The sequence below is a fragment of the Gigantopelta aegis genome, chromosome 2 (genome assembly GCF_016097555.1).
Source record: "Gigantopelta aegis isolate Gae_Host chromosome 2, Gae_host_genome, whole genome shotgun sequence".
Taxonomy (NCBI): Eukaryota; Metazoa; Mollusca; class Gastropoda; order Neomphalida; family Peltospiridae; genus Gigantopelta; species Gigantopelta aegis.
The window spans coordinates 24,493,141-24,612,313 of NC_054700.1; the positions used below are offsets into that span (position 1 = coordinate 24,493,141).

General features: G+C 37.2%; 4 protein-coding genes across 8 annotated transcripts in view; all 4 read left to right on the forward strand.

The window, feature by feature from the left end:
• LOC121383045 (solute carrier family 28 member 3-like) overlaps positions 1-9,175 on the forward strand; it is a 26,681-nt gene extending 17,506 nt beyond the window's left edge. For 3 of the 4 annotated variants that reach the window (XM_041512808.1, XM_041512823.1, XM_041512815.1), the window contains 5 exons: positions 2,583-2,719; positions 3,591-3,759; positions 6,412-6,660; positions 7,660-7,840; positions 8,769-9,175. In XM_041512808.1, coding sequence (XP_041368742.1) covers positions 2,583-2,719; positions 3,591-3,759; positions 6,412-6,660; positions 7,660-7,840; positions 8,769-8,788 — 756 coding nt within the window. In that variant the 3' untranslated portion in view covers positions 8,789-9,175. Of the gene's footprint in view, positions 1-2,582; positions 2,720-3,590; positions 3,760-6,411; positions 6,954-7,659; positions 7,841-8,768 lie in introns of those variants that run through there. The other variant, XR_005959251.1, reaches the window with a different exon arrangement.
• An 8,710-nt stretch (positions 9,176-17,885) lies between these two features.
• LOC121383066 (arrestin domain-containing protein 2-like) lies at positions 17,886-45,437 on the forward strand. 2 transcript variants are annotated; one of them, XM_041512847.1, is made up of 8 exons: positions 17,886-18,026; positions 22,603-22,752; positions 24,624-24,883; positions 27,483-27,662; positions 28,978-29,178; positions 29,719-29,896; positions 34,544-34,770; positions 41,562-45,437. In XM_041512847.1, the coding sequence occupies exons 1-7, from the start codon at positions 17,909-17,911 to the stop codon at positions 34,738-34,740; spliced, it is 1,284 nt and encodes a 427-aa protein (XP_041368781.1). In that variant the 5' UTR covers positions 17,886-17,908; the 3' UTR covers positions 34,741-34,770; positions 41,562-45,437. The 2 variants fall into 2 exon arrangements, with proteins under 2 accessions (XP_041368781.1, XP_041368772.1); XM_041512838.1 differs by lacking the exon at positions 41,562-45,437 and having other exon boundaries at positions 34,544-37,254.
• Positions 45,438-48,982: 3,545 nt separating this feature from the next.
• On the forward strand, positions 48,983-84,309 carry LOC121387802 (arrestin domain-containing protein 3-like). Its single transcript, XM_041519015.1, has 9 exons — positions 48,983-49,145; positions 56,760-56,864; positions 59,558-59,707; positions 63,514-63,576; positions 73,609-73,832; positions 78,577-78,759; positions 79,227-79,406; positions 79,979-80,174; positions 82,152-84,309. Exons 1-9 carry the CDS (start codon positions 49,028-49,030, stop codon positions 82,295-82,297), a joined length of 1,365 nt encoding a protein of 454 aa, XP_041374949.1. The 5' UTR covers positions 48,983-49,027; the 3' UTR covers positions 82,298-84,309.
• Positions 84,310-85,930: 1,621 nt separating this feature from the next.
• LOC121387810 (adhesive plaque matrix protein-like) lies at positions 85,931-115,413 on the forward strand. The gene is made up of 6 exons (XM_041519026.1): positions 85,931-86,016; positions 101,479-101,665; positions 104,303-106,134; positions 107,891-108,109; positions 113,350-113,484; positions 114,993-115,413. The coding sequence occupies exons 1-6, from the start codon at positions 85,931-85,933 to the stop codon at positions 115,192-115,194; spliced, it is 2,661 nt and encodes an 886-aa protein (XP_041374960.1). The 3' UTR covers positions 115,195-115,413.
• Positions 115,414-119,173: the final 3,760 nt, after the last annotated feature.

The following is a 119,173-nucleotide window of genomic DNA, read 5'->3' on the forward strand; positions in this document are numbered from 1 at the left end:
ACTTTTTGCCTTGTTCCTATAGTCATATATTTGGGCTTTTTGTGTTTATGAACATTTTATTATAGGAACACCATTTTTCTACACTGTTCAGATCTTGCTGTAGTTTATCTTAAATTTGAGTAACAGTTTTCCTTGACATGAACATTGTTGAATCATCTGCATACATACTTGTGTTACAATGTCAATGTATAGTGGAAGATCATTTATGTACAGTATAAAGAGGAGAGGTCCTAGTATTGAACCCTGTGGAACACCATAAATAATGGACTTAGGTTTTGATAGTGACTTGCTGTGTTCTGTTACTTAAATAAGACTGGAACAAGTTAAGAGAATTCCCTTTGCAGCCATAAATGTTTAACTTTTGAATCAGAATTGAATGGTCCACGTCAAAAGCTTTTTTGAAATCAAGAAATATGACTCCATTTAGATTTCCTTCCTTCATTTCATGTAACCATTTATCAGTTATATCAATAAGTGCTGTTTGGCATGAGTGTTTTGGTCTAAAACCTGATTGGGATGAGTGTAAAAGGTCAAATGTTGTTAAGTAATCATAACATTGCTTGGAGCTATGTTTTTCTATTAATTTGGACAGTGTTGGCAATACAGATATTGGCCTATAATTTGTAGCTTCAGTTTTGTCACCAGATTTGAAAATTGGGGTAACTTTAGCATTTTTAAAACATTGTGGATAAATACCACTGTCTATTATTTTGTTAAAAATAAATGTTAACGAAGAAGCAATTGCCAAGGCACCTAACTTAAGTATTCGTGAACCTAAGTTGTCATCTCCAGATGATTTATGGACATTTAAGTTTTTAAGCTCATTATAAAGCTCATTACAAGAAGTAAAGTCATTAAATTTGTTTGTTATGTCTGTCTTATCCTTAAGTGCTGTTCCATTGTCAGATTGCATCTCTGCTGGACTTGATACATGTGAAGGATTTAGCTCATGGATACATTTCCATAATGATTTTGGGTTCCTAGAGTCATTCACCGTAGCAGAATAGTAGTTTTGTTTGGCTTTGTAATTTGTTTAGTTTTGTTCCTCCACACCGTATATTCATCCCCACATAACTAACTTGTGATATGTCTCGTAACTGTCTGGCTTCTGTTATTTCACAGGAATACCAACCTGGCTGCTCTTTCCTCTAACTCTTTTTGTAACTAATGGGGCATGCTTGTCTAATACATTGTTGAAAATTGTGTACCATAATTGTTTGCAAATATCTAGATCAACCTCAAATTCCACAGAATAAAATGGGGTATCTAGTAAATCATTAACAAACTCCTCCTCATTTAAATGTTTACAATTGCTGTAGGTAATAGTTATGTGTGCATTTTGTTTTGTATGAAATTTTTCATTTCTTGTAAGGCAAACAGGTTAATGGTAGCTAATTGAGTATTGAACAACATGAGATTCCTGTACTTTTTGGTTGGATTACTACGATTGGTTAGATATTTGGGGAAAATGTGCTAACCTGAGACCTTTTTATTATGTATTTTCATCATTCTACCCTCAAAATTAGTTATAATCCATGTAAAAATTATTTGTGATTGGTTTGCAACCCTGTATAACTGTTAGATAGTAATGCTAATATAAATAAATGTTATTATCCAGATTCGTGGCAAATTCGTTTAATTCGGGCAAAAGCCAGTCTGCATCCTTACAACAATGGCAGCCCGTACGCCTATGACCATCTTTGACATATCGCACAGCCACCATATTTCTGAAGTGATATAAAAGTATGTTTCAAAATGTTCCCGAATCTAAATTATAGAACCTTCTACAGAAACATGCCACTGATTCACCGAACTCGCGATGGAACTCTGCGTTTGCTATTGTCATTGTCAAACATTGTAACATTTACATACATGACCTTGTCCATTTAAGAGTCATTGCCTGGTTTCTAATTTACAAGGTAGCCATTAAGTTTAACCAGTTCGTATTAAATAACATCTATTTTGTCAGAAAGTCCCCATGAAACATATTATTCTTTATTGTCCAAAATAATTTGTTATCTACTAAATAATTTTAATAATCGTACTTTTCAGTTTAAAAAATCCATGTCCCCCATCATTTTCTCTGATGAGCGTAATGAACACACAAAACCCACTAATAACAGGAGTGAATCTATGATTTGATCAATGAGGCTGGGTTGAAGGGCGAACTATTTATTATTCTAATTTTTTTTTTGGACGATACTTCAAATACAGCATTTTTCAGCATTACTTTGTTTATTAATAAAAACATTAAAAAAAAACCCAGCATGACCATGACACAGACATCTCTGATTAACCTCTGTAGTGGGTACAGTTGAGGTAGCCGAGGTGCGTGTTCTCAGGACAGCGTGCTTGAACATTACCTGGAATACAGGGGTGAAAATAATGAAACAAAAATGATGAATCTCGTTGGGTCAAATACACCGCAACGCTCGAACCAAAAAAGAAGTTCCAAGTTACACTTGCACAATTGTGACCTAATGGTTAAGTCGAACACTTTCTCGAGCACCGACGGGGTTATGAGCCAACGGGAACGAGATTCAACTGTATTTCTAAAATACACGTGGTTTATTTTAACACAGGCGGCTCCATACCATCTCCTTGCGGCTTCGTTTCTATCCGCGCCAGCTGCTTTGGGGATATCTAAGTTGTGTTGGCCTGATGAGAAGGTTAGTGACGACGATGAAGATGAGGATTTCCCAGACACAGAACAGGAAGAGTAAGTGGTTCAGAAAACAGTATCCTTATAGTTTATGTAATTACATGGGTTCTGTAGACATTTCCCCCAGTTCGACCAGTGCTTCACGATTACTTACGTCATACGACCATGCTATTAATACAAATACTTATGGGGACAACATAATAGTTAGTAGGCGTAGTCATGTTTCACATGCCGCTTTCTGGACATTTCTTTCATACAGACTTTATGGGGAGTACATGTATAATAATAGTTAGTAGTCCTGAGTAGTCCTGTTTCACATGCCGCTCTCTGGACCAAGTCTTTGGAACCTAATTATGGCTAATAATAATAGCCATCGATTAATCGAAGTGTGGGGTTGTCCGTAAACACATTTCTTTCCTCCATGTTTCATGTGTAACATATAACTCGGCATCTCTCCAGGTGTGACAGGTGAGCGATTTGGGCAAGAATCCTAGCACTTTTAATTGTCACCGTTTTCTCCGTCCCAGAGTGAGTGCACCGCTAGGCTCAATGGGTAAGTGTAAGGCCACACCCATTGAGTTTCACCCACTTCACGGGTGCGATTATGGATGTGTCTCCCGAGTGTATGACCCCACATGGAGGATGATTACCCGGCATGCACTACAGGTTACGTATACCCCGGGCTCGGATGATATGGAGATGGCTCAACTGACAGCAAGCGTGAAAAATGGCCCTGTCAAGTAGTCCCATACCAAAATGGAAATACTGCGACTTCACCATTCATCTCATCAACATCCATGTTTGTAATATCGAAAAACAAACAAAAAATCTACAAATATCGTTGTCTCTGTGTTAAATGTTTGTGGCGTTTTTTGAAAAAAAGTAAAAAAAAAAAAAAAAAAAAAAAAAAAGTTGCAACTCTTTTCAGACTGAACGCAGGGATTATCGACGCTGCTACGAATGGCGCGATCGGCGTGATAACCATCCTCGCCCACATCATCGTCTGCATCCTGGCCTACGTCGCCCTCCTCACCCTCGTCAACGCCATCCTCGTGTGGCTGGGACAGCGGGTCGGACTCGATATGATTACACTGCAGGTGATTGTATTATTAAATATAATATTAATTTATAAAATTACCTACTCTTGTTACCTGAGACCACGAAAAGAAAGGAAATGTACCCTTTGTAACCAAAATGAATTAGTGATGAATATCATTATAAGTTGTAGAAGCATCACGAGGGGTATATGGCTTTTTATGTACCCTCTGTGTGTTCTTTTACCCCGAGCCGAAGGCGTGGGGGTAAAAGTGCACACAGAGGGTACATAAAAAGCTATATACCCCGAGAGATGCTTCTACAACGAATTTATCTTGCCGACATGTGAAACCATATAGTCAACATGGGCGGATCCAGGAAATATTTTTAGGGGGGGACCAAAAAAGAAGGGCACATTGACTCGTCAAAAGGGCACCTTACTACAAGTTTTGATATTTACAATTAATATGAATTCCTACAGTTCTACGTCATAATATACTAGCAATAATGAAGTAAATTGGCGTCACTCGCGTTAGAACCTCAATGGGGCCCCATTGAGACTCAATAACACAGACACATATCTGCAAGCTTGCGCATGTACACGAAAATCTTGATTTCATTTATCTACAATATAATTATTGTTTACTTAAAAAAAAAAAAATTCTACAAACAAAAAGGGCACTTGGACATTTTGAGGGCACTTGAACAATTTTTTTGGGGGACGCGTCCCCAAATAATCAAAATAACGCCAGACAATAATTGTTAACAATTTATTAACGGAGCCGTACCACGCGGACGCGAACGAAACCACTTGCCAGTGACGAAAAATAGTTCCATCGATAAACGAGTTTTTAACTTCAAATGTTTGTAATATAGTAAAAATAAAATTAATTATGTATACTTGATTGATTATTAATGTTATTTATAATCTAATTATTGCTTTAGCATTAACTGGGGTGGCTAGAAACTGTTGGAAATTACAGACGGGGTATAAGAGAATTTGGCTCCGCCCACAGGGGTATAAGAGATTTGTCCAACGGCAAACAACCAATGAGATTAAAGAATTTCACATGAAGGCGAGATAATATCTTTTTATTTGTCCATTTTTCGTCGATACTCGTAAGAAATATATTAAGTCAAAATGTTTGTTCAGGCCAAATATTTTAAAAGTTCACGAATGTTTAATAGTAAAAGTTTGCCAGTATTAAGTAATCTTATCTCAATTTGTAACAATCATTTTAAAAACAACTTCTTAAAATTAAAATACCATGTTGCAGGAAATTACCATATCCCTCATGTGTTACTTTTTTTTTCTTCTATGTTTGACAAATATTTTCTCCGTCATGTCATGTAATATGACCAATGGAGTAATAAAGTGTTTGTCCGTTTGTTTGATTGGCTGCTTTCACAAACAACAATTACAGGCTAAGAACGACGGTCGTACCTAGCCTAAAATAACTAGTGATTAAAAAAAATAAAAAAATAAAAAAAGTCAAACAAACAAATAAATAAGAAAGAAAGACCCCCTCACAAAAAGCCAAAACAAAAAGAAACAAACAACTCCCCACAAAAGAAAAACCCTCAATAACCCGACAAAACCCCCCAACAACAACAACAACAAAACCCCCCAAAAACAACAAAAAAAACCCCCCAAAACAACAACCAAACTACCAAGAATAGGGACAGAGTAGCTAAATAAAGGGAATTAGACCAAAAAATTACATTTTTAAAATTAAGAGCACCTTTTTTGGTTGTTTTTGATAAGAGTGCAACTGTCCATTTACCTGCCCTAGGGACGACCCTCGAAACAACTATATAATATATTATGTAGATACTTAGGTCTCACTACACAGATGTCATCTACCATTGAAACCTATGTTAAATTGCCCAACTTCAAATGAAGATTGCCAATAGAACGGGTTCTCGTTGGCACTAACAACATACACCACTGCGAACATACATTATGTAAACATTTATTTTCATTCCAAAATTGAGAACATTTCCGTCTCAGTTTTTTACTACATAACCGCATCTGGCTGTAGTACCGGTCCGAACAGGTGGTTCATTAACCGATTCACTCCGGCTGTCTCTTGTGCTATACACCAATGTCCCAAAAGGTCAATGAACAATATTACAAAATAGCATGGGTAAAATACAGCCAGAAGGCTTACCATTAAACATACACATTGTTTTAATTCTTCACCATTTCCTAGAAGTGAATATGTGAACCATAACTTTGTCACAGTTAGGAACTATAGTGGACCGTCATCAATGAACTCACCCAGAAGTGATCTGTGTAGTGAGACCTTAAAACGATCTTAATAGATCTGTTTGTGAACACAACACTTCTAACATGGCGCTTGCATGTATAACACTTTTATTCCCGGAAATACCTGAACGACCAAACTAAAGGTCTCACACCACAATAAATATATTCACTAGCAGGTCTCACTCAACAATTAAAAGTCAATACATAACACTTACATGAGCCGCACTTTCCCAGATCGCAACGTCACAATAAATGACGTCACTTGACTTATTGTAAAGTGAGTGGATCTCCAAGCGTTGCCAATTTTTTTTAAGGGGTGGATGATCCAGCATTACGTAGCATTTAACACTGGAAGGGGGTGTCAGTGTTTGACACCCCCCACCAAAAAAAAGAAAAAAAAAAGCATTATGTAATATTTGAACAGAAATGTATGTTATAATTACAGATAATTTGCTCCTATTTGTTCTGGCCATTCGTCTTTATCATGGGCGTCCAGTCAGAAGACTGTCAGGTTTCTGCTCGTATTCTCGGTATCAAGCTCAATGTCAACGAGATGGTTGCATTCTCGGACCTAGGAGTGGTCATCAAGAACCGCGCCTTGCTGAACGCGTACAACGGAACGTGGCACTGGACCAGTAATGGCGACATTGCCCTTGACCGCACAAACACTACTTTGGTCGGAGGCGTCATGACGGTATGTATGAAGGCGACGTCATAATTAGATATACCCATATGGACAGAGAGAAGTGGGGAAGGAAAAATTATCTTTCCCTTATATTATATTGGGAAAGAAAAAACAGCCCATTTCATTCCCTAGATATGTTTTGACGTCATAATCAGTGCTTCACTATAGGCTTTGACGTCACAACTGTTGGGCAACAACAAACAACCCTAACTATGTTTTTTATTCAAAAAAGATACGAAGATTTACGAACAGTTTACATGGTAGCATTTAGGTCAACAATAAACATGCGTCCTCAGCGATACGTACGTTACAGCTATGACGCAATGCTGTCTCTTATTCTCAACGTGAAAATGTGTTTTCAATAACAATATCGTTTGAAAATCTTCCATAAAATAACAGATTGATAATGGTTAATAAATAGAATACCCAGCCCGTTACTCGGTAATACCGTGTATCTTGTACTCGTGAATTGATATTGTCTTTCCCGAGCGTTTTGTATGATATGAGTGTCAACTGTATAGCAATAGGCTATCCTCGCATGATTCTATGAAGCACTAATGTATCGTGTGGCGTCGTCTTAATACTTCGGTTAACGCACATTCTTGTCTTGATCAAAGCGTTGTCCATGGACATCCTAATGAAAATATATATGGAACGATAGATGTATTCGATCTACGGACACGCGGGCTCGTGCATATAACACTTTTAAAGGCCAGACCCCATACTAGGCTTGTATTACTTTAAATTAAAGACTTAACTATGCTTTAATTAAATGCCGTTCACACAAAAACGTTAAATGCATTGTACTTTTTAACCTTTTTTTAAATGATGAAGTCTACATTAAGTTACATTATTTATGATATATTAACCTCAGATTTGTAAGCTGTGTTACCTTTGACACCTAATGACCAAGTGACCGATTTTCTTTATGATGGGATTTAGGTGCAAATCGTGCATGTTACATTAGAAATTTCTTACAATGTGATATGTTGTATTGTTGATACCTAGCCTCACTCCGAGATGATCACGACCTACGCTATATGCGGTTTCTCCGACCTGCTATCCTACGGAATCCTCATCACGTGTCTTGTTGCGGTGGCGCCCTCTAGGAAAAAGGACATAATGGCGGTTGTGAACAGAGCCATCAGTTCAGGAGTTATCGCTTGCTTCCTGGCAGCCTGTATGGCGGGTGAGTTCTAGTATTATTCCGCATAGCATCAGATTACAAACATGTCTGAGAGTTAAAGCTCTGCGTTCATTATGAACTGACTTTGCAACAAGTGAGTTGTTCAGCTCATGAACTTGACGATTCCCCACTGGCGTTCACTGTCGACAAATTCAGACTGGCACGCAATCACGAGTTGGCCAACTCGCCAGAACGGCACAGTCAATAATCCTATCTGACTTTGGTTCGTATCCCCTTCAGGACGTGGGATTCTGCATACCAGTACACGAGTACTCGGTATCGAGTCGGAGAATGGGTGCACACTATCAATTAAACATTTGGTAGAATCGTTCAGTACATGAGTTGGCCAATTCATTTGGTAGAATCTGTAGTTAATGACGACCCGAATATGCTTTATTTGAAGCACACAGAAAGGTAGGCCTATTTGTTTCAAAGTTATTTGCGTAAATTAGACTGGGATAAACACTAAGTACACGTTATTATAATAGTAAAAAACTTAGATTGAGACACACAGTAATTATACATTACATATAATATTAGTACCGTTTAATAGTAAGTACTTTATTATGCTATTTGAAACATTAGAAATACCCTTTTTAAACAACAGTCTTCAAGTTTGACTACTCAACTGAATATAATCACTACGTACAACATGCTTGTGAATCTTCTAGAGCAGTGTCTCTCCCCACCCCTAATGGTCTCTTTCCCCATTTTGACATTGTAGTCATCACATGATGAATCCTTGCCCCTTGAAATCGTGCATCCTTATTTTAAGAACTATATTGAACTAAAAACAAATATCAAAATGAACAGAACTAGTAGTTGGAACAGGTTATACTTAAATGGGAACTTTCCAGTATTTTCTAAGGTCACGATATAATTGCTTTTTCAGACTTTACTCATAAGACTGTTATTTGTTTCTTCTTTTAAGGTATGATTGCAGATGACTGAACCAACGAAAACTACTACTGCGGCGGCTGCTGCTTAACCAAGTCTTTCAAACTCGTTGATATATTGTGTTCATTGTTGGGAAAGAATTTAACCAACAGTAATATCACTGCCATGACTACCTAAAAACTAAAAATATCGACTTTCTTCGAAAAGACTTAAATATGTTGAAGGCAGCACTATATCGTATCTCACGACTTCCATGGCAAGCTTAACTTAAGAGAATTAGAAATATGATTAACTTACGCCTCGACACTCAGGAAAGAAAGAAAGTTATCTCCTGTCGTAAACCGTCATTCTAGTAGCAATTAGTTACACAAATCTGCCGAGACGGAATCACGCGCACACACCTCTCTCTCTCTCCTCCCCCTCTCCCTCCCCCTCCCCCCCCCCCCCCCCTCCCCCTCCCCCTCCCCCTCCCCCTCCCCCTCCTCCCTCTCCCTCCTCTCTCTCCTCTCTCTCTCTCTCTCTCTCTCTCTCTCTCTCTCTCTCTCTCTCTCTCTCTCTCTCTCTCTCACTCTCACTCGTGTCATTACTGCATGTATATTAATATGTTTGCAGCCCAAGACACAACGGTTACATATTTCAAATCCACGTACATCCTGCTTCGTTCGTTGTCCTGAAAGAACTTACACCAGAGAATCATATCACTGAGCCATAGCTATAATGGATGGTGACAAGTTTAGGGTTGGGCTGTTACGCCTCGGTTAAGTTTCAAAACCACAACCTTTATTAGTAATACGTCTTAAGACTGCCTTGTTAGAGCTAAGAAAAGTAGCTGCAACAGCATTCTAATTCGTTATTATTTAAAACTCCTTATATTAGAGAGAGAGTGTGTAATGTAAGTAATGATCAAATAAGGTGTTTTGGATATCACTTGTAGGCGTATTGCAACACGATGGTTAATTCATCTATGTGTCCTAGTGGTGGTGTTAAAGAAAACAAACTGTTAGTAACTTTTGAAATGGCACTTGATAATAAGGTGACATTTCAAGATGGCTTTTTCGTGCAGTAATAAATGGGAGTTCCATTAAGATGTTTTAGCAACCATTCCAGCCTAAGATGGGAACAAATATCTCACTATTTTGATATGAATTGTTTACTTGTATTTTAGATGCATTTCCTCTTTTGACTATTTATGATATAATGCATTTAATTTTATATTTGTATTACAATAAACTATACACATTTTAACCAAGTTTTGTTTAAATTTTTTTCGAAATGATTTATATCCTGATACGAATCAAGGCATGTAAACGAAAAAAACAGCAATATTTTCAGACGCCTATGACCCCTCATAAATCCCTCAGCAACCTGTTGTCATGCAATAAATGAAAGAGAAAAATAAGACTACGAGACTGGAACAAAACCTCAAATTCGAGCAAAAATAATACAGATGTTCGGGGAAAATGTGCTAATCAGAGACCTTTTTACCATGTATTTCCACCATTCTACCCTCAAAATTAGTTGTATTCCATGTAAAAATGCGTAGAGATTCGTTTGCAACCCTATATAGCTGTTTAGTAGTAATGCTAATATGAATAAATGTTGTAATCCATATTCGGGCATTTTCGTTTAATTCGAGCAAACCTAATCCAGTTAGTTCACTCGGGACTTCGTCTCGGCAGATGGATCCTACAACGTGTGGCGCGTTACTGCAGCATTTCCACCAATCCTACACTCAAACATGAGCAATGCATAGCACAGATGGTTGGCACGATCACATAGATGAGACTATTATTAACACTGTACAGAATGTCACTCAATACACCCAACCAGAGGTGTAGTGCAAGGGCGCATCCAGGATTTTGTAAGCGTGCGTGCGTGCGTGCGTGTGTGTGTAACAAAATTCTAAAAAAGGCACTTTAGAGTTTGTCAAAGGCAAATGAGCTGAGCTCCCAAAAGGATCGAGATCTGCAACGGGTGAACGGGGTAATTCAGTGTTGTATATTGTGGATGAGGAATTAAAAATAAAAATAAACCATTAAAGAGGGTACGGGATTCCTTTGCCCCCCCCCCCCCCCCCCCCCCCACGATCTGCCAATGTAATGAGGGCTGTTTTAGAATTTATCACCTTAGGGGAGGAAGGGTGGGACCGCAATTTATAGTATTTTATGCCAGGTGGATCTGTCACGTATCCCCCCCCCCCCCCCCCCCCCCCAGTGTATTCTTGATTTCATACCAAATAATTTTATAGGTAGGAGATATATAACAAAATTCTCTTTCCCCATATGATCAATTCTGGAACAACCCTAAAGGGTTTTGGCATATGGATGAAAAACAACTTAACATTTCCATCTGTCTCCCCCGCTCCCAATTCTAAATGCAATCTGACATAGCAACTATACCTTTTATGAATTAGTAAATGATATTATAATAATTTGAAAAGAAACTGTAACTTCCATACGATAAGCATTTGACTTGGTACAAAGAAAAAGGTTACTGTATGTGTTACATATGAGGATCTACTGCACATAACAGTAAATCCATGTCCGGATCATCATATCTTGTATAAAGATGCATACAGGACCATCAAACCTCACAATTTGGGATGGTGGTGTGTTACACACAATTAGTAGATCACATAACAGTAAATCCTTGTCCGGACCATATCTTGCATACTCCACTAAGTGAGCATTTCAAAGAGAGAAAGCGAGAGCGAGAGCGAGAGCGAGAGAGAGAGAAGAGAGAAGAGAGAAGAGAGAAGAGAGAGAGAGAGAGAGAGAGAGAGAGAGAGAGAGAGAGAGAGAGAGAGACAGAGACACGTACGTTTGTAGAAAGTAGATCATTGTTTATTATTTTGATAGATACATGTCTTAGTGAACGGAATCTGACAGGGTTGCATCTTGGAACCCATATTTTGTAAAATAACAATATATATGATAGCACCCATTACGGTAAACAACATATACGTTACATACTGTATTTCAGTAACATAAAGTATTCATGGTCGATGCCCTCAATACAAAACAGGCGTTTGTTTTGTTAAAAGATATGCCTAATTAGGATATAAATATACATATTTAAAACAGATCAACTTAATTACGAGTTTAATATAAGAAATGATAATTCTAACACTTTAATCTGGATAAATATTTCCATAAAATCAAGGACACGTTATGATGAATATATATTTTTATTGCAAAAAAAAAAGAAAAAAAGGACTATCATTTTTCTGCCAAACATTACTCCAAACTAATTTCTGTGTTTCTGTAACATGTTCTCTGCAAGTGACAAACAGTGGTTGATTGCATAGCTACTGTCCCATAGTAACGTATCTGTATTAAAACAAAAATTGAACCAATTGTCCAAATTATTTTTAACTAAACGATATATCTACAAGTGGTATAATTAACTCATTAAATGCAATCCATATTTCACCTTACTTTGATGACAATTTTAAGATGATCTGACGCCGAACTTTGTGTTTTGATGTGAAGTGTATGCGTGTATCCATATCATTTAGATCAGTCTGCAGAACCTAACCAATGTATCAATCATTGCTATACATGGCAAACACTGAATCCCCCGCACAAGGTGGAAATCAATTGGATTCTAATTATCTAGTTGGAATGCCTACTGACCAACTGCAGCCGACTCGACCTCATGTTCTAATGTGCGTCTGTTTCACAACATTGTGTTGTAGATCTGAACAGAGCTTGCGCTGTACCCACCCATTGCATGGGTGACATACCTCACTGTAGCAAGATGTCTAATAGTCCATGAGCCGAGACACCAAATTTGACAAATTGGTACAATCCGAGGGAACCAAACTTAACTATGCTTTTTTAATAGGGCTATATCTGGATCTCAAAACAGCATGATGAACTTTTCTGCAGTGTAGCTTACGGTCAGCAACTGAGTTTTGGTAAAGAGGTGGCAATTTTCTAAAACATTTATAACGTTTTTCTATATTAATATTTATGTCAATATATAGCAACTTTTAATCACACAAACTAAAAGCATTTGTCAACATTCACCAGGATTTGCAAAATCATTGTAATCCAAGATGGCCGCCGATGTATAAGATAATTGTCATTTATAACAATAAAATCGTAATTTATCGCATTTTACATCAACTGGGAAGATATTTTTATGTCATTGAATACATTTTATGGGCCAAGAAATTCATTTATAATGATCTCTTGCTAACTGATATATTCCACCATCATTTTAATCCACGATGGCCATGAAAATGGCCGCCAAGAGTAAGATGTGGTCATATCTTACATTCTACATATATTCCAAAAATAATAATTTATATTTCAAATACAGGGTTTTTTTTTTTAAATATGGCAAGCATTTCAGTTCTCACATTCACTTTGTAATACAGATATAATTTATCATTGCCAGAATCCAAGTTTCCAAATTTCTGAAAAAAACTAAGAAATTACCACTTGATGTTTCGCATCACCTAAAACAATAATTTTAAAACTAACTGCTTCGTTTTAAGTTCTATTAACAACGAATGAAGTATTGTACACCCATAACAGTTTGTGTGTATTAAGTTGTATACGTTTTATGTTCATAGGCCACATTTGAACCAAATACACAATCTTGTAGCACATCTACAGTCATTAAAGTGACTAAGTATTCTCTGTTGATAAAAATGCACAAGACTGGCTTCTCCAACTCAAGGGATAACTGCGGAATTGGTGTCAACTTTAAGGGATGATAATCCTTTCTTTGACACTGTTTACTGTTAAGAGGTGAGTAACTGAGTTCAATATGAGAAGAGAGCGTCGAAAATGATCCAAAACCAGGAAAATCTTCACCTGCCACTACTAAGGAAAATGTTGATAAAATACAAGAATGATCGACGACACATCACAGCCAATATAGTAGGCATTTCTCATGACAATGTTAATTAATAAACTGGGTGTGACAAAGGTTACAAACGTGGTTCCAAGACACCCATTCACAAGTCGATTGTTGCCATGGCTGCTATTATCTGTATTCAACAGATTTGGCATTGCCAGATTTCTGTCTCTTCCCACACTTGAAGAATTAACTGTTTGGTAAGCATTATTGAAATGATGATGACATCATTTCTGCTGTGGATAACGTTTTAATCCACCAGGGGGAGTCTTCAACACTAGTGTGATCCAGGCACTCGAGCATCGTTGGCAGCAGTATGTAGACTGCGGACGAGATTATGTTGAAAAATAGTTACCAACAAACTCCGTTAACGTAATTCATCATAGTTAGGCTCAGAATCTTTCAGCCATTCCTTATAGTTTTATCATTCCCATTTTCTATCTCTGTATAATTATTATATACTTTATCACTGCATTTTGTCAACGAAGACAATTTATTTGACAAAATGTATAATCGTGTGACGCCAACATTTCTCACCATAAATGACAATTACTAGTATACTAGTGCTTCAGTTATACATGAAAATGATCAGCCATCACCAAATGAACTGTGTAGTTATATATTAACAAGATTCAAATAACGACAAAAGGATTGAAGCTGTTGTTTTAGCATTTGTCTCATGTCAGCTACAGAAACTTATATAGTAACTGTTCTGTTAAACATCAACATTTTACATTCAAAGAGGGTATTGTTTTTATGAAAAGCTACACCGAATTAGTTGCATAAGTTCAGAGATGCTTCTTCTAATTTCTGTCCAAATGATAGAACTACTAGCATTGTCACGGGTCGGTATCCCAAAAGAAACAAGACGACAACTCAGGAATCATTCATACACATTTATTTACATAACACTTCCCTCCCAACCAATACATATTGCACTTTCACGCATGTAACACATATCACATGTAAATTAAACTATGAATCAATATTAAATAGAGTAAAAATCTTTTAACCACAAAATAATACTAAAATGTCTGTCTTCCACTATTCATCACATTTCACAATTCATCATCATAAGTCACCCTCATCATCACCCTTGTCATGATCATTCACTGATCATCTTCACCATTCCCCATTATCATTATTATCATTCACTAGAATCATCACACCTTATAATGATCATTCACTGATCACCGTTGTCGTTTACCATTAATACCCCTGTCGTTCACCAGAATCACTAACCCCCCTCGTCACGGCAATTCACTGATCATCTCCGTTCACCAAAATCATTGGTACCCTCATCACGATCCTTCACTGATCATCATCTCCATTCACCATTATTACCACCATCATTCACCCGAATCATCAACACTCTTTGTCAGGATCATTCACAGATCACCTTCGTCGTTCGCCAAAATCATTGACACCCTCGTCACGATCATTCACGGATCATCTTCTCAATTCACCATTATTACCACCATAATTCATCAGAATCATCAACACTCTTTGTCAGGGTCACTCAGATCACCTTCGCCGTTCGTCAAACTCATTGACACCGTCGTCACGATCATTCACTGATCATCTTCTCTGTTCACCATTATCACCACCGCCATTTACCAGACTCACTCTTCGCCAACTCCCAGAATACATCATCTACGTTCGTCATCACCAGGACCCCATACACAAATACACTGAAATACAATATACCCTAATCAAAATCATGTAATATTTATATTACCATATCAGATGTTAGACAATTTTCTCTTAATATAATGTCCGCACTTCACAAGTATCTTAATATTACATAAATCAGATTTACTTAAGACTTTTTGTTTTGCAATGACGTTACATACAACTACTAACACATATACACAATAGTATACCACAGTTATACAACAAACAAACAAAATCTACTTACGATTGTCAACCCAGAGTTATACATAATAAAATATTTCACAATATCTTAACACACAGTTTCTCTCTCAAGAACGTTATGTGACTGCCCACAACTCATTACATCTCCCAACCATATCCCCACTATGCATGCCTTCACTCACAAACAAAAGTGTTCATCAATGTAAGCCCAAGCCCAAGTTCTTTACAAACACCTTTGCTAGTGATTACAGTATAAAAATATAGTTTGCCTTAGCAAGCTATGACACACAGTTCAACAATATATTCTCAATTACCCAAGTATTTACAATAAATGTTCTAAAATATAATATGGTTCTTATATTAGTACCCTTGACTTGTGACAAGCATGAACTGCAATGGGCAATGGAAAAACAGCAAAGAAGAAGGTTACTTCTCATTTGATGACCCATGCCCTTCCAGGCTGTTACATTGCTGCTATAATATAAAGGGTTGCGAAATGCTGTCTGAAGCATTTAAACCTATTAAACCTGGGGACTTAGATGCTGATATGGATAAGTCACCGGGAAGTCACCGGGAAGACCACTTTTAGCTGGTACAGATCTTGATTGACGAACAAACGCAGCTTTAGATCACTTCCACAAGTAACTGTTTCACATAGAGTGAAGCCATGCGGCCTCTGAAATCGTCTGATTCAATACAGCTTTTTAACCACATTTCGCCGACTGGGTAATGTTGGTGTTCAAGGTTTTGCATCTTATGTTTGTTCATTGTTAGGCCACCTAAGATTGGGTGATGTATATTCAAAATCAATCATTTTTGCTGGGCAGCAACTCTTTTGTTGATATTTGATATGACTACTACTTTTGGTAATATAAAACGTATAACGGAATAACCGGATACATTATTATATTAGTAATTACAACGAAAAAAACGTGATGTCTGATGAGTATGTTAAGACAAATTGTCATGGTCAACCAAATATAGCGATGAAGTATATATATATATATACTTTCTGTAAAAATTAAGTACTAGTATATATTTGTTTAAACGTATTTAGGAGTTTCAAAGAGAGTATCATCAAATGCGGTGCTTGGAGAAATGGGCAAAGATCATTTGTATGTGAACTATTTTAGCCATTCTATAAAATTTTGGTGTAAATTATTGTTTCTAAAGAGAAATATACCATGTTTTCGAGTATTGTAAATTGTAGGCCGACACAAGTAGCGACCGATTATTTACTTTTAAAATAGTTATCTTGGTCACGTGGTCTCAATAACTGAATAAATGTCTTGTTTTGTCTTGTCTTGTCTTGTCAATAACCACTTCTGGAATTAGTCAAAATAGTTTGCAAACGTTAGCGAAAAACGGTTGGCTGAATGTAGCTCTGGTGGTTGCATAGTACCAAAGAAGAGAGTTCCGTGTCAAAGTTCGAGGTACATATTTACGGAGTAAAAGCAGCTGTGGGTGTGATTGGTAGTAATATGTGACATTGATTATTTGTGCAAATACTATTATCCATTGACAATAAATAAATACACTTGTATTTGTTATAAAGTTGTTATGCAGTATTTACCAGAGGTTGAAACTAATGCGGGGTACCCCCAAAAATGGAACTGCATTTTTCAGCAAAAATTACGATTGCTATTAAAAACATTAATTACATCTCTTAAATGATACGTGACCCCCCACCCCCCATTTTCTTGCAGGTAGATTAGATGTGAGGTGCCACACTTGCTATTGCTGTACTTCCTGGGTGTGTTGATACGCTGCTATTATCAGTTTTATTAGTAAACGTTAACATGATCGGCAATTGGAATTGATTTGGTCTATTAGAACCTGGTCCGTGCTGTCATCAGATTTGTCGCAATATAGGTAGCACTAAACCAATTAATTTCCGGCTCGGTCAAAGTTCGCCGAACTTTTGATAGAGAAGTTAACACCACAAGTCCTGTGATCGGTTATAAATGTGAGTGTGTTGGTTGTAAAAAAAATTTGGTTTCATCTGGGCTAAAAATGTATACAATTTTAATTCATCTAGTACCACTGTGTCAAGTAGCCTTGTGCTTTGAACATGTATGGGGTACATGTGAAAAAAAGTACTGAAAATTTGTGCGAAACTATGGGTGTTGTAAAAACATCTGGTACCATGAAAGGTACCATTTTCTGCGATTAATACTTTGAGGTAGGGGTTGTAGTTCTGATATTTATGGGTCATAGTTTGGTTGATATATTGCATATAGTGTTTTTAAACACAAACGTTAACCTGGTCGCCTATGGTATTTTAATTGGTATAGTCCAACCTACAAGTAACGCGACCATGAAAAAACGTGACGGAATCTACCGACATTTTCCGATTGCAGGAGGCGGAAGAAGAAAATACTACTTCCGCATTTAGAAAGATGGCTGATATGTGGGTAAAATTTAGCTGAAATGGGCAAGATTGAAACGTTTTCAATTAAGCTAAACAAAGAACAGAATGTCTTTAAACCAGGAGAAACTGTAGCCGGATGGCTTGTTGTAGATTTGAAAGAATGCATCAAAATTAATTGTAAGTTACATTTTTTAATCGACAGACGACTGAGACGTAGATTTTAGTTTTACAAAGATACAGTGCTGTCCGGTGTATCGGCGCACCTAAGCATTCAAGGACCATTTTCTATGTGAACACTGAAATACGTAATAAAATATCTCTCACCAATGAAGCGGTGCATAATCTGAAATACAATACAAATTGTTTTATATCTGTAGTAAATAAACATTTTAAAATGGTGCATAAAATTGATAAATATAGGCACAGTGCCTATATTTATCAATTTTATGCACCATTTTAAAAGGGCTTGCGCTGTCGGTAGCCAAATTAGCCATTGGCTAACTTTAAAAAAAAATGGCTAATAAAATTTGCAAGTGGCGAAAATTCTGATGTGAACAAACGGTTACATAATCTATCCGACACCTCAAACATAATAATACTACCAAATATTCAATTAGCATAATAGCCATCTCGCGACCGGTAACGAGAAACAGTGTCATGCAGAATACAGCGTAGGGCTTATAATATTTGCTTATTTTAATAATCACGGTTATTAATTTTAACGGCATGCATTCAACATGTATAACAGCAACGTCTGCAAAATCTGTAACTTGTTATTTTTACTTTGTAAAATCTTTGAACCAAAGTAATAAAAACAGACCGACAATGCGTGTCAATTTGAATACACATGCCAGTTCAAGGCCGAAAAGACGTGTAGGCCGTCTCGAGAGCTGAGTTCAGCCAAACCGAACGAAAACAAAACGTTTGCTAGATTGGTTTGTGCGCTTCACATTAAACCAAATGGACACAACGAACACCAATCAAATAGTTCGTGAACGTTAGAAAGAATGTTCATTTGCTGAACTGAGGACAGCTCTCGGTGCAAATATACGTCACGCTTCAGAGTCAGCTGACACCCACGTGTCAAGAGACATCGTTGCGGACGTTAAACAATACGATTACGCAAAAGTAAATCTTGATGTTAATTTGTAGAAAAACTAGTTGTTCGCATCAATGAATACCTAACTGCAGTTTTTGTTTATTCCTTTGTCTTTGTTAATTTCGTACCCATGATTGAGAGCACGCATGCAGATCGCGATCGCCGGAAATGAAAATGCAGTATTTAAATTGTACAAATTGCAGTTAAATGTACACTGAATAAAATTAGTTTACAATAATCATATTTGTTACATAATTTTAGATACAAATTTGTAAGACTGTGAGGTGACATTTAATAAGTTAGCTGGATTTTAAAAAGACCGTAAATTTTAATTTGATTAAAAATTGGGTTTTTGGGTTTTTTTATTTAATAAATGGAGTATACTGTGAAGTCGGCATTCTTAGCTGAGGTATTTTGTAAGCATAAAATACAACAAGCATTTAATGCGACGCTGAAATCAACAGCAACAACATGGCTCAAATTATGAAATTGTTTGGGGTGTGGAATTGATGGGTCACTTAAAAAAGCAATTCAAACAAACATAAAGATTGCTATTTAAAGAAATAATGAGGTTTATAATAACGGAAAAAAAAAAAAAAAAAAGCTCTAAAATTTTTATTTGGGAAAATAGGAAGAAAAAACAACACCCTCCATAAACATCCACCCACCCCCATATTTCTGTAAGTTTGTTAATTTAATGTCATATACCTTAGAAATGGGGGTGGGTGTATGGGTACTGGCATAACCCCATTCCAACCCCACCCCCGCTGAAAAATCGAAGTAATATACTAACTGCCCCTACCCCCATTGAGGTTTTGTTATTCCTATTTATTCCAGTTTGTACACAATTAGCTGAAAAAGATACATTTTCATATTCATATATAAATACTCTATACAGTACTGCGTAAAACAAATTTGGCTAAAGCATTTTCAATATGGCTAATAAAAATTCTATTTGGCTAATATTTTGGCTACAGGTATTTTTGATCCAGGGTGTCGCACCCCCTTGTATCCAAAACGATTTGCATGTCCGGTGATTCGGCGCAGTAGATGCAGGCATCGAAATAAGTCGATATCGGTTGTTCAGGTTACTGGGAGGTTACCACATGTGAGAAAAGTCGAGAACGGTGTTTCGTTCTCCACAAAAATTTCAACGAACAGTAGTTTCCAGGGTTCGCACGGGCCTGGAAAAGTCCTTGAATTTTTGACGTAGTACTTGAAAAGTACTGGAATTTTGCAAATTCAGAAAAAGTCCTGGAAAAGTACTGGAATTTCATTAAAAACTACTTGAAAATTGTCGAAATGTACTTGAGTTTTTTTTACAAGCAGAATGTCTCTCTTACAGTCTTACTGATTAAAATCTGGAACAAATTATAAGTATTTCTCGGGTATTTGTTGTAATCAAAACCCGGAAGTGATATGAGTTGCTGCCGATATAGATAGAGTGGCATACAAGTCCTTGTTGCACTTGCTATATGCACCACAGTGTGAAGATTAAAGTAGACTGGGCTGCTGTCTACTGGAAACAGTGCATTACTAATAGTTGAACCGGTTTATGAGCGAGACAGGTAACCAGTCATGTGCTGAAAAACGGTCAGCTGTAGTTAACTAGTGATGTGTGTGTGTGTTAAACTGCTTGTAACATTGTGCCAAAGACTACTTGAAAAACTGAAAAATGTACTTGAAAAGTACTGGAATTTCTGTTCACCAGGTCTGTATGAACTATGGTTTCGTTTCCGAACGTAAACCAGGTAATGTATTCCGGACTTCCTCGTTTAATTTTTTAGTAAGGAATTGCATCGATGTTCGCGCACACTTGTGCAATTGCAAGCAATTATAGTCATTCCGCATTTAAGCAGCGTCCACTAGATCAATTTCCTTCCGCATTTCGTTTTTTGTACCTATGTTTGTGCGCACCGATACAATTTCAGAACGTTCATAAATGCATGTATACTAAAATAATCATAGTGTAAGGGCATTAAAAAGTAGTAGTAACAGGAATTCAATTCTAACTATCATATAGTTGTGGTAACCTATAGGTTACCAGGCTATATTTTGTGGTAACCTGTAAATGGGTTACCAGACACAATGCTTATTTTGATGCCTGTAGATGTGGATCGTTGACCCCACTATTTATAGACCGCCCATGACCTCACTTAGTAGCCCATAAACACTACACTATTGTCCCAGGATTATTTTAGTACTTTTTTTGTTTTGTCTTGTTAAAAATATTACTATGAAAATGAACAATCACACATGACCCATTTCATGATCATTTTTCGGAATCGTTTTCTTGAGTGGCACTACTGCAGATGCATACATGTTAATTTTCATGCATGGCTAAGATGCCTACATTAGACTGGTTTTAACATTCTTAATATCAATTAGGCTGCCCTACTATACACAAAAACAGGTGAATGATTTATTTTGAAATTATGATATAATTATTGATAATTTTATTTTATTTTTTAATTACACCCGTAACAATAAATATGTTGATACTTGATTACTTATTGAAAAAGGAAATGAACTTTAATTTGTTAAAAACACTGACAACATGACAACTTCCTAAGCATACTTAAGCAAAATACCAAGTGCGCCAAATCACCGGACGCGTAGATACGCCGGACACGGTTGTAATCATAATCCGATAGCATCATTGATACATCTGCCGTCAACCAAGTTTGACGTCAGATTCACTTATATACATGTATGCCTATAACACCTGTGAACTCACCATTTTTTTGTAGACTGAGTTAATACTATTTCACTATTGGCTGATTAAGACTAAATGTTTTTTGACAAGTTGTTCCAAATTTTTTAATACTGATTCATAATTCGCTAAAAGACTTTTCAAATAGCCGTCTATTTGCCAATCATTCAGACCGCCAACATATTGGAAATTGGGTGACCTGTTATATATGCACTTCCTGACAGGAAGTGAATCAGCCAGTTTGAAAGAGGTTAGCCATCTGATCTTTTAAAACTTCACTTTAATTGGGGTCAGTGGATTTGAAAATTCACTGACCATGGTTAAAAATGCACTTGACCAATTTTAATAAAGCAAAAATACCCGTAAATGAAAGCAGTCAACTTTTCAGTGTACATTTTAATCAGTTTGTCAATTTACACAACAGATATGTTGATGAGGCATACTTTATGGTTTGTTTAGAAGTCTTTAGAAAAACATGTAAAAGATTTTCATCAGTTTAGCATTTATAAACTTGATAAAGTTACCCACTACAACAATTATAATGGCATTAAAAACTAATCAGTGTTCTCACTGCTCCATTTAAGCGGGTCGGGCCGCTGATGCATTTTGCCGCTCTCCTTTCATGTTCTGCTGCCCTCTTTATTTTCCCGCACCCTACTATATTTGACAGCACCTATCTCTGCTATCTCCAAATGCACACAATAATATTATAAACTTTTCATTTTGGAGGATATCACCGCTTATAAAAACAACGGAAGTGGTGGTGTTTATCATTAAAATCATTTATCTTGGGTGCCAACTAATATATATACCACCTTTACAAAAACGAAACTACTTTTTATCAGCTGGCGATATTTTATCACTGCGATTGATTTTGAGAACTATTGGCAAATAAATTGTAAATGGCCCCTTAAACGTCATAATATGACTTATGATTTCAGATCTGAAAGTGTCATTCATTGGGCGAGGACATGTGTTTTGGACGGAGACGAAAGCAAGCAGTCGTCACTCGGGTAGTGAGCTGGAGATTGTAATCTTCGATGCTGATGAGAGCTACTTCGACAATGACTTTATTCTCTGGGGAAATGGCAGTACGTACCCTGTTTAAATCTAGAGCTTTTTCTTTCTTTCTTCTTAACCTTTACATTATTTGTATTTCTTGTATACATGTACATGTTTTGTATCTTGTATGTATGACTGATACACACTGAACTAAATCAATTAATTCATCTTTTGTGAAATATATTCTACTTGTCCTTGGCGTGGTCTAAACTTTACATACATGTACATGCATTCATCCATATACATAGGGGTGCAGAAATGGAAAATATTTCACTTGCTTGCCGGACCAGAAACAACTAAAATTTACTAGCCAGCTAGAATTTTTACTAGTCTGCTAGCTTATAGAACAGTATATTATTTGTTAACAGTATTATATTATATAGACAAACACATTAATAAGAACACTTAGTAAGTGATTAACATAAAGTGGCAAATGAAATAACTTGAGACCCAAACTTTGACTGACAAGGGGCAGGATTTAGTTCATTCGATTGAGTGCCCGCCTGAGGTGCTTGTGTCGCAGGATCGAATCACCTCAGTGAATCCATTCAACTGATTGGGTTTTTCCTCGTTCCAACTAGTGCACCACACCAGGTCAAAGACCATGGTATGTTCTTACCTGTCTGTGGGAAAGTGCATGTAAAAGATCCCTTGCTGCATGAGGAAAATATAGTAGGTTTCCTCTGTTGACTACGAGTCAGAATTACCAAATGTTTGACATTCAGTTGATGATGATTAATTAATCAATGATCTCTAGTGGTGTCATTAAACAAAACAAACTTCTTGATTGATAAATCAATAAATGTAAAAATATTCTGGTAAAGATAAAGCTTTCACATTTCTTTCATCTAGATTTGCAAAATTCAAGTGACATCCCGCAGGTATTTAACAGAACAATATATTCAAAACATACCAGCAAAATACTATTAACATAAAACAAGCCATTTGTAGGAAGTAATGACCTTCGTCTGGCACTGTTTCAAGCTTGTGCAATTCAAAACTCCAAAGTCATCTATTGTCAATGCAGTACATGTATGTGTATTTCATCATCATTCTGAATGGTTTGGAATTCTGGCACAGCTGTTGCAGAGTTGCTGATTCAGTATGCACATCCACCCCCAACCCCACAATTAAAAAACCCAAAATACAGTCGGTCATAAAAAGACATCACCCGTTGGACTGGTAAGTTGCATTTTTTAACTTGTCCGTCAGAATTTTCACTCTCATTTGGTGAGCAGGCGAGTACTTTCTGCACCCCTGCGTATGTATGTATTTGATTATTGTTTTGTAAAACATTTTATGTGAATAATATAAAAAGGTTAAAAATTTCATTGTATATTGCAAGCCAGTGGCTAAAGCATTTTCAGATTACATTGTTATATGTAGTGATGCTGCAGAATGTTTGATTTAAATTTTCTAAGTTGGCCAGTTCGGTGGGCCCATTGGGCTATTTCTCGTTCCAGCCAGTGCACCATGACTGGTATATCAAAGGCTGTGGTATGTACTACCCTGTCTGTGGGATGGTGCATATAAAAGATCCCTTGCTGCTTATCGAAAAGAGTAGCCCATGAAGTGGCGACAGTGGGTTTCTTCTCTCAATATCTGTGTGGTCCTTAACCATTTGTCTGACGCTATATAACCTCAAAATAAAATGTGTTGAGTGCATTGTTAAATAAAACGTTTCCTTTCTTCAGGACTTCTACATATAATAATATATATATAAGTTTGTGTGTCCGGGACTGGGTGCTTAACAACTGGTTGTACTTGTAGATTAATTTTACTAATCCACATAAACTGTGATAAACACCGGGTTTTACCATAAAATATTTGAACACCCCTACTCCCGTGAACTCTAAACCAAGATAGGTTTTCTATTACACACATTCCTGTTTGTTTGCAGATCTTGACGATTCAAGCTTGGCGAAGGTAAAAACAAGTGATGCCGATGTTACAACAGAAATGCCAGAAGGCCACCATGAATTCCCAATCAGTTTCACTCTGCCGCAGGATTTACCATCTTCATATGAGAGTCAGATGGGATTTGTTCGCTATCTTGTCAAAGCAAAAATGTCTGTTCCAGGAAAATTCAATAACTGTACCACAAAAGCTCCATTCTCGGTGAATTCTGAATATGATCTCAACACGGATAGAAGAGCAAAGGTACATGTAAAACAGGCAGTTTAGCATGAACATTTCAAGTTTTCCATAAATACTGTTAGTTAAGCGTTTTTTTTGACAGGCGCACAGGATTGTACGCCCCTCCAAAATCTCTATTTCCTGTGCCTCAGGAAATACAGATTTTGGAGGGACGTTCTGTCCCGTACGCCTGTCAAAAAAATGTGTAACAAATTTATTACCTTTTAGATCTTTGTTTTATAATTAAACTAAAATTACACTAACAGTCAAATTTTTCCTGGTGGTTTTACCCTGAAATTATTTCGGACCCCGTGTTTCGCAATAGGAGACGACTCTTAGCGCCTTATTATCTTGCATGTTTTAAACGTTTATGATTATGTTGTAATCATATCGGAAAAGCAATATTGAACACCTGCAGCCGAACACCAGTATTTGTACTAACTTGTAGAACCTGTAAAAAAAAGCATGTCATGTTATTACTTAAAATATGTTCGCGATAATTAGCCCAAGTTCTAACAAGGTAACTGATTAAGCAATGCTATATTCTGTTCCTTGGAACCAGTGGGTTTTCCACATCCCAACTATCCTAATCATGTTCGTTGTACATAATAATGAAATTCAAGACAAGTTGATTCCTACACATATTTAGCTGCACGTGCCTCAAACCATCTAACACTGAAAAGATATATATATAATTTTGTGCATCAAGTTATCTGAATAGTACATATTGTGATTAAAAAATCAAATTGTCTCCATCAGTGTATGTCATAATTATATTTCTATAGTACTACTGAAACTTTTTAATAAATTATAACTCATTATTGGTTTATTAGTTCATTTTTTACTACATATATCTGCTACACATGTGCGATTTTTCACTCGCCTAAGCATTTTGAGGTGTGTGATTTTTCACTCGCCTTTGTTTTTCAAAAGCCAAGGACTGCACTCAAAATGAATTCAAGACTTTTAACAAATTTAATCAGTGAGGCATGTTGGACAAAATTTTGTCGGTCTCATCTGCAGTTTGTATTTTCGTACAACCAATCGAGCAAGTCATGTGACATTTCGTATACCCTGGCAAATTCTGTATTTTTCCGCAAATGACACAGTGTACTTGTGTAATGCATTGGCTATTGACCAATCAAAATGCATGAAATTTATCTAAAAGGTAATAAATGTATACATATGTTCTACAAGATATTTTATGGTTTGTACATTTTAATGTTGCACATATTTTTTATTTGTATAAATTTATTTTTGGAATACAATCACAAAACCAAGGGAGTTTCTTGAACATTGTCACCTTTAATACCAAAACTTAAATACAAAACATAAAATACCAGTATATTAGCTTTAGATTTGAGCATGCTAAATCTTATATTATGATCCATAACCTAGTTTTGTATTTGAAAACAAAAATGTAATGTACAGGTAAGTAGTTATGTATAGTGCTGACCAGGGGTGGGGAAAAATAAAATTGTCAATCGGTCCCACTTGATGTCGATATTTGCCAAATAGTTTTTTTAAAAATCAATGATATTTGTATAGTTTTATCTTGAATCATGAACGTGAAATGATAAAGATGAAAACATGATTTTTTTTTTATTATCACAAATAATGATCAGTGAAAACCCCCACAAATTGTATATATTTTACATAATAGAATAAATAATATAAAAAAGAAATAAAAGTTATGAATTTTAATTCCCATATATGTATAAAAAGTACGAGTATTCAATACGGTGTCCTGAAAATTAATAAAAGATGGCACCGTTTGACAGCCTGAGCTAGCACATGTTTAGACAAAGAGAGTAATAACGTTATCACTGATTAGATGAAATTTGACCTCTACTGGCTCTTGAGATAACAGTACATGTAGCTGTTCTGCTTACTCCCACTTGTTAAAAAAAAGGTGAAAACCTTTTGTTAATTTTAAAATCCTTTATAATTATTGGATACACTACATTGAACAGTCAACAATAAATACATTTATAGATTATTTCATTATATTTTATGCTATTTTAAGCAGATTGTATTGCACAAAAGCCTCGACCCGAAAGAGCTCCGTACACAGCCTGTCACAGGTGTTGATTGTAACCAGTTGCAAATTCTGGAGTGTAATACCTTGATGGCTTTCTAAACCAAGAATGGTGCTATCGTTAACGTCTGTTTAATCTCTTGACTGGCTCAGCGACTTTGATAAATGTCTAGCCTAGTGGCAGTCGATTGACACTACTGTAGGTCCAACTTCAGTGACTGGCGATGTACTTTGGCAGACTTTAAAATCACAAATGTCTAAAACACCAGCCATATTGACCACTATTTATTTATTATTTTAAATCATGCACGAGATACCGATGTCTGGGCTGGCCGGTCCACTTGACTGATAGGAATTTGTTCCAATAATAGAAATGGACAGGTGCTTCGGACCACCAAGAATGACAAAAGCGGGACCGGCAAACGCGCATTTTAAAAAATTAATTTCGATCTCAGAGATCGAGAATCGGTCCCAGACCGGGAAAAAAGGGCTTTTCCCCATCCCTGGTGCTGACTGTATTTGCAGCAATCTGATTGTTATTATTATTTTTAATAGTAGTGTTTTATTATCTATTGTTTGTTTTAGGAAAAGATCTGTCATCGTGAGCAGAGGAAGGTTGGCTGCTGGTGTTTTGACTCGGGGGTTTACAACATCAATTTCTCTCTCGACCGCAGAGGTTATGTTCCTGGTGAAAGGCTTTGCATTAATGCTCAAGTGATTAACCATTCAGGCAGTGCAATCACTCCAGAACTAAGTCTTTGCATGGTATGTAGATACAGCGTACTTGAAGGTACCTGGCTGCATAGGTGTATGGGCTCCAATTTTTGTTGGAGGGCAGGCTAATGTTTTTGCCTAAATTAAGCGAAAATGCCTATATCTGAATAACATTTATTCTGTCTATGGGATGGTGCATATACGGTGTATACCACGAAATCAAATTCCATTAACGACCATAGTAACATATGTGGCTAAAATTCCTGCCTGCAGCATATCAATTGACCTAAACACCACAGATATAAATACTACAACCTCTCACCCTTAAAGTGAATGAATGAATGTATAACGACACTCCAGCATAAAAATACACATTGGCTATTGGGTGTCACAAATGGTTCTTAAAGTGAATCAAAAAAAAATTTGGGGTGAAGCTGCTCATTTCAGAGATAACAGGTAGCGTCTATGACTACTCTAGTTCTATACAAAATTTGAGGTGGGTTTTTTTACAGGTACTCCATACTTGTTTCAAGCACAAGGCTACTTGACACACTGTTACTAGATGAAATAAAATTGCATACTTTTTTTTTGAACAGATGAAACTATTTTTTTTTACAACAAACACACTCACATTTATCACCAGTCACAGGACTGCTCTAGCACCTCGAACTTTGACCCAGCCAGAAGTTATTTGGTTCATAAAAAAAAACCCTCGCTACTAATGGAAAAATGTAGTGGGTTTCCTCTCTAAGACTGTGTTTAAGAATTACCTAATGTTTGACATCCAATAGCTGATGATTAATAAATAATGTGTTCTAGTGGTGTCATTAAACAAAACAAAGTTTTAACTAATTGAGGCAGGCTTTTATTCAATGATTTACAGTATATTAGATCACACAAGTTATCTCCCTTTTTTTCTAAACACCTACTGTCCCAGAATTAGTCACTGGCGAAGTCAGAGGCTAAGTCTGGGGGTGGGTGTGCCTGAACCTTCACTGAATATGGGCACGTTAATAGAGTTCCTTTCCTTCCCTTTCTTAACAAATGACTGTTTTTTAATGAATCTGTTTTTTCAAGTATGGTGTTAATTTTATTTCAAGTGAAAAGTTATTTTCCCTTGAGAAGTTGTTCTTTATTTTAACTGTTCTGCAACGTTAATAATTTCATGCTTTCTAGTCATTGACAGGTGATTCAGTTGGAGGCAATATACATAGTGGGTTTTTTTTTTATTATTCATCAGGGATAATCACTTGTGAAAATGCCCAGTTATAATTTGTGAAAAACAGTTTGCATGTTTTAGATCAGACAGTACAACCACACAAAGCTGTGTGATTTAGTTTATAATAATGAGCATTTTTCTTTTCAGACAACTCACTATCATGCAAAATCAAAATCTTTGTCATCGACTTCAAAAAGCAAAACCAAAACAAAGACCGTCGACTCGCGCACCTGTTCGACAGTTCAGCCCCGGAGTGACTTTGTTATAAATGAGACGATACGCATACCCCCACTACCGCCGTCTAACCTGACTGGCTGCGAGGCAATCGACACAAAGTATCATCTCTGGGTAAGAAAGCAAAGTTATTATCTTTTTCCCCATCCGTATATTGTTGTGTGTTGGTTGACTTTGTTGACCTTATTTTGCCCCTCAGTTTCTGGTACAAAATCGTTCAAGCTGCCCCATATTTTATGCACCATTAGTTGAACCAGAGATATTGTCAGTCTGACATTCACGGGCATTCGTTTTGCTGAACCGATCAAAGTTTTAATATTATTATTTTAATAAAGATATTAAGATACACATGTATCTGAAAATTATAATAATTTTTTTAAGTGATCCTCTAATGGGGGATAACATTTTTCTGTTCATTTTATTTCCATCTTCATCAAATGAATCAATCACATTGATATCGCCACCCAAGATAAATGATTTTAATGATGCCAAAGCTCATGACATCTGAAAATTATTTCACTTGCAACATAAATTTGATAATAACTGGTAACTCGGTTATTATCCTCTATATAAGGTGATCTTGTAACATTAAAATTAACTGCTTGAAGCTTGTAGATAATGTTATACATTTTGTTTTGAAAATCTTCCTTGTAGATAAAGCTGTCACCAGGAGGTTGCTATGGTGACAATATAGAGATCTGTGAGGAGATAATAATAGGCACCATTCCTCTTGGAGTAACAGGTTCGAGTCTTCCCATTGTGGACGGTGCTGGTGGTGATCCCCCGCCTGACGTAACCGAGGCAACCATGCCTCGCCTGCCCTCAGACATGCGTAAGTTAGCAGATGTAGTTGTTGTGTCACTTTTTTAGTGGTCAACGTTCACGTTTAGTTCCAGTGAAACTTGATTTATTGTTGATCATACAAGTACCTGTACAAATTATTAAAGTTGTAGATAAATGAAACTTGGTTGATAATTGCTTTTATGAATGTTAATCTCAATACACATTAATGTTTTTTCTATTTATTAAATGAAATTAAAGATGTTTTAAAATTTTGCTTTTTTAATTTCTAATTTTAGTGGTGGTGTGTCGTGTAGCATATCTAGGTCACTACATCCTACTTTTCATGTATTACTGCACATATAACATTTAGACTACTGGATTAATTTTTGACAAAAACCACTTTGAGTTTATAATTTTTACTCGCATACATTCACTTAAATGTTTTATAAATACATAAAATAAAATTCATATTTGAATCGATAAGTATTATTTTCATGTATTTTTCTAATTGTTTAAAATTAAAATTAGGCAAAAAGTTGAAAAAGTCGCGTTTACTTGTGGCATTTGTGGCCAGCTGTCCAGTATTTATGTCCATTGTTCCCAATAACAGTGGCTTAGGGTTGAAAATTTAAATAAAAACCAAGGTCGCCAGTTGAAGAAAAATCTTACTGGTCGTTCTCAAATTCAACTAGCACTCAATTATCACATTGGAATTTAACTGCACAGTTAAAATTAAAACTAGTGTTTTTTGTTGAATAATAACCATTTGCGTTTTAAAATCCCGATGAATTGACGTTTAACTTGATAATGAATAAAGTAAAAATTCATATAAAAACATGTTATTAAGTTTTAAACCCATATAAACCTTAAAGAAAAAAAAAAACTTAAAGAGAAATTGAGTATAAATAAACATGTTTCTTTACAAAGTACCATTATATTAAACATATTAAAGGAACACGCCCTAGTTACGGCTAGTTGTTAACCATTACAGCGTTATTTTTGGCTATTAAACCCATTTTTTCACAAATAAAATTTCACTTTACTTACATTTTATTATTTAGAATACACATTTCCATTCACCTGAAGTGCTTTTTGGTAATCCTGATGTTTGTAAAACCACTAAATGCATTTTTTGTATTTCTTAAAATGCCGCGCCCACTCGAGAAAAACCTGTTAAGCAAGCGAGGTCCAATCTATTTTTAGAGGGAATCTTCCTGTGTAAATGTCACAGACGTTAGTATACCACGTGACCGTTATCATTTTGGTTTAGTTTGTTTTCTCGTGCACGGTTCGCGCAATCAACATCCGATTTGTTGTCGTTTGCTTGTTGTTCATTTGTGAGATATTTCTTCACAGTTCGTGAACATTTTCAGTAACAAAGTTCAGACAAGTAAGTGTCTCAATACAAAACGTTACGATATCTGGAGAGGGGATACAACCAGGACAGAACAGTTGGAACATGTCCAGGAGAGGTGAAACGAACGCACCCCAAGTCTGTGAAATTTGTCGTGACGTAGGCATTGTTGTGCTTCGAGTGACATCTACCGGTGACATCAGAATACTAACTTTCAAAATTATTTCAAGCAATTGGGACATGGGGATTCCCATGGTATTTATCGATATAAAACCTGCTTTTTCACTCCATTTCATAAAAACGTGATCTAAGTGTGTTACAGGTTTGTAGATTAACCAAATTATAATTTATTTTCGCTGGGTGGAACTAGGGTGTGCGGCTTTAAATTAATTTTTTATACAGGGTAAAAGATAATGCAGGACAGACTAAAGGTAGAACTGCGCGTGCTTTAGTTAACTAGTATGGGAGTGGCAGTCCTAGTTGTGGTAATGCAAGAGGGATGGAATAAACTTTGTGGTGGTGCAACATGGGTGAAATTGCCAGCAAATAATTTCCTCAGGAGTGGCTGTTCTAGATAGAGATCCATGGAATTATCCACTATTTTACCAAATGCCCATTTGTCTCTGCAATGTGCAGAGATACGGTCCTTGATCATGTATTATGATTGTGTCATTCAGATTACCTTGGATGTTCCATCAGTTGCCTTGAAACTTGTATCACAAACAAAAGAGTTAACCTATGCAGTTTGATGGTAATTTGTAAAGAATATTTTTTTAGTTTACACTGCACTTTTACCCCCAATAAAATGTTATTTGAGACAGTATGGGTTTAAAACTGAATAAATTAAGATGTTTTTATGTGAATTTTATATTTATTCATTATGTTGGTGCTGTCAAAATATAGAACATGTACTAGGTCTTCTGCTGCCAGATCTGTAGTTCGCGACAACATAGACGCAGTGTGTTTTGTCACATTCAATTCAGTATCGGTGTGTTTCTTTTTTAAATGAAATCCTTGTCTGAACCTTTTCTTCCTTATCAATTCATATAGGATCATTAAAGCTGCAGTGTCTGGAATATTTTTTATTATTTAAGCATTTAAGAATAGATGATCCAGTTCTGTTTGGTACATAAAAGGCCCACCACATTGCTATAGTTTTGCAATGCTCGCTTATCTACATTATCTAGGTCAACTGCAAACCCAATGGCCAGCTTGTTTTTTTTCAATTAGCAGGACGCAAGTAGAACTGGGAATTTATGCGATTTGCGCAGGCGCTGAGCTTCTCACGTGATTTTGAACAAATTTAAACTGTCTTGATTAAGGGATCGTCTCATACATGTACCTCCAAAATATATTTATATCCATAGAGGTATGATACAATACCTTTCCAGGGGTCAGTGGGGGATTTGCCGTGAAATTTTGACAGTGACCAGTGGTTGACATATGCGTTACATGTAAGGGGGTGTTAATAAAAACGTAACGCTCTAGGGGTAGAGGAAGAGGGCGGCATGTTTGATGTACCATTTATGAAGACTATATGTTATTTCTATTCATTACTTAGATCTAAAAATGTGGTGGGTTTTTTTAATGCGCGGTCGGTCTAGGATAGATCTTCATAGACGGGATTGTTCCAGCCAGTGTGCCATAACTGGTATATAAAAGGCCATGGTATGTGATATCCTGTCTGTGGGATGGTACATATAAATGATCCCTTGCTAAAAAAATAAAAAAAATAAAAATAAAATGTAACGGGTTTCCAAGGTGCGTGTGCAGGGATTTCAGTGGGGTTGGGGGTTATAGACTGCGTTGAGCGAAGTTTATATGGGGACATGTTCCCCCAGAAAATATATTGCAATTTTTTTTTATCTTGTTCAGGGAAGGGTTTCGACCCCCAATACCCTCCCTCCTGCACATGCGCCTGTTTCCTCTCTTAGATTATATGTCAAAATTACCAAATGTTTGACATCCAAAAGCAGATGATTATTAAATCAATATGCTCTAACACTGATGTCGTTAAACAAAACAAACTAATTTTACCCTTTCCAAATGAAATAATATTTATTTGAATTTGTCGATTTTACCACATGTAAAATTAAAAAGTGAAAACGGTAATTTTCTACTTTAGTATATTTTATTAAAAATATATACATGATCAATGTGTTATACAAACTAAACTTTGAAAGTTCTACTAACACTTTATAAAATATTAATTCTTAAGTAGGAAGGTACGATTGTCGATAGTATGTTGTCAAGATCAAAACCGGTTTTTAACGAAAGAATAGTACGTATCCTCAACCGAACATTCTTTGTACAGCGCAAGAATTCTCATTTCATTTTTTGAGACGCACCCTACAATTTCAAATCCGCAAATGCACCTGTTAACTGAAATTGACAACAGGCTGTCGTTTGTGGTTTGTCGAGCAATGGCCGCACAGGCGACGAATCGAAACGTATACTTTTGACGTTCTCCATTCATAGCGAACACACATGAATTTTTTAAAAGTGCAGTTGAACTTGTATTTCATATTTGTGCATGATATTATTATATGGTAACCAGACACTGTAACTTTAAGCCTTGCATGCATTTACAAGTTGGGATGGTAGTGTGTCGAGTAACATAACTAGGTCACCATGACCTATTTTTGACAACCGTATCATGTACCTCACCAGCACTCTTGTTTTTAACATCCATGGATCTATTAAAGTTTTAAATTTGTTTTAACGACACCACTAGAGCACATTGATTTATTAATCATCAGCTGTTGGATGTCAAACATTTGGTAATTTTGACATTCTTCTACTAGTAGCAAGGGATCGTTTATATGCACCATCCCATAGACAGGATAGCACATACCACGGCCTTTGATATACCAGTCGTAGTGACATCTATGAATGCAACTATAAGTGACACCAAATAAGTTTATGCTAGGCGATCATTTAATTGTGTGGATTTCTTGTTTAATAGATGAGATGGCATTTACAATTAAGAGATTTTGATCACTTTATAAATTTCGTTCATATGTTTTACATCACCAGTTGACCTGCCATTCAATTTGTTCATGTGTTTTACATCACCAGTTGACCTGCCATTCAATTTGTTCTTCCACAGGTGTTAGAAGTAGGTGGATGGGGACAAAACGGGTACTGCCTCCCCAACTCCGATGATTATGTATACCCCTAGGTGAAAGTGGAATTAATGAAATAATGTATAACTGCCCCCTTTCCCCTCTCAGGATTGCAGCATATTACTGCATTACAATTTTAACACAGTTATGCAATGGTCACTAAAATGTTTTAATTACAGATATGGTTTGAATCACAACAATTTTGTATTTGTTGTAGCACCTCCTACTTACGAAGAGTGTGTATTTGGAAAAGTAGCTATCATTGAAAAGGACGACAATGACCACACGAAAGTTGAAATGAACTTTGCCCCTCATTACATCTATTACAACTGGGACCAGAACGTGAACCTATGCTCAACCAATCAGATTCTCGGACAGCCATTTTCAGCCAATCAGTACCTAAGCAGGATTTAGCTCAGGACTGCTTACACATTTTATTTTCAGGTTTGTTTGGCAGCATTAACTGGGAGTTTTATAATGCTCCATTTCTTACCAAAAGCAGTTATTAAGACTTTTTGTTTATTTTATTTTGTTTTCAATACAAGTTTTTAGAATTCTAGTCTTAGTAATGAAAAATGAGGTGCCATTTGTTATTGAACTTGTTTATAAATGTTACTCAGTCGCATTATGTACAGATTAGAGTGCCTTTTTGGGCAGTGCCAATACAAACAATTTTCACAACATGTTAATTTGAACTGAATAGGAAATGTTTTTTCATTTGCTCACATACATGTATGCAACTACCATTTTTCCTAAATTTATGCAATATTTTCAATGTGCCTGGTATATGTTTGTGTGAATTCATATTAACAAATAACACATTCTAATCAATTTTGGTTGAACTTGAATATTCTTGGCAGAATAGTTAAGTCTTGAAGATGTTTTATCAGGACAATTTTCAATACTGAAAGATGGAAAAGATTTACTTATCTTATTTAGTATCTCTTTCACCTTCAGTTTCTGAAAAGCCTGTTTTCACAACATGTAGGCATTTTACAAATGAAATCTTTGCGATTCCCTGAAGAATGGCGAGGGTTTAAGCTAGACCCAAATAAATATTAGAAATTTGACAAATTTGGTCAGCAAATCCGTCACTGTGTTCAAGTTTCAGTTAGCCAAAACCAGAATATTTATTGATCTACAAACAGCACATGGTTTTTTGAATTAGCATTTTGGCAAATTAATAATAAAATGTATTCACCAAATTTGTTAACTTTAATTTGCATTTGGCCGTTTATTAAATGACGACTCACACCCTGAATAGCGACATACTAAAACTATATCTGAAGGCCATATGCATGTAGAGGCTTTGAATAATATGTTCTGGCTGTTTTTCTGCCTAGATGTCAGCTTAGTCATACATCACTTGACTAATTGTCATAAAATATGGTGCAAGTTTAACAATAGAAATATAAATTTTGGTGCATGTTTGACAAATTGTCAAGAAATTTGGTGCAAAGATAGAGAGGAACCTACAGATGATCCATATTGGATTGTTTTATATTGGAAGTTCAAGGTGACATTTTCTACCATATTTTGTAAGAGAGATAGCTGGTTGAGGTGTAGGTAAAAGAAGTTGCTACTCTGCCATGGCTAGTGGTCAGTGGTTAATCTTGGGACTATACCAGAATGAATTGGGTAGGAAGAGCTGGAGGCAATTTTTTGCATGTATACAGTGAAACCTGTCTAAACCAGGCCCTGAAAAAAACGGAATCCTGTCATAACTGGCCAAATCTCATGATCCTGAAATTTCTAAATTCTAAAAGGCGACCTTCTAAACACTGAATCCTGTCTAAATCAGATAAATATCAGGTCCCCCGTGTGATCTGGCTTAAACAGGTTTTACTATACTTACAGCACATAGAATAAAATGTATTTAAATCATGTTTGTATAGAGCCAAAATTGCAGCAAACTCACCAGGCATGAACTAATAATTACAGTGTACCTGTCAACTCTCCGGTATGATCCAATCTGGAGGTGAAACGGATTACCCAATAGATCTGATTTTGAAGGGAAATCATGCCGGGAGGTCAGAAATATTCATCACTCCATTAAAAGTATTGGGTCTTTTCTATTATTGATATATATACTAAGAGAAAGAAAGACGGGAACATTTGATATTGTAGACCAAGTTTCAGTTATTATGAACATCATGTCAGTATAAAATACAAAGATGTGTTACAGGGAACATTTTGTTTTCAAAATCTTGATTAGTTATATTTCTAGTCAATTAAAAAGTGATAAGCAACTACCAGGCGAGGTCAAAAACATGGAGCGAAGTCACTTCTCTCTCAAACTTTAGAGATGACGAAGTTTTTAACAGCAAGGAGACTTGAATTTTTAATCCAAAAAATAAAATATGCAAAAAGAAGTTATCTCAATACAGGTGCAACTTTTACAATCTGTATTTTTTTTTTTTTTTTTTTTATTTTTTCAGTCTGTACTGCTATATGTGCTCTATAGGTTTTTAAAAAAAAATCACCATTCCATATGTTGCCTTCTTTAGAAATAATGAAATATAATTGAAAAGCACTAATTTAAATGTTTGGAATTCATTCTCTCACAAGTTTGTGTTTTCATTTCATTTAATAACTACTCCATGCAGAGTATTATCCTCGTAGATTAATCTACCCCGGTCAAGCTTACCCAGAGGCAATTAAATGTGTTCCACAGTCACAATTTCTTAATTGAGACACTGTGGAGTTGTCCGACTGAATGGGTACTAGTATCCGTGAAGGTGTCAAAATTGCTTATCTGCTACACCTTGTCACTGTTGTTTAAAATGAAACATTATTTTATAGAATTTACAGTGGCCGCTTGACACAGGCACTTTAGCGACTTGGAGATCCAGTTTAGGTGGTTGCTGGTTGTGTAGGACAGGTTAACACTTATTATGAATGCATATACATTAAAAATCTGCTACGACAGCTAGCTTTGCTTGTATTATTTTATCATTGAATTTATTCATTATGACAAAGTCTACATAAAACTAGTTAATTACTCCCTAAATTTGTTTCATGTTGAGGACTGCTACTCCAAACATTTTTTTTTTCAATGTATTTTCTGGTGGAGCATGACCAAAACCAAATTCACTCCCCATAGTCTAGACCCCCACCCGTGTACAATTTCCAGCACATTCTCCTGACAATACGCTTCAACAGTCAGTAGCATGTTTAGGCCTACTATTAGTACCAGACACAGGTGTTGTCTGAGCTAGACCGTCTATCTGTGAGCCTGTCGCATGATTTTGTGGTGACAGTATCTCATCAAACTCTCAGACACGTAACACCTAATTAATATCTATAAATAGGTGTTCCTCAAGTTCTTCACCATTCATCCATGACTGTATACATTGCAAGTGATGACTATTTTTAAAAAGGCAACACAGATTTCGCCTTATGGTGACAGGCATGGCGAAGTCAGGCTGGTCAGAGCGAACTTTTGGCTCACTTCACCCTGTTGTATGAGGCCTGAACTACTGTTTAATGTTTTTAAATTGTATAGCGATCTCTGAATCTCGAGTAGCAAATCACGACACGATACTCAACAAAATGTTGCCGGTATTATGAGATATAATGTTAATACCACGCTCGACTTCCTGACACTGGGTGAGGGTTTTAGTTCCAGTCACTCTGTTAGTGATGATGTGATCCCTTATTTCTTTCAATCAATATATATATGTGTGTGTGTATATATATATTGAAGGTGTATGCGGTGATAGAATTGAAATATTTGGTCTAATGCATAAATACCTTTGAAATGCTATGCATATGCCGTACTCTGTGTTTAAGACTTATAGTGCTATTTTAACACAGTAATTGTCTTGTACTGAATGTTGTACTCCTAATACTCCAAAACTAACAACCAGTCAAATATGTTTACTGTTGTGATACAAATTTAATGTTTACTTGTTTGATATATTTTGTATTTTACTGAACTTCTAAAACCAGTTGTAATTGCTAGCTATCATTATGCTAACATAATATAATTTGTGTCTCGCCTTTATGAAGGTATACATGTAGGTAATACTTTCATGATGGTGGCGGAAGCAAACACATCAACTTCTGCATTAAATTTTAGATAGTTTCTCACAAACTATAAATCTAGGTCAATGAAACTCGGTTTACATGTCATGTCATGTCATAGGGTTTTACGTGCACATTCAGAACAAGCTGTTGGTGGAAAGGTGGGGGAGGGGAGAGGATGGACCGCCTGCACTGGCAGGTGCAAGTGAGCACCAGCAGCCCGATCGAATCAGTAGCAGGCGGGTGGGGGTGGTGGTGGTGCTATGGAATTTTTAATGGAGCCGTTAATGCCAAAGAGAAAGGGGTGCGCAATTTTGATTGATGAAATTTGGCGCAATTTTGAACGGTTGGTCGAAAGGTAAATGGCCCAGCTAATATAGGTTTTGATATTAGTGAATCGAGAGTAGCTCGTTAATTATAGACCTCTATGATGCTGGGTGTCTCCCTAGGTTGCCCATAGGGCCCTTATAAAGGGCCTGACTGCTTCTGGTCGTGGCATGACAACCCAGGGGAGACTCGTGCACTTGTGTAGTTGACACTGGCAGGCAAGGCAGTTGTTCCGGGTTGGCCGACGTGATGTTGTTGGCGTAGTCCTCCTCTTTAGTGTCACCAAGAACAAGTTATCACCAGCAGCAAGTATTGGGGGTTTGGGTGGGAGGCTGATATTCTTTTGTTCAGCTTCCCCCAGGTGCATTGCAATTGTGTACTCGGAACCAGTATTCTTTTGTCTGGTTCCTTATTAGAGCACGTGCTGGGCCATTAAATGGGTGCGGGTGCATTGTTAGTCAATGCACCCTGTGTACTGATGCAGTGAGCGTGTAGTCTGTGTGTGAATCCTACTTTTGTGTTAAGGTTGTACCTATTGTCTTAAGTCCCTATTCTAGTGAGTTCAACGGTCATTCATGACCACCCATCCCCCTCAGTCTTTGTATAGCATTGAATACAATGACGGAGGGGGATTTATACTAGCCTAGCTATCTAATTTGAAGGGTGGAACCCTTATAGTGTAAGTATTGGTTTAAAAAGCCTAGTGCTTGGCATACTTAACTTTATTACCAATGAATGAAACGAAATTAACAGTGGCAGGTAGCAATTGTACAGTAGAACAGTTGACAGACAGGTACTTAATTTGAAGAATTTTGATTTCCGCCCCCTAAATAGAATATCTTAGTAGCCTTACTTGGTTTGTTTCATGCATCAGTAATAAAGAACATGGTGCGAGTGCAAAGACAAATTCGTGCAGTTTATTTACAGTTAGATGTGGTGGGGTTCTTGATCCGTGATTGGTTGGATTGGACCACTGAGGGGTGCTGCAAAAAAAGAAGGTGATATTTAGTGGTGTCCTATCCTGGTTGATTGTCTAACGATGTTGATTGGCTGGTTATTAGCCAATTGGGTTGTTGCGATTTCGATCCGGTCTTAGTGGAAATTGTTTTTTTTTAAAAATCTAATGTATCGCTAACGGACGTGGGGTATGCCAGTTGTCAATCACGGGTTTCAGAACATTAACATATTTACAGTAGAATAATATGGTTATCGTGGTTAGGTCTAGTTGGCATTGGCATATCTAGTGGTTATTAATCACTCGCTACCATCCCGCCGTTAATCCCCAGGTTGAAGTGACTGGTTGAGTGCTTAAGGTCGCTCTTCCATCCAGGGGATGTACAGGCGGGTGGTTTTGAGTAATTGTTAATTTGTATTGCTAAATTTATGCCAGCTAATTTGGTTGAGCATATGCTTCACTTTTGTCTTTCACCGTTCTCCCCCCGGGTGGAATACTAAAGCATTCTGCATGTTTCCACGCAGTGGGCATTTGACCTCCCTCCAGATTCAGTTAAAGAGCGATAACACTACCTTTAGGGCTAGGTCCGGCATGTGCTTGAGTAATGTGTAACTTGTTTGATCAGGCCCAGTGGCAGTACTTATTTTTAGCTTTAAGAGCTGTTTTTAATTCTAACTCTATCCGACCTAAACACTTATGTGGATAAAATAATTACTAAATTGCGCATAGGTAAATCATCGCAGCTCAGCAGCTGCTCTTTCACCAATAAAATCTTTCACCAATAAAAACCCTGACTGTGAGTGTGGCACCCGGGAAGACATGAAACATTATCTCCTGGATTGCATGTTACACGACAGTCAGAGAAAACTAATGATAGAATCAATAGCCGAAGCCAACCATAACAAACCAATTACGCCTAACTTTCTACTTAACCCTGATAAATATCTAAAACATAAAACCTTCAAAGCAGTATATCAGTTCGTCCAGTCCACCAAACTGCCTTGCCAGCGTTCAGTCGACGCGGACCCCCAACCCGACTGATCGCAGGCAGGATGGGAAACCGTAGCACACCCACCGGGCTCCTGACAGTCATAAAGTTAAAAACTAAAACTAGAAAATGATCACAAACCACATGCCTGTACATCTCCCGGAGGGAAGAGCGACCTTCTGCACTCGACCAACATGCACTCCAATCTGGGGGACCAACGGAGGGAAGGTGGCGATCTATAATTAAGATAAGTAATTAATACGCCGCTTAATTTTAGTGCTATTCCTCTAAGGTTGTAGTGTGCCAGTTGATGACATCACAAAATGTTACATCCCACTTGGTGTTCAAGTGGAATGTATCACTTTGGTATGTACCAAGATATTTTTAACCATATGGGTAATAATTATAATTATGACTTCATTTTCCATCATAATTGCATTTAATTTAATTATGTGATTAATGTAGTACAAATACCAAGGATTGTTCAGGTAGTGCTTACACAACAGGTTTTCCATTTTTTAATAGATATACTGACCACCCATGAAATAAAATGTATTTAAACCAATTATACACAGAATAACTTTTATATTGTTTCAAAAATGTATATTAATCATTCAAAGGAAAATCCACTTGCTTACTGCCATGTTGTAGTAATATACAGTGAGACTTTTTATTTTAGCTGAACCCCCCCCCCCCCCAATTTATTTTTAGCAATTTTGTGAAAATTGTTGCCAAATTAAAGTTTAAGATATATCCAAACAAACTGTAACAAAATTTAGATTCTTTAAAGAATTGTATTTATTAGGTTTGTGAATGAGTTCCATTTATTCTTGTGAAAGACTGCTTACACTCTTAACTTGTATTTACTAGTCTATAAAGGCATCCATAGATCTCCAAAATATGCTGTTATGAAGAGATAGCTTCTTTTTTTTTTTTCAGAGGTAGAGAATAACGGGTCATTGATGTAGTTGTATGTTATCCACTTCTTCCTGTGATGGTGAAATTGGTGGATTCCCCATAAATTTGTCCTGAACAGGATAAAACCATTGACCAATGTCATTTTCTGTTGTTAGTTTTATACTGCAAACCATAAAAAATAATGAAGAAATCATATTTATTCCTAATTATTCATACACAAACTAGTCCAAAGTACATGACTTGAGTCAGGATTAGGTTACATAACATGTTGTATATGACTTTATTCACTTGTTCATCAGCCAAAACAAACAATGGTTGCAAGATAAATGCATTTTTGTGCACATTGAGTGTTCCTAATGTGCAGTTCTAAACAGCCAGTTGTTGTACAAGGTGTGTGTTATAGCAGGCATATTTTTATGTTGTATTTATGTATTGACAGTGCATGCATGTTTTAACAGTATTACACAGTTTTGTTTGATTTAAACTCAGTTGGAGTTGTACTAATTTATTACCGTGTGTTTGTGTGTGTGTTGCACTGGTCATAATTCTACATGCATCATATTGTACATTGCATAATTCATTTGTTGTTTTCTTCTACATACTATTATTTCACATCATTTTGGTTTTCGTGTGAAAACTTTGTTTTATTAATCTCATAATCTAATATTATCCTCTTTTTCATTTTAAATCTGATTTCTGGTACTAAAGGTATCGATGAATCAGAGAAATGGGATTCAGTGGCATATTGCTAATATATACTTGCCTTTTAATGATAACTTTCATTATGATAATTTATACCACTATTTTGTGGTTTTATATTTGGTTGTTTGTCAAGTTGAGCTATATGAGCAGACCTCTGAAAATTGTGAGAATGATAGTTTCAGTTTCCCTGAGTTAATGAGTTTCAGTTTCCCTGAGTTAATGATAGTTTCAATTTCCCGGAGTTAATGATAGTTTTGGTTGCCCTAAGTTAATGATAGTTTCAGTTTCCTGCAGTTAATGATAGTTTTGGTTGCCCTGAGTTAATGATAGTTTTGGTTGCCCTAAGTTAATGATAATTTTGGTTGCCCTGAGTTAATGATAGTTTCAATTGCCCTGAGTTAATGATAGTTTCAGTTTCCTGGAGTTAATGATAGTTTAAGTTGCCCAGAGTTCATGATAGTTTTGGTTGCCTTGAGTTTATGATAGTTTCAATTGCCCTGAGTTAATGATAGTTTCAGTTTCCTGGAGTTAATGATAGTTTAAGTTGCCCAGAGTTCATGATAGTTTTGGTTGCCTTGAGTTTATGATAGTTTCAGTTACTCTGAGTGCCCTGAATTCATGATAATTGCAGTTGCCCTGAGTTCATGAATTTACGACTTCATTGCCCCTCTGTTTTGTAGGTGCCAGAGAAATGATGATTTCTTGTAAAACAACATGTTTTGAAAGGTTTTTAGGTGTCAAAGTAAAACCAAAAGGCATTGCATTCTTTTTGAAAGGAAGAGAGAGAAAGAGATTAAAATGCATTACAAATGGGTAATGATGTAAAACGAATTGTTCTGGTGAATATGGCTTCTAATATGATTATATATGATAAGTAGTGTTTGGATAATCACATTGTCATGAATCTGTCCCTTTAAATTTTATTGTATTTTCTGATGAAAACTCTTTAAAAAGGCCACTTCAAACTGAATTACTGTCCTGGGTCAGGCCCCTGGCCATGCCCGAGACTGAACCTAGGATAGACGTGCCCGAAACCTTCGTGGTATATGGGCATGTTGTTCTCACTCACTCAAATTTGGGGCCCTTGTACCTCCATCTAGATCCACTATTGCATGGTTGTAATAGGTTTTGCAAAATTAATTAGGTTATCTGTTAGTCCCTGTCTGTCCAACCGGAAGAGACTGTAGGTTTTGTCTCTGTCTGTCTGTCCGTCCATTCATCTATCTGCTCCACATATAGTTCTACAGACGTTTTGTGCAATGCAATTTAAGGGACATGAAAATTTGTTGGGCATGGTAGGGGACGTGTATTGTTTTAGCAGTATTCTCAGAATGCTTGTGTGTTTTTGGAATAACCCATAAATGGTTTAAGCAAGCTTTCATTTTTCAGAGGTCCATATGTTTCTTGCTTAAAATAGTAACTTCACATCTAGTATTCAACATCCTGAAATTTTTAACTTTTATACAAATGAGTGATAAGCATACAAGATGGGTGGGGGGGCTAGTACGGTAGCAAATCCTCACATTTGGGCAAAACTTTCAGCAATATTTGAGCGAAATGAGCTGACCTGAAACCTTTTCACTATGTATTTCCATCATTCTACCCACAATATTAGTGAAAATGCATAGTGATTCGATTGCAACCCTGTATAGCTGTTCGGCATTATTGCTAAAATGAACAAATGTTTTTAACCAGATTGGGTTTTTTTTTAATTTGGACAAAAATTGTCCTCTTCCCCTACAATAATGGGAGCCTGTACACCTAGTTAAAATGTTCTGAATTGTCACACAGCCAGATGCTTAGGTAGGAAGTATTTGTGAAAGGCACATTAACACCCCCTCCCCCCCCCCCGTCCCCGTCCCCCAGTAATATAAAAAATGTTGGCATACATGAACGTCTATAGACATTGGGGTAAACAGTGATACGCCATGTGTACAGAACTGAATATGCAATATTTTTTGAGGACGATGTACCTTTAATACTCATAAAAAGCATAATTGTTTTCTAACTGAAAATAGATCTTGTTAACACTCCACTATGTTCTGTGTCAACAGATCTGAGATGAGCCAGTGCAGTTTCATTACAAAACGTTTTTATGCGTTATAGCTTGTTTAGCCATGTCAAAATTGCTTTGATTGGATGAATTAAAGGTCATCTGAACATGTAGTAGCATTGGTTAGACCTACTAACAGGCACTTAAAATCGTTGAGGTCAGTAAAATCTAATTGAAAAATCATCAGATCAGCAAAAGAACAGTTTGGTAACTGTTTTGGTGGGTAACTTATTGTAATAATGCAGGCCTCGAAATTAGTGGTCGCTACATTGACAAATATGACAAACGTTTTTGCTCAATTTGAAATGGAAGCTTAAAATGTGTCATTGAAAAATGTTTCTATGAAATACAAATCACTGTTTGTTTTTTCTTTTTGCACTGATTTATCCAACTTGACCATGAAAGAAAACCATCTCTAGCTGAGCAACTTAAAACTGTTTGGCTCATGACCCAAAACTTTTCATCGGGTCCAAGATATGTTTAAAATGAGTTTGTGTCTGTTAATGACTGAATACCACTTATTTTTAGTGAACTGTAGTTTTTCATATTTCTGTTATATTCTTTATTGCATTTTTATTAGTTGTAGCATTTACATTTGCATATCTTCATTTTAAAAAATGTTTTCATAAAACATTTAAAACAAATTGTTATTAGTTGATCGAATCACTAATATATCACCACATAAGGTACTGAATTATTATATATTGGTGTTTTTTTGCCATTTTAACAGTCACAATATTTTGTGCAGTCCTTTTTGTTGTTACTTTAAAATCTGTTTGAAATGTATTGTCATTTAGATAGCCATTTATTGCATCTTTGAACACCATATTGATCCATGTCAATATTATAAATGTACTATTATTTGTCCATGTCATCATATGTCGTATACTTTATTACTTAATTGATGCATTAGTATTATTCATTTAACACATGTTTTCCCCTGTTCCATTGTTTGTGTAGTATCTGATATTCAAAGTAGATTGCCGCTGGTTTGAAAAATGCACCAAGCCTCGAATGTGTACACCACATCTGAGTTTGGATGACAAATAACACGCAGATTGTCAAAGTAAAGTTTCTTTTATATAACGACACCACTAGAGCACATTGATTTATGAATCATCGGCTATTGGATGTAAACATATGGTCATTTTGACAGTCATAGAGAGGAAACATTTTTCAATTATTAGCAATGGATCTTTTATATGCACCATCCCACAGACAGGATAACACATACCAGTACTACGGCCTTTGATATTCCAGTCGTGATGCACTGGCTGGAACGAGAAATAGGCCAATGGGCCCACCGATGGGGGTCGATCATAAAACTGACCGGGCATCGGGCATGCGCTTTACCATTGGGCTACGTCTCGCCGCCGCAAATTGTCATGGGGTGTACTTCAACTGTAAGGCATATGCAAATATGTATGTTATTTTAGTTTCAACTCGGATTTTCCATGCAAATCTGTTAGGAAGTATAACTGAGGTACTTAGGTTACTAGAACATGTATATATGCAAAAGCTGTGTGGGGCGAGGTTTGACTATTTGAACCATCCCTCTACACTCTTTGGGACAAATTTGCGAAGCCTATTTTTCTTAAACGCATGTGTTTAAGCATTATAAATGTATGTAGTTACACGCGTGATAGACATAACCAGACTGTGTAACTTCGGCCCTTTGTGTTTAACGAAAGATAATATGTAGAATAATAATAATAATAAAAAAAAATGTTATTACTGTTTGGACATGTAGACACTGAAATAAATTGAGAAAAAAAAGAAAAAAGTAAGAAGTCCCTCACCCCACTTGTTTTTAAAAAGCCATATTCCTCGTGAGCCAAGTTAAATTACATCTCTTTCCCAACCCTAGTAAACACTGCATATTGCCCTTGGAAAGTATGCATGCATGTAATGATAGCTGTCTTATTCGATAACTAAGTACACAAAGGAACTGACTGACCAGCGACAATCTAATTGACTTGTGCTATGACTGGCGATCAGGCGTGCCTAACACTGCCGATCTACCCTGGAACTCGTCCAAGAAGTCTTTTCACTCTGAACATGCATGTTGGAAATGCCTAAGACAAAATAAAGTGAAAAACAAAACAAAAACAACCACTTGTATGTCTTTTTTTTATGGTTGTGGGTGGAAAATGATAACATTAGGTTTGTTTGTTTTGTTTAACGACACCGCTAGAGTACATTGATTTATATATTGTATGTCAAACATTTGGTCATTTTGACGTCTAGTCTTTAGAGCGGAAACTGGTACATTTTTTTTCATTAGTAGCAAGGGATCTTTTATATGCACCATCCCACAGGCAGGATAGCACACACCACACCCTTTGATATACCAGCCGTGGTGCACTGGCTGGAACGAGAAATAGCCCAGTGGCCCACCGACGAGGATCGATCCTAGACCGACCGCGCACCCAGCGAACACTTTACCACTGGGCTACGTCCCGCCCCTGAAAACACACTGACACCCCCCCCCCCCCCCCCCCCACACACACACCTCCAAAAAACACCAACAAAACAAAACTACCACCCAAACAAAACAAACAACAAAACAACAACAAACAAACAACAAAACAACTACAACCGGGAATACTTGGTATTGTAGACCAAATTTCACATAGCTTTGTAATGTTTGTATGATGAACAATTAATAATATGATTATGTCCCTGAAACAACGGACGAGTGTTTTGACTGCAGTCACTCTTTTCTGTTAGTGTTAGTGTAATCCTTTATTTCTTTCCATCAGTATAGTTTAGGGTTCTGTATTCCAAGTGATACAGTCAGACAATAAAACGATAGCTTACGTGGTAATAACAGGTTTCAGCTCGAATCTTAACCATGAGATGATTATACCCCCAAAATAGCTGCTATATCACTTATTAAAGATACCCTAGTACTTACTGGACTTTCCAACATTAACTGTGACCTTACAAAACGATTGGTCGTCTTTACTTTCATTATGAAGTGGATATTGGAAATGTTTTATTTAACAACGCACTCAGCACATGCCGTGGTATGTACTATCCTGTCTGTGGAATGGTGCATATAAAAGATCCCTTGGTGCTAATCGAAAAGAGTAGCCCATGAAGTGGCGACAGCGGGTTTTCTCTCTCAATACCTGTGTGGTCCTTAACCATATGTCCGACGCTATGTAACTGTAAATACCCTCCCCCCCCCAAAAAAAAAAAAATATACATGTATATATATATAAAGAATTTTTTAAAAAGCTAACAAAAAAGAATAAAACATAATTGTCAGCAAAGAATTTGTGTCATGCACCAACACAAATCACGGACTTTAATATACCAGCAATCGGGCACTGACGGGGAGAACAAATAATCTGACGGCTCAACCGAAACTGGAAGATTTTAGCGAGCACAAAGCCACTCAACACATTTTATTTACGGTTATATGGCGTCAGACATGGTTAAGAATCACATAGATTTTGAGAGGAAACCCCCTGTCGCCACTACATGGGCTACTCTTTCCGATTAGCAGCAAGGGATCTTTTATTTGCGCTTCCCACAGGCAGGATAGCACAAACCATAGCCTTTGTTGAACCAGTTATGGATTACTGGTCGGTGTAAGTGGTTTACACCTACCCATTGAGCCTTGCGGAGCACTCACTCAGGGCTTGGAGTCGGTATCTGGATTAAAAATCGACTGGGATCCGAACCCAGTACCTACCAGCCTGTAGACCAATGGCCTAACCCCGACGCCACCGAGGCCGGTATATCAGATGGTGTCCAATAATTGTTTTGCTTATGGTTGTTATGAGTGCTGCACTTTTTAAGATGTTATCGACTAACAGAGACTTTTTAACGATTGTAATTGCATATGAAATATATTTTTCTGCATAAAATATTAGTGGCTGTATATTAAACGTGTTTCTGATCGTTCTAATATTTGTACTAGGTTAAATTTCATCTTATTTCGTAAAATATTGGGGGTTTTCATACGTACGAAATTATTTGAAGAAAAAATCCAATTTGGGCTTCTTACAAATATTAAAACGAGCAGAAACACATTGAATATACAGACACTGATATTCTAAACAAGAAAATATATTTAATATGCAAGTTTAATCATAGAAATATTTTATTAGTCGGGGAAACATCTTACAATGCAGCAGACTCGGGAATGTCCCTTTAAAACTATTTACGTTGTTTGCCCCACAGATTTCTAAGTTCATATATCTGGCGAGCCGAGTAGAAGCCTGGCTTCGTGGTTATTGGTTTTAATTGCCGCAAGTCGTGGCGATTAGCTTGAAAAAACCTCCACAGGTTAAACATATTGCCCCAAGTGTTTAAAAGTGAAAACACATCAAATAAAGTTACCCCGCATGTGTAGTGAAAGGGCTATTTTACAGTCTAAAACTACTAAATCCAGTGAGTAAAAATAGCATAAGCATTTATCTGTTATACCACGTGTTCACACTAAATGTTTTAATCTTAATTTACTTTTTATTTTTCCTATCGGAAATCCTAAAGCACAAAAACGTTTATTTCCGGAATGTACCGAAAAATACCGATCATTTCTGAGACAAAACTTTCCGAAAATTACCGATGAGTTCTAAGACAAAAAGGTACACTATCGCCTTGTAGGGCGGCCGTGTGGAAGGTGATCTCTCAGCTACTGTTATTGTGTTAGTGTGGTGCCGACTACCGAGCGCACACGATGCCGTGATAAAACACGGGAGATACCAACACACAAGCTATGGGGAAACTTAAAATGTTTGACGTCAACTTCGACAACTGCAAAGGCGTGTACTTCGCCGGCGAAGTCGTCAAGGGACATGTGGTCCTGGAATTATTGGAACCTATGAAAATAAGAGGTAACTGTAGAATTTCTTTTTCCATCTAAGAAACAATGCGACGCTTTACGTGAAGAAGCATTGCTCGTAAAACAATAGTTACCATGTAACCAGCACACGCCGTTGCACGTGTTTTTAATCATGCGAAGGTGTCTGAGATAATTGGAATAAACGGAGAAAACTAAGTAAACTACATAGGAACCAAGTGCAGCTTGATTATAAATAATGTATAGCACGCTAGACTAGGTATGAAACGGCGCCATAAATACATAATTAAGTGTCAGTTTATTTCATTTTCCTCTGCCATCTCAGTTTAGATCATAATGTCATTATCTCCCAAATACATGTTTATTATCTTCCCAACTGTCCACCTCGTCACCTAATTATCTCAGTTTCTCCCGCGGGTGTGGAATATAATGTATACTATATGAGATGTCGTTAGATATACCATTTATCTTACAACGAATTATTTCGAAAAACTAAAACAAGCAAAAAACCCAGCCATATCTAACCAGTGAAAGCGAATTGAATACATTTTCAAGCAACCATTTGTAAGATAAATGGTAGTGTTCTATATCTTAAATACCCCACAAAACCAGGATTAAAAGAAATTTAAACGTCTTTCCAATTAAATATATTTTATTTCATAAACAACAAAAGGAATAGGCACATGTTTGCCCTCTCATATAATAATCCATACAATATAATATGAATGGCAATAATTAAAAATATAATAATAATATATACATATTCATATAATGTTTATTATACAAATTTATTCAGTAGCAAATTAAGGAAACAATATAATAATTAAAAAAACCCCGTATTTTGAACCCTTCCACCTAAAAAACCCCACCCACCCCAAACCCTGAGTGATACATAGAAAGAAAGCTAGTCGATGTGGTGAATATACAGTTACACGAAGGATCAGTAGTAAGGACACATCTCTAAAGCTCTGCAATTAAAACCATCTACCCAAGTCGTAATCATATGTGCAATACATTTTCTGTTCGTTTCCAGGAGCCATTCTTTTCATTATTTTAATAATTCTGCATAAAGTGTTTTTTTTTCTTTCTTATATCACTCAAAGTAGTGAAACCTGTTTCAATGTGTAATGCAGCTTACGGTTAGCTTATACTTCAGAGAGTAATCCGTTTCATTAGTGTTCATTTTATTGCTCGATGTGGCTCTGGCGTCTATCAGAAGACTTTAAATTGACTTCCACGCATTTAATACCCTGTATGATTTTTTTTTAAAAGATGACAGTTTTCATTCCTACGGGTGTGTAAATAATACACTTTCCTGCAATCACATGAACTCTGCCTACCCTATCGCCCATAAGCGTACGAGACGGGAGCGCAACTGCGCCCCCCCCCCCACCCCCCCAGTGCTGGGGCAAAACCTTAAATTCGGGCAAAAATTATACAGATATTCGAGCAAAATGTGCTAACCTGAATCCTTTTTACCATGTATTTTCATCATTCTATCCTCAAAATTAGCTGTAATCCATGTGAAAATGCCTAGTGATTCGTTTGCAACTCTATAGCTCTTTGGTAGTAATGCTAATATGAATAAATGTTATCCAGATTCGGGCATTTTAGTTTAATTCGAGCAAAAGCCAGTACACACTTGATTCTGTCATTCATACATAACTACCAAAGCAGAGCATATTAATAACACACTTGGCGTTGGCTCCAGTGTCATGTGACTATTATTATTGTAGGTAGCTGATGCATGTTCCTCTAAAAATATTGTACACTACCTCAGGTTGAAATCTTAATGATTAGAATAAAACTGCATCATGATGAATCGTCAGGATATGTGACAGTTCACAACACCTGAATTCTTCAATGATCACGAACATAAGCATGTACTCATCTTCAGATAAAAGCTGCAGACTTAGGCCCAAAACACACCAAATCTGGGTCTGGGTCTGGCGAAGTCACCATGTCTGGTATATTTTGACGTCTGGGTCTGTAACTATTACTAGTTTTCAATGTATATTAAATGCGTTCGTATCATTAGATATATATTTTTTCTTCTGTAAACATCAACAATAAGTATGATAATCCTACTTTGATTGATATATATCTTTCCGGTTGTTTATTATGTCAAACAATTAAAATATGGCTTGCATGGGCTCCAGCTGCCAATCAGGCATGTTGAAAATATAGATCATGTGCCAGACCTGTCTTTCGCGCCAACACAGACTCAAACCCAGACCCGGTGTGTTTTTGGCCTTAGGGTTGTAGCATGCTGGACGAATACACACAGAGATACATTTCCACATGTGAAAACATTACTATTTCAAGCAAGGAACTGAATTCTAAACATAACTACCCTATAATGCTGTAAGGGCATGAAGTACCTTTAAGAAAAAGAAACGGAATGACACGTCGACAAGTTGATTTATGATGGTTAGTTTGGAGTCATACATGCAATAATTGAATAGACATACCTGGATTATTTTTGTGTGTGTGTGTGTTGTGTGTGTATGTGTGTGTGTGTGTGTGTGTGTGTAGAATATTTGTCCGAATACAATCAATCGGTGGGTAGGAAGGAATACATAGTTAACATCACAATACATTTTAAACTATGGTTGTTTGTGGCGTGACATGATACTTGCTGTACTTATTTTAGGCAAGAAACTCGCTGTTGCAATGGTTTTGTTTTGTGTACAAGTTTATATCGACAGTGCAGTACATTCCATGACAATTACCACTTCTATTAGAAACTCTTAGTTATTAATAAGAATAGAAGTCCCCCCCCCGATAGCAAGAAAAGAAAGTTTGTTTTGTTTAACGACACCACTAGAGCACACTGATTTATTAATCATTGGATAGTGGATGTCAAACATTTGGTAATTCTGACATTATAGGCTTAGACCGGCCTCGGTCGTGTGGTTAGGCCATCGGTATACAGGCTGGTAGGTACTGGGTTCGGATCCCAGTCGAGGCATGGGATTTTTAATCCAGATACCGGCTCCAAACCCTGAGTGAGTGCTTCGCAAGACTCAATGGGTAGGTGTAAACCACTTACATCGACCAGTGATCCATAATTGGTTCGACAAAAGCCATGGTTTGTGCTATCCTGCTTGTGGGAAGCGCAAATAAAAGATCCCTTGCTGCTAATCGAAAAGAGTAGCCCAAGTAGTGGCGACAGCGGGGTTCCTCTCAAAAATTTGTGTGGTCCTTAACCATATGTCTGACGCCATATAACCGTAAATAAAATGTGTTGAGTGCGTCTTTAAATAAAACATTTCTTTCTTTCTTTCTTATAGGCTTAGATAGAAAACATGCTACATGTTTCCATTAGTAGAAAGGGATCATCCCACAGACAAGATAGCACATACCACGGTATTTAATATACCTCTTGTAGTGCACTGACTGGAACGATAAATAACCCGATAGCAACAAACCTGTCATAAGCTTACATCTCTAATATAAAGAGGCCTGTTCCGGAAATGTTCCAGCAAGCTTGTGGAAATATGTTGGTGTTTACGAAAGAAATGTTTGTGTCTCCAATCAGATGTTAGATGTCTGACATGTGGGACGTAATCGAGAGACTGAGAGAAGAAACTCACTGCAGACAAATGGCTACTCTTATTGCATGTTAGCAGCAATATATCTTTTATATGCATTTCCCCTACCTATAGGATATCACCGTATACCAGTTGTGGGGCATTGGTTACAACGGGAAATAACCAGTGAATTCACAAGGAAAACGAATCGTACGACCAATAACACGACCTTTTGATTTACCAATGAATGGAATAGGAACACTAAAATGTGGTTGCTTAATAACACCCCAGCACATTTAAAACAACGATTCTCTACCATAATATGGTTATTTCGACACATAGATGAAGTTAGGAAACCTGATGTAACTACATATGCTAGTCTTACCGACATAGCAGCAACGGATCGTTTATATATGCACTGTCTCATAGACCTTTGATGTACCAGTCATGAATCCCTGGATGAGACGGGGGAAAAGAAGACCCATGTCCTTTGAGGGCAATCGAACTTACGACTAGTCGCACCTCGGACGACCACTCAAGTGCTTGCGTCGCAGTATCATTGGTGGATCCATTCAACTGATTTGGTTTTTTCTCGTTCCAACCGGTGCACCACAACTGGTCAAAGGCCGTGGTACGTGGTTTTCTGTCTGTGGGAAAATGCATATAAAAGATCCCTTGCTGAATTCGGAAAAATGTCAGAATGACCAAATCCAATAATCTGTGATTAATTAATCAATGTACTCTAGTGGTGTCGTTAAACAAAAAATGAAGCAAACATTTTCTCATAGACAGGGCAGTGCCTAGAACGGCCTTTGATATACCAGTCATGAAGCACTGGATAAGACGGGGGAAAAGAAGACCTACATGTATGTCCTTTGAGGGCAATCGAACTTACAACCAATTGCATGTCGGGCGAGTGCTCTATCACTGAACTACACCCCGACCTATGTATTGAGGGTGGGAGATCGTAGACCGTACACTTGGCGATCGCACACCGTACACCTAACGATCATAGACTGTACACCTAACGATCGTACACCGTATACCTAACGATCGTACAACGTACACCCTAACGATCTCTCTTGTAGCTCTAGTATTCACTCTCTTTGCCTTTACACTTTCTTCGACTCTCACTCATTCATGAAGGCGCGTATTCACTTGTTGTTTGTTGATAATACCGCCATATTCCCAGCCGAGTTTTCAAACCGCGCTGTATGCGGCTTGGTTGGTAATAACGTACTGACGTCCCGCTGTTTGTTTTCACTTGGAGGTTTCCTCACCTAGCTAATGAATAAAACAAATTCTCGTGGGTGGTGTACAGCTTGTTTGGAACGACCTCAGACACAGTCTACATCAGTACCCAGTGTGCAGCTGATATTTGTTTTTCTTGCCCAAAGTAGCTACAATATTTAATATTTAGCTAATAAAATATTGTTTAAAACATCCACTTTTGGTAATTTTAAGGAATTACTCCACGTATTTAAAACTTGAATAAAACGAAATTATTTCCGTTGTGAGACCTTGGGCACTGTTACTAAACATAAACACTGAGATGGACAGAACGCTCAGGTGAGGTTATCTATGTGTTATGTCCCTGTGGTGCGTGAACAATTTTGTGATGGCAACACGCGAAAAATTCCCCATACCCTTTGTGCAGGTGTCAACGTGTCGTTAAACATCCACCCGCCCGTCCGTTCGTTCGTTCATTCGAAGTATAAAATAAAAGTTGATATAATTTAAAATGCACAATTCACGTGTTCAAATCCAGTATTATATATGGGTTCTAGTTAGTAGAAGATCCAGAATGTCTGGGAAAGGAGATGATGAATGGCTGTTGCAACATTGTAAGAGCAGTTATTTTTACCCATATGTAAATCTTTATATTAATTACACTTCACACCAGTAAAAAAAATATATATCGGTTTTCTTTGTGTGTGTGTCTGTGTGTGTGTGCGTGTCTCTCTCTCTGTGTGTCTGTGTGTGTGTCTGTATGTGTCTGTCTGTTTGTGTTTGTGCGTCTCTCTCTGTTTAAGGGGGTGGATGTGGGTGTCTGTATCTGTGTGCGGGTGTGTGTATGTGTGTGTGTGTGTCTGTGTGTGTATGGGTGTGTCTGTGTGTGTATATGTGTGTGTATGTGTCTGAGTGTATGCGTGTGTGTGCATGTGTGTGTGTGTGCGCGCGCGTGTGCGATCAGATGCAGTATTACTTTCCACAACATTGATGACCTTACTTCATTCAATAATAGCAGAACATGGCCATTCACATACGGGTCTTCCTTTTTTGTCCCGTCCAGAACACTGTTTATTGCAGATCATTTTAAAATGACCGAAGATTAAAGAGACCAAAACCCGTTCTTTTGGCTTAATTTCAAAATTGTCCACATAATTTTTCTGTCCCGGAGCTGAGCCCTGGCTTTCCAGAGCTCGGCCCTGGGATAGACATGCTTGAAGCCTTAGTGGCATATGAGCATGTTAAATATCTATCTATCTATCTAAAACCCGTACAGTAAAGTACATGTATAACGAGCATGCTTAGAACGAACTATTGCGCAGAACGAACTGATCGTAAAGTCCCGTGTTATCTCCCTATACATTAATAACTAACTTATGCCAATGTGTACAATGAACTACTGCTATAACGAACTATCATGGTCCCTTCCGGTTCGTTACTATATACGTACAGCACTGGACCTAGCAATAATGATCAAATTACAAAAAATTGAAGCATTGTTTCAGTTTTACAATTATTTGCATATAACAGAGTGTTCCGGACGGAACAAAAAGGGGATCCTTATATGAAATGCCCCAATATCTGAATACCCCCCACCCCAACGCCCTCCACTGATTTACTGACCACAGTTGCAAATAAAAGAAATAACTGAAGGTACCTCGATCTAATCACAGTCATTCAAATCAACACTGGCCTCCATTGCTCCAAATTAAATTGTGTGCAAAAATATGACTTCACTTTTCTTATAGCCAATCTTTTCTTTATGTCGAGCAATATTCCTTCTAACGTCTACATATCAGTTTCTGATATACATTAGGTTGTTCTATACCAAATAAAATCCCATAGGCGACCATGTTAACGTTTGTGTTTAAAACACTATATGCAATATATCAACCAAACTATGACCCATAAATATCAGTACTACAACCCCTACCTCAAAGTATTAACTGACGAAAATTGTACCTTTCATGACTCATTTTCTGTATAACCAGATGTGTTTATAACACCACATATTTCGCACAAAATTGGAGTACGGTTTTTTTACAGATACCCCATACATGTTTCAAGCACAAGGCTACTAGATGAAATAAAACTGCCTACATTTTTGACCAGATGAAACTAATTTTTTTTACAACCAACACACTCACATTTATCACCAATCACAGGACTTGTGGTGTTAACGTTTCTATCAAAAGTTCGATGCACTTCGAATTTTGACTCAGCCGAAAGTTATTTGGTTTAGTATTACCTATAAGGACATGCTCATTATATGCCGAATTCAAACAACAACATGACATTTTTTCACCAGGGTTATAATATTTAAGGATTGAATGCTTTAAAAAAGGTTTATGGTAGACGTATCAATGAATAAATTAATATCTGATGCTATACCTTCTTTTGCTATACCTTGTCTTATACACACTTTGTTTTCGTCTATTTTAGTGAAAATATTATACCTAATTTTTAAAATATTAATGAAAACTAGACTTGATAAATATTTGCTGTGCGCATGGCAGGTGCCACCAGCGAGGCAGGGTATGCTTAATTTTCGCGAACACCTATCATCACTGTGATTCATGAGTTCACATCAACACAACTGATTATATTACCATTGAGTTCTGTCTTGTGCAGGTTTCGATTTGTCTTTTCAGCCTTGGGAGTGGCAGTCGTCGTAATGGCAAAGTAGGGAGGATCAATTGTCCTGGAAGTATTGCTAATGACAGTGACCCACAGAAGCGAGTCATAGTGTGGAAACATCCTTTTGACTTTTGTGCAGAGATCTGATTTTCAAAATGCTAATTAATATGGTTTTGTCGGTCAGATTAGCCAAGAAAATGGAATAAACCAAATGAGACAAATTACCTTAGAAATCATATCGTTTTCAGTTTTTACCAAAGTGTTATTAATTAAGAGAATCTCCGGAGAACCGTACCTATCGTCTACTGGTCGCAACACGAGCGTGCGAGCGTACACGAGCCGCGCTCAACTGAGTAAACAAAATCTGTCTCTGTTACACGACTCTACAGTCGTTTGTTGAGTTTTTACAAAACATTTTCTAACAGCTGCTCTCAGACATGGACTGTTCTAAAAATAATCACGCGAGGAAGCTGGGGATGGACGGCAGTTTGTTTACAACACACGCTCCCATCTTTTACATCAACATATCACCAAGTAGCATCATCTATGATACAAAGCGAATACTAAGTGTGGACTATGTTTACAAACAAATTGAAAATAAACAAAAAACCCCAAACATTTTCACCACTTAACCAGTTCTTGACCATCAAATATAATTTTATCAGTAAAAATATGTCACTTGAAGCGCTTAAACTGTGGATCACCCTTTGTTGTCCAATAATATTTTTTTTTAACGACACTACTAGAGCACATTGTCATTGATTAATTAAACATCGGCTACTGGATGTCAAACATTTGTTATTCTGACGTGTGGTGACAACGTGTTTCCTTTCTTTCTCTCTCGACCAAGTGTCGAAATAACCATATGTTAGATATGAAAAAGTCGTATTGTAAAATGTGCTGATGTGTCGTTAAACAAACACACCCTTTCCTTTCATTTGTATTTGAATCTCCATAAAATGTGCTGATGTGTCGTTAAACAAACACACCCTTTCCTTTCATTTGTATTTGAATCTCAATAAAATGTGCTGATGTGTCGTTAAACAAACACACCCTTTCCTTTCATTTGTATTTGAATCTCAATAAAGAACAAACTTTAACTTTTGAATCTAAATACAAGATTCATTCTTATTCCATTTGACAAGCACTATTCATTAATGTTCGAATACCATGCAATTATCCATATATTCGTATTCATATGTATTCGAAATTATGTAATACTCATTCAGAAAATGGAATACTTATTTGTATTCACAAGTATGTAGTATTTATTCATATAGGAATACCATGCTTGCAATATTTTGTCAGTCTTATTCGAATATCCGAACATTCAAATGATCACACCAGAAGATGTGTAACAACCGCGTCAGCACATCATATATCAGTGTCTGCCCAGATTACACTGGTGCCAAGTCATATGTAACGCTGTATATCTCTTTTATTCCCTCGACGTGCTAGACTCGACGTTATCGCATTTGAGATAACCCGACTGGTATGACGCAACTGCCTTGTGAGTGACTTACTCTGTTGCATTCGATAAACTCTCGAGCGAGATGTAGCTCGGTGGTAGAGCGCTCGCCTGAAGTACGGTGGGTCGCAGGATCAATCGATCTTAAGGGACTCATTTACCCTCGTCCCAACCAGTGTCCCACGACTGATACACCAAAAGGCTGTGGTGTTTACTGTCCTGTGAATGAAACAATGCATACAGATCTCTTGCAGGTTTTAGGAAGGAAAATGGAAAGACCAAGTCATGTGTAAGTGTAGCGTTTTTCCTATCCATCTCTCTATCGGCCAGGGCCCTGTTTTACTAAGCTATAGATTAGCGAAAAGATCTCCGTAAGTGTATAAGGACATTTAAGGTGATCTTAGCGCTAAGATCGCTTCGTAAAACGGGCACCAGATGTCGTTAATAATATGCTACGGTGTTGGTAAAACAAATATACCGTATCTTTCGAGAAGCTCCAATACTTGTTTCTAGTGTGTAACTGGAACAAATGATTGCTTAATGATACCCCCTCCTCTACCGCTACATGGATCATCGGTTACTAACATATGATGATTGTGACACTCCTTTTAGATTGTTAGAAAGGAACCATCACAAAGGCTCATCCTTCCAGCAGAGAAAGATATTTTATATTCTCTTTTCCACAGACACGAATGTCGATAGCGCGTACAACTGCCCCTGAAATATTAGACGTGGAATTCTAGTTACAATGCGAAACACCAGATTTATTATAGCATTTTGTCTACGTAAAATCACTTGTGATTACAGTATAGTTAAATCTAGTACCAGTTACAAAAATATGCATTGTCATGAATACAAGCCTCTGATGACGTCCAGATTTGATCCATTGGTACAGGAATGGCTTCTTTACAGGTCTACATAGTTGTTGTTTTGTGAAACGTAGCATTCATTTTATAATTAAACTGTAAACCTGCATTTATCACTTTCTTTACTTTAGGGCTGACTGTCAGAGACAATTAAATGATTGTTTTCAATATAACTTTCGTGTATTCGATTAATATCTCCTGTGATGTGTTTCAGTAAACGTTTAGTTGCCCAAGCAAGTACAAATGTATCTCTTCGGATACGTGACTTTGCCTTCTTCGACCTTCCATCAGAAGTCTCTGTACATTGTATCGAGAAATCACACTTTCCGTAGGGCAGCTATTTACAGGTGTAGTATTGTGCAGGTTGACAAGTCAAACCATTTTACGAATGGCAGTCCTCCTGAAAACAAAGTAGGAAGAATGTCCTAGGGACTGGCTATCCTGTAGACGAATCATCTAACAATGATTCGTGGGTACATACAGCCATGACCTTGACAAAAACCTCTTTTTGACTGCCTTGTGCAGAGATACGAGCTTGAATGCGTTTTACGCTTTTGTTCTTTACATAATCTATGTTATGAACACAAGACATTGTTAGTAAAATAGTATTTTAAAGGTATTTATTTATTTATTTATTTATTTATTTATATATTGCTTGCTTGCTTGATTTATTTAAATCATGTATTTATTTATTTATCTATTTATATTTCAGAGCTAAGACTAACGTGTTTAGGAAGAGCTCACGTTCACTGGTCGGAGTTGGAGAACGTTGGTAGGAGAGGAGGGAGACAGCGACTGGAGACTGTGGAATACGCAGCAGAAGAAGAATATTTCAAACAGAAGTGCTCTCTGTGGGGAAAAGGTAAAGTTGTTCTATTTGGACTACACTTTCTTATATTACACTCTCATCTGTGACAACCAGTGGTAAAGCGCTTTCCTGATGCGCGGTCGGTCTAGGATCGATCGATTATCTCCGTCAGTGGACCCATTGGGCTATTTCTCGTTCCAGCCAGTGCACCACAACTGATATGTCAAAGTCCGTGGTATATGCTATCCTGTCTGTAGGGTGGTGCATATAAAAGATCCCTGGCTACTAATGGGAAATGGAGCGGGTTTACTCTGTAAGACGTAGTGTCTTATTGTCAAAATTACCAAATGATTGACATCTAATAGCCCATGATGAATACATTAATGTTGTCTAGTCGTTAAACAACAACAACAACAACAAAACAAACCTTTAAAGGGAAAGTAAACTCAAACAAGAGCCTTATGTGTTGGAAAGATGCATACTGCATACACATACTGACACTTTAAAAAATGAAAAACGCGTAATTTTAGAGTTAATAAAAAAAACCCATGATTATTCCTGCTAACTGGGGGCAGCCATTTTGTTTCGTTTTTGTGACGCCCAGTGGTATAGCTTGGGGCGAAGTGACGTCAGCTCCGTCAAACTCCTCTATGCACAGTGTAAACAAACGCTCTAATTTACGACAAGGCGCTTCGCTTTCATCAACCTGACTTTTAAAACAACATAAATGACTTGATAGTATAATAAACTCTTTTAAAAAATCTAAAGAAAAAATGCATATTATTAGGTCTATTGATAGGGTACGTTCGAGCAAAAACGACCACTCGCGATACCCAAGTGATAATTTTCTTTTCTTTGGGACTACGTAATTGGTCAGTTTTGTGATTTTAGATGGGAAAGTCTACTTAATCAAGGGTTTTACAGAATTACTTACAGTAACAAAGCAGGCGGTTGATAATTGGAGGGGTGTCCGCGCGGTATAACACAATACCCTGTGATCTTAATAAAATATACACGTCTGGGCACCGTCTAAATATATACCTGCCAATCAGGAACCACAGGTATGTTTTGTTTCTTCAGTTCGAAGACTAATTCTTGACGTGACACGTTAGGCATTACGTAACCACCAGCTCTCCAGAGGGCGTACTCACTGGGAAGTTACGAAAATGGCTACGCCCGTTATATATAGTAGCCGTCACATTTAACCGTTTTATTAATTAACTACACGATTATACTTGTTGATATTAAGCAATAATATATCGTTGAATATGCATACCAGGCCAAATGCCTTAATTGTAACACCGTGTAAGATTATTAGGGTATCATAATCACATGACGATATAAAAGATATGTTGGGGATCGATTTTAAAGATATCTGATTGGCTGCATATCAAATGTAAATCGTCCACTGAAGTGAACACTATAGATACTGATTGTCAAAGATATTAACTCTGGTTGATCAAACTCACATTAACTCTACATTTGTAATATAACGGCGAGTGGTCTTGAAATACATTTTATTTGTAATTTGGAGTTACGTATCAGAGAGTTTGAAGCATCACTCTGGCCCCACAAAATCACGTGTCAGGCTAAGACTCGTTTTGGAAAACGTTAAAAAACATAGAATACTGCATTCGTGGGCGTTAGATAGCATTTTAGTGTACAGCTCGTTGTTTAAAAAAGTATCAACTTGCATTCTCTCATTAGATACGTTTTAAAATAGCATGGACTTAAAATTGTGACATTCAATGCTTTTTAAATACTTTTTCGAGGCTATAATAATAATTCTAATTCAATCTGCATATAACACTACTAAAACCAACATTAACGTGTCGAGGGGATTCCCTTATTTACATATTTATACTAGATGCTATTCGCTGTTTAGTAGGATGCATTTTTAAAAGATCGCTTTTAAACGTTTTGTGAAATAAAATGTTTTTTTCCTGTAAATTTTATAAGGGTTTAGTCGCCTCACATCGCCTGTAAAACTGAATATACGACAAAAAACCCATCATTAACGTCTGCTAGCTGTCAAATACATCATAGTTATCCAATAAATTATTAAAATTCGTTGCAATATAAATTGTATCAACGAAAATGTCGTGGTTTGTGGCTTGCGGAATAATAATATTTTATTTACTTGACACACAAAAAGCTTGACGTCAAATTCAGTTTGACGGCACATATATCGAACTAACGTGTGTATGGGGGAGTGGGTTTATCCTGGACTAATCGCACCTTAGGTGAACGCTTTTGCCATTGAAGCACGTCCTGCTGCCACTGTTGATCGAGTACCAACCGAAAATTGTAAACACTATATGTGTTTAAAGAACCTGTTATCGGACCATGCCTTTCGACTGAATGGGAAGCACATCAACTCCTTAATTCCGCTACATACAGCGACTGAAAAACGACAGAAACATGAATGCTATTTGGCCGCCTGCCTGCTCGCTAGGCTCGTCTGCCAATATGAAGATTATAGATTTTAAAGGAGCGTCTTCCCAAATAAAAAAGACGGTCTTGCCAAACAGTTCAGAAAAACAAATATCTTATTAAGCGTTTATTTTATACCGTTATCTGTCAGAGGTAACGAAAAGCCGATAAACGTCAGGGTCTGCTGATATATATTTTTGAAACGTGAAACAACGGAGAGCGTGGGAGTCTGAATTAATCAGATATGTCTTTCGTTATAGAGTATCTTGATATTTGAGACATGCTTGGCGCTTCCATGTGCTCATTAAGATATATCTAAAACATAAACGACAGAATCTACTATCTTCTACACGAATTATTCTGTGTTCATGATCGATGTGTTTCGCTTTTCTTGTAGTTTCCGTTGTCAGATAGTAAAGTGAGATCCCGATGAAGGTAACATAAATAGCTACAGCTAAGTCTATAAACATACATACTGGAAAGCTAAAGCGAGATGATAAAAATCCTTGAACCCAGGTCAAATTAGGACTGGGTGCTCATGAAAAAATCCCCCTCCTCCTTCACACACATACATACACACAAATAAATAAATAAATAAATAAGAACACACCCAACCCAATAAAAATAAAACAAACAAACAACAACAATAAAAAAAACCCCACACCAAAAAGCCCTCAGCCAAAACTAACAATAAAAAAAACACAACACATCAACACCCCTTCCCCAAACCAAATCCAACAAAAAACACGCCAGTGTTAGTGTTTTTGTTTATTAACACATTTTTGGTGTTTAGTATGTGATTATATTTTGAGAGAGAGAAAACCCATTGCCACCACATGGGCTATTCCAACCGAAACAGCAGCAAGGCATTTTTATATGCACTTTCCCACAGACAGAACAATACACACCACTAGGGCCTCTGCGAGTCCAAAATATTGGACTCGAGTACTGTAGGGTTAAACTCGACCCGGACCCGCGTACCCGCCACTTACAGTAGATGATAACGAGACTAAGGAATAAAGTAAAATAGCATTATGCATCTTAATTCCAGCACTGAACCATGCCGTTGTATTACATTTAGAAACCGCTTGATACGTTCAGTATTGTGACGGACGGAGTATTCGTGGATACCCTACACACCACGGCCTTTGATGTACCATTTGTAGGGCACTGGTTGAGTCCGTCGTGTGATCGATGACGATCGATTTTATGGCCCATCGATATATCACACCTCATGCGAGCTCTCTACCACTGATCTACATACTGCCCAAATTTAGTCGTGTATTTGCCACTGGCGTATCCAGGAGGTGACAGTAGTAAATGGTTATAACATGGAAAATACTATTTTTGTGGGCATATAAAATTCAAGATACAATCTTTACATTTGACAAAAAGTTTTGGTTTTTTTTTTTGTCATTACGCAACAGATCTCCCCGTTAAAGTGGAGCTAGCAGTGTCGCTCCCCATCACTGCCCTGAGATTAATCGAAGGTAAGTGATTTTAGCCTAGTAATCGATATGGTGTCAGTATGGTAATATCTTAACTGGTTGCCCATGGTCCAAGTTAAGGGAGCGGTTTAAGTCACTCCCCTCGATTTTTGTTTTCATGGTGAGGACTAAAGCAACTTTGAGACTGCCCTTTAATAAAACAGTCTTTCCAGGGTCGTATCTTGCCTAAACAAAGGTGGAGTGGCAGCATGAAAGAAATAAAGACACATTAATAGAGGATTGTTTCCAAGTTGACATAAAAGAGTAGTTTCCCCACACAAAACAGTTCTGGCGGACGGTCAACTACCCTCTGCCCCTTCCCCCAACCCACCACACAGCAGTGCTTCTGCCCCCATACAGTTCAAACTGGATACAGTGTTTTTCACGTGTGGTACTAATTACACTCTGTGCTTTTTCACATGCTGAAATCGCGCTCGATCACTATAACTGTCAGTCACCAGTGTACTAGCGCATAAGACCGTTCTGCCCCCGTGAACCAAACTCTGGCAACACCGCGGATGTTCAGACCCGGACTACAGTTCTTGTAGCGTCTCTGTATTTTATGACAGCAATCAGTGTCAAGCTAGTGTAGTAATCAGCGACTATTATGTGTGCATTGAGTTTTACATAATCTTTATTTTTAGAATGCGTTTCTATTCCTCATTATGTGGCTTGCTACCAGGCAAGTATCTAGTAGAGGGAAGCTGTGGGAGTAAGCTCGTTATGTGGCTTGCTACCAGGCAAGTATGTAGTAGAGGGAAGGTGTGGGAGTAAGCTCATTGTGTGGCTTGCTACCAGGCATGTATGTAGTAGAGGGAAGGTGTGGGAGTAAGCTCATTGTGTGGCTTGCTACCAGGAACGTATCTAGTAGAGGGAAGGTGTGGGAGTAAGCTCATTGTGTGGCTTGCTACCAGGCACGTATGTAGTAGAGGGAAGGTGTGGGAGTAAGCTCATTGTGTGGCTTGCTACCAGGCACGTATCCAGTAGAGGGAAGGTGTGAGAGTAAGCTCATTGTGTGGCTTGCTACCAGGCACGTATGTAGTATAGGGAAGGTGTGGGAGTAAGCTCATTGTGTGGCTTGCTACCAGGCACGTATCCAGTAGAGGGAAGGTGTGAGAGTAAGCTCATTGTGTGGCTTGCTACCAGGCACGTATCCAGTAGAGGGAAGGTGTGGGAGTAAGCTCATTGTGTGGCTTGCTACCAGGCACGTATCTAGTAGAGGGAAGGTGTGGGAGTAAGCTCATTGTGTGGCTTGCTACCAGGCACGTATGTAGTATAGGGAAGGTGTGGGAGTAAGCTCATTGTGTGGCTTGCTACCAGGAACGTATCCAGTAGAGGGAAGGTGTGGGAGTAAGCTCATTGTGTGGCTTGCTACCAGGCACGTATCTAGTAGAGGGAAGGTGTGGGAGTAAGCTCATTGTGTGGCTTGCTACCAGGCAAGTATCTAGTAGAGGGAAGGTGTGGGAGTAAGCTCATTTCATTTCAACTTATTTTCGTGCTTAAATCCACTTAAGGTTCAAGCACGCTGTCCTGGGCACACCTCAGCTATCTAGGCTGTGTGTCTAGGATAGTAGGTTAGTTGTTAGTGAGAGAAAAGTTGGTGTAGTGGTCTTACACCTACCCATCAAGTCGTTAAAACTCGCTCTGGACGGGAGCTGATACCGGGCTGCGAACCCAATACCTACCAGTCTTATGTCCGATGGCTTAACGACGACACAACCGAACTATTTATACACAGGGCCATGAAAATAATGACTTTATTTTATTATTCTTATTAGGGAGATTCTTTTTTCCATACCTCATACATCTTTGGAATATTGTAGGTGCATAAAACAATGACAACAACAACACCAAAAACAAAACCGTCAGAAAAACAACCACCCAAAACCCCCCATAAAATAACCCCCGAAAACAACCCCCCCCCCCCCCTAAAAAAACACCCACACCAAAAAACCCAAACAAAAGAAAAAAACAAAAAAACAAAGCAATTATAAAAAATAATAAAACAAAACAAAAACAAAAACAAAATGAACCCCCACCAGACAAAACAAACAAATATAAAAACAAGAAAAACAAGCCACACTAAACCTAACAGTCCTACAGCCGGTCATTGAAAACATTGCACGTCCTTGAACTCGATCTATACTTAAAAACACTGGCCAGAACCTCCAGATTACACAGATAAATGGATAAGAGATGCCATTTACCATTAATCAACGGCACAACGTCGACAATCAACATTTAATTTAGGTATAAAACATACAGTAGTAGAGACATATGGCCGGGACTCCCACATAATTAGGCTACCTTTTCGATGAGCATTTCATTAGTTGTTAGTGCTAATGTCCAATTAGTGTTTATCTATCAGATCTATCTGGACTGTCTGTCATGAAAGAAGTTTATATGTGCTATTATAAGAGAGAGAGAGAGAGAGAGAGAGAGAGAGAGAGAGAGAGAGAGAGAGAGAGAGAGAGAGAGAGAGAGAGAGAGAGAGAGAGGAGAGGGGGGGGGGGGGGAGGAAGGAAGGAAATGTTTTATTTAACGACGCACTCAACACATTCTATTTACGGTTATATTAAGGACCACACATATATTTAGAAAGGAAACCCACTGTCGCCACTTCACGGGCTACTCTTTTCGAGTAGCAGCAAGGGTTCTTTTATATGAACCATCCCACAGACATGGTAGTACATGCCACGGCCTTTGATATACCAGTCGTGGTGCACTGGCTGGGGCGGGACGTAGCCCGATGGTAAAGCGCTCGCTCGACGCGCGGTCGGTCTGGGATCGACCCCCGTCGGTGGACCCATTGGGGTATTTCTCGTTCCAGCCAGTGCACCACGATTGGTATATCAAAGACCGTGGTATGTACTATCCTATCTGTGGGATGGTGCATATAAAAGATCCCTTGCTGCTAATCGAAAAGAGTAGCCCATGAAGTGGCGACAGCGGGTTTCCTCTCTCAATCTGTGTGGTCCTTAACCATATGTCTGACGCCATATAACCGTAAATAAAATGTGTTGAGTGCGTCGTTAAATAAAACGTTAAAAAAATGGTGCACTGGCTGGAACGAGAAATAGCCCAGAGAGAGAGAGAGAGAGAGAGAGAGAGAGAGAGAGAGAGAGAGAGAGAGAGAGAGAGAGAGAGAGAGAGATGAGAGAAACAGAGGAGAGAAACAGACACAAAGAGAGAGAGACACAGATAGACAGGCAGTATATATATAGAGAGAGAGAGAGAGAGAGAGAGAGAGAGAGAGAGAGAGAGAGAGAGAGAGAGAGAGAGAGAGAGAGAGAGAGAGAAAAAAGATGGTATGTACTGTGGTGAAGATAAACATTGCATATCTTCGAATTTGATATCCCAGTCGCGGAGCATAGACTATAACTGGAAATAACCCAATGCATTCAATAAGAGGGAGCTACAACTCGCTCCTGGAGTACTGTTTATCGTTTAATACATTTCGTTTTGGTATCAAAGTCACGAAGGATCCACTTGATAGTTTTACTACTTTCCTGGAAGAACCTCTTATTATCTTCGTCGAAAGGACTGGTGAATCCATCAGACCTTAATGGAAAATGCACACCTCTTCGTATTATTAGGATCAGTGTATTTTGGGGTTTGCGCTATCGAATATCAGTGCCACACAACTGGTTTATTAAAAAAGCCATGGTACACTGTACACGTTTGTGTAGCTGTCAAGAGCAGAACATGTATAATATGAAAAAGCCTTTACAAACAGCTTTTAGTTACATATTTGATGCCCTGGTCACCTAGATAGTCCTTTTTGTTTGTATGTGTAATGCCGATTACGTCGAACGTGTAACAAAAGGTAACCTTGTGCCAATTGTGTGTCTATCAAAGGAATATTATATAGTTGAGCACTGTAATGTCGAACTTGCCTGAGTCGATATATCGCTTGTGTCAATATGACTAGCCTGTCCCGGCCAAAACGTGTATTAACTATCATGTTTTTATCTCGGTTTTATTTCATATTACTACGTTTGTGTAGATATATTTTTGGGTCCGAACGTAGACTTTTATCCGAAAAAAATTCTCTATGTGTCGATACTAATATTATGCGTTAAAATAAATACAATATTTAAATATGAATTAGCGGCTTCGGTTGTGTCGTGGTCAAGCCATCGGACAAAAGCTGGAAGGTACCGAGTTCGTAGCCGGGTACCGGCTCCGATCCAGAGATGGGTATGTGTAAGACCACTACACCCTCTTCTCTATCACTAACCACTAACAACTAACCCACTGTCCAAGAGACAGACAGCTCAGATAACTGAGATGTGTGCTTGAGCCGTAATTGGAAATATGCACGAAAATGACTTGAAATGAAAGAAATGCATTGCGCGATCTGAAATCAATGACGTACCGGTATATCATCTGAACACTTTAAAACTTTAAAATCTATTCTCACATTTTCTACAAAATCTCACTCTTTACAAACAGTGTTTAAGTTAAAAGTCTAGTCCCAATTTCACAAAATATCGTGCTAGTTTTGCACGTAAACGTAAATCTACGACTAAACCACAGTTCTTGTTACTATTAACAATAAACTAAATATAGTTTAAATACACATATTTCGTTTTCTTTTGTGAATAAAATGCTTCATCTTCCGTAATGATGTCATGCTGTTCGTGAAGTAACTGCCAAACACGTGTAAACGTATGACCGATTTAACTGCCTGTCGCAGACATAAATTTACGATGTTTTGTGAAACTGGCTCCTGTATCCTAACAAAGTGTAGATTTTCCTTGTGTTGTTTTATCGGCATGGTAAATGAATAACACAAGTCACAAGGTGGTGATGTGGGTTCTTATTTTTCTTTCCAACATCAAACATTGTTTACAACGTGGTAATGCACATAATATATAGGTCTATGCTGTTGTGTGAATGACATACAGGTCTCCTGATAGAGTTGACACTGCGACTGAGAATCTCAACGGTACGAACAGCAGAGCTGCTCTCCTTAGGTCTGTCTTTTTATCATGTATAGAAAAAACGAATATTTATAAGATACATGTATAGTATATAATTGCCTTAGTTTCAGGTTCTGAGCTGTTAATCTGGGGGCAACAATTAAAATCCATAGTGTCCTTGATTGCCGTAATTTAGTTTCACACTAATTGGTCCGATTGTCAGCCCCTAATTAATTAATGACTAAGTTATTGCAGAGATGACAGGAGGCAGAATAACAATTAATTAAATCATACATGCACAGCTAAATATATATTTACTCTTTTTGACCTCGTTTAAAATTTCAAAATTTTATTATAGTTTGGTTTTTCCTGCCCCGAGTCAGACCACCGATTATATCGGAGGCCGGACTGGGGATAGGCGTGCTCGAAACCATAGAGGTATGCGAGCACGTTTAAAACATATCTAATCTAATCTAATCTAAACTGCATTTGAATATAGTTGTTAATGTTGCACTATGACAATACTTTGCTGAAGGTTTCAGTATGAAGTTTTAGAAGATTGTAGAGAAGTAAGTTTGAAGTTAATACACTGTCCACTATACTAACATAAATACAGACAAATGGTAAACTTTTTTTTTCTGAATGAATGACATATATAGCGATAATAATCAGTTCACGTTTTGCTTTAAAGGTATTTGAACTAGATTTTATCCAGAATAGATAAGAATGCTTCTTAAAATTATCTTGCCTTCAAAGGCAAGTTAAATAATTAAGTCGGTCAGAGCGCGAAGTACACTTGGGAAAAAATCGGTCAGCGTTAAAATCGGGAATTCCGGATGAATGCAGAACATCCTTTATGTATGAATCTAAATGTAAAAAAAAGCTCTGGTTTGGAGGCACCCCCTAATTTGCCATTACACAACAGCTAGGAGGGATGAGATTTAGCTCAGTCTTTTGAGAGCTTACTTGAGGTGCTTGCGTCGCAGGATCGAACCACCTACGTGGATCTATTAAACTGATTGGGTTTTTCTCGTTCATACCAGTGCACCACAACTTTGCAAAGGCCGTGATATGCACTTTCCTGCCTGTGGGAAAGTGCATATAAAAGATCCTTTGCTGTATTAGGAAAAATGTAGCGGGTTTCCTTTATATGTCAGACTTACCAAACGTTTGACATCCAATAGCCGATAATTAATTAATCAATGTGCTTTAGTGGTGTCGTTAAACAAAACAAACTTTGACAGTCACTACCCTCAGGCTTGAATTCACACTCAGTACACTGAAATAGGTCATGTATATAATATTGCCTTTAACAAACTTGTGAAAAAACAAACAGGTGCAATTCTGCCAAATATCAGCTTTCTTAGTTACCTGAAAACCACTAAAAGGTGGGTGTTTTGTGGTTTTTTTTAAATGGGCTATATTACAACGTACTACGTATACATTCGTACGCGCGTCTGCGTATACACTGAATGTGTGTGATTAGATTTCAGGTCCAAGGAGGAGAATTCTGTCTCTAGAATCCTCTAGTATTACTTTCAGAACTCTTTTTACCCGGGTAGGGACGTAGCCCAGTGGTAAAGCTCTTGCCTGATGCACGGTCGGTCTAAGATAGATCCCCATATGTCGCTGGACCTATTGGGCTGTATTTCGTTCCAGCCGGTATATGAAAGGCCGTGTTATGTGTTATCCTGTCTGTGGGATAGTGCTACTAATGAAAAACAAAATGTATCAAGTTTTCACTCTAACACTATATTTCAAAATTACCAAATGTTTGACATCCAATAGTCGATGATTAATAAATCAATGTGCTCTAGTGGTGTCCTTAAAGAAAACAAACTTTCTTTCCACCCATGCGTTGAGTTGGGTCATCTGCCTTACACTGACAGGGCTGTTTGCAGTAGTGTCAAGCGGGCGTAGGCCTAATACGTAGCAGGAGAAAACAACTGGAGAAAAGCTCCAGCCTTTTAGCCAAGCCCATTAATCCTATAGGTATGACTATACCAAATAAAATCCCATAGGCGACCATGTTAACGTTTGTGTTTAAAAACACTATATGCAATATATCAACCAAACTATGACCCATAAATATCAGAACTACAACCCCTACCTCAAAGTATTAATCGCAGAAAATGGTACCTTTAATGGCTCATTTTCGGTATAACCAGATGTTTTTACAACACCCCTAGTTTCGCACACAATTTGAGTACTTTTTTTTACAGGTACCCCACACATGTTCCAAGCACAAGGCTACTTGACATGGTGGTACTACATCAAATAAACTTGCATACATTTTTAGCCCAGATGAAACTAATTTGTTTTTTTACAACCAACACACTCACATTTATAACCAATCACAGGACTTGTGGTGTTAACTTCTCTATCAAGAGTTCGGTGCACCTCGAACTTCGACCCAGCCGGAAATTAATTGGTATAGTGCTACCTATACTGATAACATACATGTTTCAAAAGGTGGTGAATCATGTGTTTTTATGACAACCAGGATCTGGTGTCTTCTGACATAAATTGACAACCTCACTGAAACTGTTGTTTCTACAGTGCAACCTAATTTAATGTACACCTCACAAAGCACATGTATTTTGTACAGTTTTGTACAAATGCAATATGTCATATTTGAAAAAAACACAAAAACCCCCCCACAAAACTGTCAGATGTGTGTGTGTGCTCAGCTATATATGAAGAGACAACATGGATATTCAGAGTACCTGAACTCCTTAAACTTATTCCATTGAAACACATGCACTTGACTGACCCCCAAATTATGAAGACCTCAATAGGCACATCAAAAAAATATCAGTATTAAAAAAATACAATGTCTGAGGAAGGAAAAATCAACATGACTGCATCTGTATGAAGTAATGACTTAATGTCCTGCACATCACTGTTGGAGGGAAATCCTGTATGCTGAGTGTGGGTATCTTCAAGTTACCATGTGCGGGAATTTCAAATCCATCAGCTATGCAGATTTTCAAAATGGACCATCAAAACCATTGGCAGCCACCAATATTCCTGACTATATTTTATGTATACCTTACTGTAGGTGGAGGTTTTAAATATTTGTGATATCTGGAATTATCATGCAGCTTTCGCATATTTATTTTTGATTCATTACTGAAATAACCTGTTTTTAAATGACATAATTACCCGAACATCTATTATATTGCATTATTTTCTAATCCAGATCAATACAATATGTATATTGGATGTATTCCTACAATCTGTAATCCAGCATATTATTTAGCTATTAACATTGGATAATACAGCATTAACAATAAAATAAATTATCAACTTACACCAAGGTAGATAATCAAATCTGAAAAAATTGGTTCCAAATCTAGTATACACTTAAAATACACTTCATGGGAGCAAACTAAGTGATTATTTAAAACAAAAATTGATCTAGAGACTAAAGATATGTTTAACAAGCTTATTGTTATGTATAAATGAGAACAGAAGGCACAATAGTGATCAAAATTTTAATTATGTCTTTGGTAAAGTTTTTCTTCAAAGTAAAATACTTTTTTCCTAAAACTACAAATTTGTCTAATATATGACTTAGCACCCTATAAATATGTCAAAAGGACAATAAAATCAAGGTCTTTAAAAAGTTAAGCTTTCAGAAGTACATACATGAAACATTAACTATGTTTATGGAAATTAAAGACATTAACCCAATATTGGCACATGTTATTTTTAATATAAAAATAAATTGCTATTAAAATCTAAATTCAGGTTACCTAGATATATTACCATATTTAAGAGCAGTTGTATATGGCAAGTCAAACACCATGTAAATAAAAATATTAAAATCTTTATAGTATGAATTATAGGCCAAAACCAACTTTTCCTCAGTGCTAATTTTTATTCAAACTCCATTCAGAACCATGCACAATAATTATTGTCAAGGTCAAGGTCATTGTAAACTTGCATGGCCGAGTGACGGCTAATTAATCAAATAGTATAGTTTAATTTAATTAAATCACAAAAATCATAATCTTTTTTATTATGCACTGAATATGTGCTATAGGTATGACTATACCAAATAAAATCCCATAGGCGACCATGTTAACGTTTGTGTTTAAAAACACTATATGCAATATATCAACCAAACTATGATCCATAAATATCAGTACTACAACCCCTACCTCAAAGTATTAACTGCAGAAAATGGGACCTTTCATGGCTCATTTTCGGTATAACCAGATGTTTCTACAACACCCCTAGTTTCGCACAAAATTTGAGTACTTTTTTTTACAGGTACCCCACACATGTTCCAAGCACAAGGCTACTTGACATGGTGGTACTACATCAAATAAAATTGCATACATTTTTAGCCCAGATGAAACTAATATTTTTTACAACCAACACACTCACATTTATAACCAATCACAGGACTTGTGGTGTTAACTTCTCTATCAAGAGTTCGGTGCACCTCGAACTTCGACCCAGCCGGAAATTAATTGATATAGTGCTACCTATAGCCCCATTCCGACCCCTTCTTTTAACTGAAGTTTTTTCCTTTGTAAACGCTAGTTGACTCTTCAGAGCACTAGCTGGGGATCCCATGATTGTTCAATATTATTGGTACATGCAGAGGGACGGGATGTAGCCCAGTGGACATCCAATAGCCGATAATTAATAAATCAATGTGCTCTAGTGGTGTTAGGGCTGCTGCTTCCGCTCGTGATCTGTAATTAGTAACAATGTCTTAATATTTTTGAATCCATCATTTGAAAAGGCTGCGTGGCAGGTACATTGAGTGTTACAGGATGCGTTCATAGTACCATCAGTTCTCACAATGACCCATGGGTGAATATCAATGATTGTTTTGTTTAATGACACCATTAGAGCACATTGATTAATTCATCATCGGCTATTGGGTATCAAACATTTGGTAATTTTGACCGTAGCCATCAGAGGAAACCCGACACATTTTTCTTAATGCAGCAAGAGATCTTTTATATACACTTTTCCGAGTGCATATCAAGGCTTTGTCGAACTATTAGGATTCTATCTGATACACTTTTTGTTTTTAACTTTGTGTCATACAGAGATACGATCTAAATATCTTTTCCTTGCTTTTTTTCAGAAGTCAATCCAGACGAGAACGACGCAATACCCGCTGGTAAACATACATTCCCATTTGAACTCCTACTTCCGGCGGAAGTCCCATCATCGTTTGAAGGGAATTATGGGTACGTTCGCTACTGGATGAAGGCGACGATAGACAGACCCTGGAAATTCGACCACCACACAAAACGAGCTTTCACCGTCATCGCTGACTTAGATTTGGCGAAAGAACCAAGAGCAGCTGTGAGTTGAAACTAACAATACTCTCCATGTCCCTCAAAGAAACCCCAAAACAACCCAAACCCTACCAATTTGAAACAAATCCCAACACTTCGCACCCGCGCACCTTAAAAGGCAAGGTCTGGGTCCCCGCCCCGTGTTCAGCGATGCTAGTGGCGCTAACGTTTGCAAACTATTTTAACTTGTCCGCGAAATATTTGACTGGACCACGCCCCGTGGTCAGCGACAAATAGCGACGCTAACGTTCGCGAATGATTTGACTGGACCCCCCGTCCCGTGTTCAGCAACAACTAGCGACGCTAACGTTCGCGAATGATTTGACTGGACCCCCGTGCCGTGTTCAGCGACAACGAGCGACGCTAACGTTCGCGAATTATTTCACTGGATCCCGCCCTGTGATCAGTGGCAGCGAGCGGTGCTAACATTTGCAAACTATTTTAACTTGTCCGCGAAGTGGTAATTAAATTTAATGTGTAGCGTAAAACCTAATCTTGTAAACACGTCAGCGACAAATGTCTGGCTGAACTTGCCCCCCATGTGTTTGGTCATTTAGTTTAACATGTAGCGCAAAATAATAATATTAATAAATAATAATAATAATAAAATAAAATAACCAACAAAAAAACAAAACAAACAAAACAACAAAAGCCCGTCTGTGAATTGTTTTCTGCTCTGTCTGGCACAGTCATTGATAAGCTATGTGATATCATATTTTTACGTTTAAAGTACGACGTTTGAGATGTATATTATCAAGGTTAAAAAATAAAACATGATTTGTTTTCTTCTTTAGTAGTACTGAATCAACGATTTATCAGCTGACTTGTTCAGTAACAGTATCCAATAACCTTGCTAGTGCTACTATATATTTACATTTGACAAAAGTTGTCAAAATTCGCCTCATTTTATAATTTGATTGAATATTATTTTATTTTAAGGTCCAATGATACGATGTCTTTTATATACCAGTAATTTTACGAAATAAATATGCCACAAAATAAATTTAAATAAAACAAGAAGAAAAGAAAAACCCCATCAACACTCGCACACCAAAAACCCTAACAAACACCCCTCCCGTAATCCCCCACCCAACCTCATTACGGCAAACCATTCGTCCATTTATTACACAATCCGACAAGACAACTGAAAGACCTTGAGATGTCATAAACTGGATTTAAACGTTGTTTTCGTCTGGTTTGTGTTTGGGTCATCACGTGCAGTTCATTTAATGAGTTCCGTCTGAACTGTAAAGGTATCGCCGTATTAAAGGATTACAGTAAAACACGTATAGAATGGAGTTATGTCTAATTCAGTATTCTTCACGTCAGCGCGAACAGGGCTGGGGTCTTCTCAAATGTTTAATGGTAGTCTTTATTAAAAATGGCGACCTCACGTGGCATTAAGATTTTTTGACGGTATATACTTAAATGAATGAATGTTTAATGACACCCCAGCACAAAAATACACATCGGCTATTGGGTGTCACTGGTGTATACTTACAGCAAGCCGAGACTGTTAAAGAGACTGTCCTGTGTTTGCTGCCAATGTAACATGTTTCCATGTAATATAAAAAATTTAACGACTAAAATAATTATTAAATAAATTGTTTTGTCTGGAATATCGACATCTGTAAACAGTGTTTTGTGCCGTGCTAATGTTTGTAGTAGGCCAAGCTTCATTTTACTTCCTAAAATGCACATTTACGAATATACTGAGAGGTAAACTCCAGTTTGGGCTACCACAAACATTAGCGTGTCATTAAGTCAAGCTTCATTTTACTTCCTAAAATGCACATTTATGAATATATCGAGAGGTAAACCTAAAATATTTGGGGAAATATATGCATTATTATTATAAATTGAAATGGTTTCAAATGATACTGCACAAACAACCTTTAATATACACAAATACAAAATAGATTTTTTTCTGTCACCAAAATGCGCCTATATTTACACGTGCAAAACGTGCTGGTTGCTTTTTTCAAAATACAATATGAAACATTCTAGTATTTCTGGGTATTAAAACGCATTATGTGTGGGTTTTCACACTTTAATATCAGGCAATGGCAAGACGAAGGATATCAGAAGGAAAAAGATGGCAAATTATAGGGATGCACGCTACTGATATGTCTCGTAAGGCCATTGGTCGTCAGTTAGGGTTTCACCATTCTGTAATTAGCAGACTTGTCCAAAAACACAGACAAACTAATCATGTTAAAGATCGTTCAAGATCAGGACGGCCTCGTGTGACAACAGAACGGGATGATAGGAATCTGCGACGTTTAGTGAGGCGAAATCCCGTTTCAACAAGCAATACCCTGAAGCGCCAGTGGCTTCCAAATAGACAGCTATCGTCATGAACCCTTCGGAATCGACCCCGAGAAGCAGGATTGAGATCCAGAAGAGTGATTAAACGACCTCTCTTGACCCAAGACCATCAACGGCATCATTTGGAATGGTGTTTAACACGGAGACGATGTAATCTTAGGAACTGGAAAAAGATCCACTGGACAGATGAAAGTCGATTTCTACTCCACGTAACTGATGGGCACATGCGCGTTTGGAGGCAAAACAAAACAGATTATGCCCCTAGAAACATTCACCCTACAGTCACATTCGGTGGTGCATCAGTAATGGTATGGGCAGGCATTTCTTACGACCGCAAGCTTGATATGGTCACTTTTCGAGGCAACTTTAACCGCGACGGATACATTCGCGACATCCTGGAACCCATAGTTGTGCCGCATTTTGATGACCACCCATTAGCCAGCAGACCTATTTTCATGGATGGCAATGCTCGACCTCACCGTTCTCATGCTATGAGGGCTTTTCTGGAGAACAACGCGATAACGACCTTACCTTAGCCTGCTATGAGCCCCGATCTGAACCCCCTGGAACATCTGTGGGACTATCTGGGACGCCGTATGCAAGCAATAGATCCTGCACCACAAAACTTTGCCCAGAAGCAGCTTTACATCGCAAGTGGTAGCAAATACCGCGTGACCGTATACGACGACTTTACAGGGGATGATAAGGAAGGTCGAGGAAGTTATCCGTGTACGTGGACATTACACATTATTAATGAAGTGGGCCTTCAGTTCAATGTGTTATGTACAGACGTTCAGTTCTGATACGAAATTCCTATCTGTTACGCCTGAGTTGCCCTTTAGGGGCAAACGTATTCAACAAGGTGTTTTTTGTAACATTCATAACAATATTGCATTGTTGTTATTGTCATTAAATATTTTGAAATCTACCATCAAAAATCTACATATTTGATACAATCAGAAGTACAGACGTGCTTACAATCGGCCTACCCCCGCTCACTGAACGAAAAAACGTAACGCTATTGAGTCGTGTTATTTACTATTTTCAAGTACAGAGGCACAAAACGTCATAAGAATAAAGTATATAGCTGCAACTTGCTTGATTGAATTTATGTGTTGAAGAAATAAATAAAAAAGGAACTGTTTTTATTTAAAAAAATTATAGATTTTTAACAGTCAGCAGATTGCTGCATGATGTTTAAAATATTGCTTGCAAGATAAGGTGGGACAAAATTTCTTCTTTTTTAAAAATAGCTTTGGTTAAATATATATTTATTCAAATATAATAATCACTATACATATTGTAGTAATAGCAATATTTTAAATGTAAAACTGTATTGATATACATCCTAGTTTACGTTTTCAAATTTTAGCGCACTTATTTACTTGCATGGAAAACGATTGACATGTGACCTCACATTTTTACTGACGTCACTCATAATAGGTAAAAATAAACAAACACATGCAGACGACCCACGTATTTTAACACCTGAAATTCAAAGTGGTCTTGGGGAAGCATGTCGCCCCCCCCCCCCCCCCCACCCCCGAAGGTTCGGGCCCACAAATACATGCATTTTCATCCACAGACATTCGCCCCATCCCCGCCCCCATTTTCAAATATACTCCGTGGACCCTGTGCAAGTCTTGAAAAGTACACCACCCGACAACTACCCGTTGCTTCATAACACGACTCAAAGTCAGTGTGGGTGCACTTCCGACGTATGGGTATCCTACCCCTCAATATAAAATCATAGCCAAGCTAATGCAAAAGTTCACTAACATATATATTATCTACATGATAATTATCAAGCTGAGCAAGATATTACGTTCCCCGCTAATAACCAATAAATGCATTGTATTCACCTGCTAAACATTTTATGTTTTTCTGGAGCACTTCAGATTTCGAAGAGGGGTAACGTAGTACTCTCTCCTTGTATCAGCACCTGTAATGTCATATAAGTCGTCATCTTAATGTATTAGTATTCCCGACATGTTTCCCCATATAGGTTAATCGAAGCAAGTAGTCCAAGGCGGACCCAATAAATGGCAAAATCCCACACATTTGCTACGCCCGATTCGAAGTACGAAGCAAGGTGAAATGTGCCCCTCTAAAACATTTTCACGAGCATGGTGACGTCATGGGGCGTGATATAAGGTAGTTACCTCATCCATCATTCCAGATTCGTCTACGCTCTCGAACATTACACCCGTCGCTCAACGGCCGCAATAACAGTAGGCTAACTAGACGAATCTTTCGTAAAATGATGAGGAAATTATAACATTATATATATATATATATATATATATATATATATATATATATATATATATATATATATATATATATATATATATATATATATATATATACACACACCTTAGAATGGTATAAATGTAATGTTTCGTATTTTCTGTCACTCGCAGGAGCCGATCCACTGCCAGGGAGAGGTGAACGCCGGTTGCTGGTGTTGTAATTGCGGCGGTTACAGTGCTGTGTTCTGTACTAACTGCCGAGGCTGTGTACCGGGTGAAATTCTCCTATTGTACACGGAGGTGGAGAATAACACACGCTGGTCCAATTGCTCAGCTGAAATTAGATTAAAACTAGTAAGTAAATTTAAACTTAAAATGTGATTAATTAACCATCGATTACTTGAAGTCTGACATACATTTGATAATTCAGACACATAATCTTTAGAGGAAAGCCACTGCATTTTTCTGTTGGCAGATTCAAATCGTTTATTAACATACAGGACAACATGTACCATGACCTTTGATATACCAGTTGTTGGGCACTGGTTGTATAACTAGTATAACATTGTAGATCTCATTGAAGTGCATAGACTAATAGTAGGTTTTCGTTAATAACGATAAAATGACGAAAGTCATTTAATTAATAACAAACATGTTTTTGTCAAATTATTGATATCTTATCTCGTGAAGTGGTCAGTGTCATGTCGCGTGGTCTGAACTCAATAAGATATACACTATATTTACCAGAATATGAAATATCATCAGTTAGTTGTGCCATAATTACATTTTATAAGATATATTATTTATGCTTTACTGTGTAGGTTGTCACATATTACACAGAGAGAAAGACTCGACAAGAAAAGAAAGTCATCACGAGATTGAAACGGGACCGGCTGAGCATTGGTAACAACGAAGTTTGGTCTGACGCCTTCAAAATCCCACCACTGCCACCATCTCACCTAAACGGATGCAAAATAATCACCACGCAGTATATACTCCAGGTATGAACTTGCTACTACGATTGTACCAAGATAAAACCTTACTCTTTGATAGAAAAACTAAGGAGTAGAATACTTGGGTGGCACGCACGTGTGGCAGACTAGTAACTAATGGTCTCAAAATAGGTTGAAGTATTTATTGTATTTTTTTTTTTTTTTTTTAAATTCTGATTAGAATGAACTTACAATTTGTAAACTGGCTTTATTCAAAATCTTAAAAGTGCATCACACATTAAGGATCTTTGAGAGTGGTTTGTATTTGGTTTCTACTAAGAAGCAGACTGATAAGAAAAATATATTCAAAACACCCATGAGAATTAATAATTTGCATACATTATTTATAGGTTAAACCAAAGCCATTACAGGTAACTCGTTTAATGTTAGTTAACCCGTTAAATAATACATATGACGTCCTAAATTGATATACGAAATAATAAAGAGGGTTATTCAAATATAATTCTTGTGCAAGCGCCAGGCGAACGGAACTGTCGTTCTCACAAGTTTCATAGGCCTGGTTTCATACCCACTTTTTTAACATGTTATATAAAAGTCTTCAAACCCCAATGTATTTTCAGTTCATCGTTGAAACTGACGGGTGTAATTGTGATGCCATCGAGTTTGAAAAAGAACTGATTATTGGCACAATACCACTGAGGGATGGACCCCCACCTATGATTCCCCCCGTAGTGCCAAATGAACCTCCTCCCAAATACACCCCTCACGACCATCTGAAGACTGCCAAACTACACCAGAGACGACTGACACCTTCAGGTACTTTTGTTAAATCAACTGTAGTCCGTACGAAAATCCCACACGGGGGCAAGTTAAACAACTTGTGCAGTACTTTTGGTTATTCAACTGTAGTCCGTACGAAAATCCCACACGGGGGCAAGTTAAACAACATGTGCAGTACTTTTGGTTATTCAACTGTAGTCCGTACGAAAATTTGTGCAGTACTTTTGGTTATTCAACTGTAGTCCGTACGAAAATCCCACACGGGGGCAAGTTATTCAACTGTAGTCCGTACGAAAATCCCACACGGGGGCAAGTTAAACAACATGTGCAGTACTTTTGGTTATTCAACTGTAGTCCGTACGAAAATCCCACACGGGGGCAAGTTAAACAACATGTGCAGTACTTTTGGTTATTCAACTGTAGTCCGTACGAAAATCCCACACGGGGGCAAGTTAAACAACATGTGCAGTACTTTTAGTTATTCAACTGTAGTCCGTACGAAAATCCCACACGGGGGCAAGTTAAACAACATGTGCAGTACTTTTGGTTATTCAACTGTAGTCCGTACGAAAATCCCACACGGGGGCAAGTTAAAAAACATGTGCAGTACTTTTGGTTATTCAACTGTAGTCCGTACGAAAATCCCACACGGGGGCAAGTTAAACAACATGTGCAGTACTTTTGGTTATTCAACTGTAGTCCGTACGAAAATCCCACACGGGGGCAAGTTAAACAACATGTGCAGTACTTTTGGTTATTCAACTGTAGTCCGTACGAAAATCCCACATGGGGGCAAGTTACGAAAATCCCACACGGGGGCAAGTTAAACAACATGTGCAAATTCAACTGTAACATGTGCAGTACTTTTGGTTATTCAACTGTAGTCCGTACGAAAATCCCACACGGGGGCAAGTTAAACAACATGTGCAGTACTTTTGGTTATTCAACTGTAGTCCGTACGAAAATCCACACGGGGGCAAGGGGGCAAAGTTACGAAAAACACAACATGTGCAGTACTTTTGGTTATTCAACTGTAGTCCGTACGAAAATCCCACACGGGGGCAAGTTAAACATGTGCAGTACTTTTGGTTATTCAACTGTAGTCCGTACGAAAATCCCACACGGGGGCAAGTTAAACAACATGTGCAGTACTTTTGGTTATTCAACTGTAGTCCGTACGAAAATCCCACACGGGGGCAAGTTAAACAACATGTGCAGTACAACTGTAGTCCGTTTTTGGTTATTCAACTGTAGTCCGTACGAAAATCCCACACGGGGGCAAGTTAAACAACATGTGCAGTACTTTTGGTTATTCAACTGTAGTCCGTACGAAAATCCCACACGGGGGCAAGTTAAACATGTGCAGTACTTTTGGTTCTGTTCAAGCTCTAATTATTGAGGTTTCTAAGACTTGTTTGTTGTTAGTTTTGAGTAAAACGATAACTTGGTCACTACTGTATGCTGTCGATCCTTGCTTTATTTTGTGTGGTGGGTAGTCGATGGAGTATAAATAGGATGGCCCTGGAGACTGAAGTGTGGATGGGAATCGGTTTTGGTGAGTGTAGATGGAGTATAAAGTGGGATGAAATGTGATTGGAGTATAAGTTGGGAATGTGGTATAGGGTGGAACATACTGGTGGACAAGCAGATAGTCTGAGCCTCCTGATAAATATTGTGCCTAATTTTAAGCGCATGGTTCAGCGAGAAGATATATATATATATATATATATATATATATATATATCTCTCTCTCTCTCTCTCTCTCTCTCTCTCTCTCTCTCTCTCTCTCTCTCTCTCTCTCTCTCCCCCCCCCCCCCGAGTCTTATTAACCTATAAACATTATTACCTATATCCCAGAGAGCATGCTTGAACATTTACTGGGCATAAGTCGGAAAATAAATTGAAATTGATTGTTTTCATTTACATCACCTATTACTTATATCCCAGATAGCGTACTTAAACCTTTACTTTCAGTGGGACAATAAATTGAAATGAATTGTGTTTCCATTGCAGCCCCACCCAGTTACGAGGAATGCGTCTTCGGACGTGTGAACATAAAGGATAAAGATGACACCGACTACACCCAGGGCAGTCTGGTGTTCGCGCCACTGTACGCCTGTTACGACTCTGAAATCACACCAGAGGACAATGTCGACTAAAGGAAAAACACAGTGTACACTTTGGATAACTCGAAAATCACACCAGAGGACAATATGACTAAAGGAAAAATACAGTGTACACTTTGGATAACTCGAAAGTCACACCGGAGGAGAATGTTGACTGAGGGTAAAACACAATGTACGCTTTGGATATCTCGAAAATTACACCAGAGGAGAATGTCACCTGAAAGAAAAACAGTGTACGCTCTGGATATCTCGACAATCACATTTAAGGAAATGTTGACTAAAAGAAAAAGACTGTGTACACTTTGGATAAATAAAAAATCACACTTACGGAAAATGTCGACTGAAAGAAAACACTGACGAGAAATAATATAATTTTGTGTTTGCAGAGATCAGTGTATGCTTCTTATAATTGAAAAATGTAAAATGTCGACTACAGGAAAACATTAACCAAAAGTAATATAAATGTGTGTTTGCGAAGATCAATGTACACTTTTCACACCTTTAAATAACTGGGAAGATGTCGATTAAAGGAAACCTTTGACCAAAACTAACATAATTTTGTGTTTTCAAAGATCAGTTTACGTGAGTCTCAACTGAAAAATCACACCAGAGGATGTCGACTGAAGCTCAGTAGCGTGTTCAGGGAGGAGAGAACCAGTGAACCATTCCACTGGTGTTCATCGCATCCTGTCGTATCACATCCATATAGATTACGTGCAAAAACGAGTGTTCGACCTCCTGAAGAAAAACAAAAACATTAAAATTACATAGTGTTTTTGTTTGGACAACAACAAATAAATCAATATTTACCTTTTGCAACTCTGAAGTCATGCCAGAGAGAACATTAACAAAAGGAAAACATCTACCAAAATAACAAAATAACTGGTAGACCAGTAGAGTTAATTTTAATCAGATTGGACTAGGGGTTTATTCCAGAAATATCTCATTGGTGAGGATAAACCGCGCTTCTGAAACATAAGGCAGCAAGTGGTAAATTAACAAGTTCAAGAAAATTCTTTTTTTACTTTTATCCATCTGGTAAAGGCTATATTAAGTAATTGAATGGTTTTGGTTCTCAAGGCTAGTGTTTCAGGAAGGTTTTTTCCTCTGGTCCTAGCTATACTATTTTGTACTATATTTCCACTTACTGCCTTTTTCCTTAGCAGGGTAGTATTGGTGTATGTTTTGGTAAGCAAAACAATTTCTTTTACGCCTCACCAGTACATAATTTAATTTGTGGTTGCTTTTATTATAGTTTGTTTTTAAAATTAGTATTCTGCATGCATGATGGGAACAGTTCAAAATGAACATCCGTTTTGTTTTACAAATGGAGATTGTTACATGAACATCAGTGCTGTTGAAATTTCTGGAATCTGTTTGGGAATACATAATTTTCAAATAAGTACAGAAATTTCATATATGATTCATTGTGCAATAACTGTTTAAAATGACATTCATTGAGGTCAATTAGTAGATTGTTTAAGTGCTAACAAATATTTAAACATTTATATTTACGTTTATCATCATTTGACTTGATGCAACATCAGATATAGGCTACCTGTAATTTCACTCATGAAAAATAAAAACAATAAAAGCGATAAAGTTAATGACAAGGGTACCACAACAATGGTATTGTGTCACATGCCATGAAGATAACATCTTTTAACACGATATTTATGTAACTGTTTATTGTAAACTACGTGGGTAATAATTCGTTTTATTCTCTGGGCGGTAGATATTAAAAAATAACTGCTTCCCCATGTGGTCATTAGTGGTGTAGGTCTTAAGTTTAGAATAGTTATTTACGATCTTTGTGAACACTTAATGTCAAACTGTTGACAAGTTTGTCTCCACGGAAAAAACGATTGTCCACCTGCAGTTCGTGAATGTCTTATGATCCAAATCTAGTAAAAATACTCATGGTCTAACTGATTAAAATTCTTCTCTTCATTTATTTTGCAAGACGAACGCAGTTTATAAAACCATGACCATGAGAAATATCTCAAGTATTTTCTTGTTTTTGCATTATTTTTGACCTAGCAAAGACGCCGCTTACGAAGACATTGCCTGAATACATACGAAAGTATTAAGTCATTTATTACTCAAATACAAAACGTCCCCCCCCCCCCCCCCAGGGAATTGGTTAAACTATATGTAAACTGGTAATTTGTAATCAATATCCAATCATTACCTGTTCCAAGAAATAGTGACCGGCTGCCCGCTTTGTTACTCCAAGTACTGCAGTTTTATCGACTATCGAAGTGATCACGATTCGCCACGTTACTCCAAGTACTGCAGTTTTTATCGACTATCGAAGTGATCACGATTCGCCATGTTACTCCAAGTGCTGCAGTTTTATCGACTATCGAAGTGATCACGATTCGCCACGTTACTCCAAGTACTGCAGTTTTTATCGACTATCGAAGTGATCACGATTCGCCATGTTACTCCAAGTGCTGCAGTTTTATCGACTATCGAAGTGATCATGATTGGCCACGTTACTCCAAGTGCTGCAGTTTTATCGACTATCGAAGTGATCACGATTGGCCATGTTACTCCAAGTGCTGCAGTTTTATCGACTATCGAAGTGATCATGATTGGCCACGTTACTCCAAGTGCTGCAGTTTTATCGACTATCGAAGTGATCATGATTGGCCACGTTACTCCAAGTGCTGCAGTTTTATCGACTATCGAAGTGATCACGATTGGCCATGTTACTCCAAGTGCTGCAGTTTTATCGACTATCGAAGTGATCATGATTGGCCATGTTACTCCAAGTGCTGCAGTTTTATCGACTATCGAAGTGATCATGATTGGCCATGTTACTCCAAGTGCTGCAGTTTTATCGACTATCGAATTGATCATGATTCGCCATGCAGAGCAGTACCTAGCGGGAGTTGCACCCCTAGGGAACTCAGAAAAAGTGTTATTTAGAGTTTAAACTGGCCATTTTTCTCTACTTGGAGCTGATCTATTACTGTGCTCTGATTCCTTTCTATACCAACGCCCCACTTGTTTTAGACTACGTATGACCCTGTCATACCCTGGTGCCGACATTGTAGATGTTGAGAGAAAAAGCCTGTTTTCATACACACCCATTTGGGAGAACTCGTATTTCCTTGTTATAATATCACATCACGATATTGACTGTTCCTTGATAATGACAGAAACCTAAGCCAAAGAGTCCACTGAAATAAACACTACCAGAAGCGAATCCTACTTATTACGTGTAAGTTAACTATGCAAGCACAAACAAAAAACAAATGAACAAATAAAAACAAGACCCTCCCCCACAACCCCCCCCCCCACACACACACACACTAAAACAACAACAACAAAAAACTCACAATAAAACAAAACAAACGACAACAAAAAACAGACAAATAGATGTGCATTATCGTTCCTTTTATATTATATATTTTTCTTTTTGTACAATGTTCATTCTCTGTCTTTTTCTTTTGTACCTGCTCTAATTGTTTTAGGTGCGAGCGTGCATGTGAGCATTCGTTTATCTGTACAATAAGGCATTTGTTTATCTGTGTATTTACACGCACATCTGTGACTGCGTGCGCGTACATGTTTAGCCCCAGACCTACGTTCGTCGGATCTGAACTGTGGCCTGTTCAGGACGAGCCATCGCTGGACTGGTTTTGCGTCTAACGTTAAATGGTTGTGATAGGAAAGAACACGTTGGTACCAGTCAAACTGTTGGCGAGAGCCCGACCTCCTGACTACCGCACGGGAGTACTCAAGTATTGCCTTTTCAGTCGCTATTAAAACCGGCAGAACTCCTCCCTCAAAAACGTGAAAAGAAAACCTGTTAAGAATGGATGAATGGATGTTTAACGACACCCCAGCACACAAATAGAGATCGGCTATTGGATGTCAAACAAGGGCCTATGAGGGAGACAATTCTGTTTGTTCATCGACCACAAAGGCAATAATTAGGCCCTATTTCATTTGATTATACCCATGTTCTTTAAAATTAATAAATGTCTTTACGAAACCTATAAAACAAGTGGCGTGCTGAGGAAGCCGAGCCCGTATGAACTACTTGACTGGTACCATCCACTACATCTACCTTACATTAGCAGCAACAAACACAAACAACAACTCCCACAGAAGGAATGGAATTTATTACTAGTTATTTATTTTTGAGCCATTTGTTTTCTAATTGAACACAAAAATAGATGTGGGTTTTTTTTGTTATTTCAAAAACACTTTTATTTTTCTTCTTACTTCAAACCAAACTGAAATTATTTATAAAAACTATTTTTGTATGAAGATGGGGCAGACTATAACGAGCGACCGCGAATGCGTTCCCCCTTGAACATGCTTCACTGACGTGTTCAGAATACCTAGCACTCGCGAACAGTTTGAACTGAAATAAATTTAATTGAAATGAATACCATTATTTTCTGCCATGTGGTATTTATCTCAGGTTAGGTGCAAAAACCATTCTAGCGATCGCCCACACTTTTGAACATGTCTCATGGCCCCGTTTTATGAAGCGATCTTAACACTAAGATCACCTTAAATGCATAAGGTGGCAATGCACTTAAGGTTATCTTAGCGCTAACATCGCTTCGTAAAACAGGCCATTGGTCAAGAAACCAAGTATCAATTCACCAGTTATCTCCCGTGGAGAAACCCATGTAGAGTTGTCTACCTTGTGACAAATGATTATATTTGCCCCTCCCCTCTCCCCTGCTTAACTGCTTAACTGGCAACTTTCAGCAAGTGGAAGTTAAAATATCAATGGCGGAACTAGAAAATATTTTCTGGAGGGGATCAAGAGCAAAAAGCACATTGGCCAAGTCCTGAAAAGAGCTCTTCAATAAAAATCGGGCATTTGTGATAAAACAATTGTAAACAAATTGTTAGAAAAAAGGAGAATGGATTTAAAACAAAACAACACATTGAGAACAGGTCCCCCCTGGTCAAACTCCCTTAGATCCGCCCATCCTCTCTTGGACACATCCACAGGCGAATATCGGAGGATATCCCCAGGACAGTCGTGCTTGAACCTTCAGTGGATGTAAGAACGAGTCAATTGATTGGTTGGTTGGTTGGTTGATTGATTGATCCGCCCATCCTCTCTTGGACACATCCACAGGCGAATCTCGGAGGATATCCCCAAGACAGTCGTGCTTGAACCTTCTGTGGATGTAAGAACGAGTCAATTGATTGGTTGGTTGGTTGGTTGATTGATTGATTGATCCGCCCACGAATATATAGCAAAATAAATTGGGGGACCTTAAAGTGGCTGCCTTAGACAGGTGGCCGCAAAGGCGGGTTCGACACTTTCAAAGATGTGTACCCAACCCTACTCTCCACCATATCTATTCCAAAACCAACTGAAAACCACAACAGGAAGACACGATTGTTGTATGTCAAGAGATCTCTGTCGAAGTAGTTAGATAGTGTTACCACTGTGGGCAAAAACAACTTCTATTTTATTGTCAAGAACGTAATATTTTTATTCTGAAACTATTTGCATTTTGAGAATACGTGGGGGAGGAGAGGCCAGTGCATCACTATTTCAAGCATATTGTGTATATTTGAAATTCATTATTATGTTATTACATACATTATGAGCATAACAATTTTCTTAAATTATAACCAAACGGTTGAATCCACAGTTCACTTGCACAACTGTATATTAAATGCGTATTTTATGTTCAATATATTTTTTAATGGATTGTATACATATATAAACATCACGGCTGCTTTTATTTCATACTGTCACAATATCATTTAGGCCATCATAAAAATATTTGTTCTGCATATAACCCACCATTTTATATATAATTTTATATATACATAATAATGGGAAAAAAATAAGTAAAAAGGAAACATAATTTGGTAGAAATATTTGAATCGGGTGTGCTTTTCATGTGTTTGTAGGGTTATGGCAAAACTATTTGTAACATTTAAAGCTGTTTATTCCTTGTGAAATATCCGCTATAATCCTGCCATTCCCATTTTATAAATCATTAATCAATGAATAATCTGGCTTTTGTTTTATATATATGTGTGTGCGACTGTCTGTCTGTCTGTCTGTCTGTCTGTCTCTGTCTCTGTCTCTCTCTCTGTCTCTCTCTCTCTCTCTCTCTCTCTCTCTCTCTCTCTCTCTCTCTCTCTCTCTCTCTCTCTCTCTCTCTGTGTGTGTGTGTGGTTATTATTTATTTATTTGTTGTGTGCCTAGTGCGTTTTCCAACATAACCAGTGTATCAAAAGTCATGGAATGTGATGCCGTGTCTATGGGATAGTGCATGAACAAAATTGGATATCCTATGAAGTCTATGTTAGAATTACCAAATGTCTGACATCCTGTATCAAACCATAAATGTCCTCTAGTGATGCCATTAAACAAGATTATTTGGAGAGAGAGAGAGAGAGAGAGAGAGAGAGAGAGAGAGAGAGAGAGAGAGAGAGAGAGAGAGAGATGTAGCGAAATGGTAATGCGCCTGCCTGAGTATCATCTACGGTGGTGGACGTTTTCAGCCGGTGCTCCACGACTGGTATATCACAGGTCATATCACTTGCAGTATGATGGGTCGTAAGATTAATACCTCTAGAACCTGTATTTGGTACAGTGACTTTTTTAAATATCTTTTTCTGAAGTACAATCTTCTAGCAAGTTAACTTAGAGTTTGGGGGCAAGACGTAGCCCAGTGGTAAAACGTTCGCTTGATGCACGGTCGGTTTATGATCGATCCTCGTCAGTGGGCCCGTTGGGACATTTCTCACTCCAGCCAGTGCACCACGACTGGTACATCAAAGGCCGTGGTATGTTCTATCCTGTCTATGGGATGGTGCATATATCCCTTGCTGCTAATCGAAAAAAGTAGCCCATGAAGTGGCGACAGCGGGTTTCCTCCCTCAATATCTGTGTGGTCCTTTACCATATGTCCGACGCCATATAACCGTAAATAATATGTGTTGAGTGCGTCGTTAAATAAATCATTTCATTTCATTTAACTTAGAGATTTACCCTCAGTACAGACCACAAGAGTGTTCAAGAGTGCGAACGCGCGCAAACAATTTGACTGGTTTTCATCTTATACTATATCATCTGATTTATTAACATGAACAACAGAGGCCAGTCTAACGACAAACCACGAACACTTAGCCTACTGAACATGCCTTAAGTAGACAAACGTCTTTGCAGTTATCCACTCTGTAGACATCAATGTCCCGAGTCGTCGCTAAATAAACCTCTTACATGTGCCCCAAGCAAGCACTATACATTAGCTGATCCGCCATTAAGGGGGTGTCACACTGTCCCGAGTTTCCCTACGACATGCGGCGATATAAGGCGAGATAAACTCGCTATAAATCGCCGCGGATGGCCACGATATGTTTGGCAATATAGTATGAGACTATTACGAATTGGTAGGAGTTTCTACGACATTCGTACGAAAATCCTGCGATAGTTGTTCGACATTACTACGTGTTTGTACGAGTTTGTAAGAGATTTGTACGAGTAGGTACGAGTTTGTACGATATGGTACGATATATTGCGACATTAGTACGACATTCGTACGACTTATCTCGTCATAAATGTCGTGCTATGTCGCAGTATGTCGTACGTTACTCGTCTTATATCGTACTATGTCGCTATGACTCGGCAGTTGTTTTTGAGACGGCGAGATCACTCGAGAACACGCGACAAGAGGCGACAATGAGTACGACAATGTACGAGTAAGTTGCGAGATTGATACGAGAAGACCTAAGACGGCGAGAATTTTAAACAGTTTAAAATTCTTGTGGGCACTTCCCGACAATATGCGAGTAGTGACAACATGCTACGACATGTGTACGACTTCAACCGACATATGGCGACATCTCCGCGACATTCCCCCCGACATGTGGCGAGTTATGAACTCGCCGCAACTCGTAGCGAAACTCGGGACAGTGTGACACCCCCTTTAAGTATATACCGTGTTGCTGCTACTCTTGAAGAGAACGAATGGTCAACAGGTGTGTGCGTAATCTAATAAATACCGTTAGTGCGTACACGAGATCGAGTAGCCGTTTAGAAGCGCGTGTAATTGCTGGCATTTAGTGAATGAATTACGGCTAATATAACCACAGGGTTCGGCCATTAATGCAACTCATATAATACATTTGGAAGGTCCCTAAGCTCAGAGCAGAAAGCCTCTATTAATAGAATACCTAGATCCATAAAGCCCGGTGTGTCGACATCAATGTCCGCTCTTAAAGGCGCACACCCTAGTTTTAGCCCGTGCAAATAAACACTACGTTTGGTTAATCAACAAACCCGTAACTCATCTGGATAAAGTTATAATAGAGTGAAACTAAAGTATGTGAGGTTTAAACGGGGAAATAACGTCTAAAACTAGATTAAAGTTGGCTCAATAACCGTTACATCTCAAACGAACGTGCGTTTTTAGAATTATGAAAAATGTATTTCGGCGTATTACAAAAAACAGCATGACCAGAAACACTTCGGATGTACCAAAATGGATATTATAATAAATAAAATATAAGTAATTTCTAATGTTAATTATCACACAACGGCACTAATAGTGGAAAATGCATCGTAGAGTATAACAACTAGAGTCTGTCTCTTTGACGGACGTCATGGTTATAACAAGATAGCACATAGAGCATAGGATGCTACAGTATTATAACTAATAACAACTAGAGTCTGTCTCTTTGACGGACGTCATGGTTATAACAAGATAGCACATAGAGCATAGGATGCCACAGTATTATAACTAATAAAAATGACAGTATGTTGAAACTCCACTAGAGCACATTGGTTTATTTATTATTGGTTACTGAATGCCAAACATTTGGTAATTTTTGACTCGTAGTCTTAAAGGAGAACTCAATTCAAATGTGAGCCTTATGTGTTGGAAAGATGCATACCCGGACCACCAACACATGCTGACACTTTAAGAAATTTTAAAAGGCATAATTTTAGAGTTAATAAAAAACGGTGATTATTTCTGCTAACTGGGGAAACTATTTTGTTTCGTTTTAGTCGCGTCCGGTACTCTAGTTTGGGAGGAAGTGACGTCAGCTCCTACCAACTTCTGTATGCACAGTGTAAACAAACGCAGTTGATTTGATTTCAGCTTATTTTCGTGCTTATATCCAATTAAGGTTCAAGCACGCTGTCCTGGGCACACACCTCAGCTATCTGGGCTGTCTGTCCAGGACAGTGGGTTAGTTGTTAGTTGGTTAGAGGTTAGTGAGAGAGAAGAGGGTGTAGTGGCCTTACACCTACTCATTGAGCCCTTAAGAACTCGCTCTGGGTAGGAGCCGGTACCGGGCTGCGAACCCTGTACCTACCAGCCTGTAGTCCGATGGCTTAACCACTGCGCCACCGAGGCGCTTCCCATTTGATCAACCGGACTTGTAAAACAACACAAATGACTTGATATTATAATAAACTGTTTAATTAAATATATTTCAATTTTCGTTAACAGAACGAAATGGGGTTATAGTATTTTTCTCTCTTAATGGCGCTCTGTCACGGATCGTTGACCTAATTATTGACTTTACAAAATATTATCTGAAAATATATACATTTGATTTGTCGCTAAAAGTACTTTATTTAACCATCTTCATAATTACCATAACTCATTTATTACTGATATTTTGTAAAACTAATTGAATTATGTCAACGGTCCATAATTCGGAGAAAAATAACAGCTATTTAGAGAGCAGAGGTATGACGTATTATTTTGACGTGAGGGGCATTCCCCGAATAACCGCAGTGTCAAAACGATTTACCAAGCTCGTGTAACGAGAACTCTTTACCGTCCTCTGCGACGTAGGGTAAACAGAAAACCCCCCAAAAACAACGAAAATAAGTTATTAAAAATTAATAATGATAATAAGCTTATACATTAATTTATTTTAGTAACAGAAGCATGTTAAACGTCGACAATCCCGACTGGTTAGGCCTTTGAATCCATAGGTAAATTTATCGTTAGTCGTACGCAAAAACCTCTAAACATCATAATCACAAACATCTTCATTTTCCACCTTGTCAAATATATTTTATGCAAAATATGCCATAACAGCTGACTTGGGATAGGAATTGTTACATTTTAAAAGAATACTCTGAACTATACGGTGTTTATATACGATGTGACTATATATACGACGGCCGTGTATATAGCCTCCACTAACGAGGGCTGGCTATATACACAGCAAAAATGTATATAGGCGATAAATAAGTACTTGATTTATTCATATTACCGAATCATCTGGAACAGGAGGAATACATACCAAGTACTGTACGAACAGTGCGTTTTCTGAACAGGGGAGATGGGGGGGGGGGGGGGGGGGGATATGAATCTATGAATAGCGTAATATTGCCCCTACAGTACTAACACAAAATTAATAATAATAAATAAATAAATAAATAAATAATATTATTATTTATTATTATTATTATTAGTCTATTACTACTTTTTGGGGTGGATGGGGCGGTGTTTTATGGGGGGGGGGGGGGGGTGTTATAAAAATGCACGATTAACGTGCATGAACACACGCACAAACGGCAGGCTGAACTTGTCCCTGCACGTAGAACTGGATTCAACTGGGTTAAGTAATAAGCCAACCTTTGGACGGCAAAACATGCGACAGTAGGTCCCTATACTGTTTTGTTTTGTTGTTTGTTTGTTTCTTTTGTTTGTTTGTTTGTTGTTGTTGTTTTTTACGCTGTACATTAAACCGAATGACCACTTTGCAAATCAGTCAAAATAATTTGCTAACGTTGAACGAAAAAAGACTGGCTGGTCGTATGCCACATTTGTGACGCTGGAAAACATGTTATACGTTTTCGAACCAAGCACTATAGCGATATAACCGTCTAGACTCTCCCCCCTGCTAAATTCCATGCACACGCGCCTGATAATAATAATAATAATAATAATAATAATAATAATAATAAATAGTGAGTTCATGTTCCGACTGTTTATTATTTTATTTCAGCGTATTCGCAGTTATTTTCGTCATGAAATAATATATTTTTAAAAATGATTGTATTATATAGCCGGCCTTCATTTGCCAAGTCTCGGCGGTCGTTTATATAAAATTCTAAAATATATTATACGGTTGTCATATATACAGCCTCATCACTACGAGTCTGTTTTGCCGTATTTTTACGACTTTTCACAAGAAGACTTCCAAATTTTAAAAATGAAGCGTGTCATGGAATTCCCTCGATCGTAGTTCAATTAAAATGTTTTGGATCATACAATAACTAGGTTTGGGGTATTCAAAATGAATGTAATTTGCATTTATAATCCATATTTAGAGAAATAAGACCCACTAAATCCGTGACTGAGCGCCTTTAAAACATCCAAAGAAAAAAAAATGCATACTAGTAGGCTACGTTGGAACAAAAATGACCACTCACGATACCCAAGTAATAATTTTCTTTTCTTTGGGACCACGTAGTTGATCAGTTCTGTGATTTCAGATGGGATAGTCTACTTAATCAAGAGTTTTGCAGAATGATTTACAGTAATAAAGCATGACAGCTGATGTCCATTACCATTTTAGGGGTGGCAGGTTATTTCACAATATCCTGTGATACACATATTTTTGTGTGTAGACAGCGTTAATTAATTGCCTTGTCTGGCTACCTATGAAATATACACCTGACAATCAGGAATCACAAGTGGATCCTGCATTCTTGGGATACACTTTCCCACAGACAGAACATCACATACCACGGTCTTTGATATAAAAATCGCATGAGGAAAAATCATTCTTTCCTGTGTCGTGATTGTATCCAATTACAGGGACGGATATGGGATATTTCTAGGGACGGGCGAAATACAAATAAGGGTATCAACAGTGTTCGAACACTTAAATGAGAACATATTTAAACATTTTGAAACAAGACAGATCCTATGAATTTCGTAGCCATTGTCGAATATACACTATCGCGTATATTATATATAGAGGCATCACACATCGGAAACATCCAGCTGGCAAAATGTTACATTTGCATATTATTTAAAAAGATGTAAGCATTGTATTTATTATATTAAACGGCTACTTGTGAAAATAAATAAAAGTTTGTTCTATTTAACAACAACACTAAAGCACATTGATTTATTAATATTAGTACTCGGCTATTGTGTGTCAAACATTTGGTAATTTTGATATATAGTCTTAGAAAGGAAACCTGCTACATTTTTCCATTCGCAGCAAGGGATATTTTATAAGAACCATCCTACAGACAGGCTAGCACATACCACGGCATTTGATACACCAATTGACATCAAAGGAGTACCCCAGACAGGCAACGCTGCATTAAAAACATCCCCAGGCATACTGATATAGCCCGAGTACTCTGACGGTAATATGACGCTCTCTAACCATCAGAGAACAACCTATTGCGCTTATTGCGCTTATTGCGCTTTCAATAATGTTCCGGTTAAATACGTATTTGCTGACGCGTTTCTTCCTGTAGTGTGTGTATTAGTGATTAATATGTGACATTTTGTTTTTATTAGGGATCTCAAAAATGATCGATGTAAAGATATTTAACGCCAAGCATACGATTGTTGTTAATTTAGAACGGGAATCTTTTACTACCGTTTGGTAAGCAGAGATTGGTCTCTGACGGTTAGGGAACGTGATAACTGTCGAAATGTCCGTCTAACTCTCTTACCGCCAAAAATACTCGGGCTATATAATATTAATAAAAATGGCATAGCTACGATTGCTATATAGAAATATACAACGAAAATTATTGCGATGTGTAGCCACATCACGAACCAATCAAATAGCAAACTCTATCGTTGTATGCTGTCGTTTGATAGCTTTGAAATGATACTAAAGTCATGTCTACAATAAAATACTCTGTGAATGGAAACAGCCCGCAATCCCTGGGTCAAAGATCAGTTTAGGTTAGTCTATATATTTAATTTTTATATGTCTTCCTAATAATAGTTTTTTTTTTTTTTTTTTAAACATCTTAAAGCAAGTTTTCATAAATCTGTCAAATTGTGATGGACGACTGGTGAGACCAGTGAGACATTTTAATATAATCTTATTCAACAGTCATATACTTGATATCCCGCCTTGAAACACTGCGGTAACAAAGAAGCTATAAAACAAAATTGTATAATACCATGCATATTAATATCTTATATTAAAGTAAATCAAATATATATATATATTATTAAGTCATTTAAGTCATATCTTAGGAAAGCAAAATAATAAAATTGAAACAAATGTTCCTTTAGACGACTCTCCAGTTCAACCCATACTATACTGCCGAACACCGCTATGCTAAAATAGCAAAATCGTTTCACTTACGACCTTAATTGGTCAGCCATTTTTCTGAAGCCTTTTATTGTGATGCAAGAAATAAAACTAAGATGGTTTCATAATAGAATATTACACAGGATACTGACTACCAATGTTTTCGCTTATAAACTAAAACTCATTGACAGAGAAGCATGTACGTTTTGTAAAAAAAAATCAAAACAAATCTATAGAACATCTCTTTTAGGAATCCAGTACTGTTCAGAACTTTTGGAATAATTTGTTAAACTGGCTGTACAAAAATTGCAATCATATAGTTAACCTAAAGCTGTGTTTTGATCTTGTCATATTCGGATGTAACAAAAACACCAAAACAGATAACAAGTTTGATGTGATATTACTTTTAGCAAAATACTTTATGTATAAATGAAAAGTACAAAAAGTCGATTTAAATATTACTCATTTTAAACACGAACTGAAAAGACATAATATGATGTAGAGAAACATATACATTTTATTAAGAACACATTAGTGCATGTGTTAACCAAGTGGTCACTGTATCTTTTTCTGTTTGAAAATATATCACGTTACATCCCTTTTTTCCAAATGATCAATAATCTTAACTATTACATTTTGTTATTATTTAATTTGTTGAACAATTTGCACACCTCCACAGATAACTTTTATACCTAAAAAAACATAAATGTATATGGAAGATATATATATGAATGAATGTGGGTGCGGTGTTTTTTGTTTTATTATTATTATTTATTTATTTATTTATTTATTTATTGTTTTTTTCATATTATTTATTCATTTTATTTAGTTATGACGTCCCATTGTATACTAGTTAATTATTTTATTATCAAAATGGCCCAGTAGCACATTTAAAAAAAATGGTACATAATATTTTATATGTATGTACTTACTGCATTTATTTATTAAGGGGTTTTGATTTAGCTTCCTCTCTGCTTGTATTTATAATAATGTATACCCCTCTACGTGGGCTGTGTGTGTATGTGAGGGACTGAACAATAACGTTAACAAAAAAAACTAATAATTAAAAAAATAAAAATAAAAATAAGTCGTAATAAAAAAATATAGATCAAAAAAGAAAATGTATTAATTCTGAGAGCTGTCCAAAGACATTATTTTCAGAAATAAGTTTGAAACGTTTACAATGTTCAGACAATTCCGAAAATAAAACCATTTTATTTATATATGTATTTATTTATTCAAATTATACAACTTTGCATATATTACCTCCTATTACATATACTCTCCATATACTCTTTTGTCTGACTATTTGAGCCTTAAGTATAAACTTTCTTCTATTAGTACAGTATTGTATATTTAAAGGGCTTACCATTAGTAAACACAATTTCATCATGGATGGCAATTTTATATGTATGGTTATATTTAATGATTAAATGTTTTAAATGTATGTTTCTTAATTCATCAAATTTGTTACAATGTAGTAAAAAGTGCATTTCTGTTTCAATCATGTTTGGACAAAAGGGGCAATTTCTTCCTTCTCTTGGAATTTGGGGATTTTTATATCTTCCAGTTTCAATATATTTAAAATACGTGAGCTTGTTCATAGTTTTGTATTTGCAAAACATTTATGTTTTATGGGTAGTAAATCTAAATAAGTAGCACTTTTATGTAATATGTTTTGTTTTGAAATTCCTTTTCATGGTATTGTTTAATTTTGTCGTCAAAAATAGTTTTTTGTTACAGTTAGGATTAATGTTTATTTTCTATTATTATTTTTTTTATTAATGTTTATGTATTGTTATATACAGACAAACTAGCTTAATGAATTAACTTACATACTGACAGAAAGACAGACGAACAAAGGAGATTAACATTCTTAATGGCACCAGAAATGAACGCGTTATTGGGCACACCCATTATCGAAATGTATCTCCAATCCTTTTATTTCCGACCATATAGATTTAGTGCGAGGACCAATTCGCATGGAGGGCAGTTAAAAAAGAAACCGCTTCGGAAAGCGTGATGTCCTCGCCTAATGACCCCTACAGCGATAAACTGCATTTGCAAGTCACTGGCAATATAAACGTTTTCATTACTTTTAAAATACCTCTTAAAACTTGAAAGACTTTTACGAATAATTCACTCGACGCTACTGTTAGACGGGGAGAGGACGAGAAGTTAACCATGTGGGTCAGTTTTTAAAATTTTAAAGTTATTTCAAATTTAATGCTATGCTTGAATACAAAATATGCGTATTCATAATACAACTATTGAAGTACTTACATAAAACACATTAGTTATTAACGTGGATATTGCTACTTCCATTGTATCGAGTTTGCAATTTGCTTTTATTATTTTTACTTCTAGTAGAAACAATTATATAAACGTATTTCGTGTCTGTTACTAAATAATAATAATCATAATAGTCATAATAATAACAACAACAACAACAACAATAATAACAATAATAATAATAATAATTGAGGTAGTGGTAATAGTAGTAGAAATAGTAGTAATAGTAAATCAATCAAATAATTTCTATTAATTTTCCTATTATTTTACATGCAAAATATAAACTAAAACACAACATATTCTGAAATGTGATATGCTTGTTACATACCAATCAGTACCCGGTTTAAAAACCCAACTTTCAGCTACAACACAAAGTTATAAATCATAACAGCCAGACACTTGGTTTGGTAAAATACATTTGTATAACTCGTAAATTACAAGTGTTTAAAAGTAAATACAGAATTGAATAGAATTAAGATTACCTTTCGGACTACAGTTACACAGTGACGAGTTCCATCTACTACTGTTAGTAAATACACTAACCACCTACTAACTTGGGGCCTGTGTGCCATTGATCATGTCTCATAACACATTTTACAGAATTGAATAGAATTAAGATTACCTTTCCGACTACAGTTACACAGTGACGAGTTCCATCTACTACTGTTAGTAAATACACTAACCACCTACTAACTTGGGCCTGTGTGCCACTGATCATGTCTCATAACACATTTTACAGAATTGAATAGAATTAAGATTACCTTTCCGACTACAGTTACACAGTGACGAGTTCCATCTACTACTGTTAGTAAATACACTAACCACCTACTAACTTGGGGCTACAGTTACACAGTGACGAGTTCCATCTACTACTGTTAGTAAATACACTAACCACCTACTAACTTGGGGCTACAGTTACACAGTGACGAGTTCCATCTACTACTGTTAGTAAATACACTAACCACCTACTAACTTGGGGCTACAGTTACACAGTGACGAGTTCCATCTACTACTGTTAGTAAATACACTAACCACCTGCTAACTTGGGACTACAGTTACACAGTGACGAGTTCCATCTACTACTGTTAGTAAATACACTAACCACCTGCTAACTTGGGACTACAGTTACACAGTGACGAGTTCCATCTACTACTGTTAGTAAATACACTAACCACCTGCTAACTTGGGGCCTGTAGCCATTGATCATGTCTCATAACATATTTTATAACATATTCTCTTATTGACGAATACTCTCAGATACATGTAATTGTTTAACACAACTCATTTAGAATACAATATTTTTAGTGTACCAAAGTTTGGTTTTCTTCGAACCGACAATATCAGTAAGTATACATTCCACTCTCCACACCGGTCAGCGGTACAAAATAAACATTGTTATTTTGTTTCTCTAACGTTTTTCATTATTTATCATGTATCACATTCTGTTAACTAAACTAATATGAATACCTTTTAAAGATGCTAAGGCAGTATTCCATGTGTTTTATACATTTACCATTGTTTGACACCCACCAATAACCAATGTATTATTTGTGCTGGGGTGTTGTTAAACAGTCATTCATTCTTTTCCATGTGCGCCATTTTTGGCACGGCGTGGACGCAGTAAGGGCCCAAAACGAGGCCAACGGACGCATAAAGAAGTTCATCCCATGGTTATCAATGGCAATGTGTTCATGTGAGCCGCGCGTCAAAACCCGTGCACATTGTATTTAATAAATAAACACTGCAAACGATATTACTATTAATCATTTGAGTGAAACAGATAAACACAAGTAAAAATATCCCTGGGTATTGGATAACATACCGGAAACTGCTTGAACATATTAGATGATTAACACTGTTAACATTGAGTGGCCGTTAAATACAGATTCGACTGTGTGTGTGTGTGTGTGTGTGTGTGTATGTGTGTGTGTTTGTATGCCAGCGATATCTCCTACAAAAGCCTTTAAATACACACACACACACACACACACACACACACACACACACACACACACACACACACACACACACACACACACACACACACACACACACACACACACACACATATATATATATATAATCCATTAAAGGCTTTTGTAGGAGATATCGCTGACACTATAATTTGCGATATCACCAGCGATATTATCCTAGGAGATATCGCTTCTTATAATCTTGATTGGTCAAATTTTAATCACTGCATTCTAATTAAAATGAAAAGAATGATAATGTATTATAAAAAGAATACCCTCCTCTTGTCTTGTGATATTAAGCCTCAGATTTTATACTTTTATAAACTCGTGCTGATAAATATATAAATAGTTGAATCCCGTTGGCTCGAACCCCGTCGGTGCTCGAGAAAGTGTTCGACCCATCGGGTAGTTCGACCTAACCATCCGGTTAACATCGTGTAAGTGTAACGCGGGACTTCGTTTTCGGTTCGGGCGTTGCAGTGTAATCGACCCTTCCAAGTTCGACCCGACGAGATTCTACTATATATATATATATTGTTTTGTTGGGTTTGTATGGACACGTAAAGAAAACATTGATTGATTGATACTTATTTTCGTGTTAATATCCAGTTATAGTTAAAGCACGCTGTCCCGGGCACACACTCCAGCTATCTGGATTGTCTGTCCACTACAGTGGGTTAGTTAGTGATTAGTTGTTAGTGGTTAGTGAGAGTTAAGTCGGTGTAGTGGCCTTACAACTACTCATTGATAGTGGTTAGTGAGAGTTAAGTCGGTGTAGTGGCCTTACAACTACTCATTGATGGTGGTTAGTGAGAGTTAAGTCGGTGTAGTGGCATTACAACTACTCATTGAGTCATCTCGCTCAGTTGGAGCCGATAACGGGATGCGAACCCAGTACCTACAAACTTTACGTCCGATGGCTAACAGCTACACCACCGAGGCCGGTTAAAAAAATAGATACTAAATAGGTATTAGAGGTCAAAATGATCGAATTCGTAGGGTTAATATCCTGATGAATACGACTACAGTATTTAATAGATTTATATTAGTAAAGAAACTCCGTCACATTCCGGAGGTGCTCGCGGAAACCCGATTGATCCGCAACATCTGCCTTTCTAATTACACACGCGTTTTCTTTCGACTTCCAGTCTTCCAACTCAATTACTGCAACTGCCAATCTAAACAGACGCACTGATTGTCAATTAGAGCAAGTTGCGTACAAAGAAAACGTAAATGATTAAGCCTCCGGACTTGAGGCTGGTAGGTTGTCGGTTCACATCCCATCACCAGCTCCAACCTAGAATTTAAGCGGTTCAGTTGTGGATGAAGGCGAACATACAAGACACGATGGCTCAAACAACACCCAGACCATAACAACAGAGACAGTTACTACAATCGTTCTAGGGAAGACGAGGCGATGATGGCACGACTGAGAACAACACCCAGACAATAACAGCAGAGACAGTTACTACAATCATTATAGAGAAGACCAGGTGATGATGACACGACTAAGAACAGGGCACTGTAAACTCAAACAACACCCAGACCATAACAGCAGAGACAGTTACTACAATCGTTCTAGAGAAGACAGGTGATGATAACACGACTGAGAACAGGCACCTGTAAACTCAAACAACACCCAGATCATAACAACAGAGACAGTTACTACAATCGTTCTAGAGAAGACCAGGTGATGATGACACGACTGAGAACAGGCACCTGTAAACTCAAGTACCACATCAACACAAAATTCCGAGTGGAAGAAACTGGAACATGTGATTGTGACTGTCGATCATTTCCTGCAGCATTGTCTCCACTACCAGGACCACTACTGGGGTCCCTATCTGAGCGTTCAAAGAAGAAGAAGGTGTTGGGGAAAATGTAAAGCCACTACAACTTCTCTTTATCTAATGACTGACTGACTGAATGAATGAATGAATGAATGCGTGTTTAACGACACCTCAGCGCAACCCCCCCCCACCCCACATCGGCTATTGGGTGTCAAACTATGTTATATAATGATCAACATCACCTCTCTATCTAAATACTGTTTTATTTAGTGAACAATTGTTATGCAAGTATTATTGACAAAGATATTCTTAAACTCTTAAATGTATTAAAACATTTCCTGCAGATAGATTATAGTTAAAGCACAAAACGTTTAAAATGTGGATTGCCTTAGTACGGTAATATACTACTTATGTCAGATTCATTAAACACTTTAACATCATTGACAATGGGGGTTGACTTGGTGTAAAAAAAAAAAAAACCTACGGAGGTGCACTTCTTGGCTAATATAAGTTCTATGTAGCCATCATAACTGTTGTGTCCGTTTCCCTTAAAACAGTTCAGAGAAATTACAAAAGCAAGGCGATACATATTTTGTTCAAAGCAGCTTTCATCTGATCCAGTGAAAACGACAAAACATTAACACGTCCAAAATCGTACTTTTATTTTTACCTCTATAGGGATGAGTCCAGCTGGTCTTAGACAAAGTCGACATATAATTCTAAAACTCTATAGACCTTCCCACTGCCTTATACCCCCCCCCCCCCCCCCCGCTTGAACTGTGCACTCATTCTGGGATGGAGGATGGTGTATGTTGGGTGGGATGGTAATGGTTCTGTGTTACGAATCCAGTGTCTGCCGGTCTTCATTCTCATGACTTACATGTAATTTAGACAGCCCGCCGCCGAAGCGATATCTTGCATCATGCAGCACTCGGTAAAGTAGTGGTTAAGCTATCAGTATTCAGACTGGTAGACACTAGGTTCGCACCCCGATATCGAGTTTTAACATTTAATCATTAACTCAATGTCCTGGACAGACATTCCAGATAGCTGTACCCAAGACACTGTTTGAACCTTAATTCGCGTAAAACTGAAACTGAAAAGAAGCATGCATTCATAGTCATAAAGTCATAGATCGCGATGGTAACTGGGTCCTAATTCATGAAACTCGTAGCTTTGCGACCTCGCACTGCAGTGCAATGCAAAAGGATTCAATGAAGATGCAATGCTGCTTAAGGAAACCCAAGAGAACGTTGAGAATTAGGTCTCTGGGTCACGTTTCAGGAAGTGATCTTAGCGTTAACATCACCTTAAGCACTTACAGTGATCTTAGCACTAAAATCGCTTCGTGGAACGAGGCCCAAGTTTTTGAGAACCGAGTAAATCCTAATCTAAAACTCCAATGGAGTCAGATAGGGATTTCTTGATGATCATGATAAAATACTTTTACAAACTTGTTAAGAATGAAGCTCTAGAAGCAGTTATGGCTGACGCTATTCATAGAGTGACATTTCAACGGAAACAGTGACACATATCCATTAATAAGTCATAGAGTGACATTTCAACGGAAACAGTGACACATATCCATTAATAAGTCATAGAGTGACATTTCAACGGAAACAGTGACACATATCCATTAATAAGTCATAGAGTGACATTTCAACGGAAACAGTGACACATATCCATTAATAAGTCATAGAGTGACATTTCAACGGAAACAGTGACACATATCCATTAATAAGTCATAGAGTGACATTTCAACGGAAACAGTGATACATATCCATTAATAAGTCATAGAGTGACATTTCAACGGAAACAGTGATACATATCCATTAATAAGTCATACACTGACATTTCAACGGAAACAGTGATACATATCCATTAATAAGTCATACACTGACATTTCAACGGAAACAGTGACACATATCCATTAATAAGTCATACACTGACATTTCAACGGAAACAGTGATACATATCCATTAATAAGTCATACACTGAGGTCATAAATAGATTTGGTACTATAAACATATTGTATTTTATATGTGTTGTGTAAAACAATTACCTGAAATTATTCACACATATGATATGTTATAAGATGTCGTATGACATATGATTAAGAACATTGAGGTCCTACTTTAGTGTGTGGTTAGTATATTTACTGACAGTAGTAGATGAAACGTGTCTCTGTGTAATTGTAGTGTGTGGTTAGTATATTTACTGACAGTAGTAGATGAAACGTGTCTCTGTGTAATTGTAGCCAGAAAGGAAGTCTTAATTCAATTGAAATCGTTATTTAACTTTAACCAATTACAGTTCATCATTTATATAAATATATTTTAACAAAATATAAACATACACATGTATGGAATGGTGTGAACATCAGCGGACAATATAACAAACATATACAGATAATAGTATGTAAGACTAAATTATTAAGTATCAGTTGCAGTGGCTTTAAATTTTTAAAATGCTTTGAATAAATATTTGCCTAAATGCGAGTTGTTTCAGATTAACAAAAACAAACCCATACACTTTAAGAAAACACAATTCTTTAACAGTATTTGTATTTAACTCACATAAAGCAAGCCGCGTTCAACTCATTCCATTTAATGCTATTAGTAAATAAACTTTCCACTCACAAATTCATTCAAGGATCTGAATGTCCTTGACAATAATAGTCATATTTAAATAATATTATTTTGGTTTCTTTTCAGTATTTCTTGGCATTTGTATTGCTTGTGCATAGTGCTGCGCAGATATTTTCAGGAACTGACCCGTTACTGTCAAAGATCCCTGGTTTAGAGAAGTACCCACCGACAGGCCAGTACCCCAAGGATGACGTGAAACCCGGTCACGCACGCGACCAATATCCAACAGAATACTCAAATGCCCAGCCACCAGTGTCGCCGCACGCGGACCAACCGTATGTACCCTCTGACTCGCACCATGCGGACAACCAGTACCCTCCTAAGAAAACCTACGATGACTCGAATAGTGGGAAGCAGTATCCAACCAAGAACACATATGATGACTCAAATAATGAGCATCAATATCCAACCAAAGAAACCTACGACGATCCACACAATGGAAACCAGTATCCACCTAAGAATACTTACGATGATCAAAATAATGGAAAGAAATATCCACCTAAGAATACTTATGATGATCAAAATAATGGAAAGCAATATCCACCTAAGACAACCTATGATGACACCAACAATGGACACCAGTATACAAAAAAGGAGACCTACAATGACCCACACAGTGGACACAAATATCCAACCAAAGACACCTATGATGACTCAAATAGTGGAAAGCCATATCCAACCAAGGATACATATGTTGCACCCCATAATGGAAACCAGTATCCACCTAAAGATAAATATGTAGAACCACATAATGGTAACCAATATCCACCAAAAGATAAATATGTTGAACCACATAATGGTAACCAGTATCCACCAAAAGATAAATATGTTGAACCACACAATGGTAACCAATATCCACCAAAAGATAAATATGTTGAACCACACAATGGAAACCAATATCCACCCAAGGATGGCTATGTACCGCCACACAATGGAAACCAATATCCACCCAAGGATGTCTATGTACCGCCACACAATGGAAACCAATATCCACCCAAGGATGGCTATGTACCGCCACACAATGGAAACCAATATCCAACCAAGAATACGTATGTTCCACCACACAATGGAAACCAGTATCCAACCAAGGATGGCTATGTACCGCCACACAATGGAAACCAGTATCCAACCAAGGGTAGCTATATACCGCCACACAATGGAAACCAATATCCAACCAAGAATACGTATGTTCCACCACACAATGGAAACCAGTATCCAACCAAGGATGGCTATGTATCGCCACACAATGGAAACCAGTATCCAACCAAGGGTAGCTATATACCGCCACACAATGGAAATCAATATCCAACCAAGGCTAGCTATGTACCGCCACACAATGGAAACCAATATCCAACCAAAGGTGGCTATGTACCGCCACACAATGGAAACCAATATCCAACCAAGGGTGGCTATGTACCGCCACACAATGGAAACCAATATCCACCCAAGGATGGCTATGTACCGCCACACAATGGAAACCAATATCCACCCAAGGATGGGTATGTACCGCCACACAATGGAAACCAATATCCAGTAGACCGCCATGGTACGAATTACCCACCCAAGAATGGGTACGGTTATCCGTCTGGTCATAACCAGTATCAGCCCAAGACGAAATACCCAGACAAGCATAATCAATACGTACCCCAGCAGTACCTTCCAGCAAATGGCGGCTACAAATATCCTAAGAATGCCCGCCCGAACGGCTATGGCCAGAAGTATGTTCCCAGAGATTCCTATGATCATGTTAATTCTTACAGACGGCCAACAGGAGGAAATGGTCCGGCCAGAAACCCAGTCTATGGTGATCCAAACCAGCCGTACACGCCAGAGTGCACCAAATATAAATATATGTCCAAGGGTTATCGACTCTCTAGCTCCCAGGCCAGTTATCCACAGTAAGCTCCCTTTGTTATCTTGTAATTTCTGTATTTATCTGAGTATTATTACTATTAGTATAGACAATATGTTTATATTTTAAGGGTATTTTTACGAAGTTTTATACTGTAATTGGTCAGCTATTAAGATGTAGAACAGGAGAGCTGCGAGCTGAGCAAAATATTATTTAAGGTTTAAAAAATCTAAATTATTGAGATGTTAGCTGAAAGATGTATCACCATACACAATGGGCTAAACACTTAATTTGTTGGCTTATGATTATCGCGTGACTGGGTATTCAAAGGGGTAAATACTGAATTTGTTTGCTTATGACTATTGCGTGACTAGGTATTCAAAGGGCTAAATACTCAATTTGTTTGCTTATGACTATCGTGTGACCGGATTCTAAGGGCTAAATACTTATTTCTTTGCTTATGACTATCGCTTAACTGGGTATTCTAAGGGTTGGGAGCCTAAAATTATCCACACAAAACCACATTTTAAAACAAAACACTACAAACTAAACAACCATGCAAAACCCTCAATCAGTTTAACAGACAACTCAGGTCAAATTCAACCAATTAGTGATCCAGTATGACGTCAATAGCAACTTGGAAGCGAGTCGTCATTCTTAATAGTGACCCATGTTGTGCATCACAACTGGATAATTTTCAGCAACTGATGAATAATTAAAATGGGTATTGTCCAAATTCCTCCTAATGCTGGAGCAAAATGTCAAATTCGGGAAAAATTATACTTATATCCGGAGAAAATATGCTAACCTGATACCTGTTTACCGTGTATTACCCTCAAAATTAGTTGTAATCCATGTAAAAATTAATGCGCAGTTGCAACCCTATATAGGTGTTTGGCAGTAATGCTAATATGAATAAATGTTGTTATCCAGATTCGGGCATTTTTGTTTAATTTTGTTTAACAACCCCCTACAAAAATAGGGCCCGTACGCCCATGCCATTAAAAAACCCTTCTATTAGTAAGATTTATTTTAAATTTGGGAATCGAAATAATGTGTATCAAGACCTCAGCTCAAAGCTTTCGTGTGTGAAAAACTTTAGAAAAATGTGTTGAGAAAAGCAGGCACGGTTTAACAAATTATTATTATTATTCTTAGGCCCCTGCGCGTGCTGTAACCTCACCGTGGTGCAGGGGTGTAACATTCTCTTTGAGAATGGCCAATACAGCACAAATTGAAGTTTAGAGTAAAATTCGGTGTCCGTAAAATTCTGTGATATTTGTATTTGTATTTTTGCACAGTTCTTTACACTGTTTTTGTTTAAACCTTGAATTTTTATATTGATGTTGATCATCACTTTATTTATTTGCATTACCATAGTTTGACACCCAATAGCCGATGTATTTTTCGTGCTGGGGTGTCGTTAAACATTCATTCATTCATTCATTCATGCATAGCTTTAAAATGTATTCATCAGCGTATGGAAAGTAGTTTTTAATTTTTCAGTATATTCCAGTTATAATTTTAAAAGACGTACTCAGAAATTCTGTTTAATGGATTTTTCTCGCCTGGTTTTAAGGAGTAGAATCTGATAAATTATTTGTATAACAAATTGTTTAAACATTTTGTTATATTTACTTGCATGTATTAGTTTTTCATTTCTTATTACACTACTTTATTCTATAATTATTCATTGCCTGTGAACAACTTTATTATTTTTAATTGTCATTACTTGCACATGTGTATTTGTGTACGTGTACGTGTACGTGTACGTGTAAGTATGTATTTTTTCCCCCTCACAGATCCTATATCACGGACGAGTTGAAGAGACGCCCATTCCTGAAGCCGATAGTCGGTTTCAAGGACACCCAGAAGAAAGCCGCTGGTTTCGCTTTTGGATTCGAGCCGTACTCCTTTAATAACGGCGGACTTCTCGACGGGTTCGGGGCAGGAATTTCAGCCAACAAGGATTACAGCTACCTGTACCCCGAGAAAGTCTACCCAACAAACTACAAACCATCGTGAGTTAGTTTAGGAATGGTAAAAATATTTAAAGAGTTAATGAATACATGATTGTCTTTTTTAAACGCCTAGCTCGAGTCACCTCTAGTCCTCCCCTTATTGACAACATATCATTAAGGGGAAGGCTAGAGGCGACTCGAGCTAGCACGCGCTACCTCCCCCTTGACCCATGTTAGGTACGTCCCTGAACGAGTGGCAGCTAAGTTTCTGAGCTAAATATAAGATACTTTGCTTGATGGGGTGCAGCATGTATGTCTGTTTCAACAACCAAATAGGATTTTTCGCCTGACATTAATTGCAAATAATTCAATACTTGACATTAATTATTACTTTAAAACTTTATTGCCAATTCAATCGTACACATACATATTCAATTTAAAACATATTGCCAACAATTATAGACTTGTAACATACTATTTACCCATAATTTATTACTGCATTCTTTATTAACTGTTGAGAGAATTCGTTTTTAATAAAACATTAAGTTACTTCCTTGTGATTTACATAGCTATTTAACTGTTTTATCGCTTCATTATTCAAATCATCGCTATATGCATATGTATATGAAGGTTTAAATCAATGCTTCCCAGGCTTTCTCAAGCCAAAATCTGTCTTCGGTAATCGATAAAGGCAGGCACAGCCCACTTTTATTGAACATGAATATGTTGAAACGATTAATTCATGTTATATTCAGTTTTCATAATGTCCAAATGAAATAATGTCTATCCAGGAACAATGGCAACACGCTGCAAAAGCAATAAGCCATCACTTAAAATAGTCAGGTCCCATTTTCAGCAAAAGTGCTTGTATGTATGTATGTATGTATGTATGTATATATATCTAGTTCCGGCTTTCTTACAGTGAAGATAACACTTTCTACAGTGACGATAACACATTTTAGAGTGAAATAGTGAAAATTTCACTCTAAAATGTGTTATCGTCACTGAGTGATTGATAACACTTTTATTTCACTGATATTTTAAGATATTTCACTAATCTATATCTATCTATCTATCTATATCTATATCTATATCTATATCTATATCTATATCTATCTATCTATATCTATATCTATATCTATATCTATATATCTATATATATATCGATCGATCTATCTATCTATCTATTTCTCTCTCTCTCTCTCTCTCTCTCTCTCTCTCTCTCTCTCTCTCTCTCTCTCTCTCTCTCTCTCTCTCTCTCTCTCTCTCTCTCTCTCTATATATATATATATATATATATATAAAAAATGTTTACAGGCATCGAAATAGGAGGCGACCGTCTAAACGAAAATTTGTATATTTTTAAAATGTATTTTAAATAGTTAACGTTAGTTTTTAACAAGCGCGGATCTAAAATGTTAGCGGGGGCGGGGTGAGGTAATATCAATGTATTGGGGATCAGTTGATTAATATAACTTTTGAAGCTAAAATTGAGGATTAATATTTTATATCTTTATTTCACATATAGCCTAGAGGTCTGTGTCTCCAACCCCACCACCTCACATTTAATAACTAATCCTTCCAGTTGCCCCCCCCCCCCCCCCCCACACACACACACACTGCAATTACCGGCCTATTTCGACACTTATGTTTCGAGGCCTGGTTTATATCCAATTACCTAAACCGGATCAGCAAAATTATGAAATCTTGCATCACCTGGCAATGAAATGACAAAGATTTGTCTCCAACATAATGGGCATTCAATTGGTCTATTATTATTATTATTCATAAAGATATATAGCTATTTTTTAACCTCCATCCCCTAAAATCAGTGTCTTAAACATTACCTTTCAGAGATTTACCGTATTAATGTATCCGAACAGTAATAATTTCACAAGTTACTTTAATATTAACCAGAATGCAGATTTCACATTTTGATGAATGGTTTCGGTATTTACAAGGGCAGTGATTGATGATCACTGGGATCAGTACCTCTATTCGTGTTGGTACGTGTTGCCATGGTTTTATAGATATATCTGTATGATCACATGAACTAGTCGATGGTGCACTGTCTATCATGCAGATGTTCATCAGTTGTTACATGGTTTTATAAATACATCTGTATGATCACACGAACTAGTCGATGGTGCACTGTCTATCATGCAGATGTTCATCAGTTGTTACATGGTTTTATAAATACATCTGTATGATCACACGAACTAGTCGATGGTGCACTGTCTATCATGCAGATGTTCATCAGTTGTTACATGGTTTTATAAATACATCTGTATGATCACACGAACTAGTCGATGGTGCACTGTCTATCATGCAGATGTTCATCAGTTGTTACATGAAATCCTTCGCAAATGTTTGTGATAACTGTATGGTCAAAAGGCCCAAAGCACATAATTCGATTCAGATACAATGCTTGAAATGAATGAGAAATTTCACACAGACTATTTACAGCATATAAAGCCGGCCAGAACGAGAATACTTTGCTGATCATAAAGAATAACTTTCTACCGATACCAATACCCAAGTGTCTATTAACGAAACTAAATGCACAAATTAAAGATATACAAACCCGTGAGCAGGATGCCAGTGTCTCATACTGAACAGAAAGCAATGTTAAATTAACTCATTTCCTCTTTAAAACCCTTTTTTAAGACTGCAATGAATGTAAAAAGGGTGGATGGTTTTACTGAGGAAGATGTATTGTAGAGTAGTAACACCGATATAAATGTTGAACAATAAAGACCAACAACGAGGAATCGGATACCAGAATAGTAATTCATGCAATTCACTTGTCAAAATTATCTCACTAAATATTGTTCTACATATTAGTAAGACACTGACGTCCTTTTAGAAAATTTTAGAAAACCATTCCTATAAAACCATTGGAAACACACCTCTTAGTATCAGCTGCAAAACGTTGAGTTTGTTTTGTTATCATGCTCTGAGATGCAGTACTATTATTGCATATGTTATATATTTCAAAGGAAATTAAACGACTCTAAACAAAATGGTGGTTCCTGAGAACAAATATGAATGCTTTCGACAATTAGTTTGTAAAGTGTATGACCTGAAGTAGAGAGCATAGATAAAGTACTAAATGTTTTACCTGCAAAACTGAAAGGTCCAAACCGTGGTGTTCGCAGATGAACCTGTTTGTTTAATGTCATTACCATACAAAACACGCTTACACGTACCACCCTAGACCTTCCACCACCTTCAACAGTGGATGGACTTTTACGGATGATCATGAATAATGTAAGAATGCCTCTAATTTGGCTTCCAGTTTGTGTTAAAGTAGTAAGAAGACTCTTAGCATCATATTTGCCATTGGATAGCGATTTTATAAATTTTATGACAGATGGCCTCCATTTTGTTTTCCGTCATCTTGATTTTGAACATTTTAATTAATAAAACTAAATTTTCAGATTTTCAACATAAATTTGTGTAAATTAAATGTATTCACATATATGTTAATGCCAAAACAAATCCTATAAAGATCATTGGGATACCAGTTACATACGTTTTATCAGGAAATTTTCCGCCATTTACTTTGCGGCCATTTTGAACCATAAAACGTAATATCTCAGATGTACAACATATTTTGTTTGATTCAGCATACCCAAATTAGGTTAAAAATCTATGTTGGACCAAATGCCCGTGCATGTCACATTTGTGGGCATTTGTGGGCACACACAATACTGATACTGAAAATACTAACTTAAATATTCTGTTTGTATGGTGGCGTTAAACTGCCATCGACACAATGACATAATTTAGGGTTAAGGTAAGGGATGGTTTTTACAATATGGTGTGATACAGTTTCACATTTATGCCAGCTTAATTATATCGTTATATTGACTAAAGGCATACAAATATATAATTTTGTTGTAAAAACATTTCTAAATTATGTCATTATGTCAATGGCAGTTCTGTGTCACCATAAATTTGCAATAAATGCATCTTACCAAATCCTGCTTCTTTTTAAGGAATTCTGCTTATTCCGTGACCATCGCAACATGTTTCTATGTAATAAAAACATTTTAACGATTAACATTACCTATTAATCACATATTCTTACTTTAAACAGAGTATGCATGTCTGTATGTATTTTGTGTTTCCGGTTGCCCTAGCGTTTACAGTAGCTCAAGTTACTTTTTACCATTCATTTTGCACATTTCTGGAAACAAAAAGTAAAATGACATGAAAACAAGTAGTAGCTGTTGCCAGCAGAAGCAAATTGTATATACAGTAACTGATGTTTTAAGCAAGAAAATGAAGTTCTGAAATTTTAATTGTTGAAAAGCTACATTGACAGGAAACATGCTGCAGTGGCTAGACCGCCGGGGATGTTCCTTTAAATGTTACATTTAGTATATAAATATAGTAGTACAGTTGTATTAAATAATCAACTGTTTTTACACGACATCTGTCACAAATCCATAAGGAATGGCATTTATATTTTTTATTAAGAAAAAAGAAAGTTTGTTTTGTTTAACGGCACCACTAGAGCACATTGGTTTATTAATAATTGGTTATTGGATGTCCAGTATTTGAGATCAGAATATTTCTCATGTATTTTACTGTGTATATATTGGGTGAGACTAATAAAATACCTGTCTGTCTGTCTGTCTACATGTATGTTTGTCTGTCTGTCAATCAGTGTCACTGACGAGTACATCAAAGGTCGTAAAATGTACTGACCGACCTCTCTATGGGAAAATACATATATTGAGGATAATAAAAGAGTTACCAATTATTATCAGATTTATATCCCGAGAAAAATAATGTTTACTTGTCACGAGCTTTAGCAACATTTATTTATATAAACATCACTGCCAAACAGCTATATAGGAATACAAACGAATCACTGCGCATTTCCCCATAGATTATAACTAATTCTGCGGGTAGAATGATGGAAATACGTGGTAAAAAGATCTCAGGTTAGCACATTTTGCCCGAATATTTGTATATTTTTTGCCCGAATTTGACCATTTGCTCTAGCACCTGGGGGTCAGTTGCCCCCTCCCCCGTCTCGTACGCTTATGCCTATAATCCGTCCCATTCTCCTACAAAAATGTTTTTTTTGTGAAAATATTTTCAGTTTGGTCTGACGTAAGAAAAAAATGAAAAAGTGTTTTGGAAATAACAAAACAATACTATTTTTGTGTGCAATTTAGAAAACAATTGTTTCATAAATAAATAAATTGTTATAAATTCCATATAATGAAAAAGGGCGTTCCCCGTGGGACGGACTATAGACGTTTTTAAAAAATGTTTCATTCCAGTAACTTCAAGCCGACGACCCCAGACGAGTACGCCTGTCCGGCAAAGAAGAACTATCTGTATCATTTCTACCTGTACAACGGCAAGTGTTGGGTCATCAACCCAAAATACCAGATGATACAGTACAGTCAGTGCAAGTAAGTACCAACAGGCGCGGAGCTAGAATATTTTAATGAGGGGCAGGGTTTCTGCCAGAGGGTAAAACGGGTAAAATGCCCTCCTCCAAAAATGTTTTTTGCAGATTTAATTTTTTTAAGTTGACCTTTTGACAAAATGAATGACTCTTATCATTACTGTATGATAAATGTTGGCTTTAAATGATTATAAACTATTCTTTACATATGTACAGTAGGATGACACATTATGGAAGGAATATATAAAGCAAGGTGAACAGAGATCTATATAAATATATCACTATAGTCCATTCGGATTCACCATTTTGTCTTTTTCAATTACGTTCTCTCTGTGGGATTTCGTTACCTGATACCTATGCTTTCACCATTATGGGGAAAACTAAAGTTGGCAATTAAGAACTGTGCTCATGGCAAGTGCCAAATGCAAATAAACAGGTATCCTCTTTTTGATAGTGCAGACTGATAAATGTGCAAAGTATCCTTTTGATTGATGTGCAGAAATGTTTTCTTTTAACATGATAACAGTCAGGTATGTATCACATATCTATGAAAACATCGTTATGGAGGGTGGTGGTGGTGGCCCAGACCCCTCCCCCCCCCCCCCCCCCCCCCCGTCGACTGCTTTGGCATTCGCATTCTAAAACATCAATTCAATACCACCATACACAAAACGTCCTTTTTGGCAGAAACCCTGATGGGGTGAGGGGAGACATTTTAATTAGTTTCCACCGTATCCTATCACATTCATTTGACGTCATGTGCAAATTACGTTTTAGTATTACTTGTTGATATTCGCGAATCATTCTTAAGTTGTGTCCATACCTTTTATTTCAGTTTGACCAATCCCGTTACAAAGATTAGAGTTGTATTTTTTAAATAGACTAAATACAGTGAAACGATTACAATGCAGTCGAGTTTGACTTGTACTGTTTAAGTAATTTATTTTGTATTGAGACAAAACCTAGTAAATCTACAGTACACTGATTACATTGCGTTACACTTATACTTGCAAAGTGTGAACCATTTTATGTCATTCTGTGTTCCAAACATCGAGAACACTATACGAGCGGTTGTTAGATACCATTTATCTTTCAAGTTTATTTTTCAAAATGTATCTAATGAGCGAAAGCGAGCTGATGCAGTTTAAACGAGTTGTTATAAATTTTATCTCACGGACATGAATGTCGTATTCTATTTCTTACATAACCTCAGAAACCAGGTTTAAAATAAATTTAAACGTGTTTTCCAACTAAAACGCATTTACGGCGTTTGCGCACCTTCTTGCGTTACAGAGCAAGCAGTTTCAGGTTAAGTTGTACACCACAGAACATTAAATTTCGACAGTGTTTATTTCATTGGATAGTATGGCTGTGGCGACCGGGACATCACGGTGAAGCAACCAATCACAAATCTCAAAAGTGATCTCCAACGTAAACTGGAGGCAAAATAGATCTACAACTGGTAATCTCTCACAAGGATGTGTAAAAGAATATGCTTTAATATCTTTCCAGGTACCCTGCTAAGCCGTGTAAATACTGCGGCGGCTACAAGACTGGCGACAGCATGTGCGTCGAAGACTACCGGTGGGTGTCTGTGTGGGTGTATTGTGAGAAGTACACGTACGGGAAGCGCATCCGACCCATCAAGTTGTACCTGCCCACGGGCTGCAGCTGCAAGATGTACTACTGCTACAAGTCAGGCATCCCGCTATGAAGGCTCACCGTTCCTCGCATTCAAGCAAACAGTAACAGCTAGCATGAACACTGCATTTTCATACGCACTGTCAGATTGCTTGAGACATATGTATTTCTGTTCATGTTGGTCTTTACACCTACCAGTGGATTGGGTATATTGTTCTTTTGTCTAAAGAATAAATGAGGTTAATTATATATCCTACCAAGAAATCGAATAAAGCGTATTTATTTGGGAAAATAAATTTTTGGTCTTTGTGGTCGACTCTGAAAAATACAAAAATGAGAAAAATGAGGTAGAGAGAGAGAGAGAGAGAGAGAGAGAGAGAGAGAGAGAGAGAGAGAGAGAGAGAGAGAGAGAGAGAGAGAGTCAGTCTCTGTGTGTGTGTAAGAGAGAGAGAGAGAGAGAGAGAGAGAGAGAGAGAGAGAGAGAGAGAGAGAGAGAGAGAGAGAGAGAGAGAGAGCCCACACCATATAAATAAATAAAAGAAGAAATAGAATGACCCCACCAACAACCACCACATCAGTAACCTGGCCTAATTCATGGAATTTTAGTGGATATCCGACATTAAAACATTCGTGTGGGTCAGACGATCATAGCCTTTGATTTTTAAATATAATGCATGCCACTGACGCATGTGTTGGCATTTTGGTGCACACAAATCACAGGATATCGATTAAGGCCTGTCATCAACGAAAAAAATGAAATTTTGTAGGTTACCATCAAACACTGGTGACACACTGTGTAGTGTATTCCAATGTTTTCAATGTTACAGTTAGTTTCACGTTCAGAACATATCGGGGCTTCTAAAGCATATAATGTAGTAGAGTTGGTGGATGGGGGGTGGGGGGTGGGGGTGGGGCGGGGTTGGGAGGGGGACGTGCACGAGGTCCCTATGTAGCACATGGCCTATTTGGATTAGTCTAATATTTTTCTGTTTGTGTATTGTTACATAAAATATAATAATACCACACGTGTTTTTTCGCGTTTTCGATTTTTTAAGGGGACAGTCCTCAGTTTACAACCATTGTAAAATGTTTCCGACCAATATAGCCTTTTCGATGACGTAACATACAAATTAAATACATTTTTTATTTAAAATATCAGTGTCTATATTTACAAGGTGTTTGTTGTTGTCCTAATGCCTAAACCGGATTTTAACTCCCAATAATTTCGTACGTACGAACAAATATATATCACGAATTAAAGAAACTGAGTGCTACAAACATTAGTATACGACCGCAAACACATTCGATATACAGAAAATGGTATTCTAAACAAGAAAATGTTAGTCGCCAACAAGGCTCTGTTATTGCAAACATCTTACAATGGCTGCACACTCAAAACAGTCCCGTTTTTTAAACTGATTAGGAATTATTTGTATAAAAGTTAAACACACCTTCAATTGAACTGATTTAATAGTTGGTTATGTAAGTTTAAGTCTTTCTGGTACCTCTGAAATAATTCATAACAATCAACATCATTAAAAGTGACAATACATTTTATTTCTTTAAAAGATATTCGTTGCTAAAGGCATTCCATCTACAGAATTACATCAATTACATTAGAAGTTCACGAAGACTACAACCATATTGAAATGATAGGTAGATAAAGTAAGAAGGTTATAATATATACAAAACACTCACATTTGCGTACCACTAACAATACTGGAATTATAGAATCAAAAACTTGTCAATACACCACAGAATATATTTATATAGAGAATATTACTTATATGTTATGATATAATGTGAATACATTAATTCTGCAAATAATGGTTTACAGAATTTTACTCTATGCTAAAATAAAACATGGCTTTTATATTTTTAAAAATCATATAATAATATAGAGTGAACATCACGCAAAATAAAGGTTTCAGGAAAGTAAAACAATTAGAATGAAACTATAATAATAATGATGGTAATACTGAAAGAGGGCTGTTTCATCAAGGAGTAGGACGAATAGTTTAGTTATAATCTATATATTTCATTACAGGTACGTGTGTGTATTACGAAGGTCGCAGTTAACAGCAGATAAAAAAGTGTTTTTTAACAACACCACTAGAGCACATTGATTGATTAATCAGTCATCAGAGGAAACCCTCTGCGTTTTTCCTAATGCAGTTAACAGCATAAAAAGTCCATTGTGGCAAAAGCTGTCGAATTATGAAATTAACATTTCTTACTGAATGTAAAGTTGAGAAATTATTTGCTACATGCATCCCCACCCTCACTGCCTATCCCAGTTGCTAGCTACACTAGTCTATGCTTTAGTCTAAACTGAAATAATTTTAAATATCTATTCATACATTACAAGTTGCATAACATGTTTAAATGTTCTGTTTAATACTTTGTTAAAGGTCCTATGTCAAAGTTGAAACTAAAATATTTCTCAATTATTTGTAATAAATAACTACATATAATCGACCCCATGCATAATTAACAATAGAATAATAATTTTTTTAAGTCTTGCACTGGACGACAAGAGGGTTTTTCCATATTTTTCTGGGCCTAAATACAGCATCGCCACCATCTTTGTTTCGTTCGTCTGCTGACCGCAAATAATTCTTGTTAAACTTAGTGTGCTGAATATGACACGTAGAACAGTGACGTCACTTGTTAATGCGTGTGACACATTCTCGAGATTTTTTTCTTAAAATAAAAACAGTTCTACTAGTAAATGGAATTATTTGGTTGTATTTTTTTATACGCATATAGCTGAAGGTATAAACTTTATGTTTCAAAGCATAAATTAATAAATATTTTTGGCGGGAACCGCCATTATTGCAACTTTGACATAGCACCTTTAAAATGCACCACCTCGTGCTATGCACGCTTAAGATACACATGCCATTTGACACAGCAATGAGAAATATTTCTACCATGAACAGTTTCTCATTTCATATTACACATTATACAATTATTTGAAATGAAATAATACATTTTAAGTGTTCCTTTCCAGAAATATGCTTCTTATACACAGTTGTCGATTGTAGAGTGAACTGGTGTTAGTATCTCTGTCAACAATCAAACACTCATTGGAGTATGTCATGGGGAAGGGATTGGCGGTAGCACCCCCTCTCTCTCCCCCCCCCCCCCAACACCTCCCACCCATGCCTATAAGGAATTGAGCATTGTTCGGGCACAGTATGTATTTCCAGGATGGCTGTTTTTGTTCTTTGGGATGTTTTTTTTTACTTGAGACCGGTTAAAGTTATAAAGTTTGTTTTGTTTAACGACATCACTAGAGCACATTGATTTATTAATCATTGGCTGTTGGTAATTTTGACATACACCCTTAGAGAAGAAACCCGCTACATGTTATCATTAGTAGCAAGGGATCTTTTAAATGCTATATCCCACATACAGGATAGGACATACCATGGCCTTTGATATACCAGTCGTGGTGCACTGGCTGGAACCAGATTGAGACTGGTTAAGTATATCTTACTATATAATATTATGTTATTGCTTTCTCTAATTGGTGTGAACTAAATGCTTACGTGGAAAGCAGAGCACCACCAGGTGTCACCCTGATCACTAAAGTGTGTTATTCTCCTTAGTAAAATGTGTCACCCATCTGTAAAGTGTGCCATCCTATACGCCAGTGTTCCTCATACCTTCTTTAGGAAACCAATTCAATGTAACAATGTATCATGATATTAATAAGACATAACACCACAGAGTAAATGTCAGAATGTGCCAGACAGTACCGGAAAATGTCGAACTGTGATTTAAATCTTCGGCTTTTTCCGCTGTCCTCCATCTGGCACCTGTGGAAAAAAGGCACGTTTGTTTTTAAACGACATTGCATCACATTCTAAACTACGGCTATTTGGAGAGAGAGAGAGAGAGAGAGAGAGAGAGAGAGAGAGAGAGAGAGAGAGAGAGAGAGAGAGAGAGAGAGAGAGAGAGAGAGAGCGAGAGAGAGAGAGAGAGCAAGTTAAATTTTGTTTTGTTTAACGACACCACTAGAGCACATTGATTTATAAATCATCGGC

Coding starts and splice junctions, on each gene's coding strand:
- LOC121387810 (XM_041519026.1), top strand. CDS start 85,931: ATGGTTGTGATAGGAAAGAACACGTTGGTACCAGTCAAACTGTTGGCG. Junction 86,017..101,478: donor TACCGCACGGGAGTACTCAA/GTATTGCCTTTT, acceptor CAATCGTTCTAG/AGAAGACCAGGTGATGATGA. Junction 101,666..104,302: donor AGCGTTCAAAGAAGAAGAAG/GTGTTGGGGAAA, acceptor GTTTCTTTTCAG/TATTTCTTGGCATTTGTATT.
- LOC121387802 (XM_041519015.1), top strand. CDS start 49,028: ATGGGGAAACTTAAAATGTTTGACGTCAACTTCGACAACTGCAAAGGC. Junction 78,760..79,226: donor CTGAAATTAGATTAAAACTA/GTAAGTAAATTT, acceptor TTTACTGTGTAG/GTTGTCACATATTACACAGA. Junction 80,175..82,151: donor GAGACGACTGACACCTTCAG/GTACTTTTGTTA, acceptor TTTCCATTGCAG/CCCCACCCAGTTACGAGGAA.
- LOC121383066 (XM_041512847.1), top strand. CDS start 17,909: ATGGGCAAGATTGAAACGTTTTCAATTAAGCTAAACAAAGAACAGAAT. Junction 24,884..27,482: donor ACACGGATAGAAGAGCAAAG/GTACATGTAAAA, acceptor TGTTTGTTTTAG/GAAAAGATCTGTCATCGTGA. Junction 29,179..29,718: donor ACACAAAGTATCATCTCTGG/GTAAGAAAGCAA, acceptor TCTTCCTTGTAG/ATAAAGCTGTCACCAGGAGG.